This window comes from Phaethon aethereus (assembly GCF_964289735.1).
Source record: "Phaethon aethereus genome assembly, chromosome: 5".
In the NCBI taxonomy this organism is placed as follows: domain Eukaryota; kingdom Metazoa; phylum Chordata; class Aves; order Phaethontiformes; family Phaethontidae; genus Phaethon; species Phaethon aethereus.
Window position 1 is genome coordinate 11,891,007 of NC_138579.1, and position 140,414 is coordinate 12,031,420.

The following is a 140,414-nucleotide window of genomic DNA, read 5'->3' on the forward strand; positions in this document are numbered from 1 at the left end:
TCTTATAGAGAAATCCCATACAAATGAGAAGCTGTCTTGCAGAAGCTCTTTGGAGTATGGATATGTGATGTACATGCATTATTTCAGTAGCTGCCTAAAAAAAAAAACTTTAAAAATCCTAGCACTGTGAAATTCTATCTTTTAAACCTGGATTTAGTAATGATTATGGCTTATTGTCTATACCCAACAGCGTGATGAAAGTATGACACAAAAGTGAGCAGTTCTCAAATGCAATTTAAACACAAGCATAGCTCAGTGAAGTTCAGGCAGATGAAATTTTGACCAATGTCGTGGTTTAGCCCCAGCCAGCAACCAAGCACCACGCAGCCGCTCACTCACTCCCCCTCCCCCAGTGGGATGGGGGAGAGAATTGGGAAAAAAACTCGTGGGTTGAGATAAACACAGTTTAATAGGACAGAAAGAAAGAAGGAAACAACAATGATAATACCAACAAAGGAATGTACAAGAACAAGTGATGCCCAATACAGCGATTGCTCACCACCCAGTGATCAACAGCCGGTCCCCGAGCAGCGATTTCTGCTCCCCCGCCAACTCCAGTTTATGTACTGGGCATGACGTCGTATGGTAGGGAATACCCCTTTGGCCAGCCTGGGTCAGCTGTCCCGGCTGTGTCCCCTCCCAGCTCCCCGTGCACCCCCAGCCTGCTCGCTGGCAGCCCAGCACAAGAAGCTGGACTGTCCTTGACTGCTCAGCAACAACCCAAAACATCAGCACCTTATCAACAGTTTCTCATCCCATATCCAAAACACAGTCTCACACTGGTTTCTGTGAAGAAAACCAGCTCTATCCTGGCTGAAACCAGGACAACCTATTATATATGAAGATGACTAAGAAATGTCTCATCTGTGCATATTAGCACTGCTGGTCCAATTCTAAACATAACCTCCCTGGCCCAAACACAGCTGAGTCTTTGAGTCCTAGAGGTGTCCATTCTCAGTTTTTCTACCAGGCAGCTTTCCTTTTACCAACCCTTCTCTTCTTATGCTGTATCCTGTTCTGGCAGGGGCCAGCTCACATTGTACAACACCTAATGGCAAACTGCATTTACTGGAAGAAAAGGTGGAGATACTTTAGGTATCAAAGAGCAACTCAGAGACCAAGCGAAGCATCCAAAGAAGCAACAGCAAGAAGAATAGACAATGCCCTACAGAACACTAAGAACTGGGAAAAGGAGAAAACAGGGAAACCTTGATTTTGCAAAAGTGTTTCATAAAATTGCTACATCAAACCTATACATAGAGGGTTTGGAAATTATTCTGTTGGGAGGAAGCTGAGCAGAGATGTGACCAAGGATATAAACCAGGAGAGGATGGAAGATGCAGCACATGGCTGCCCTCACTCTTCACTACCCCTTCGTGCCTGCTCAGAATGCACAGCTTTTGCAAAGGCATGTACAGTCCAGGCACTGGCATTTTCTTTCTTTATGTATGTATTTGCATACATTATTACATTTCCCTCCTGTTTCTCTCCCCAAAAGCTGAAGGGAAAGCTTTGCTTTCTCCCATTTCCTGCCATAAAAGTAAATAAATGTCTTCACTGTGAAATCTGAGCAGTTTGAAAATAGCATCCACGGAGCCTGTCTGCAGTGTTTCAGCTGCTGCATCTGAAGGTTTTGCTCTGTACTCAGCAAAGGACATTGAGAGAGACATATTTTTAAGAACTATTATATGCTCAATTTGGGGGGAAACACAGTTGTCCACTTTGTCCTTCCCCCTCATACCCTGTCTACTTAGGCTAAAAAATTGTGTTTGTACAGCACTTAGCCCCATGAGACTGAAGCCTTTAGGTACAAATGTATCTCATTTAAATGGTAATGTACAACAAAATGAGTGGCACCCTTCAAAACAAGGGACATTTGTACGTATATCGGTGCCAGGTGCTGACAAATGGAGTCGCACTGTTACAGACTCAGGGAAAGGTCTCGGTGAGCCAATATTTAAAAGTCAGTTTTTCCAGTCAAAGGGCAAACTCTGAAATGTCTGCTTATATCTCTACTGCCTGTGCCCCGGAGTACTGCACCTGCCTCCCAGAGAGCAGCACATTAGGGCTGTAAAGGTATTTCCCATGCAAGGTCAGATCAATTAAAATGTGCTTCAAATACAGTCACATGAGCTGTGTCAAGAGCTCGGCAGCCCTGATTAGGTCCCTGGCACTCCTAAGGGCAGAATCTAAGGCAATCCGCTGACCTCATGTGGGTGAGCCAGATAAGGAGGCATAAACCTCCTTTTTCACTACCCCGAGACTGAAGGCTTTGCTCCTTCTTGCCACGAAATATTGCTGTAACACCAGCTATGCCAGGAGTTGACTAATGACCTGCTTCTTCCCCTACTGAAGTTGACAGCAAAGATTCATTTAGTCTCGGTAAAAGACAGGGTTGTGCTGTCAAAAGTCAGAACAAGCTTTCAGCCATCCCGGGGAAACCAGGCAGCACAGTGTGCGCTGCTGCCTTCCTTTGCCAGACCTGATAGGAAGCTCCCAAGAAAATGTTTACATTAAAGAAATAAATGAAGCAAAACCTTTGCAGAATGAAGCTGTACTGGCTCACACCAGGACCTGGGCCAGCCACATGAAAGGCAAATTAACCAAATAAAAGCTGTCTTAGAGAGACTTCCTTACCACCAAGATTTGAATAAGGACCTAATCTCTATAGAATATATTAATATAAAAGTATAAGACAACCGCTACTGATTAAGTGTTGATGCAATGGATAGAAGGCAGAAATGTTACTTCTATTTGCTGTATGAGCATCTCTTTACTGTCCATCCCCCAGTGAGATGTAGCCAAGTGGCAGCTGCCCTTCCCTCTCATCTGGGAGTCGCAGGAATATGCCCAGGAACAACCTGTCTCAAGCTGAATGCAACAGTCAGATGCAAAAGCCATAAAAAAAGGTAAAACCGGGCCACTGAGGAAGTGTGCTTCACCTGGAGTCCTTGTGTGGGTTGCTCTGAAGGATTCCCCTCCTTTTGCCACCATGCTTTTTCTGCCCTCCACCAGCTTGTGGGGAGAGTCTTGGGAAGGGAAACAGTGAGTGAAATAATGGGCTCCTACACAAGCTGTTGTAAGGTGACTGCCATGCCAAAGACACCCCTTCATCCAGCACTTCCCCTGCAGGTCTGATAATAAATCTCTCTGAACATCTACACTGTCAAGAGTTATGTCTTATCCTACGTATTCCACAAACAGATTTCTGCAAGTCAAATGCTGCACGAAGCCATGAGATGCTACGTACAGGAGCAGCCTGGGAAGCAGTTTCTGCTTTCTAATTTGCACTCATGATATCATTGCACATCGACAGAATTATTCTTTCCTTTCTCCCAAATACCACTGATAAGTAAAATATTTTCAGCAGGATCTTCATCTGGGGAAAGTCAGCATAGCTCCACTGAACCACTGCTAAAGCAATTTACACCATCTGAAGCCCTGGAGCAAAAAAAAACCAAGTCAATGGGATATAAGCCAAAATTGGAGTGTTTTGCTGGATACAAACCAGATTTACTTGCTTGCTTAAACAGGTGGCTAAGTGCTCTAGTAAATTGGGGCCCAAATACAGCACCATTTTTTATTTGTGTCCACTTCTGCCAGCTTGGACATCTGATACAGAGGTCATCTTATAGCTAACATTTTTGCCTTAAACCCTGCCTATAACCACAATATAGAACAGCTGCCTGTGGCGTTATGTTCCACACATAACTTTAAAAATAAAATGCAAGTGACTGGAAAACGTGGGTTTATAACTAGAAACAGAATACATGGGAACCTTGAAATAGAAATAAATGAAACACTTTCTGCATGCTGAGAAAAGAACAAATAATCTCCTATTTCTATCGCATTCTCTTTTAGTACTGATGTTTCAATACTGCAGTTAGAGTGTCCTGGAAATGCCTTAGCTGAAACTGGTTAGACCAGAAGCACTGTAAGGAAAAAGGTTTTACACGTACATTAAATTAGGTTTTGCCTACGCACCATCTGATTTCTCTATAGGGAATCTATGTTTGTAATAAGTGCATTTCCAAATGCTTCTAGCAATGTAGCAATATCCCCATAGCTGTGCACTGCCTACTACATGGTTAGCAACAGCACAGCTCACAGGAGTGGCTACTGACTCCTCCAACTTCGATCCAACTTGCAGATTCTGACAAGTGAGTTGAACTCCCACCTCCCAGGAGTAGTTTGATATGTTGGACTATGAGCATTGGATGGGAAAATGCAAAAGTAAGCTTGGAAGCCACATCCAGAATGGAAGGTTCTCCTTGCTTTCCTGGGTCCCTGGTCACCAGGTAAGAGCTTTCTCACTTGACTTCTGGTGCAGTCCATACTTCATTTCTTCCTGAAAGGTGCCTGACCTTGTGACTGAGGCAGTGGGGACCTCTCCTCTCCCCACCCCTCACACGCAGGCAAGCTCACCTCTGGCCTCTTGGTTAATGAAACCTGGTGAGAGATGGGGTTTAAAGAAAAGAGAATTTATGTCCCACTTCCTGGACTTCAGGCTTTATTTAGTCACCATTGCATTGGTTTAAAAAACCAGCAGGTGTTAATACATTTTTTCCTGTTGCCAGGAAATAGGCGTGATGTGAGCTGCTTGGTAGAGCAGGCCATCAAGAGACCTAGAAAGGGTTGCCCCAGCAAGGAGGGATCCCAGGGTGAGGGATTTCACGGGAAGATCTGCAACCAAGGGAGAAAGAATTTTAGTGTGAATTAGCCCTGCCAAAAGTAACTCGGGCAGTTCTCCAACACCAGTGGGTTTCTCAGGTTTTATTTGATACCGTAACAAACCCAACAATATCACTTCTTCAAGTGTGCAATTTGATAGCTCTCTTAAATCATTAAATCTCAATAGAAAATTAATGAAATAAAGCATTCAGCTTCATTTCGCAATTATCATTTGTAACCTTATATAATTAAGCCTTTTAAAAATAGGCTTGAATCATAAACTAAGCAGATATTTGTATAAATTTTAACTGGACAGAACTGCAAAAGTAACCAAAAAGAAAGGAACGTTACAGGCTCTGAGGTCTTGAGATATGAAAGATAATTTACTATCCACAAACACTAGTGAAAAAGAGAATTTGCATCAGGAAAAGTCTGGTATTTCATCCATCGGTGCCTCACCTTATTTTGCATCTCAGGCTTGTTTTGTGTCACCAAGCCAGAGGCTAAATGTGTTTAATATGCATGCTACTGCCATGTTGACATGGAACTAAGCAGCCCTGAAATGTCTCTTTTGGTACTTTATGGAAAACATAACCATAGTTAGAAATTAAGGAGAAAGTACCAAAGGATGTAGGACTGATCAGCAAACACTATATAGCGGAATTATTTGAACAAATTGACAAGTTTCTAAAAATTGGCATAGATTATCAGTGGCTTTATTTTTATTTCAGAGGATTATAATATTGCCAGAGTGGGGGAGAAATAATGAAGACCTCTGAGGAGAGGATGAAGTGGCTGGCAAATAAAAGAAACAAAAACTCTTGTGCCCATTCAAGAGGGGGTTATAGGCTACCCTGAAAAAGAGTGTGAGCCCAGCCCTGCTGTGCCTAGGGCTCAGAGGCTACCCCAGATCAATCCACCTTGCAGCAGCACCATTAAGATGTGCATCTTCAGGGGACAGTGTAATGGCACCAGCACAAATCCTAACACCCCAGTGCAGGGCTCCCCATGAATATATTACCCTCCACAGAATCACAGAATCACTAAGGTTGGAAAGGACCTTCAAGATCATCAAGTCCAGCCATTAATCCAGCGCCACCATGTCCCCTAAACCATGTCCTGAAGCACCATGTCCACACGTTTTTTGAACATTTCCAGAGATGGTGACTCCACCACCTCCCTGGGCAGCCTGTTCCAATGCTTGACCACCCTCTCGGTGAAGAAATTTTTCCTAATATCCAATCTAAACCTCCCCTGGCGCAACTTGAGGCCATTTCCTCTCATCCTATCACTAGTTAGTTGGGAGAAGAGGCCCACACCCACCTCACCACAACCCCCTTCCATGTAGTTGTAGAGAGCGATGAGGTCTCCCCTCAGCCTCCTCTTCTCCAGACTAAACAACCCCAGTTCCCTCAGCCGCTCCTCATCAGACACGTGCTCCAGACCCCTCACCAGCTTTGTTGCCCTTCTCTGGGCACACTCCAGCACCTCAACGTCCTTCTTGTAGTGAGGGGCCCAAAACTGAACACGGTATTCGAGGTGCGGCCTCACCAGTGCCAAGTACAGGGGTATGATCACTTCCCTACTCCTGCTGGCCACACTATTTCTGATACAGGCCAGGATGCTGTTGGCTGCCTTGGCCACCTGGGCTCATATTCAGCCGGCTGTCAACTAGCACCTCCAGGTTCCTTTCCGCCGCCAGCTCTCCAGCCACTCCTCCCCAAGCCTGTAGCGTTGCATGGGGTTGTTGTGGCCTAAGTGCAGGACCCAGCACTTGGCCTTATTAAACCTCATACAGTTGACCTCTGCCCATCGATCCAGCCTGTCCAGATCCCTCTGCAGAGCCCTCCTACCCTCCAGCAGATCAACACTCCCACCCAGCTTGGTGTCATCTGCAAACTTACTGAGGGAGCACTCGATCCCCTCATCCAGGTCATTGATAAAGATATTGAACAAGACCAGTCCCAGAACCGAGCCCTGGGGAACACCGCTTGTGACCGGCCACCAGCTGGATTTAACTCTGTTCATCACAACTCTCTGGGCTCGGCCGTCCAGCCAGTTCTTTACACAGCGATGAGTAAACCTGTCTAAGCAACGAGCCACCAGTTTCTCCAGGAGAATGCTGTGGGAGATGCTGTCAAAGGCTTTACTAAAGTCCAGGTAGACAACATCCACAGCCTTTCCTTCATCCACTAGGCAGGTCACCTGGTCATAGAAGGAAATCAGGTTGGTCAAGCAGGACCTGCCTTTCATGAACTGGTGCTGGCTAGGCCTGATCCCTTGCTTGTCCTGCACATGCTCTGTGAGCACTCTCAAGACAAACCACTCCATGATCTTCCCCGGTACAGAGGTCAGGCTGACAGGCCCGTAGTTCCCGGGATCCTCCTTCCAGCGTTTCTTGTAGATGGGTGTCACATTGGCAAGCCTCCAGTCTTCTGGGACCTCCCCTGTTAACCAGGACTGCTAATAAATGATGGAGAGTGGCTTGGCAAGCTCCTCCGCCAGCTCTCTCAGTACTCTTGAGTGGATCCCATCAGGCCCCATAGACTTGTGGGTGTCCAGGTGGCTTAACAGGTCCTTAACTGCTTCCTCCTGAATTATGGGTGGGTTATTCTGCTCTCCATCCCCATCTTCCAGCTCAGGAGGCTGAATACCCTGCGGATACCTGGACTGGCTATTAAAGACTGAGGCAAAGAAGGGATTAAGTACCTCAACCTTGTCCTCGTCCTTGGAGACAATGTTCCCCGCCATATCCGGTAAGGGATGGAGATTCTCCTTGCCTCTCTTCTTGTTGTTAACGTATTTGTAGAAGCATTTTTTATTATCCTTTACAACTGTGGCCAGACTGAGCTCTAGCTGGGTTCTGAGCTCTAGAGGGCTCTTCAGCCCTCTCATTTGGAGGTTTTCCCCTTTGCTAAGAAATACGCGTCCCTCCACATGCTACTGCCTTTTTTATTTTGACTATATTTATTCATCTGATCCCTGCTCTGAAGAAAAAAACACAACATATCGAATCACTCCATGGTTTTGTTTCCATCTTTGGAAGAACTGAGCACACACAGAGAAAGTAAATATAGCAGAAATCTACAACTTACTAAGTATATCTGGTATTCAAGGATATTAGCAAGGGGTCCTCCAGAAATTCAAGACGCCACATCCCCCTGCATACCACCCAACACAGTGACAAACATCTGTAAGCAAACACAGTGCGTGCTTTTCCAGGGATAAGTCACAGAGCGATAAGTAAGAGCAGGGCATCCTGTGTAACCTATGCAATGTCACAAAGATATTTAAGCATCAAACTCTTGCTCTCACTCTCCCACTTCTCCAGCTGCAGAATGAGGAAGAAAGCATTTCCTCCCCTCACAGCCCTCTTGTGAGGGTAAGCGAACTTGCTGCTTGGATGCCATACTGTTAGGGCTACATTAAGGAGAGATAGAGAGGGGAAAAAATCACACAAGTCATTTGGCCAAATAGCTGGAAAGTACTTGAGATAGTGATGTTAGAAGCACTAGCTTTACATTAAATCTCCCTCCAGCCAGCATCAGTAGGATGGACCAGGACCAGGTCTAACCAGAGAGCAGCAGTGTCAGAGAGAAATTGATGTAGTTGTTTGCTATAATGGACCTATGGGGCCCAGGGCTTGATTCCAGTCCCTAAAGATTTCTTCATGTTTTTAGACCCATTTTTAATTGCTTTGTCTCATCAGGGAAAACAAGCATGTGAGCTGCAGGTTTTCATCTGTAAACTATGAAGTGCTAAAAGTAGTCCCCCCTCACTAGAAGAAAGATGTTGAGTTGCTGGTGCGAGTCCAGAGAAGGGCAACGAAGCTGGTGAGCGGTCCGGAGCACAAGCTGAGGGAACCGGGTTGTTCAGTCTGGAGAAGAGGGGGCTGAGGGGAGACCTCATCGCTCTCTACAACTACATGAAAGGGGGTTGTGGTGAGGTGGGTGTTGGTCTCTTCTCCCAAGTAACGAGCGATAGAACAAGAGGAAATGGCCTCAAGTTGTGCCAGGGGAGGTTTAGGTTAGGTATTAGGAAAAAATTCTTCACGGGGGGGGCGATCAAACATCGGAACAGGCTGCCCAGGGAGGTGGTGGAGCCCCCATCACTGGAAGTGTTCAAAAAACATGTGGACGTGGCACTTTGGGACATGGTTTAGTGGGCATGGTGGTGTTGGGTTGACGGTTGGACTTGATCTTACGGGTCTTTTCCAACCTTAATGATTCTGTGAAAAACAAGTATTATCATTACTATTTATTTTACCCTTTGGTGTTTTGTCTGTCTTTCCAGACTGGTTTACAATGACTAATGTCAAAGCACTGTTCCCAGCTACCTCTCTTGAGCAAAGAGATAATATTTATGACACTTAATACAGTGTACCACAGGCCATCCTCTCTCTTCTGAACATTAAAATCACATACATAACAAGAAGCAATCGTAACAATAGATGTATCTTTTATTCACAGATAAAAACTGAAGCAAGCTGTTATAATACATATTTGTACAAAGGACTTGAAAAAACCATAAAAAGGAAGATGATTAGAAAATATGATTCATTATGAAATGTGGTATTACATACACTATTAAACCTTTTCAAAAGTATTTGTTTGGCAACAATTTATCAATAGTTTCCACACTTAAGTGGCCTCCTTCAAAAAAGCACAAATCTCATGCAGCATGTATAAACTTGATCCTGAGGGTTTGCCTTCCTTAGAAAAACTGTAAAAAGATATACTATTTGTCTTAAAAGTTCAAAATGCAAATGCTATATTTATAGTCAAAACTATATAAAAATATGGACCTAACTTAACATTTACAAAAAATTTTTGTTCCTTTTTTTTGTTTGTTTTATGGTTTTGGTAATAAACATAATTCTCAATTCCTGCAGTCAGAGAGGAAAAAAGAAAACCAAAACAAACCACAGTGCCCTTTGTAGACTTCCTTACATTAATTTTATGACTCCAAAAAGACCAGGTCTGTGATAAGTGAGGTTAGTAACCAAGGAAGTAGGTAAGCAGTTAATATATATCTATATATGTATATATAAAATGGAAAACAAACATTTATTTTGATCTGAAAAAGTAATAATACAAAACCTGAAGGTAAAACAATCATCTCAAAATGCCATAATACACCTTTTCAATAGATAAATGTTCATAAAAATATCTTGAACCCTAACCAAGAAAACAATTATAATACAATTTTAATTCTGCTACATAAAACAGCTTTTCTATGAAACAAGAAGGCAAGTTCAGGTATGAAAACATAATTTACTTATTGCTTTTGCTACAATGTTGTTTGTTTTTTACATATAGTCATAAATACACTATACAGTATAAAATATTTCGTAGGAATACATTTTGTGGTCTCCTTAGGTTTGCTGGCTTTAATTCTAGCACCAAATACAAAAATGAAAATCAAATTAACTTTAAAGGCACTTCCATTGTATGTTTGTTTGTTTGTTAATTAACATCTTGGTTTGTACTACACTTCGCTTCCCTCTGGCAGAAGCAATACTTGATCCTACTTTTATCTTTGTACAGTTCAGGTCACGTTGAGGCACCAAATGATTTATGAACATTCCCATCCCTCAGCTGTTTCTTTCTCCTACAACATTCATTGTTGCTTTTTAGGCTTCACCTTTCCTCCTTCACTTCCCAGCTACTTAATCTCTTTACATCTTCATGTCGGACGATCCAGCTTCACTTCCTTCAGTCACTTGAAAAACCTCTCTTCAAACCTCCACTTCCCTTACTCCATCTTGTGCATCTGTTATTCCAATATCAAAACACGTCACTATCATGATATGTGACTTGCACAGATTAACACACTGCTCCAGTTCCTCTGTCACTTGTTCCAGTGCCTCCAGGTACTCCTGTGACTCCTTATCGAGATCAGGATCCACTTCAACTGTCAGATAAAAAATTAGGGAGTAAGAGAAACAGCTCATAGCAAAACATTATTCTATCAAAGGGGAGCCAATAATGTAGAGTACAATTTTATTTCTCTTGAACTAAGAAATTTTTTTCACTTCGCTCAGCAGATGCAAACCTCTACCTTGAGGCTCCAGCTAAGCACAGCACTCCATCTGTGAACAAATCTCATGCCTCAGTTTCCCATCTATAACATCGAAACATTTTTTTCTTTCTTTGGAAAGAAGGATAATAAAAGGTTATATAAAAATTGAATATTAACAAGCATCACAGGGAGTCTCTGCATTGCTTTGACATTCTCCTCTGGTTGGAAGGGGTTTTTTGTTCATTTCTGGTACTATGCAGCACTGAACAAATCCCGTATCACAGAAATACAAATGGAGTCACAGAGTGTTTTAGGGCTCAATTCAGCAAAATATCTTGGCAACTGCTTAACTTTTTCAGTGGTACTGCTCACATGCTGAAAATCTGTTACATGCTGATCATACTGGTAGTTTTTGCAAAGTACTTACAGTCATCTTTCCACTTATTTGGATCCATCATCAACCTGCACTTTGTCTCTTCCAACTCTTCCTTCAAAAAATCATGCTTCGCCTTTACTTCTCTGATTCGCTGCTGGCGCCTTTCTAGTATCTTCAGCTTGGTATGGAAATACATCAGACCCTTTTAAGACACAGAAAGACCAGTTCATGATTTGCCTGTTATGAGCTGATCTCCAACAGTTTGACACAAACTGCTCCTGGCTCATTACTTGTAAGACTTAGCAGGTGGGTTGTTTTGTTTGGTTGGGGCGGGTGGTGGTGGTGTCAATTTTTGTGGGTTTTTTTTACTTGAAGTTTACATTAATGGATTCTAACCTAGAGGAACAGCATGCTACATCACTTGAGCATTTGTTGCACTTCTCTGAATACATTCTGAAATTACTACTGTTTGTAGAGGAATTTCTTTTCCATCAGTGCAAATGATACACACAGTCTATTAATAATGTGAGAGTGGTATTTAATCCTAAGACATATGAATTCTTATTTTCTGAAAAGAATTCCTACCTTCTCAACATCCTGGAAAGGCTATTATGAAAGAAATAGGAAAAAGGCATCAGAAAAATATAGAATTCTGGTCTCCAAAACAGAATTAGCTGAAGTGTTTTCCAATTACAAGTAAATTAAACTCAGTACATCCCTGATTTAATAGAATCCTGCCATTTACATAAGGAGTTAATGACCCTATAGTTGAGGGAGGCTGCAAGGTTTCATCAGCCAGGCTAAGAATATAAAGTCTTCTCATAATGTATTCATTGGTAACTTCCATTTACACCATCAGTCATGTTAGACACAATTAATTTTAGACAGTAATAATTTTCATTTTCTGTGTTAAGGGTACCCCAACATATGAATTGTAGAATTAATAATTATAGTGCTTTAATTGCAATCAATTTCCTGAACATCATTCCAGCATTCAAGCAAGGATTCTGCCTGTATACTGTAATTTAAGTTGTCTACAGTTGTTGTAAAATATGTGCTGACCTCAGTTTCTTCTTGTCTGTGTCGCTGTAATCGTTCCACATCATCTATCTCATAAACTTTAATTTCAAATGGCTCTTTTAAAGTGCCTGGCAAAGGTGGTAGATCAACCCACTGGCCAGTGACGCTGGGTTTTCTTCCTAGGGAGGCAGCATCTGGCAACGGAGCAGGAATAAGTCTACGGCGCTGGAGACCTAAAATACAGAACACAAGCATTCCTCAGACTCTGAGACTATCAGACTGCAGAACATACTGCACTGAAGGAATTAAAGAAAGATCTAGGTTCTCAGGATACTTAGGAAGAAATGCTTTTCTTGATTTTTGCTTTTAGTAAAATACCCTCAGGCTGCTAATTGATTTACTGCCTTGACAAAGTATATTCCACTTGGTTCATGGATGGGAGTAACAGCAGTTCCTCTCCCAAAGCAGATGTCTCAGCATCAGTTCTTTATTCTCTCCTTGCAAAAATATTTTGCCTGGATTAACTTTTCTTTGGTGGGCTACAATAGTATTCATTACCTTGCAATGGCAATGAGATAGTGAGTAATTTCAAACCAATACTGATAATGGCAGACAAATCTGGAAATCTTCTCCGCCCCCAATTAAACCCAAGCAAGGCTATACAAGATCCCCCTTCCTTACAAAGGCCAAACAGGAGGTAGAGAATTCGAGAGTCAAGTTGAGCCTGAGGTGGGGAGAAGATGTTTTAAGATTTCATTTTAGTTCTTATTATCCTGCTCTGATTTTGATTGGTAATAAATTAAACTAACTTCCCCCAAGTCAAGTCTATTTTGCCCGTGACAGTAATTGCTGAGTGATCTTTCCTTGTCCTTATCTTGACCTACGAGCCTTTCATTATATTTTCTCTCCCCTGTCCAGCTGAGGAGGTGAGTGATAGAGCGGCTTTGGTGGGTCCAGTCAGGGTCAACTCACCACAAGGTGCTGAATACCAGCATTTTTCAATGACTTTGTGGGATTTGCAGGCATTCAGAAGGCAGCACCCAACCAAACAAGCTGCAAAACTTCAGCCACCTCTATTGTCGAGGCCTATCACCACCCATCTGCACCAGCACTCAGAAGCTCAGACCATGACAAAACTCACCAATTCCTCAACAGGAGGGCTCCTAGATGTATGAACAAGCAGCATACTGCCACCTTAATGCATCTTCTAGGGCTCAAGCTTCATGAAGCAGAGACTGACTTCTGTCCTCCAAAAATGCTGGTACTTTTGTATATAACAGTTGGCACTTTGGTGTCCAGCATTTTTTGCAATTATAAGTCTCTCTTCGTTCTCTAGAAGGCTGACCTTTACATTACATGTGTCAAGGCGAGTACATGCATAGAGCGGGTCCGTCAATGTTAACAAAGCTGCAGTCCAATCCCTAGGTAAACAGGAGGGCTGAAGGCCACCAGAAACAAGTTGAAATGTCACATGATAGCAGTAAGTACAAGAAGCTTTTGGGTGACTGTTGACAATAAATTTAGTGCCTAATTTCCTCCTCTTATTGAAAACCAACTCAGGGGCAAGGAGTCTTATTTCTTCTGGTTCTCCTACAAAAAGGAGCACATCAAACATACGAGACAGTGCTGCCAAAATAACTTACGGGCTGAGACCTCTACAGGAGAGTTAAGTGCAAGTTAAGGCTGTCAGGTAAGCTCTGTCACAAACTTCAACATGAAATGGAGACAAAATCCCCACAGGTGCCCCCAAAGCAACACACCTCCATAGATACCTGACGAGTTACCTGCTTTACATATTCTTAAGAAAAACATCCCTAATTCTTAATCGCATCCTTGCTAATTTCTAAGCAACAAGAACAATCATAATGGGAATGTTTTGGAAAAGGGAAGACTTGATTCTACTTCTACAATACCTGTTCACCATTCTGACTAACTCAGTTCATTTAGCCTGAACCACCACTGTAGTCCTGCCTGCTGAAGTCACCTGCTGTAACTCTGATCCCATAACCAGTTTGGTGACAGCAGGATCCCTCTGAAGAGGACAATGAACAGATACAATCAAACACATATACTAAGCAAACATATTTCATATCCCTCCACTGTACCAGCCAGGGTCAACATCATTTCTCCAAGGATGAAGTTAAAGAATAAGGGGACAAGGTTTCCAGTGACATATATGGGAGCAGGATCTGTCCTTAAATCCAGAGATTGCATGACTCTACAGTTTGGAGCAACATAAGCTACTCCAAGAATCTCTAACGCTTTGCAATGATTACAATGTATTTTAGGCCAATAATGGGTCTCCACCAAACACTTCTTATAAGAAAGTGAACTTCATAGAAAACCTCATGTCATGTATAAAACACATTGCTGTCTGAAACGCTACAGCACTCCCCAAAAAATTACATAATTTACTGATATAGAGCAATTTCAATTGGAAGAAGAAATCTTTTGTCGTTTTTAAAGACTTTATAAGCATTCCCTGGGGCAAAAACAAATACAAATCCATCAGTGGGTAATACCTTCCCAACATGTATGCAACTTACGTAGCTGTTAATATTGATTTGCAGGAAAGGTTTAAGAGGTTGATATGCTATGGAAAGAGAAGTGCAGCAAATGTTGCACTAAGTTTCCAAAGTGATTTATCACCTGCTGAAGCAACTGAGTTGCTTTGAACAGAAAGCACCATGAGATCTACAGCACTTTAAGACGTTTGGTTTTACTGCCAGAATAGAGCATCATGGGTGTCTACATGGATGGCAATAATTACCGCTTTCCAACCAAAAGCTCAGATTCAGCGCATTGCTGATAATAGTTCCTACTGTATTTCCAACAGTCAGTATGCTTAGGTTGCTGAATAAGGCTGCTGGTCATTATCCACATGGCACTGATTGACACCGATTCTTTACGATACTACAGGACTTCAACCTAGATCAGCAAAAATGAATACTGTAACAGCAGTCATATGAGCCTGATTTTGAAGCTGGCTACAACTAACAGCACTTACATGAGCACCACCTGCAAAAGCAACAAGGCACCAGAGAGCAGGAAAGGGGACCTGGCTCTCATACGCCCACCTTTGCATGGCGTCATTGGACATGTCTGCCTTGGCACAGTACGTAAGCCAGAGCCACCTCTTCTGACTGACAGTCAGTTTCCTATTGCTTATAGTATCCACACATAGAGTCAGAAATTTCTTTATAAAAACACTATTACAGTGCAATACAATCATTTTGCAATTGGCTGGTAGCATTAATGTAAGACTCTTATGTACACACCCTACTGCTCTGCCCCTAAGCCTTACCTTTAGGTAATCTAATGCACATTCAGCAATCCTCATTAATTCATAAATACTATTCTCCCCTCCAGGCCTGTTCCCTTGTTTCCAAACTACAGTCCCAGCCCATCTCCCTGAAATTCCCTCACAGACGCCTGGCAGCAGAGCTTCTCCTCTCCTCACTGCCCTTCTCTCACTGGCCTTCCCTGACACTCACTTGATCCTCACAAAAAAATCAGCAGCACCCAGCCAGCACCCTCACTCTTCCCAACCCACTTGTAACACCCTCCTGTTTCGGGCCGCCCTGGTGCCACACTCACTGCCGACCCTGCTGAGGGAGGAAGGAACATCCCCCCCATCTACCGGCAGCCATCTGCTGCCTCCTCCCTCGCAGGGAGGCTGCCGGCGCCCCAGGGCACCCGGCGCCTCTCCTGCCCTCTCCACAGCAGCACCTGTGTCACACCTGCAGCTTTGAAGTGAAATAAATGGCAAGTAGCTGCTGTCACAGCGATACGCGTACACACGCAAGCGCATGCAGACAGTCCACCACCCCGCTTTGAGTTCCCCCCAAACCTCTTCTCCCTCACTGTCAGGGACGCCATGAAAATCCCCCATCCTCAGGGACGCAGTGGAGTGCCAGGGGAGACCTGGCCACCTTCCCCTTCACTTCTTACCTGTTGATCGTTTCTTGGGGGACTTGAGGCTCCTCATCCGGCCTGGCGATGACATCCCGCTTTCGCTCATGGAGTCGTGTGCTGAGGAGGCACTGCCAGTGGCCTCGCTGTCCCGAATCATGCTCTCATAGCCGCTGCTGCCGCCGCTGTGATAAAACAGAGCCGTCCTCCCCATGGCTGGTGGCAGCTCCCCGCTTAGGACGCTGCTGTTGTCGCTGCCATGCCCGCTGCTGTACCGCTGAGGCCGCCGCGGCGCCGTTATCTTGCTGTATGGAGACGGCAGCACCGGGATTTGCGACTTCTCGTCACTGAGGTTAATGCCGCTGTCGTTGCCACTGTCGGAGTCAGTGGAGCCTCGGAAGTGGCCCGCCTTGGCAGAGCCACCTGACACCAGCTCGTTCACACGGCTGTTGGCTGCCCTCATGGCCTGCTTGGTCCCCATGATGGTCCCTCGGCCAGGTTTGCCACTGACAGGCTGCATGGAGCGGGGGGCCACCTTCCCGCTGGGGGCCATGCCAGAGCCCTTCACTGCAGGCTGTGCCAAGGACTTCACAGAGGAACTGAGAGACTTCGACCCGCTGGTGGAGAGGCCCCGGTTTTTGCTCCCGTTAGCTTGCACCTTCTGGTTAGCTGTGGGTTTTGCCTGGCTGTTTTTACTGGGCGCAGGGGTAGTGAAGGGCGGTGGTAAACCCACACCAGAGGCAACAGGGGGGACCCCTAGCCTGGGGACGGAGCGCCCTGCCCGGCTGTTGCTGGTGCTCCCATTCTCCCTCGCCACACTTGCTTTGGATCCGACTGACGTCAGGCTGTCACACCTCTCCAGGGACATGTGGCTCCCGTAACGGTGCACGGCTTCACTCTTCGATGCCTTCACCTTTAAGCTGGACGTCATCTTGGGCAAAGAGTGGTCGCCCTTCAGGTTCATTTTGCTGGTGGCACTTTCACTAAAGTAAGACCCAGCTTTCAACCGGAAATCTGTTTCGTCTTCGGCCTTTGGCGTGGCAGCTCTGGCAAAGTCCAGGCCGGAGGCTTTTCCCCCACCATTACCCAGACCAACAGGTTTCTGCTCCAGGCTCGATTTGCGTACAGGAGGTGTTGGAGGTGTCGGCCCACCTGGCCTGGGCAACATGGTCGACTTCTGTGGTGCACTCTTCTTTCCCAGTGATGATTTCAAGCTGCCAGTGGCCAAAGAAGCATCTGAATTCCCTCGGGTCACAGCCTCCGACAAAGTACTGTTAGCATGTGACACTGGCATCACTCCCAGCGTGGTGGCTCCTCTCTTCAGCTGTGGCATCTTCATCACAACTTCTGACTTCTTTGCAGCTCCGCCTGAGGATTTGCAGGCCATTTCACAACCATCCACAACCCTCTGTGAACAGGCGAGCATAGTCTGCGACTTCGTTGGCCTGGATGCTGCACCAAAATACTGGGCAGGTTTTCCTGGCTGCTTCTCAGTACCAAATGTGTGAGATTTTGGAGACAGCAGTGAGTCTGCAGGTTTTGCTTCCAGCTGATAATCGGTGCGCAACAGCCAGGGATCTTCAAATATACCACGTGGATTCTGCAGCTCTTTATAGCTGAGGACAGTATTATTGTGGATTGGAGACGAGGTAGTTTTTGTTTTCCTAGGAAGACTAGAATGTATTGTTTCTATCACAGGCGTATCGCAAGAGTTACTAAATTTTATTTTTACGGGCTGATCAGTGACACAAAAAGCACTTTTTATCTGAGCTGCTTTGGTAGTTTCAGAGGTTTGAGGGCTTCTGCTGATGCCTGATGACAGCTTGCTGGAACTCAGGCTCTCACTCTCCAGTTCAGAGAAGCAAAATCCACTGTCATTCAGAGCGCTTTTCAGGGGGACGGATAAATGGGATGAATCCAAGTTGAAGGGCTCCTCGGACTTACTACAGCTGTAAGATGACTGTGCGACAAAACTGTCACTAGACTGGGCTCCATCACTTTCGATTGTACAGATGCTGACTTCACTAAGCCACGAACTGATGGAAGAACGTCTGCTGCTGGTAAAGGGATCCTTAGCAAAGGGCACAACAATATCAATATTTACACCAGTAGAAGTCTCCTGTGAGGTATAAGCATCAAACTCATCATTTATGCTGCTAATAATACTGACCGGCCTCGAACCTGATGCAAGGGCCTGAAGGGAGCAGTCGCTGTTAAAGCTAATGATACTGGAAGGTCTTCCATTATCCATAATGCCACTAATGGATAGTTCTTCCACCACGGTGAAAACAAGCTCATCCTCTCCATTCAGCTCAACAGGTTGCTGCAAAGTCACCGTGGTGGTTAGTATATCCCGATCAAAACACTTCCCTCTGAACGCTGACCTGAAGCTGTGTACCTCTATTGCACCTGACTGATTCTGGGTGTTGCCACCAACTAGGAATGTGCTTCCTACAGGGTTTTGCTCAGGTTTGTTTCCCATCTGCTTGCTCATTCCCACAGGAGGAGTCCGAACTGCATTGCTATTGTCCAGCTCCAAATTCTCAGCTTTGGAGCTCAGTACATGCTCTTTCTGCTGTGGAGGTGGAGGTGCTGGGCTTGGCAAGGGTCTCTTCACATACAAGGACTTTTCCTTAATGACACATTCAGCTGTGGCCTTATTCTGCTCCGGATTCCTTGAAGGGCTACACCTTGAAGATTGCAGGGAATCGGTGATTGTCTCTCTCTCTCCCTCCAACTCCAATATCAAGTCTATTATTTTGTCTTCAGCTCTGCTCTGCGGCTTGGAGAGCTCTGTTTTCAAGTGAGGTGTGCTCTTTTCATGAAAATTGCCATTGCCACCCCTTGGTGCAACAGCCTGGAAAGGAAGGTTATGCCCTTTTTTGGGAGACACAGTACCTTGTGGAACTGGTTTCTTAAATCCTCCAGAAGGAGAAGATATTTTTTCCTTTATCAGCTTAGACTGTGCATTTTCTGTAGCTCCAGGGACTGGACTACAATTGGACGCAAGAGAGATTTCTGCACAAGCCAATTTGATGGGTTCCTCACTTCCATCAATGCACTCTAACCTTTCTTGTAGTTCAGCAAAAGTGTTGCATTTAAAATGGTCCTTGTCAGAACTCCTACCAACAGCAGAATTGTCTTTACTTCTCTTCTTGTTTAGGGATGGGATTATGGGAACAAACTCTGGAGGACCTTCATTATCTGTCAATTCCCTGTCAGACAAAGCTGCACCATTGGGACCAACATAGATGACAGTATCACAAGACTGTTCGCTGCTGGAGGAATAATCAGGATCACTAGATATACTCAGGACAGGAAGGTCGGGGTCAAGGGCAACAGTTCGTGGGTGGAACGGTCGCAAATGGGGTGGTCTTCGGACATGTCCTTCTTCACATGAACTCTCTCCTCCAGACGAGCTGGATGCATACTGCAAATGATCAATAATGGAAAAGTTATTAATATTAATTGATATATAAGAGTATATACATGTACATGTAATTGATTAAAAGGTCAGGTTTGCCATATACTCTGTGGTTTGTGTATACTATCACAACTACATCTAGTGGAAAAAGGTTAGAGTGTGAATTAAATAACAAGGTCATGCTACACACATTTTACTGTTTTAGGAGTCATATAGCAGTCACACCTTTCCAGATATTTTCCATTAAATATTATGCATTGTCTTTCTCCTCAACAGTTTTCTGTTCCTTCCTTATACTTTTTTTAATTAATAGAAATAGGAAATTCTGAGATAGTTCACACATAAGCAAAGAAAGAATACATGTTTGGAACGAAAAGAAGGGAATTTCAGGATTAAGGATTGGGGGTGGGATAATGGCTCAGTGCCAAGTCATTTGTCAGTTCCTCTCCTGAGCTTTTATGCATTTTGTATTACTTCTTACTGCTGAGAAATCCCATGCTCTCCCACTGAGAGGTTAGGAAAACTCATTTTCAAATGAATTAATATCTGCTTGTTTGTGAACCAACCTTGGATTTCTTCTTTCTCATTCGGTGGATTCGCGATGCAAGCTGAATGGTGGTGAGAGTTTCTGCATAATTGGCTGGGGAGTCAGAAATATGTGCAATCATAGTAGTTCTGCAGTTGATGTTCCCAAGTGATTCCCTCAACAGCATCGTCAACTTGTTGTCCCTGTGTGACAAACGAGAACACTAGGATGGTTTAAAGAAATCACAATCTTTTTTTGCAGATTTTTAGACCACAAGCTGTGCTTTCACTCTCATAGGATATATGCATGTATGGTACATGTAGATAAGAAATATGCTATTATTATTTGACCACACTTAAAATATGTCTAAATGTACACATACAAATATACCAATATTTTAATTATTTATCTGCCTGTGTATTTGCAGTATGATAAGTCATTTTGTTTGTTATTTAGACAACTGTAAAACAATTTATTGATAACTAGTTTAGTTGTCTCAGGTTTAGCTCATATTACTCAAAAAGGTCATGAGTGCTGTATTTTTAGCTGACTAGACTTAGTACCTGGACAGCTAAGCTCTGTGAGCTCTAAACAAACAATTATGATAATAGGAAAAAAAAAGTCAACAGAAACGGTAAGAAATCTCTAAACAAATATAACAATGTTAGGTATCAGAAATACATTATCAATGCCACCCCAGCTAGTCTAGTTTCCATTCTGCCTGCTGTGCTCTGCTCTGACATAGCAAATGGGAAGCAGAATTTCTCTCTGAAGTCTCTCCTGGTGATGACAGTCCTCCGCCATGGACAGCAAAGCTGACCACACACATTACATTTTGTCCTCCACTCATCTCCAAGACATCTGTCCCCAGGGGTCCCTGGAGGCTGCTTCCTATCACCCCCTGAGCTGGCCCAACATGTGGGAACTATCGTCATGTCTGCTCACTAAACCATGGCAGGTGACAAAGCTGAGGATCTGCCTTTCCCTATTCTAACAAATCCATCCTCTACTCCATCCACAAACCTAGCAACTAGCCTGAGGAAATTATCTTTCTGCCTAATACAGAAAGAAAGAACACCTGTTTGAGATGCAGCACTAGATAAATATGTGAAGTGACATGATTGATAACAATGGCACAAAGTTATAATGCATGACGACAAGCAGCAATTAAATTTAAGGACCGAAGGCCAAGTTCTGGTAAGGGTGTTTACAATGTGGCTGTTGTCTTTAAGCTGGGCTTGCCACAGGTGTGTTTCACATAATATTATTGTCAAGTACACTCCACAAAGGAGCACACCTAAATGTTCACTTCTGCTAAACAAATGTGCAACATGGTGGTCGTCTTTTTTTTAATTGAAAAGATGTATCATTCAAAAAGGCATGCAGAAATAACAACTTTTGATGACCACACTTTATAAACTCTCTAGTATTTTCTGAAATTTCAATACAATTTTTAAATTTGGAAAAAGGAGACAGAATCCTATGAACTTTTGATTAAATTGTTCACTAATGTCCAGCTGGCTGAGATTGGTCTAGATTCCAAACTCAGGAAACAAAGAGGAGATAGAAGGAAAGAAAATATTTTCGTCACTTTCCCCTGCTTTTTTCAACAGTCAAACCCTCCCCAACATTTCACCCAACTTAAGTATATACCCATTAATTTTTGGCCATATAATTAAGAATTTCATGTTACTATGTGGAATTTTAAAAGTTTTGTGTATGTACTTATACATATAGACAGGGAGATGAATAGATAATATGTATCTGTAATACGGAAGTGACCTTAAAAGAAGACAGACCCCTCTCTGACAGAACTTCCTTCAACTTCATCTTAGGTAAAGAGTAAATTGTTGATGCAATTCTTTGCTAAGGTAACACCAACCACAAATTTAAGATAATGCAGACAATAACTGACTTACTTATATGGCACATGCTTAGCACCATTAATTAAGGCCAAAATTACATTGCCCAGGGCAGAGAGAGACAGACACAGAGAGCCTCCTCCATCTCGGCTCTTGCTCAGCACTTTTTCACAGCTCCCTAGATCAATGAGATGCAAACGGCTCCGTCCTCCAGACACTAAAACAAAAAGGGGAAAAACAGTTGTACATCACGTTCTTGCAGGGACTCAAGCCAAGCTTGGTATTCAAAATGTATTCAAATGAGGAAAATAATGAATACAGCATGGGATGATGACCAGATTAAATATTAAACCAGGTATTAGCCACAGCTACTGAAGTTAAAGGTGACTCGACTGGCTTGAGGGTTCACTTCATTTTTTCTTTATAAGTTCATTAAAAATTATTGTTTCAACTAACCCAAAACCATGTCACTTAAAAATAAACAGTATGGCAAGAAGATTCATACTTCCTCCTTTGCCACTCTTCTCCATGCGATACTGGTAGATGTGAAGAGTAAAGAGCATATGCGAATTCCTCCTATCTTCTTCCTCACATTCAGGCTTGCTGGTACTTCTGGCAGCAATTGCAGCATCAAGGAAAAAGGCAGCTTTCTCTGCTGTCGGAGCCCTTAGCTCACTTTGGTTTTGAAGCTTGAATATAAACAAGAAAATGACTAATTAGCACAGGGGCATTTTTTTTATTATTTTTTAGTGAACTGGCTAAATCTCTAGGGTACTAAAAGAAACAAATATGTACACCATGGGAGAAGGGCTTATAAATTAAAAGCAGTAACTTTTTTTTTTACTGTCTTAAAAGTTGTCATAATTGTTGTCAGATAAAAGGAAATAAAAAGCAGAAGAACATCAGGCTCAGAAAAATCTATTTGTGATATCCATTATACCTGGGTTCCACATATCGGATCTTCTCTCAGATAAACCCCGGGAGACTGGCCATCCTGAAGGCTGCCAGTGGCTACTTCAGCTAACAAATCCTTAAGGTTTTCATCTTTGCCACTGATCTCCACAGCAGATACTCTAATGGAGAAACGAGTCCCAGTTTTTTCTTTACGTTCATTGATTAATTTGAAGAGCCAAGAAATCGCACAGGGGATGATACCAAGGCTTTGTGTGGAATTATCTTTCCCAATCATCGTAAAAGATTTTCCTAGAATGAAAAGAAAACATGAACTTAATTCACCTTTCTTGTACAAGACAGTGTCTCTTTATATCATCACCATATATTATATACAATACTATGTGCTGCACAGATAATAGGAAAGAAGAGATGCAAAAATGTAAAGTACTGAATTATTAATCCATTACTATTTATTCAATTAGTTTTGCAATTTTTGTAACTCACAGCAAATTAACATTAAAAACATCTCTGATCTTTTGATCTTCATCACAATGCGCCTATATAAACTTGCTCTTGAATAAGCTAATCTGATGTTACACTTTACCTTTTCAAATTAAAACTTACAATCCCAGTGTAGAAATAAACCATGATAAGTTTGCAAAGCTAATTAAAAAGAAATTCTAATCTATTCATATACTCCAGGTTTATTGTTCCAGGAGCTGACAGCATGTAATTACCAGACTGACATAGTAATTAACTGTAACGAATTTGGGAGCTCACCAAGCTTGACATGACCGAAGCAAAATATGCAACCATCTGCACCATTCACAACAGACTGGATTACTTCTGCTACTGTTCCAGAGCATACCTCAGCCTGAAAGAAAGATTGGAGACAGATAAGTAAAAGAGCATATACTGGTATGGTTTTTACTATTCTTCTGTAATGAAATGAATGACTCAATATTTTTGAGGTGCAATATTCTCACCATTTTTATGGCATCAGTCCTATTATTTTAGTAACTATGCTATCTTAAAAAAATAATAAAATATGCTACTACAGCCTAAAATAGTTTTCAATTCTATTAAACCAATTCTCTTGGAATATTGATTCTATGACTAATGTAGCAAACAATGCTTTCCAACCAGGCTTCCTGCTGGTATAATAGCTTAGCCAAGGCTATTCAGCAATAGTGGCAACTCCACTGAAATTAAGCTACTCAGGAGTGCTCACAGGAATTAAAAAGACATTCATACTGTAGAAAATGCATTAAGATCCCTGATTCACAGTGTCACATTTTCCTCTTCCAGGGGAAACATCATCATCAATGAAGAGAACTTGCTAAAATATTTGAGTGTACTAAAACCAGTTTATCCACGTCAGTGCGAGTTTCAAATATACAATATGATGATCTATTAAGGCAACTGGGGGCAGGGGAGAGGGCTGGTGTAAATATGTAACTATAGTGAAAGGATAAGGCTCTGTTTGCAGGTACCTGGCAGCAAGTTTGCCTCAAGCCTGCACAGAAGTGGCTGCACTGGCCAATGCCACCCAGAAACACCACAAACAGGCCACCCAAGAGGCCCACCACCTGAAAGAGCCTAGCCCAAACTAGGAGTCAACAACCTGAAGGACTGGTGCCAAAACCAGCAAAGAAGGGGGCTGTGATCAGCCACCTTGCAGCATCGGGGCTGGCAAGACAAGTGAGAAAAAGCCCCTTCCAGTTCTGGACTAATGTTGACATCACTGTTGCATATTTCTGCACAAATATACCGTTTGACCTTATGCGGGATCTTAAAAACAGCCTCCTGATGTGTTTGCCATTGCTTTAAGCACTGATGTGTGGGTGAGGTTATTCTCCATCTTTAGGGTTTGGATCCAACTTGGACCTAATGCATATTTTCATGTCTCTAGTTTGGGACCCAAAAAATTAAACAAAATCTTAAGAGAAGATCTGAGGGTGGGATTCTGAACTAGATCTTGTCATGTTTTCTCAACATTAATATACCATTTTCACCTTGGATGTTTTGTGATATATTTTTCACCCTAATTTTTTTCAGCAGTTCAAACTTGAAGTAGTTCTTCATACACCGCAGAGTTTGTTCTTTTTAAAGCGGTTCTAGGATTTTTTTTCTGAACCAAAGATTTTTCCCAGAAGGAAATTTCACATGTTCATGAGTACAATCTCACCAAATACACCGCAGCCCACAATCCTCTCAAATACCAGCCATCCCACTTGTGTACCAGATTTCAGGTCTGGGGCTACTACTGTACAAATACACCCGGTGGAGGCCAAAAGAAAGGCATGCGCCATCATCGGCACAACCATCAAGATAAAATAATCAGTCAAAAACACAGTATAAAAAAACTGGAAAAGGCGAGGAAAATATAAAAGCTCCCTAACTGTTTCAGTGTAGCAATCCCACGGGGTTAGCTATATCTCTTCTCCTAACAACAGCATTTAGTTTAACATTAAGCACGTGTTCATCTCCCATTGAAAGCAGCGGGGAAGGACTTTATTTCAGTGACATCAAATGGGTTAAAACCTAACCGGACGGAAAAGTGAATTTCAAATGGGCTCTGTGTCTTTCCCTAACAAGAGAAATGCAAGAAGATAATTTAGTCGGTAAATCCATCTCCCCAGATATTATTCCTTAATTTTACATCTTGACTAAACTGAAAATGTAAGATTTTACCCACTTGTCTATTAATTACCATGTTTTTTTCCAGGCAGTAAGGCAACTCATTCAACTAAAATTCCCTAGAAACAGAAAGAACTCTTCAGGCAATCAAATGCAGTGGCCATGAGAAGACTCAGGAGGTTTATAAAAGCAACTCCAGTACCTGCGAAGCATCCTGGGGGAAAACAGCGTCAAAGGCAAACATCTTTGGGACAGCAACAACGCCTCTTCTATGACCTGCATTGGAAGGCCCACTTGCTGCTGGATCATAAAACGTGATTTGCTTTTTTCGTGGGTCTACCTTTAGGAAGGACATGGATTCAGATGTTTCATGTGCTCCTTGAGAGGGACAAATCCTCACCATCACTTTCACCTGCAAGAATTCAGAACAGAGAACAACTTGAGTTCCCAGCTACAGATGAACGCATGCAAAGCATTCCTCCCAAACCCACTCCCCCTCCCATGACACGTTCATTTGTAATATTTAGGCGTGTCAGAACAACCGTGGGACAAAACCAGAGCCAGATTTTCCAGCCTGGTTTCCACCCTGGGGTCTGCACTGAACTAGCTTTTAAAGGTGCACTTTGTCGCTTCAGTTGACTGTTCCAGTTTTACCATTTCAATTTATAATCTGCAGGTATAATTCACTGTAGGTGTAATACCATGCTTAAAGAAAGGAAACTCTAGTCTCCTACTTTTCAAGTACTCAATGGGACCAAAAGCACAAACCAATCCACTCCGAAAATCAGTCTGAATAACACCAGGCTCAAACAGCTAGCACATTCAAACTGAACTAAACCTAGAATTTTTCAATTCCCAGTTCACATTCTTCTAATAAAAAAGATGCTTCCCTTACAGCCTTCCCAGGCAGGCGCCTTTACGCTGTCATTGCGAGGCTCTTCGGTGGTTAGGGGCAGATTTAACAGAAGTTTCAAAGAAGGGAAGGAAAAAAAAGCATTAAAAAGGTCAAAAAGCTTGAAAAGAAACTACTTTCAAAGTACATTTCTATTGCAGCATTGCAAATGCTGATTTCCTATGTGTGGAATTTTAAGACAGCATTTTTAGAGAGCTCAGACATGTTGGCTGTGATTTCCAAAGCAGCTTATGGGAGCCAAGTGACTGGGTCTCACTAAAGTTCAGCAAAGGCTGCACACCTGCTTCTTTTAAGCTTCTTGGAAAACATGCTCTTTGAAAAACTGAAATACTGCCTCACACCCACTTAAGATCATTTATCCTTATGAAATGCTCTGAGGTCAGAACCAGCATGTTTTATACACCTTGCACTGAAGTAAACGACTATTACAGGCACAGTGAATCACTTTGCCAATGTTCAACTCTGCACTGCCCAGCACATCAAACTTAAGAGAAAAGCAATGCTCAGCCAGAGTGACTTTCCACGGCCAGTATGACATGCTTCAATAACAAGCTGAACAACAGTATTATCTCCTTATCCCACTACCTGACAACTTTCACAGCACCAGTGTTCACCATCCGGTACCACTGGGTGAAAAGCCTCCACGGCTGTAACGCACCACAGCCAGCAGAGCTGGAACAATTTACACCCGTACTCTCCAGAGCACCCGTCAGGAGACCCATCTTCTGCAATGCCATTACTGACCCACAGAACACCCACTCCTTTTACAGCATTTGCACCTCATTTGGAAGGGGAGTGACAGATAGCAACCCCTCTGCTGCAAACCACCAGGAGAACCCTCCAAACACAGAGCACGCAGACGCTTGCTGATCTGAGTCAGGCCCACCTCTAGCTGGGGAAGCCAGGTTGGAAAGCATCCATCGCTGATAAAGAATGATCCTCCTTTTCAGTAACTTTTTGTTGCAAAATTTAACCTTAAATTTGCCAGAACAATTTGACTCCTATTTACTATGTCCTGAGAACATTATTTCATTAAACCAGTGTGCACTTACTACCCTGACACATTCTTTGTGTCTTTACAAAAAAAAAAAAAAAAAAAAGGTTTGCAGTCGGCACTTCCCCATCACTCCCGTATCCAGAGAAATAATGGCAAAGGGCAAACCAAAACTGAAAAACTACTTCACCAAAGCACAGGATGATCCACAGCAGACAGGCCGGTGCGGCAGTAAGCACCATGCTGAACTGTCCCTGCCTTTATCAGATGGGGAGGGTGGGCAATTTGAAGATTTCATTTAGGTCCTCAACTGTTTCATTTTTCCAGCTTTTACTTTCTACAGGGCCTAAGCTGCACACAGGCATCCCTGCATGGTTACATAAGCATCCTCACAGAAAATATTTTCCAGAATGCAGCTATAAAAGCTTTTCCCCAACATTTTTTCCAAACAAAGAGGTTAAGAAACAACCGACCCCTCCAGTAAACATTGCAGGAGACTCCAAAGGCAGCAGCAAATTTTTCCATCTATCAACTCAAGCAGTCCCGATTTCAACACTTCCTTTTCTTTCCCCTTTCATAGTGATATGAACATGAAAATACAGTCCCAGAAAATAAGCGAACCTTAGAATAAATGAAACAGCTGCTGCAAAAGCAAAGTGCATGAGAGGTGACACACTCAAGGCTGTTTCCCCATAAAAGCTCCACGAAGCCAGCTTTGTGTATTAGCCTGCTAGCTCAACCTTGACATGCTACCAAGGTGCTCAGAAAAATAACCTCCCTCAGGAAAAAAATAAAAACCACACCACCCAATTATATATATAAATACAAATGCCCACGTCAGGGTCACTTGATTAAATGAATTTTAAACCTTACGCTGTTTTCAAAGCACTGCTCTAAACAGTCCTTTCTATTCTCTCTTCCACCTATTATGAGATTATAGCAGCCAGAGCTTGGATAAGAGGAAAATTGGTTTGCTCCTGACCTAAACAGCAAGTTACCTCAATCACAGCGTTGCTCCCCCTGCCAGAAAGATAGTTTCACCCCCAGAAAAACTTTGTGTGTCAAATCAGCTTTTTGAGGCCATGTCTCTGAAGCAAAAAGATACTAAAATAGCTTCCCATAATGGATCAGATCCCAAATTTAACAGGCCTCAAGGGTCATCTTCATTTTTACAGTGGAAGTGAGCTTTCAAGACAAATGGGAGGGGGAAGAGAAAAGCAACTCGAGGGAGTTCCTCTTTTAGTGTTTTGGGTATAAAAGCTGATTTGCAGAGTAGGAAAACACTGATTTCAAATTTAGTTTCTCCACCCACTAAATCTCTCTATCAAGTGATGCCTCCCAGAAATTGTAGGGTTATGATGTGTCACACTCATTCATGATGCTGAGCCAGACTCTGACTTCACTTGGAAATGAAGTGAAAATACTCATGAAAGTACCAACAAGCACAAAGATTATTCAAACATATCCCTTCACAACAGCAAAAACTAAGTGCAGGAAGATCCCAGGTGCATGCATGCACTTCTAAGTATGTAAAAGAAAGGTTTGGAGTTATGCTATTTATTCTTCTTATGCTTTTTGTCCTCCTGTGTTTCAGGACCAATCTTAAGTGACAGGTTTATATTCTCCGCTCTGAAGTTCATCACAGTACTCTTCTGGGATGCGTACTGCAGAAAAAGCGGTGTACTACAGAGCCAGCAATGGTTCCTGCCTTAAGGATCAACTTAACTGCATCTTCTCCTGGGTCTCTTTATCTAGTTCTCATACAAAAGTCACGCTCACCTGTAGAGACAGCAACACGCAGTGCAGGAAATCATCCAGACACAAGGGCTTGCAGTGAGGAGAGGATTCAAGAGAACATGGGAACTTGCAAATTTTAAAGTAACTTTTGGCCCGTAACTAGGGAGCATAGCAGCAATATCTGCACTGCACTCTAATGCTTTTATTTGCTTATGGAAATGAATGTCTAGAATTAAGTGCAACAACATTAATCTCAGGCCCACTCAGGATCACACCCTTTGTGGGCAGTTACTCAACAACACGGCCAGCTTTCTGGTGGTCAGTCACAACTGCAGCGGTACCAACTACTGGTAATGCTTGCACAAAGCAAAGACAAGACAAGACAGGGATTTTAGAGGAGAATGAATAAAGGAATGGGAGAATAAGACAGGTCTGAAAGAATAAGGACAAGGAAAGGAAAAAAAAAAGCGCTAAAGGGAATGGCAAGGGCCACGGGGGGTGGTGGAGAGAGAAAGAACACGAAAAAGGAAAGACAATACAAATATGGTGATTCCCGAAAAGTCATCTCAGGCTCACAGAATCTCTGCCTTGACCACTTTTAGACTCCTTAAGGAGAGCTAAGATGGTACATCCTTCCTGTAATGGGGGTGATCCTTCTTGCTAGAACTGGGGATTTTTAGTAATTCCTTTCCCGCCTCCCCCCTCTTTTGTGTATTTCTTCTTCAATGTCACAGAAAGATGCAGAGTAAGAAAAAGAATTACAAGCAGAAGTTTATCATTATCAAGGATACAAGGATTTGTACATAGACATTCATACAGACATTCAATATTGGATAGAAGCTGCAGTTTAATGAGGATGTTGACAGAAAAAGAGGATAGGTTTGCATGTGAGTTCAATTTCTGCAAATAAAAATAGAAGAAACACAATCACAATACTTACACATTATTAACATTTTTCTCAGTGCCTGAAGACAGCCTAAATCATGCAAACCACTGAAGTATCTCATTAATTAACTGACTCTAATCTGGTGGGTTTTCTACACTGGGGGTTAACACTCATCTGCTGAACTTTCCAAATTCATGTTTCTGCAGGAACTAGGAGGTCAAGAAAAATTGCTAAAGGAAACTATTAAAATCAAAAGTGTTTGGGAAAAGAAGATGGCAAATACATCTTGAATATGCCATTAAAAGAGAAAGAATTTTAAAAGTAAATAAACGAGCACATAATTTGGAAAAGCCCTAGAAATGGGTGGCATAAGGTCAGAGGCTCACCCACCCAGTAGAACAATGGGTGTAATTTTAACCTTCACTGGCAAGTATGGGAGAGATATTCATAGCAAGCAAGGAATTTCTTTTTTTTTTTTTAACATTTATCTGTCAGCCTACAGTGGAAGCCAGGGAAAAGAAAGGCTATAAAAGCAAACATCTGCAAGCTAGAATTCATTTGCTCCAGTTGCGTAAGGGCAAACCCAGTGGATGGATGCTGTAGCATAACAACAAATGTCATACCACAGTTTTATGCACGCATAAAGAATTTTAAGGAACACAAACTGGCAAAGAGCAGATTTCTGAATAAAAGAGGGGTTGGAAGGGGAAGGCCCCTGTGCGGAGGACAATGGCTATGTGAAGAACTATGGGGATAAACCCCATATAGTTTTAGAAACATCTGATGAGACCCCTAGAGAACCACAGAACTATGTAGTACATTCAAATATCAGTAATTTGTTGGAGCCCTGAGCCAAAACTCTAGACCTTGACATCTTGGACCCTTACGAAAGTCAAATACAGATGCGTATTTAGTAATTCTGTCCTCAACAACGAAACATCTCAGAAACTGAGGGATGTCCTGGCTTGTATCTGCCCTTCCTACTCCATTGCTACTATCTACCTCGTTTCACACCTAAGGGTCACGGGGAGAGACCTTCTGCCCCATTGCCATGTGGCAGTCGCTGCTCCCGTGCTGTGACCTCCTCCAGGAGTGCTGTCCCCACGTGCCCCTTTTGTGCAGACTCGTGATTTCCAGACCTCCCCTGCATACTGAACCAGCTGGAGTTGAGGAGAACAGGACAAGGGAATCAGAGGAACCAAAATAAGAGGCTGGCTGCAGGACTGGTCAAGATAGTGCAAAACAGCAAGTGTATATCACTGCCAGAAAGCAAGTTTGGAAAAAGTAAGAGACAGACCAAAAAAGCCATGAAACCCAAATTTCAAAGCAACACTCTGACATGAATGTGAGAGACTGATGGCCAGAGGCAAGCTAGCAGTTTTGTCTAATACAACCCATATGTTTTGGATATGCTGAATTGAATGGAGCTACAGCAAAGCCATGCATCAATGAACACAAAATTCCTCCAAGACCAGTGAGGCATGCATCATCCCAGAAGAAATCACGTCCAAGGCTGAATTTGCAGAGAAAAGAGCCAGTGATAGCAGCGAAAATGACACAATCCTACACAATTTTAGACAGAAACAGCCGGGAGACTGAGACAGTCAGGTTCACACTGATAATAACCCTGTAATCAAAAGAGATGGGAGGGCTATCAACTCCGAGACCAGACAAAAGTGAAGGACAGTCTCACACCTAAAGAACCAGATTATTTGGATTCTGTTCCTAAGACTATCACAGACTTGTACCACATATTTTAGACAATGAATACAAAAAATACTATATGTATACCTCTCTCTTAGAAAAGTTGGTCATTCACCTTCCAGTGGAGTGAAGGGTGCCAAATACATCATGCGGTTTAATTTGGGGCAGATATGTAGACAGAGAAGACTCCACTAATTCACTAAGTAATGATTAGACTCCACAGCATTTTGAATGCTGAAGAAATTAAGACCCTGACCCAGCCAAGTATGTTAGCACAGGGATAACTGTAACATAAGGTGCCTCCTTTGAAATCAATGGATGTGCAGTGTTTATGTGTTTCTAGTGATGCTTTGTTAGCAGTTGATGCTTATATAGTTGTCAAGTTTCAAATTAGACAGAATAAGAAGGGAAAAATAGAAGGAAGGAATTAAAAAGCATGTAAAATTTAAAAATAGATGCAACTCAAGCCTTTTTTACAAAAATAAATTCTGACTTTGTATTTCGGGCAAGTGCTGGCACTATACTGGAATCCATTCTAAAAAAGCTGGTCATACTCTGCATTACAGAAGTATCATAATCCCTAAATGAACAAGCAATTTTATCTTTAGCAATAAATGTCATTATATCAAATTTGAATGGACACTAAATATTCCCTGGAAACACACATCCTTGACAGGCATCGTGCAGCCAGGAAGTTAATTTTGTCCGATGTTCACAAAATGGCGCATAACAGCAGGTTAATTAAATAACTATGTTTAGACATCAACCATTCTGAATTAAGATTTCTCTGCAAGAAATTACAAAGAATTCACATTCAGTTGAATTAAGACCATTTTCCAATGAAATTATTTATTTTTCAACTACAGTGTAAAACAAATTACAAAAGTCTTAGATCCGAGCCAATATTTTTCATGGATTTAATTGTAACTGACAGATATATAACCCTTGCTAAATTGGTTTACTGTGGGTAGTTCTTACAAGCCTTTCATATACTGCCACTACCAATGGATGGCAAATTTATATGCAAAATTGCCATGCTAGCATAGACCATCTAGCTCCCCTGGGAGAACCTTTTTAAAAAAAAAAAAAAGAATCACTTCTGTATGGTGCTCTGTTAAGGAAGAATTGATTCTCTACTCCCAGAAGACACGAAGAAAACTATTTCATTTTTAAAGGTGAAAACAATGTATAAGAAATTGTGTATTTTTTATGTAATTTTTACACATTTTTGTTTAAGCAGTTCAAGGCATTTCAGCAGGGATGGATGACAGGACTATGTACATGGATAGAAGAGTACTTAGTATGATACATGATTTATATCAGAAATAACAAGTCTAGTCATTAGGAAACAAGCAGCAATAAAGATGACAAAATTAAGCACCTATTTGTTATCAGTCATCAAACCATCATAAGAACCAGTGAATGGGACATACAGCACACTTAAGAAAACCCTGCATGATCAATAAATCATATTAGCAGTACCTTAGCTATAGCTTGGTAAAGCATAAATGAAAGTAAATGTCTAAAGCGCATAAATGGAGACCAGCATGTATATACCTGTCCAAGAAACATGTCTGACAATTCAGGTTCTCTTTAAATGCTCCACTTCAATTGTCTCGCATAGGAGGATTCTGTCATTCTAACATAAAAAATTGACAGGATCCTTGGAAGAGACAAGCACTTAAAGTTGCTGTTGTAAGTGATGCAGGATTATAAAGAATGAGCTGAATAGAACCTCAGAAAAAACATTTTGCATGAAAAAGGCTTCCTACCATGCTAAAGAAAAATAGCAAATTAGAATGCTACACAGCAGCCACTGTAGAAAGGATGTCTTTTTTAATACCACAATATGATAAATTATCTTAAGTAGCACATTAATGTCAGAAATTGAGCATAATCTAACTTCTTTCCAGTGACAATATTAAATGGCTTTCAGACGTCTTTCCTACATTTCTGACATTAAATTTAATAACACCCAGAGAGACCACAAAAATGATTCAGTTACAAGAATCATACTGTACTGGATCATTGCCTTTTAAGTAGGATTCAGCTAAATGATTTGGACTCTCATGTTTTTGGCACATTCAGGAGAAAGGTATGAAATTTGCTACATAGCATTTATCAGTAGTGAGCAAAATTCCTTTCAGTATGTGGTTTGCACTGGTAGTGGGATTTTCCTTTGTGCATCAGAGTTTGATTATTGTTAGTAATATGAAAAGCCAGTCCCAGGTAGACCTGCAGTCCTAAGGGGGGGTTTTGGGGGGTTTTTTGTTTTGTTTTTAAACTTTTCCCTGTTTGGTATTCCTGAACATGGACAAACCCTGCAAGCACCTGTAGAAGTGTATAACATTTTGCACTCCTAGTAAAGAGAATTAAGCAAAAGGCTTAATTAAAGATTTGTATCATAGAACAAGTGCACACACTCCTTCTTAAATTATTATGAGGGGGAAAAATGGTATTTGTGAAATGTAAAAGAAATAAATAAAAATAAAAATAAATAAGACATTTATTCCCCACCTTCCAAGAGAGTACTTGAAACAATAAGAAATTATAAAATTGCAAAAGATACATATAGGGTCCCTGCTGTAGTAATTCTCTAACAACAAAAGTATTCAACCATACCAAGCCATATAGCAACTTCACCACAGCAGAAATGTATGATATGCATGGGCATGATGATGTGAGACTACGAACAAATTTAGATCTTCAGCTCAAATAACCAACAACTGAGTTCAAGTGCAAGAACTGTCTATCATAATCTTTTCATGTTCCTGCCTCCTCCAGCAGCTCTGACAACGCACAGTTACTGCCTTTGCTATAGTCATACAGCCTACAAAAAGGAAGAATTCAAGCCTCTTCCCATCCCCAAATGTTCATCGAACTCCCAAGTTCAAGACAAGGTCCCACAACCAATGACAGGACCTGCCAGCCAGATTAATTCCAATTCTAGTCACCACAGAAACACCCAAGACAGTCCTGATGCTGCCTATGCTCAATTCAATCAGTTCCTTACATGCAACTGTCCCTTACCCCAATTCACAATAATTCTTACTCATGTGTTTAACTTCAAAACCAATAAAAGGGACTTAATGCATGGGGAAGCTCTGCACTGAACTGGTGCTTTGGCCAAAGGGAGCTTCTTTGGCAGGAAAGCTTGACAGTCGTGCTAGGGCAGCTTTGAAAGTGCACATCAAGTAAGGAAGTTAAAATTGCAGGTAAAGGTGTTAATTTGTTTGGTGAGGTCCTTTTTTCCAAACGTTTAGGCTCACTGGGGTCCAACTCTATACCAGCAGCAAAATACACACAGCTGCTGCTTCTGCCTCTAGAGTTTTAGGACCCAGCTCTTCCCTTGCTCAGTCACAGCAATAGCTCCACTCTGAGAAGATAATTTAGAGATATATACATGGGGAGGCGGGGAAATCTTTACATTTCTTCAGTTGTTACCATCCTCTATTAAATTTCTTTAAACACGCTACCTCAAGGAAGAAGGCCAGTAAAGAAAAAAACATCCTGAAGAGGAGCCTGCAGTATTTTTATCACATACTGTTAGAGACCCGCTAAAACTAAAGGTGCTTAATCTTCTTGCCTCCTGAACAGTCAATAAAGCATTTCTTTAGAAGCTCAGACTCATAATAACAAACCTAATGCTGTAGCTTCCACAATGGCTGGTAAAATGGGTTACAGTCATGCCTGATTTCCTTACAGCTTATCGTTTGTGCATGCATAGTTAGAGCTCCTTTTCTTATGCACATTACCCGTGTTAATCAATACTAAAGTTCATCCACTTCTTTATCCACTTAGTAACTTCAGTGTCATGAGATCTTTTTGCAAGTCTTCACAGTCTGTTTTAGCTTTGGCTACTCTGAATGCACAGGTTCACCACCTCATCCAAATGATCTAGGAAGACACTGCACAGCATGGACCTCCATACGACACCACTGCTAGCTCTGCTGCAGCGTGCGATCTGCCCTCTCGTTTCCTACCAGTTATTAAACCACTAAAGAATACGTGACAGCTTAGGGGTTTTTAAGAAACCTAGGTCAGGGCACCTGTCAAAAGCATTTTCAAAATCCAAATATATCAACCAGACCAACCCTATTGAAATGCTGACTCTTTCACAGAAGAGTAATGTATGTGTTCCACCTGTAAAAGCTCCATCAGCTGATCCCTACTGTATCACATTAATCCCTGCCTGCTAATTTCTATCTTTATTATTGTTGCAACCACTTTGCCTGGTTGCCTGGTCTGAAAGTCAGCCTTACGACACTATACTTAGACTGATTCCCTCTGGAGCCCTTTTTCCTCTTTTGGCCCCAAAGTGACATCACGTTTTCCACATTCTGTTCCTGTGTCCCTTAGAATGTATTGAATACCAGCTAAAAGAAAACCTTCAGCATCGGGGTGGGGTAGGGGGGAATATTAAGAATTACCATAGCAAGGAAAATACAGAAAGCCAATCATGTCGGTCATTGTAAATGTTTCAGCATGTACCCCAAGCTTTAAGCTTTCGGTGGATTTACAGAAGAAATGAGACTACCTAGAGTGTGTCATTACAGACAATAATTAGTTGTTGCAGGATTCAGGCCTTACTCACTAGTTCCCTCCCAATGTAAATGGTATTTCCGCACAGTTGACGCATCATTCACCACTTCAGCTTTTCATAAAGGGAGCCACGTTGCTCCCACTGAAGCATCTTGAATGCTTCATGGGTTTCCAGTTCGTTACTCTATTTTTCATTCTCACATAACTTATACTCTTCTCCCTAAACTTTATCTCTTCAGCCCCTTCACAGTAAGAAAACGCACGTTTCTCTATGGAATCCTGTCCTATTCAGAAAGAAACCATTTGAGAAGGGAATTAAAACTTGTCAAGCTATCTGTGCTCAGAGAAACCACCCCCTTGAGGAGAATAGGGACTGGTCCTCAATGGGTCATTCTCAGCTTAGTAACACAAAGTTAGATGGGAATTAGGCAGCCCATAAGCACAGCTACTTTCTCACCTGTACAGCAGAAACCAGGAAGGAACCAGTCCTCCACATCATAACTAACCATACAAGACAAAACAGCAGCAAGCCGGGAGGTGAGGAAGGAAAAGGCTTCCTCACCAGCTGCTTAACCCACTGCCACCACACAGTCATAACGGGGCGAGGGACACCGCTGACCTGGGAACAATGACAGAAACCAAGGAGAACACCATCCATAGCCACAAATGCTGCATTAGAAAAAAATGACTCCAGAATCCATCACTGATTCTATCCCCTTTGCCTATCTTGTACTTATTATTGGACAGGCTGCAAGAAAAAGCCAGGAAAGAGATAATCAGGAGGAGTGTAAAGTAAAAAGCTGCTAGAAGAGGGACTGAAGTTAACAGAGGATCACAGCACATCTGCCAGTGTTTGCTGATTCGTCTCTCAATTGCTATGATACTTAAAGCAGTGAGGAAGAAAGGTAATTACTTTATTCCCATCATCCTCATCACGAGATACTAGCTGACTAAATCTTGATCAGCAGAAGCTGGTGAAAAGGAACTTACAACACAGAATATTACTGCACAGTGGGCTGCGTAAAGTAATAGCAGTAAATGTTACCAAAAGCTTCTTGGCATTGCTCAGGAGGTGGTGAAATTATCAGTGTTTAGTACTAAAAGATCACCTATATGGGACTGACACTTTTCCTTTGACTACAAGTTCTAAGAATCAGGATATATGAGATTTCATTTGTGCTGACTCGTAATTTTTACAGAAGAGCTATATTACTGGAGGATTGTTTCTATGGGCAAACACTGTAATTTATACAGTGCAAAAGAGGAATGGGTTAAGAAAGACATTTAATAGGCACTGCATATTTAAACTGTGGATCAGAAAAGATGCCTAGTTACTTTATTTTTTGAGGAGCAGTAAGACTAGTAACTAGCACACCATTTGGATGGTCTAGATCTTAACTCAGGAACTAACAGGCTGTTTCAATTAGCAGAGCATTCTTATCCTCTCCAGCACAGCACAGGACTCTTCCAAATTGTGGTCAACAAGTATGTGGTGAGAAGGACACAGCTGGAACCCTGGGCTCAAACAAACAGTATCTTCAATAATGTTTTCAGCTGAGAGCTAAACCACAGAGACATGTGAGGGTCAACAGCAGCTTGTTGACCCAAAAAATCTGGAAATTCTTGGTGTAGTGTGCCAGACAGGAGAGAAATACCACCCACACTGGCAGCATGGGATACATATATATCCCATGTTGGAGAAGAAGCTCACACAGCTGAGCAGCACAGCTGCTCAAGGTCCTGCCAAGCCCCTTGGCATTCGAGTAGAGCTCTCCCCTTTGAAAGCCCTCTGCTGTGCTCCCTAATGAAGAAAATAGGTAGACTACATGACCCAAGGCATATAATCTCCTGCCACCTGGGATCATGCACTTCTTGTCTTTATTAGACTTTGTCGATCTGTTTGAAGACACCAGATAAACCAGAGCTTTCCACAAGGTGCAAGTCATACTGGTAAGCTCCACCGGCCACCCTCAAAACACAGGAAAAAGGCTGAAGTCTCTTGGCTACACATAGCTGCAGGCACACAAGTGCGGTGAAATGCAAAGACAGTTTCATTAAGCTGCAGGCACAAGGAGCTGGAAGCATGCTTTAAATGTCTTCCTAAGGCAAAGAGCCTCAGAAATGCCAACGCTCCATTATTTCTGGTGCCACGACCAAGTGCTAAGCCTCAGGTAGAAGAGGCAGGCACAACAAATGGGCTCTGCTAAAACACACACATAGAAAGGGTATTCCTTAGCAAACCCCCCTCCACCTGGGAATCTCTAAATTACTGTGCCAGGTTTGCTGTATTCCACCATTTAATACGACATCCTCTTTTCTAGCACACTGGAAAAACAGAAGAAACCACATTTTCACCTTTGAGTTTCCACCAGCTTAAAATAGCCCCAGTTACTCCTTTGTTTTCCATTTAGCACAAACTCACAGACTTAAGAAATACAGAGTATTCTCTGTGAGCAACAGTGTCAGCTGTAGGTATTTAGGCTGACAGTCTTGTTATGTTAATGTTGATTTGTACGGTTACTCAAGGTGCATATTTTAGCTCTCCTGTGCACATTACTTCAATTCTACCTTCAAACGCTTATCTTTTGTAACCTATGTAAATAAGTATTCAGGCTCTGCTGTGTGGGTGATTAAACAGTTATAAATATGAATAAAGCTCTAAATAATTGGGTTGTATTTTAATTAATTTTAAATAAAAGTAGCACAAATTTTACAATTTGAAAGGTGCTCTATTTCCTAAGTTGGAGAGACATCTATTTCTCTCCCACTACTTCATTTCCATACTCATGATTTACAATGACATGTGAGAAGCGAAGGAAACAAAGCCTCCTCAACGTATCTCCTTAACCTCAAGCAGACAGACAGCACCAGCACCGGTGTCTAAGCTTTGCTGGTAATGCAGAGACTACTTCTGCCAAAACTGAAGCCTGTATGTGCATTGGTTTTGGATCAATGATGCCAAAGGAAAATTTGTCTCTTGCTTTAATGGAGGGAAAGGCAAAACAAGCTTTGCCAACATTGTTGTCAGTGATGTTAACTGGCTTCAAGGAAGCCAACAGTCTAGCACTGAATCTGTTCTGAGGCTGCCAACTCTTTCCAAAGTCAACAAGTGATAACAGCTCTCAGACACATTTAAAACAGTTGTGGCTACCTCTCTATCCCAAGACCATTCCCTTGAGGCTATCCAACTCTGTTCTAGGCTGAAGGCTTCCAGCCCTGTTAAAATCCATCTAGAAAACTATTTTTAAAAAATTGAAATCTGAAGTTACCTTTCCAATGCCAGGGTTGTCCTTGATTTTGGACACAGCTCTCAGAAGGCATGGTGGTGCTGGGGGAGGACAGAGCTGCAGGATGCCACTAAAGTTAGTAGCATAAATAGAGAAGTCGTGTGTGTGTGGCAGGGGCGGATGGTATTTCTTTCTCTTCGAAGACAGGTTAAGCTTCTGTGCTGCTCTGTATAAAAGTAATAGCAAGAAAGGACAATGTTACTAGGCGTTAATGGGACTATGGACCAGACAAACAGATGCTCATTGTCATCACTGCCTGCTTAACAAATCAAGTCATCGTGTTCTAATCTGATTTCATAAGGACAAACCATCAGGAGACTAATAGAAGGAAATACGGGTAGAAAAATTACTGGCAAAATATTCAGTTAATTTCTCCCCCAACAGAGTTTCAATTATAATTTCACTTTCCCCTCTTTCCCGCAACAGCTTGACAGCTGAATCCTAAAATGCTAAAATCTCACTGACATAATAAAAAGCTGAAATAATCCCCTTGTCACTGGCAGGACCAGATGGACTTTGCTAGTGATAACATTATGAAAGTGGTTCTTTGTACTGTACAAGTTACTCAAGGCAGAGAGTAACACTCCAAGTCAGCTGAGCTCAAGATTCTCTCTTGTTGGCTGCACTGAAAATCCTTAGATAACAGAGAATTTCCTTCAAGACTGATTGTTTTTTTCCTCCTCAATTCCATTCTTTCACATTAAAAGGGAAAGCTATTAAAAAGACATGCTTTAATGTTCTGAATGATAATGATCCTGCTTTTGAAATGCAGAATTTCAAAACATAAAAGATGAAGAAGAAGGAAAAATTAAAACATACAATTAAAATTGTAACATTCTTCCTTGTGAATAAGAGTAGGAACATAATCAGTTTTTCTGCTATTCCCTGTCAGCAACACCAAACAGTATAGCAAGAAACAAAACCAGAAACTCAACTCTACATCAAAACCCACATGGGAAAAATCACCCTGCAGAGTTAAGTGGAACAAATATATGTGTCAGTGAGCACACGCTGGGTAACTGGGGGTGGCAGCAAGGGTGAAATCTCAGCTCTGTCAAAGCCAAGGAGAGCTTTGCCACCTGAATAAGACATGTGTGATCTGATCCCGAGACTGTCAGTCCATAGCCTGCCCTCAGATACATAGCGTAAAAGCATCCAACATGCTACCTTTACCATTAATTTGAATGACTGTGTCATGGTTTAACCCCAGCCAGCAAGCACCACGCTGTTCACTCCCCCACAGTGCGGTGGGGGAAAGAATCAGAAGAGTAAAAGTGAGAAAATTCATGGGTTGAGATAAAGACAGTTTAACAGGGAAAGCAAAAGCCGCGCACACAAGCAAAGCAGAACAAGGAATTCATTCACCACTTCCCACGGGCAGGCGGGTGTTCAGCCACCTCCAGGAAAGCAGGGCTCCATCACGCGTAACGGTTACTTGGGAAGACAAGCACCATCACTTCAAACATCCCCCCTTCCTTCTTCTTCCCCCAGCTTTATATGCTGAGCCTGACATTGTACGGTATGGAATACCCCTTTGGCCAGCCTGGGTCATCTGTCGTGGCTGTGTCCCCTCCCAGCTCCCGTGCACCCCCAGCCTGCTCGCTGGCAGCCCAGCATGAGAAGCCGGACAGTCCTTGACTGCCCAGCAACAACCCAAAACATCAGCACCTTATCAACATTTTTTCATCCCAAATCCAAAACATAGTCTCACACTAGCTTCTATGAAGAAAATTAACTACCCCAGCTGAAACCAGGACAGACTGTTAAACCAGCAAAAATACAAAGTGTGACACTGCCAGCATCTGTGGGCAACCTGACACCATGCTACTGATGCCAACAGGTATGCTGGCGACAAAGCACTCTTCTGGTCCATGCTTGCAATATAAGGGCACTTTGGACAAATTCGTTTACAAATACGTGACGACAAAAAGTCTCTTTATACAATGCTACTTTGTATTTTCATCATACCTTCCAGCGCGAAATCTCCAAGTACTTTTCAGTGGCATCACAAATTGGCAGTAGCATCTGCAAAGTATTATAAGCAAGAGACATACGGAGAAACTAAGGCAGTGCTTTGCTGTCATACCTAATTCAGGGTAAATCTAGCCCCCTCACCTTGCCACAAATCTAGTCATCAGGCACCCTCAGGCTGAGTCGGCTTGGTAAACTGATCAGAGAAGGATATTCTTCCTTTGCTTATATTTATGCTGGGTCAGAAGCAAAAATGAACACTGAGAGCAGGAGGGCTGCACAGTTTCTTCCAGCAGCACTACTTGTTTCAAATGAGCTACAGTACAAAGAACTGGTTGTGTCTGAGGAGCAAAATTACTCACTTGGATCAAGATTAGACAGCTAGCCAGTATGAAGGGCAGGACTCTCAATATAGATCTCCAAAATTCCCAGTCCTATGCTCTATATTCCCAAACACATGTTAAACTCCTGAACCTTTTAACTTCATCAAATTCTAGATATACAGACCCCCCACATGCTTCCTTCTCCCTCTACAAACACTGCAGTATTTAGAAAAAGACAAAGACTAGGGTGATGAAAAAATGAGGTTCTAGTTCCAAACTCAGAGACAGCCAGAAGCCACTGTCTTGCATTGGACACGTTGGACTTTTGCCTCTGAGGAACGAAGCAGCTTTTGACTCCTGCTCCATGCTGAAACCAGCAGGAACTGCATCCCACAGCAAAGCAAAGCACTGCAAGCACGGGTTTATACAGAACCTCAGGGTTTTGGTGGCAATGAGAACTGATTTAACTGCCTAAATCTCAAATCCCCTTGCTAATACCTCATCCAGTTTGAAAACATACGCTTGAAATAGGACACCAGGCAAACAGTTCCACAACTTCACTATGGTTGCAGCTGCACATTAAAACCATAAAGCCTCCTAAATGATACGCAGCTTTATTGTGCAGGAAAGAGTCTCTACCTGTTGGTACTCTCATTGTTGAACCCAAGACAGTCATTACCCTCTATCTCCAAGTACCAATTAACAATTGCGGTTATTATTTAATCACCTGGTTGATTAATATGAAAGATGATGTTTATTTCCATGTTTACATGCTATGATCCCCTGCTGAAATTATAAAAACTTCTCAAGAGAATGTCTTCCAAGTGCAATGAAGATACCCTGATGAAATAATTATTCCTTCTATAGATCCGGCTGAAGGAACTCCTCTGGGAAACATACGTGAAAGAGTGAGATACAAAGGACAAATTTACTCAAGAGTTGTGTATTCAAGGACCTAAGTAAGCGCTAACAACTCAATGAGTAAATGCACCCAAAAAGGCCATGCTAAGCAAAATGTATAAACAAATAAACAGAAAAGTCAGTCTTTTTAAAGTATAGCATCTCTCAAAATAGCTCAGTAACACATTTTTGGACCATTTCAAAAAGCAAATCCAAGATATCAAATCCATTACTAGTTGTCTTAACTTCCCCACCACGACAGAACAACTTTCAAAGTGATTCGCTTCCAACAGTATTCATACACTTTCAGCATCTCCACTATTCAAAGGACAGTGCCATATGCTAGCTAAAGCAATTAACTGCTACAGTGCTGATAAATCCTCTTCCTACGAGCCTGGAGTGCCACGATTTTACTAAGAAATTTGGCAAAGGGACTGCTGATGTCCATGTGAGATAACAGGAAACTGAAAAAGCAGAGGAAATGGTGTAGCTGTTGTAGAAAATAATCAGTGCTTTGATGGGCAACAGGCCAGCTGCACTAATAATGATGGTTCGCATTTAAAAAGCGTCTCTTCGCAGGTAGGAGTACACAAAGCTCAATTACAACCTCCCTGTGTTTGAATGCAAGAATTACTTTGTCCGACATTACAATGAGGTTATTTCTGGAGTTGAACATCACAGACATCTCGTGCCAGCAGTATCAAACATCTTGTGGGGTTTATTGTTTTTTGTTGTTTGGTGGTTTTTTTCTAAAAGGGAAAAGTTAGGGATCTAATGGAAAGAATTGGGCAACTTAGGCAAAACGAAACATCACGATCAAACTGTAGACTCCGACTATGAATTTAAGTAACTGGCATCCTCAGCTCCTACAAAAATCACAGTCAGTTCTTTCACTACTACAAAAGCCAGCTGGGCAGCAGCCTTCATATGCTTTGCTAGGGCTCCTGGACTGGTCCAGGCAAAGAGCACCACCAATATATTGGTGGCATCCCAGCCAAGTACTCATTAGGCCAAAACATAGGCCAAGCTGGTTTGGATATGGGCCCAACTAAATTAAACAAAATCCAACTTTACAAAACTCCTTACTTCAGTAAAATTCATGAGGGTATGTATTTACAGGGAGCCACTTCTGAGACACTCCAAAGTGCTGGCTTTTCTGCAGTCCTTAGTCATCAACTCATTACTGAATTTACACCTAAGTTTCCAGTCCTTTTTTTCTCCAGCATTCCTCTTCTCAGGAGGACTTTGTCCCTTGAAGACATGGAAGGCTAAACTCTCATAAACTGGGCCCTTTTTGCCTAGCACCAGAAAGACAGAAGTCAGGCTGTATCAGACCACTTTCTGAGGAGTCTAATTAGGTGCTATGCCTCTTTCCTGATTTGCTGCTTTTTCTCAAATTTAACCTTGCAGAGGAGGCCCTCACATCCATCTTCAGCACCACAGTGGGCTGTCTGATCTTCTCCAATATCAACTTATGTTTCTTCACAAAGACAATTATGACCTGTAGGGAATACTATGCAAAACTTAGGTGTTACAGTCATTTGTTTTTCTGGGCATTTTCCAAGCATTTTGTCACAGCTCTGACACAGATGCACACTTTCCCTTTGCTTTCCCCATTCATTCTCCACCAAGCACTCTTCTACAAAACACTCTTGCAAGGGAAACTAAGCTCCACACTCTTACGCTTCTCTTCCAATTAAAGCATGAGACAGCCATGTATATTATTTTTACCTCTGGCTGTGAGATCTACTGTCTGCATTTTGCTTAACTCTTTCCATCTTTAATAGAAGATGTCTTTTAAGATGCTCTGGAGAGTTCTTTTCTCATAGCGAGGTGCCACGGTAGAAAATAAAACTAATGTATGGCACATGTGGGGGCACTCAAATATCAAATGACAAGAGACAGTCTCTAACCTGCTCCTTCCCCCACACAATTTACAGATTACTAGGTTTTCTGCCATGCATGGATGAGACCAGTGAGGAAAAGCATGGCCAGATCAATGCCATAATGCTCAGCACCTAGGGAATAAGACTGTGCAACAACAGTAGCTACAAAGCCTGCCCATTAAAAAAAAAAACATATAATTTTTATTTTAGATTCTGGCTATGTGGTTAACATGACATTTAGGATATTCTGATGTACTGCAAGCTGCTTATAGCTTACACTCACTGCACACGTTCTGCACATTATAGCTGTGAAAGTAAACAGCACAGTTTAAATCCCTAAAGAACAGTGTTCCTTCCAGGCGTATTTTCTCCAAGAAAACTAGATTTGAAACTTTTATAACTATGCACAATTATAAAATTTTTGCTTAACATTTTGTGGAATTTATTAAGCTTCAGAAGGAAGAGCAATGTGAAATATATTCTGGGACACATACTAGAAACAGGGCAACAGAGAGATACAGAGGATTTAATTGACACACTGGGTTTACAGACCAACCACCTCAAGTCAGAAATAATGGGACTGGGAGTCCTGCTTCCGGTTATTAAGTTCCACTGACAAAAATAATAAAAGAAAACTTCTGTACATTCATTTCAGCATGACTCATTACATATTAACAGATTTAGTGCTGTTAGCCAGCCTTATCTTTCAGAGATCACTGTCATTATTCATACTGTGTGAATGCTTAAGGGCTTCACTGATTGGGTCAAGGCCAAAGAAGTGTACAGTCCAAGCCTTAAACACCCTGAACTTCGGAGTTTACTCAAGGGTACACTTAGTCAAGAGTTTTGGTTTGACCTTGACAGCCATCACAGGAGCATTTTCTATCCTGATTCTCAACTCTCTGCAAAGCTTGCAAAATTCTGGACGCAGGTTTACACTGGGAATCACTCTACTCTTCCAAACTTTCCCAGTTCCCAGCCCAACAAGGCATCACTCCTCTACCACATAACCAATATCCCAAGCCTTTCCCACTGCAAACCAGCTCCAAAGGAAGCAGTGGGAAAGCCACAGACTGTCATTGTATCTGCAGTTCCAGTTATTGTTTCCTTAATTACTTGTCAATACAGACAACCAATAGACGGATGTCCTACAATACAGCCTCCAGCACTCTGACCCAAGCTTTCCGTAACTCACGGAATAAACTTGGTTGGCATTATTACTTTTATTATCACTATTACTGTCTGATTTGTGGTTCTAAAATTAGAAAGGTAGCACAACGAAACAGTGCGGTTGCTACTCAAAACCCCAAGCAAACTTTAAAATAAACCAGGTATCTATTTCCACTAACAGCATTCAATTTGGAAAATAAAATCTGGTTCAGAAAGAGCCATTTTTAAACAGAAAACTGGAAATGTCTAAATCTGTCATGAAGGTTTGGAAAGGACAGGCACCATCTGTATTCCTACAGTAAATTTTGTCCAAGGAGCCACTTACAAAGTATACGTTAAATCTTGAGTTTATGGTTTTTTTCTTCCCCCTAGAACAAGCTTACTAGGTTCCTGTGATGCATATATAGCTTCGGGAAGATATAATGGCTTTTCTCACGTTAGTACCATTACACAAGTACAGCACCAAACCTTTGTTTGCTTAGCTATCCCAGCAATGTTGTCAAGAAGCACTGCCAGGAAGAACAAACAATTAATGTTCCTTATTTCAGTGGTTCAATTTCCTCAATAAATAATTAGTTTGTCTGGTTCACAATGCACAGCCTCAAACAATGGCATTTTTATAATGCATGATGGTAATAAAGTTTCAACAGAAAACCATTATTCTGAAACATTCTGAAATGTCAAACCACATCTAATATTGTGGGGATATCACCAAGCCAACATTACAGAAGAAAGTATCTTCAATATGAGACTAAGTTCATGCCTTGCCTCTCGCACGTAACATAATCTTGCAATTCAGGCTTGAATTCAAGCCTCTCAGTTTGACTGACCTCAATTTTCTCTTACTATCTCTTACTAAAATCAGCAAGGCAGAAATAAAAATCAGCTATGTTGACATATTACGAACATCATCCGCCCACAGTTCATCAGAGAAGATGAGTCCAGAAGGGATTTTAAGAGGTTATCTACATTTTCCCAATGCTCCATGGTAGGATGAACTCTACCTAGCACATTCCCAATATGTGATTGTCCAACTTGTTCTTAGAAACCTCCAAGGAAATCACGTCCACAGGCAATCACTTCCAGTTTTCAACTATTCTTACTGTTAGAAAATTCATACCTCATGTCTCTCATAAGTCTGCCTCGCTGGAATTTGCGTTCCTTGTTTTCCCCCACCTTCTCAGCAGACATGCACAGGACCTTATTTTCTTCTGCTGCAGCAGCTATCTGCATGAAGACCACTATCACACCTCAGTCTTCTCTCTTGCAAATGAAAAAGTCCCGATCCTTCCACCTTTCCTCATTTTTTTTTCCTTTATTTTATTTCCCTTTATTTCTGACCATCCTTGTTGATCTCCCCCTACTCTATTCAGATCTTCATAAAGTATAGAATTCAGGCTTAATGCATCGGTGAGCAATACTCAAGATTTCACCCGAATCCAGGCACCACACAGAAAGACCAGGCAAAGCCATTTGGGATAAACTCAAATGGACCGCTGGAATATGACAAGTTAAAGCAAACCTGCAGGCTACCCCTGACATCAGAAGGGCTTCCTCATGCTGTATAGACCCAAGAGCTGATCCCTCCTCTCAGCTACACATTATTCTTTAACCAGAAGCAACCAAGCTATTTGCGTGCAGGAATCCAAGGAGGAATTTGCACAGCTCTTCTCCGTAATTTCTCCCCAGGTTTCAGAAACACCAAAGAGCAGATCTTCATGAGCACCGACTGTTACACTCCAACCATTTTTTCCGCTCTCCCAAACCAGTGGTTTCTGAAGCCGCTGCTAGAAAATTGTCACAAGTGATGTCAGCTCCATATTCTCCTCAGCTTGCAGATTTAACACGCTTCTCTGTCCACAGAACACTGTTTCAGCAGCCAGGACCAGGGTTCAGGAACTGACTTTTTTATATATATACACCAGAGTAACAGCTAGTCACCGCAGCCTGCCACATACCATTTCCAGCTCTGTCCGCTAATGATGTTAAACAAAGCAAGAGCAGATGAAGATATTGCTGTACTTCTATACTTGCTGTTTACAACTGTACCATATGACAAACTGCTGAAAACCTGTGTAGGTTAATCTTTATGTAAGCAAGACTGTCAACACCTAATATAGAAAAATGTCAGTTCCCAGGCTGCACACTGCATAGATAGCTACGGATTGAAAATACGGCTACCTGAATGCCAGCAGTATTTCCTCGCTCTGTTTCATGAACTAACCGAGCTAAAGCAGGCAGAACCACATCAATCTAAGCACACTCCTTAGGCAAAAAAGTAGGACTTACTTGCCAGCAAGATACAGACTCATGAAACAGTCAGGTTGAAGAAAATGAAATTCTAGTCTCAGTTGTATTCTATCAAGAAAAAGTAACAAAGACATTTTTAAAACTACAAAATAATGAAACAGAAATAAGGGTGCTGACTAGCCCTTCATTATTAAAGTAATTACTTAAATAGATCACTTAAAAATTTGCCCTGCAGTATCAGCTCCTGGTACACAGAAAGAAGCCAGTATCAAAATGACTTACCAGGCAATAAATTATTTCTGTTACAAAGGATACTACGCTCCATGCTATTCATCAAAAACAATCTGGTTTGAAAAGCAAAAGCATTCTGCTCATTCAGGCTGCTCCAGGGAAGAAACAGGCACATTGGTGAGTGGAAAGGATGAAAGAGAAAATGCAAGACGTGGCTAACAAGGGGTTCATCCAAAGCACTAGGTTCAGGCAAATATCAGACCGGAAGGAGAGGGACTGAACGAGGGAGAAATTCAGTGTTTTCACATTCCTGATCACATATAACAGTCTGAATACAAGTTAGCATCTGTGACTGTAAAGCCTCCTTTACCATAAAAGCGCTGGGGTGGGTTATGTTTTCAGGTTACCTTCCTTTGCCCCAACACACCATCCCCACAGACATACCTTTCTCATCACCTCCAGCTCCCTCAGTTCCACATTTTAGTGCACATCTAGAAAATCCACAGAGGATCGATTCCCACTTCAGCTGGGTTTTATTTCAGATGCTTAGTCAAAGGCTTGACACCTATACTGCCAAGCAAATAACTTCTCGGGGGGGCATTTACTTATTCCTACTGTTAGCGAGTTAAATGGTCACTGACAGCATTAAATGATGCAGTGGAAATCACCCAAGTACAGAAGCCATATGCCCACACGAGTATTTTCGAACAGAGGAGGGAGGCTTCTTAAAGCCCAGCATTCCTGTGATTTATTTAACTGACATTAGCTCTGAAATGATACTTCTCAGAGGTATAAAAGGCTGAAATTGCAGCACCATTTAAAATAGTACTTAGCAGGAAAATGTGAGATGAATGTTCTTCCATCACTGCAGACGGAGAAATTTGACTATTTCTGACCCAAAGATGGTAACGTCAAGTTTCAGCAGAAATAAACAACTGCTGAAGACCTGCTCAAGACACGCTATCAAAGAATATTCTGAAGCTTGCCCTGGACTCCAACTAGCTTCACTTAATAATCTTTAGATTAGATTCATTTTATGCTGATGAATTTCCACTGAGTCATTTCCTCCCAGTAAAAACTCCACAGGGCAGTACTTCTTAATAAGTGAGCTCCACCACTGAGGACATGAAAAGCCCAAAGCAGAAAGTGACCCCAGGAGTGTCAGTCCGTGACGACCGGCAAAACAGCACTAACTGATGCTGCGTGAGGTACTGGATAAGCTCTTTGAAATGTCCTGCCAAAAGAAACATCTTCCATCCTGCAGCAGGAAGGATGAGGGATGTTTCAGAAAGCCAAAATTCACTGCTATTTCACAAAGAATTTGAAAGTACCTTCAGAGTAATCCTGCAGTTGATCAAGCACTGTAGCTATAGTGCTGGTGCATTATTTTGGCTTGACCATCCTTTCTTGTTATAAATGATAATGTGGGATGTCTTATTTTGCCAGGAGCACAAGCAAGCAACGCAGTCTAGCTCAGAATAGAGGCAGTGTCACTTGAAAGTCCATCTGCCCTGCAAACCACATCCTGCACACAGTAAACTGAGCATTAGAGTGACTGCAAGTCAGCCATGAGAACTAAATACTCAATTAACTATCAGTCTGATTTTACTATTTTGCCTGCTAAGTCTGTCTGTCTTAACAAAGTATTAAAATAGTTAAATACTTTACTGGAAGAGTCTGAAAGTCGGTAATAAAGTTGCAAAACAGGTGCAGACTGTCAAATTACATCCCCACAGGAAAGTCACCGTTATCATTTTACCTATGGAATGCTCGTTCTCACTGCAGCAAAACCACCCACACAGCTGCCACTGCCACCAAGCTGAGGAGCCCCAAATAACGGAGTCAGAGCAAGAGCTGGTGTTCAGGAGTCCAGGAACCAAAAAAGCAGGCAGACTGGGAGGGCTGAGGGGGGAGGGAGGCGGGAGAAATGCTCCTCTTGACAAGCTAGGAAGGGCAGAAAGAGGGGAAAACGCCAAAGGGAAAAAGAGACTCTGGTAGCTAGACAATAGGGAGATTCCATATATTCAGGAAAACAGAATGAACAGGTGTCTTCAGCTACGGATGGACCAGAAAATACAGAAAGGATGATATGAAAAATCCTTAAATTAAGGGAGAAAATAGTAAGTTCAGGAAAGCAGAAGATCAGAGAGAGGACAAAGTAAGAAGAAATATCTGCACAACTCTGGTCAAGATTATCCATAAGTACTTCAGACTTTTCCCTAGTTTAAAATCCCATCCATTGACCACCATTTACCCCCACAAATAAATTCAAACTTGGGTGGCTCTGAAGGCACAGATTCTCACCTCCAACACATCTGTAAGCATATCTGTTTTAAATTATTCTGCTTTCTCTTCCTCCTGGGCATCATGAATGTCTCAGAATATAGAGCTATTCCAAGACCCAACTGCTGCAACAGCAGCCTGCATCGAACCACCTAGAGCAGCTCAAAAAATCACCACATCTCCTGGCAGGGCTGCTTCTGGTGCTCCAGAGCCTCCTGTATTATCATCCATCAAGACACTCAGGACTGACAAAAATCAGCCCTCCCCAGGGGTGACCTCACACGCTAAAGATCCTTAAGGCATCTGGTCAGCAAGAAATACTGCAAGTGTTTTGTTGTGCCCCAATGTCACTCTTGCTATGAAGCTGGAGTAAAGACCTGGAACATCCTCTCCAAAATCCCAACCGCATGTTGAGGTCCCCACGTGACTAGATCAGTCCTTTCTCCTCATTCACTGTCTCCTCCTTTTCATACTTCCCGCCAATCTGGTTGGCGCCAGGGTCCCTCTTTTCTTCATTTTGCCACCTCCAGCATAGCCTAACCTGCTCCACACGACCCGTGGCCTGCGCCATCCAGGCGAGGCTTCTCCTTCCAAACATCTCCCTGACGCTGATGCTTTGCACAATCTCTCCTTGGTTCATACCATGATCCCTAACCCTCTATACAGGGGAGCTTCATCTTCCAAGGCAGTGGCTCCTAGACGCCCAGTGCTGTCTTTCTCAGCCAATTCCCTTTGAGGCTCTCTCGAATCCTCACCACGGGCTCTCCACCTTGGCTGATCATTCAGTGCCTCCCCTCTCTAACTAAATAGCCCTATCCTGACCACAGATCTGTTGGCCTTTGGGACATTTTTCATGCTTTCAGCAGCCTTCTAACTCAACGGCGCTGATGTCCAAAACCCTACTTTCCTTCTCCTCTCAGCTACTCCAATTTCTTTACCTCCTCCCTTTGCTGAACTACTCTGTCTCATCTCTGTTTGCCCTGTCAGTCATCACAGATGAGCTCTCCATAGCGGGGAGCCTGGCTTACCATATGCTGATAAAGCACTGTGTAAATGTATGATGCAGTATTAGCAATGATACCAGTAATGGTGCTTTGCTCTTAAACATGCTGTCCTGAGAGTCATTTCTGTTTCCAAGAACAAAGCCTACTAAATTCAGGCTTATCTTCTAATTTATCCTCCTTATGGGCTAACGTGAAATGGGATATACCTAACGCATACACTCTTTTGTTTGTCCTTAATTATAGGCAATATTATGCTGCCACAGCAACTAGGAAAGCTTAAGCTGCCCTAAGATGATACAAGATACGCACAATGCTGCACACCCGGCCCTGCCTCCTGTCCACGCACCGTGCCGCGCAAGGCGCGGGTCGTGTTTACTCTCCGGGGACAGCTAGCAATCACATTCCAGCAGCCGCCGCACGGCACCAGCGAGACGAGGCAAGCCCTTCGGCGGCACCCGCTCCGTCTCCATTTGCGCATCTGCATGGGGGCTTTCTTGCTCCCCCCAGCTCCATGCAGAGAGGAGAAGGGGGCCAGGAAGGCGTCCCCCTCGGCGGCACCACGCAGTGGGGAGGACACTGCAGGGACCAGGCTGCTGCAGCCCGCTAGATTCAGAGGAGGGTTTCGTTATTGGGAAAAGGTTAATTCTATATCTGGCTCCCCCTGAAACAGCTGGATGCCCCACTTCATCTTGCGCGTCCGTAGCTCTCCCCGAAGCCGCAGATTGCTCAGCCACCTCTCCTGTCCTAACTTCCAATGGTGACCAAATGGTAGCAAGAGGAAGTGGGGCACTGCGGGGCATTTAACGACGACGGTTTGATGCACCGAGCGGCTGTTGAGCTGCATTAATGCCATCACGTCCCTGAAGAGCGCCGCAGCTCCTTTGATACTGCTACGATGCTGAGAAGTAGGGATAAACCATGCACGGATTTTGGACATATCTGCCAGCAAGGCAGTCTTAATTAGGAAGGGCTGGTACCCCACTTTCCTAGGTAATTAATTCGTAATTCATTTTCCCATACCTCCTCGACACAGGATTTCTTGAGCACAGGTTATGCTTAATGAGGAAGCTTTAACATGTAACTCCGCTTCTTCCCTTGACCCATCACTCACCAAGAAATTTACCTGTAACCATAGCAAGCGCTTCTGTTTCAGCCTCACAGACTAGCTGAACTACCACAGGCCAGCACAAAAAGGTCTAGCTCAGGATCCAATGAGTCACACATTTTCTTCACCTTCTGCTGAACTTATTCACAACCCAGTTATCCACTTTATCTGTCAAAGAGACTGAAAAGGTGCCAGCTCTGCACAAAGCCAGGATACCAGTGCATCCCAGCAGGGCACAGGGCGAAAGTTTACAGCAAACAGAGAACTGGTGAACTACATTATGAGCTTAGCAGAAATATAATTCTTGCTTTTAACAGGACAGAGAACGACAGGCTGAAGTGATTTAGCCAGAAACATCTTAAACTTAAAAAAAAGTATGTTTCTTTTTTTGTGTGTGTGCTTTTTCCCCCCTGCAGTAAATTCTGAAAGTACTGATAGTCATAGAATAATCAGGTTTAACAGGTTAGCAGTAATATATGCCTCAAGTGTTCCTAATACATCATGATCTTCTTTCGCAGAATCTGCATCACTGTCAAAACGAAGTACTGATTTTCAGCTGATGGTTTTAACATGTTTCTATGGTTACTTTCCAAGGTCGCATCACAGAAGCCTGAACAGCAGTTCGGAAAGACAAAAGGCATTTTGCATCCTTCACCATATTAAATAATTTATGAAAGTTAAGGCACCCTCATGGAAAAAAAAAATCGTAAAAGAATATGTTCTGAGGTTATTTTCTCAGCAACAGTTTGAAGCACAGTAAAATCAATATCTCTGCAAAAGCCTTCAAGAACCAGACTATTTGACTTACGTTCCATATGGTACAAAATGCTAAGGAACACATTCTAAGTTTAGATCTATATGCACAAGCCTACATGAACCGCATGAATGGACCTTAAAGCAGAACATGTAGTCATCTAATTTGCCGCTGTCAGCTTCATCTTTTAAATCAGGCACTAGGCATTGTCTCAAAGTATTCTACATCTAAAAAACGCAAAAATACAACTGAAAAAAAATTAAGTAAAAATGGTAACGACAGCCTTTATTATTTCCATCATTTTTCATTCAAAGTCACACAGATTTCATTTGTCCCTGAAACGTTACAAATTTTGACTAGTGTAATGAAAGCTTGTACACAAAATATCTGCATTCTCTGCCTACCGCTACACTAGATCAGAGTTTATTGGAACTAATTGAAGTGTCTGAGGCTTGGAACAAAAACACATTAGTCATTTAGTGGTTGTGCTAATATTGCTATGCCTTTCCTGCAGTTTCATTAGATACAGACTGCTTCAATTCCCTAATCATATGCTCAGTCACAGCACAGTCAGTACACAGAGTACTGACAAGCTGTCCCACCATGCCTAAAGCTGATAAGGTGTCTGCTCTATGAGTAACCTCAATTATTGACTATATTTTATGGTCAATCTAATGACCAAATGCTTATCAGTGAACCATCAGGTGCCTGTAATAGGATAGTGACCCTCAGTTTATATGTACCATTACTGTTCATTAGTGAATAATTAGATTCTTTAATCCACAACTCACAGGCATTAAAATATGATGGAATATCCTAAATCTAGAGAAAGACGACTATGCTTATTTTAACTCTTAAGATGCTCAATTGCATTACGCAGAGATTGTATATCTTGTTAAGAAAAGCTGCTCGTAGAAAGCATACCATGTGTAATGTTTTATATCATGCCTAAATTGACACAGCTTTCCCAAACATGCCGGAATATGACGAGAGTGGAAAGATAACGGGTGTGATTCGCCACTGTGATTCTCCAGATTTATTAACTTAAATGGTTTTAATCTAACAAAGCCCAGCAACACCACGAATAATTTAGAAACCGGAAAACTAGTGAGTGCATAGCGAATGCTATGTTTGAAAGACTAAATTGTCAAACAAAAGCACGTGGATGCAAGGGAAAGTAGCTGCAACTATACAGCTATTTCCCCGACTCAAAGGCGACAGTCCCACGGCAGCAAGTGCACCCCTGTGACCAAACCAATTCGAAAAGATCTGAAAACAACTCATCATCAAACAAGATTAAAATTTAAGAAGGGTGACAATACAGTTTGTCTTCTGCTCAGCGTTGCTCAGGGTTGCTTGGTTTTATACATAATTTCTTCTAAATAACTTTGATTCCTTCCAGCTGCCCTACCACTGCCCAAACCTTCCCTCCAGCTCACCCTGGTGCGCCGAGGCCAGACCCCCACGCTCCCACCGAACACCGCCCGTACCCCCACCCAGCGGTGCTGCCACCACTGTCACCAGCCACCACCAGGCAGACATGGCACGTTAATGGTGATGGCTTAGATTTCTCAGGGGCTTTGATTCTTCTCCCAAGGGAGCGGTTATTTTCTTTTTTGGCAGACAGCCCGTTAACCTCTTCCCCCGTGCATGCCCATTCTCCTCCTCCTCCTCACTGCCCTTCCCCTGCTTGGCCTTGGGAACTCCATTTCCTCTCTTCCCCAGGTGACCAGGGTGACAAAAAACCCAACACCTTATTACAGCTTTATACCACAATATGCCAATATTTACTTAGTTGCAAGCATAGCCCACAGAAAGGTCCTACAACTACCTCACATATTTTCACTTATTAATACAAAGTTTGTTCAGGTTCCTTATACAAAAAAAAAAAAAAAGGAAAGAGCTATAAAGTATGGAGCACTGAGCAAGGCATGGCTCATGCCACACCAAGGGACAAAGCCCAGCTGCATTCTTCTTAAATCTGAAAAATGCAAGATTAAATTTCTCCTCCTGCATTGTAAGGGTAAACTTGGAGCCTCTTCAGAGCCATCCAGGCCCATGAGCTGTGCGTTTTCCTCTGGCTTTCCGATTCTGTCAGTGACCTACTGAGAAACTGCATTTTCTGCTAAATCCTCTGGTCCTTCGGTAACATGACCGTTGAATAATGTCTGGAAATTTGCTTGTGTGACAGAGTCAGATATTAATCAAAGCTTTCCTCTGTCTACGACGGATCAGAGTGAGGAAAAAACCTTAAAGCTGATTTAATTTCTTAATATGCTTCTGTCTGCTGGCTCTAATTTTGAATACTTAGCACTTCCATGCTAGACACTGAATTCTTAGGTAATGAATAAAATACTTCCTTTTTTTTTAAAGCAGAACATAATTAAGCTTGAAGAAATTAAATACGACATTCAAATGAGAAAGAGCTTTAGATGAATATGTAGATTTGAGTGGCACATATGCTTAACAGTATCAACGCATTCACTGCAAAGACTATCTTGAAGATACTCATTTTAACCTCACCATTCCAGGTGAGGACATGAACTCCCTGTCTGGTGGTCTTTTGAGTTTATGGCTTTACAAACAGAAAGCTATGACTCTCACCGAGAGCAAGTGGAGTAAAGAACAAACCGACCAACCAAAAAAACCTGCTCAGACCTTCTCCCTTCCCAGGCACAAGACAGCCTACAAGCAAGAGTCAAACGGTGTTATTTCACTGAATACTCTAGTTTTAATCTGAAAAAGACATCTATTTGCTGCCAGGAAACCATGCCGCAGCCCAAAAGCTAATTGCGCTAGGACCTATACAAACACAGCTAATGCTGTTTCATGAAGAACAAGACTGGAATCCTTTATTTGTGTGAAAAAAATCTGCATCTCGTGTTGTCGCTGCTAAGGAAATCACAGATGCAGTTTCCATAAGCACCCTATGAAGGCTTTGTCTTCCAAAGTAAGTAACCCTGTACCCCAATACACTGAATGTTAACATACATGCATATTTTTGCCTAGCTGCTTTATTTCTATAACAGAACAGCCCTTTTCCCCAGCTGAAGTCCCAACCACAGCCCCTTTTACAAAAGGGCTCTTGTAAAACGATGGAGGTACTCAGTACATTCGGTCAAAGACAGGGCAATGATTAAAAAAAAAAAGTGTGCGTGTATGATTATCAATATATTAATTGCATTATTCCAGTAGAGAACAAGGAACAAAACGTGCCAGGCCCTGCATAACGCGATTAACACACCAGCCCTGCTATGAAGCTCAGAATTAAGTGGCTGAGGGGGAAACATGGTAAGGAAAGAATCAGCAAATAGAATGAATAGGGGACTACAGCATAACACTAGTGCTGTGACTCCTCTTTCATCTCTAGGTGCTTGCTGAGAGAGGATTAGCTGAACAGAGACGAAGGACAGAGAAGTGGGTGCTGCTGCAAAGGATTCAAGGCAGGCATGACCTTCTTCCTCAGCATGCTTGAGGCTGGGTGGTGCAAAGGGAAAGAGAAGATGGGACTGGAAAGGCTGGAGCAAAAGAAACCTGATATCCCATCAGCACTGAACAAAAACAGCCAAAACCATTGAGAGCCCAATATTTGTGGTCCCTGGACAAGCTGCTTCCACCCCAGTTTCTGCCAGCATGTGTCTCTCACTCATCCTTGAAGATTTCCTCCTCTTCCTCTCCCCTCCTGCTGAGGGCTGCACAGCTCCAGGGCAGAAGGAAGACTCAACACAGAAACTTTGATCTGTAAGGTCCCCGTGGGAGGAGGAGTCGGAAGAGAAGAAGGAGCAGCGGGAGAGGGAGCCTCTCCTGAGGTTCATGTTGATGGTGGTGGAGCAGCCTGGCCAGTATTATGCAATAGTACCCACCTGAGGACCTGCTCAACATATTTATGGCTGCCAGGGATCAGTAACAGATCTCCCTCCCCCAGCCTTTGTGAGATTTTCTGCGTTTCAATTTGTATCTTTAATCACAGTCATAGCTGAACTTGTTTCTTAAATGCTTGCTTTTAGGGAACCCAAGATTCTTAGACAGGCTCTGAAACACTGAGAAATGAATGCTGCAATACATTAATCAGCAATGGGATGAAAGATCATGAAAATGCTACAAAACTAGTTCTGATAACTCTTAAAAGAAAAAATTTTATTTCTCACTTAAGTCTCTCCAACAACCACCACAAAAAAAGAAACAAAAAAAAAGTTTCTGGTGCAAAAAAAAAATTCAACCAGCTGTGTTCTTTGGTTACAAAATTGAAGAGAATCAATTCTGAACAGAGGAAACATGGGTAGGGAATAAGCAATGTACTAATGGGTTTTAAAACGTTTTAGCTAGCACATAGCTGCTGAAGCTATAAAACTCTGATTCACTCAAGGCAAAGACAGATTCACGAGAAGCAATTAGGGCCCGATGCAACATCCAATGATGTCATTTGCAGTCTTGCTGCTGACTTCAAGAATCTTTGAATCAAGCCAGCGACAATCATCAGTAAGGATTCTGTCACTTTACAATAAAACCAGAATTGAGTTTTGCTGACCAGTGACAGAAACATCACCAGGAGAAAAGATTTTGGATCTTATTTCATATTATTAGGCACTGATTTATTTCTCTCAATTACAAAGGGGGTATTTTATTTTCTGGATTCCCCAGTGAAAGTTACAGTCTTTCCATTTGCTTAAGACATACAGATTCACACTGAGATATATCCAAAGGAGATTAAGCTAAACCAGACTGCTCATACCCACAATGTGAAATACAGCAGTGAAAGCTGTGCTGCTGTCCAGTCTAGGTACTTCAGAGAGGATTCAGATGTCCTTACTTAGGTAACTGGACAAGAGAAGAGAAGCCTGAGCTTTCCCCCCTACCTTTCCTCTCCACTCCCACTGATTTCAGACACCCATCTTAAAATGAAATAAATCATCCTCTGTAGGCAGCCATTTCTGTGTTGACTTTAAACCTGTAGCACTTAGCACAGACACAAAACACTAACTTACACACACCACCCTTGGGGCAGTCATCTCCCAACCTCTTGCGTACGGACAGACTGTGACGTGTAGGCATGTAACGCATAAGACTCGTACTATGTTCTAAAAAAACAGGATGTGGGAAGTTGAGCTTCTTCTGAGGTCAGATTGTAACTTATGGTAAATGTCAATTTTTTAATAGAGCAAAACATTTTAAAGATCAAGGAGAAAGAAACAATACAATTACCATCATGATTACATGATAAAAAGGATCCTCACTCAGTGCATAAATGTGACTTTAATGCCATTCACAGACATACGTTTTTTCAATATTGTCTCAAAACATGTTCAGTTCTGAATTAAAAAAGGAGTTTGGAATGCAAGTACAAAGCCCTGATTTTTGTTGTTTTAAATACCATCTGCTTCACAGCGTATTGCATTTAATCAGTGTTGCTAATTACAACAAACATTTCACAAACAAAACTAACATATCATTTTTGTTATAAGACCCAAGAATGGAAAAAAAAGATTGTTCTGGGCTACTGCTAAAAAAGAATGTCTTAAACTGTTTTAACTGTTGCTACCAACTATGGAAAAACTTTTATTTGGACACATAGGCCATGCTACTGAATAAAATTCTAACTTTTTTATTTATAGATCTGAGTGAAAAAAACCTTTTTACTTCAGCTTCTGCTCCAAGGAAACCTACAGAATAACAGACTTGCTACAGATGGAAATGGCCATTAAGAACTAGACAGAGATCAACACACATTTTCTTGGGTTTTGGTGAACAGAGGTCGCTGGTCAGGTCTCCAGAGGGAGAAACAGGGCATCACCATCACATCCCTGCTCCCCAGTGGCAGTGGAAAGCCACAGTCACGACCAGATGACCAATTCCACCTCCTGGCAACCAGCACCACACACTACACCTCCTACATGGCAAAGACTAAACAGCATTTCACAACCATTTGAAGTCCTGTTAGCAGTTACATCAACCAGAAAGGTGAAAAACTACCTTATGAAGAACGAAGCTGCAGCTGAGGTACCTGCCGAGACTCCGGCTGGGGCAACCAGGCTCTGGGAAGCTGCCGAGCCGCCTGCTCCCACGGGGTCGGAGTTGTTATGCCCTGAGCCGATCTGAACATTAGGACCATCCCGGCCACTTTCTGGTGCTGTTTCTGCCTGAAAAAAATAAAAACATATATACAGGTTAATACACTTGCTGAATGCCCATGACAGGGAGAAATCTCATGCAGCACTTCCAAAGAATTCTTTGCAAGGGCGAAGGTGAAGATCAGCAGCGGCTGAGGAGTGATACAGCTGGACAAGAGTACCACAGTACGTCCTGCAACAGAGAAGGTAAAAACCATGACCACAGCAGATGAGCACAATAACACGGAGACCCTCTGTGATGGGTAATGCACAGTTAAATAGTTTGACAGGCATGAAGAAATGGAAAACGATAAGCAGAACTCTTTTGTTTTACAGTGTTATTTGTGAGCTGGCAGAACTGTTTATCTGGTTCACTTACGACTGTCAGGAATTATTTCTCAGTGGCACATCATCTACAAGACCTATCTGTTTAAGAGGAACTAACCAAACAGTCACATTTGTAACATGTTTCCACATGAATAACCCCAAGAACTAAATGAAAAAAAAATTGATTTTTTAAAACATATATACTGCCTTGCTTTTCAGCATTATCTATCTTAGCTGCACAAGTACACAGCATTTTTTGTCTCCTGCAAACGGTTCCAGTGGAAGAACAGGAGTGACTGGAGATGCATTTTCTCCAGCACCTGCAGCATATGAGACGAGGGGTGGGGAGGACACAACTGTTTTGGGATTTTGCCAAAATATCCTACATCTGTATTGTGAAATTGCGTCATGTCGATATCTTCATGCTTAGGCCACCAAGTCTTTGAGTACAAAGTTCAATTAAGCCCCATCAGTCAAATGCTCATTGACAGTGCTGGGAAGGCCTCCTTTTCGGAAGAACCTGCTCTATGTCTAGGAGTACTGAAGATTTAATTAAAGATGACACCACAATAAATATTTGTCAAAAGAGTTAATTGCTTCATGTATGATAATATATGATGTTTCTGTCATCTGAAATGCTACTTTGACATTTCCATCTAATTAGCTAAAATAAATTCCAGAAAAGGAGACAGCCTTGTAATGAAGCAAAAACGCAATTAAGTACTTCCTGGGATGCCACCAAATTTTAAATTTTGTGCTGCCATAGATCATGTTTTACAACTACAGATGTGCAGACGTGGTAATAGGGCCTTCCCAGTTACATACACACCCTCAATTTTCTCATACACTGACAACCCAAACAGAGTTTTTCTCATGAGAACTGAGGCAAGCTGGTTATTAGGTATCAAGTGAAAGAAAACTCTGCCAACCTAGCAGTGCTCAACTGATGCACGAAAGGCCGTCTGGAGTTTCATCTGGACTCATTCCCATAGGTTGAGTGCTGAATTCCCAGTTCCCAGCAAAGTCGACAAGAAGCATGTGCACCCAGCTCTTTTGAAGGTCTGCTCTTTAAAGATTAATACTATTATCAGTATTATGGAGTGGCTGACATGCTTTACCATATACTGCTACACGAAAAAGTACTTTTGTAGAGCTTACCTAAGAGAACTGAGGCTGAGACACAGAAGAATATTCATGTAGATTAAATTAACCCTGGCGAAGGTACTTGCACTAGAAGCCTAACTGGAACCTTTGAATAAACCCTCTGCAAAATCCTTCACTTTGCAATACAGGAGTCTCAGAAGACTTAGCGATGCAGGCAAAAAGGCAGCGTCCAAGCACTGCTATGGGTCAAGACTGGCACAAAAAATGGTATGCCAGCAATATGAGCAGGTACTTGAGCGTTCACAAAGCAAAGCGACAAATGCGTGGTCTTGACCTACACCATCCATGGAAAGTGTCTGGCATGGGGAAAACAATGCAGGCTGGGAAAGGTCCGAACATGACATCTGAATTTCTGAGTTACATGAATCAATGCAAAGTGCTAATAATAAGCAGAGTTTACTACAGACTTACCAATTTACAGTCTAAGAAATCTACACCAGAAACTCTGGAGCCAGTACCTAGGGCTCACAAACTGGCATGCCAAGGGGCTGCCAGGCACAGCAGCCAGTGGCATGATGGCCGGCAAGAGAAGGAAACCTTGGCAGCAGCCACTATCAAGCTAACATTAGTGTTTGAATACTCCCATATGTTCTGCCAGGAAGACAACCTTAACCCTCTGTCACATTTGCTGTTGTCTCCGACTAAAAATTACAGGGTCAAGCTGACTTCCCAAGACATGTTTTTCCATTCACTTTCAATAGGGGCTATATTAGATGACAGGACTTTGAAACAAAGAAAATCACGTTTAAGCAAAATATTGAAAAAAAGAAGGCAGATGCAGAAACATGTTTCTAACCAACTGTCCTTTAACTAATGCATAATCAAAAAGATGGCATAATCTAAAGCTAAATATGAGATCTGCAGAGTTAGGATGAAACTTCAGTGGATTTTACAGAAAAGTATAATATATTTGTAAGAATTGACTGGAATTTGTTAACAGATCAAATCCTGTAAAAGCTATTCACACTTAATAAAAATATGAGCAATGTATAACATACATTCCTTTTTTAACACTTCTTCATTTCTATGAGAACTTAGAAGCCTACATTTCTGAGAGATCAATGATTGCAGACATATCAGGCATCTAACTTGAAATATCCAAATCAGCCCTGATATTTCAGATACCAGATGGTTAATATACTTTCCAAGCCAACATATCTAAGTTGTATGTCTGTAAATTGCCATTCCCACATTAGACACTTCTGAAAACTCGAACTGTAATTTCTGGGTAAATTTGGAAGTTTTATGCTCAGTTCTGTGCATGAAAGGAGGATGAGGGGAAGCCAAGAAGGCAGCACTGATTCCTGTAAAGGGGGAAAAAGTGAAGTAAGACATGCAAGATAAAATCGTCAGAAGACTAGTGCAGAAGAGAACCTACACCTTTTTCATTAAGTCTTCAACTACCCGATTAGTAATCTTAAACACAGAGCTAACATCAGTTTTGCTGCATGGTGAGAAGCTGAAAAAGCACAAAACAAGTACTTCCAAGTTTAGGATTCATTTCAAGGACTGCTTGCACCATCCAAAGTGACAGCATTTTCCAGTACCATCCCGTTCAGCTCTCCTTCAGACAGCTACATCTCTCAGCTGATGAGGAGGGCTGAGGTGTGAGGAAATTTGTCCGGGCCGAGTCATTTGCCCTGAGGCAGGAAAACTAAAGTCAAGCAAACGGGACCCTCCCCAGCACTCTGGTTTGTCACACCACAGTTTCAGCTTGTGTCACTTACAGCTGCTGAAGGAGCACAAATAAGGTAAGGGGGCTTTGTTTTTAAACTAAATGCAGGAATTACTTCATGCTCTCTGGGGATTCTGTGTGGAAAATGTAATTCTCTGAAGAAATGGGAGCAACCTAGAATCATAAATAGTTTGGGTTGGAAGGGACCTTCAAAGGTCATCTAGTCCAACCCAACCCTGAGGTGTTCCACCCCTTCATCATTTTTGTGGCCCTTCTCTGGACCCTCTCCAACACGCCCATGTCTTTGCTGTGCTGAGGGCTCCAGAGTTGGACACAGGACTCCAGGTGGGGTCTCCTCAGAGCAGAGTAGAGGGGCAGAATCGCCTCCCTCGACCTGCTGGCCAGCTGCTTTTTATGCAGCCCAGGAGGTGGTTGGCCTTCTGGGCTGTGAGCGCACATTGCCGGCTCATGTCCAGCTTTTCATCCACCAGCACCCCCAAGTCCTTCTCAGCAGGGCTGCTCTCAATCCCTTCATCCCCCAGCCTGTATTGATACTGGGGGTTGCCCCGACCCAGGTGCAGGACCCTGCATTTGGCCTTGTTGAACCTCATGAGGTTCACACGGGCCCATTCCTTGAGCTTGTCCAGGTCTTCCTGCATGGCATCCCAATGGAGATGGGATCCAATCCTCATCCAGAGGAGAGGGATGTCAACCGCACCACTCAGCTTGGTGTCATCTGCAAACTTGCTGAGGGTGCACCCAATCCCACTGCCTATGTCACTGATGGAGATATTAAAGAGTACTGGTCCCAGTACGGACCCCTGGTCCGAACTTTGCATGACTTTAAGCACGCAAGTCTGCACAGGGAGAGGAGTCTGCAGTTCCCTCCAGTCTGCAGCTGAGAGGGAACTATGCTTCACCATTTACTAAATTTTCATAAATCACTCATGATCAAACACAGAAACCACTATAAAGTGTTACTGACTGTACTGAATATTTAAAGTGTCATAGGGCTCTGCATCCAGAGATTAATGTTTGTTTTCATTTTCTCAGAAAAGTTTTGCCGAACAAAAGCCACTAACCGTCTGGAAACGAGCTAATGCTCAAAGGAAGGATTTCCGAAACTGCCCTGTAGGACCCTGTCCCTCTACTCGCTCCAAAGCCACAGGAAAACTGGTACCAGTAAGAACACAGCAAGGACAACACTTGAAAATGTCACACCAGGCGTTTTGCATGTGCAGGAGCGACCAACGTCTCGGTGCTTCATATCGGTGCCTGCATCATGGAGGGGTTCAGCACCAGGTCCCAGCGCCCATCCCGAGGACACGGGAGCGGAGCTAAACACGCTGCGTGTTGGCCGGCAGGATCCACAGACGCAGCTGAGCTTGGCAGGGCCACAACAAGCAAGGCCAGCATGAGTTGTTCCCAGTGAAGCTGGCCAAAGGCTGGGGGAGAGGGCAGGAAGGGACGGAGGCGACCCGACATCCTCAGGCTGCGGAGGCGTGCTGGGCAGAGCAGGGGCATCGCTGCCCCATCGTCAATTCCCAGCACACAGGCTCCCTGCTGCGACCAGATGGCAGGAAACACCTGCCCAGATTTAAACAAGTCAGACTAGTCCAAAAGTATACTGTAAAGAAGTTGGCCACAGATTAAATTTCCAGGTACACAGTATACTGTCAGGCCATTACCACCTAAACAAGCTCTTTGCAGGTTTGAAGTGCAAAGCCAAAAACTAAGCCATAATGTTTCCAGTTTCCTGAATATTTCCCATTCTCTGGACATTGACCTTTGTCCATGGATCCACAAAAGCCAAGCTAGGTGCTGACACTTTGTCTCTGTGACTTGTGCAGAATATGTGCCTGGAGGCAGGCAAGAAAAACATGGGAATATAAGAATCTTGAGAAAAATAGATCAATCCTGGGACTGCACTGCGATGGTAAATGAAAACCAGAAGGCTGGATAGAGCTGCAACAGAAAGTCATGAGAAATTATGTCTAAATATAAGTATCAAGAACAGATTCATAGAAGAGGGAATGGAGAAAATTACAAAAGCATCAACGAGCCTGATACACATCTGTGTAATCAGAGTCAGAACTCAATACAATTTATTTTATTTCAAAAAATTGGTCCCATAATGAAAGCATTCAGCAGGGCTTCAACAGTGAATTGCACGCCAGAGTCTGTACGGGGGCCTTTTTTTTTAAAAAAAGTTGGTTTTACCCCCTTCTGACTAGCAGGCAGGCATATAGAATTTTGAGCATTTGCTTTAACTTACTATATTCCCCTTTCAGACTGAAATGTCACAGACAATTAAATTGTAAAAACTGCTTGATCTAATGATTTTGCAATATATTAAATCTACTGTTTGCATATGATAAAACAATAATTCTTCCCCTAAATGATTCATGCTAAGACTCTTATGACTTACTACCACTAACTGGAACAAATGTGATGTAAATCTCTATCTGGATAATGCTCATACAATAAACCCTTCCTTCCCGTAAGCACAGATAAGTCCCGCATACATCTTCTGTGTGAAACGTCTCCTCCTCAGACTGCCTAGCGTTATGTAAAGTTAACCGTGCAGTATACACCAGGCTGAAGTGAAACATGTTCTGGATAAACTTTTTACTGCCTTTTGACAGTGTTTCTGCCGGGGCTCATTATAAAATAACTAGGGCATTTTATATCTACAATACACTACTGTAGTCATTTTATAACTTGCAGCTGCAATATGGTAACAAGAATGCATAAACCTGTAGATGCAGACTTCTATGTACATCTCGTGTTCAATGTGAATCAAATGCAGAGCACAATAACCCTTCCCCCAAAACAGGTTTTCTGCTACAAGAGCTGCTAATGCCTGGCTTATCATTGATCTTTGAAGATGAGGCAGAAGAAGAAACATCACAGAGAAGTAGAATTAAATAGGAGGGCTTGTCTGCTGTCACAGACTGGAAAGTAATATAGGAGATCCAAAGACAACCTCAGGGCACTCGCTTTTTGGATTAATTTCTGAATTACTAAAACAGGTTAAGTGTTTGGATCTTCACCACCAAAAATCACTAGCAGTCTGTGCTTCATGCATGGAGAGGACCTCATCCTTCAACTGCAGGGCACATGCACCCAGCTGCATCCAGAGCTGATGCCCTTGGCAGAACAAGGGTGGAGAAGAGGCAGCTTGTTCCCCTCTGACCAGGGGATCCTGATCTCACCTTGGCCCAAGATCTCTCCTAAACTGTGCTCCTTGGTCCCCAAGAAATTTATTAAGGTCTTGGGCAGGCATCCTTCATCTACAAAATGCCTGTCCCTTCCTTTAGTCTGCCCACGTTCCCACACTGGAAGGGCGTCTGCAGCCAAGGCTCTGGTAGCACAAAGGTGCCACTGGGCATCTCCCCCCGCTTCTTCACAGCTACCTGACCACGAGTCACACAAACATCACCTTCATATCTGCACATGTAAACCCACCGCTTGGAAAGTCAGGATGACATGAGAAAGCACTATCAAGAAGGATGTAGATCCTGCTGCACATAAATGCTCTCAAATTGGGACTTTTCACATGCAGCGAGTTTAAAACAGCCAGACTAGAGGAACTGTTTCTTCTAATGCCTGCAGGCAAACATCAGAAAGTGTTGCCCAGAGCCCTCCCTGGTGACATGTATTACAATAGTTACAGCCTCCAAAGCCAAAAAAAAATATAGCTGTGTACTGCTGAGGGTGTTTTAATTTACTATTGTGGTCAAAATTAAAAATTAATTGTTTATTCAAGTGGACAAACATACAGTTGAATCCCTGCTTTTTGTCAGAGGCTGGTAGGAGCAAGCGAAGGAATTCATTAACAAGCTCATAATAATGCAAATTTCTGTCAGTTTAGGATCAAGTTTCCTACAAGAAGACAAATGCTTTTCCATTAGGACTGACTTCCACAGATGCGTCTCAAACAGCAGCGAAACACAGGACATGTACAGAGCTTTGAATCGGGAGAACTTGTGCCGCCTTCCTGACTCCACGACAAAATTTCTCAATTACTTTAGGCAACTCAACCAAAATATCACTGTGCCTTGATTACTCTCTATTCAGCAAAATGGAATAACCCTGTTCCCAAGAATTACAGGTCTTACAATCTTACCATAATCATTATATTGTTATAACGAATGACATAAAAAGGTCAGTAAATAAAGGCAAAGGTGGATGGAGACTGTCATATATATTTCCTATTTCAATCATGCTTGAACCACTTATATATTACATTTAACTACTTTAAATAGAACATCCCTTGGGACCTTGCTGCCTGACAGCTACCACATGCAAGGCACACATTGTCTGGTGTCTTGCTTGAAGAGGAACAAGTCCTCAATTATACGAAGGGAAAACTGTGCCTTTAGCAAACCCAAATCTAGAGAACAAGGTTCAGTTACAGGCAAACTCACGGAGCAGCATTAAGTTCGCAAACACAGGGACAGCTCTGACTATGCGATCGTTGTTGAAGGACACCAAGCTTCCAAATTAGGGACAGAGCTGTGCAGATGCTGTTCTCTTTCCCTTGTGGCTGTTCCCTGCTGGCCTGCTGCTTGCTCCCCACGTGGAAACCATGTAACCCAAACACACAGACAGCCAGGACTCACTATGACTGGAGTGAAATCTCCAAGTCTGCAGATGTCCCAAAGCTCTTTCAAATGGCCAAATGCCATGCCAGTGATGAGGAACTCCAGAAGAACTTCCCAAATGTGAGTAGGTGAAGAAGTGACAGGTGACATTTGACATAGATAAGACCATGCATTTAGGGAAAAGTAATCTAAACCACACCTAAATGATGCTGAACTCAAAACTGGCAGTTACACCTCAGAAGATCTAAAGGCCATTGACAGCTCCGCTGAAATCATCGCTTCAAGATGTAGCAACAGGGAAAAAAAAAAAAAAAACCACCACACCACAAAAAAACCCACACCAAAAATTCTGGACAACACCAGGCAGGGCACTGAGAACAAGGAGGGGAGGGTGCACACACTGAGTACCAGGTGCAGTCCTGGTCCAGCACCTCGAGACAGTAGTGGTGCAGTAAGGGAAATGAGAGCGTCAAGCAAGTAATTGGTCAAGAGGATGGAATGGCTGCCCTAGAAGGTGAGATCAAAGAGGTTAGGACTCTAGTTTGTAGAGAGGAAGGCTGAGGGGGATCTGGCTGAGGTTTAGAAAGCCATGGAGGTGGTGGCTAAGCTGAAAGGGAATGAGTACTTCTTTGCACTGGGATAATGAACTTGTGGAACCTGCTGACACAGGAGGCTGTGGAGGCAGAGTGCCAGCAGGGTCAGAAAGAGACTAGATAAATTCCTGGACAGCAGGTCCATAAACAGATACAACAGAGAACAGACAGGGATGTGTCCCTGATACATCCCCAACCGCGCATGATGGGGAGTATGAGCAGACTGCAGAAAGCAGCGAGGCCCCACGGCTCTCCCTAAACACCATTTCCAGCTCTGCTGCTGCAGACAGCCCTCCGCTAGACGGGCTGCGGCTCAGACCCAGCAGGATATACCTTATGTTCTTATCATTCCCATACAATCTTTTCACTAGACTCTTTCTTAGCTTAGCTAGTTACAGGAGGTTGCGCTGTTACCATAGGCCCTCATGCGCACATCAGAGTCATCAGGAGAGGCTGGTGAGACTCAGGTGGATGTCTACACAGCTACTCTGCACGGACCAACTAAACCCAGACGCTCCCCAAGCCAGGCATCACAAGGGACGCTCTCCCCTTCTTCATCCTACCACAGCCTTCTACCTCCCCACAACAGCCAGCTGCCTTGCCCAGCTTTACCACTGTGATTTTTGAGAAGCAGAAGGGGGAGGTTCTAAATAGTAGATCCATTATCTTTGCCTAACACCACCAAAGACACAGCAATGGACTCCTGCCTGTGGCACCTTTCAAATGCCTTCTTCAACTAAGGTATCAGAAAAGAACAAACTCCTCCAGTTTTGAGATACTGGCAGCTATGCAAACCCAGAGGAATTAGTTCATAAGCACTTGGGCACCAAAACAGAAACAATAATAGGTCAACTCTGGAAAATGCCTAACCACAGTATCAGTTTGTATAATAATTTATACGCACTTACTTGCCTAGAAGTGTCTCACGCTTACAAGTGCTACTTCCAGATTCAAAGCAAACCTCTAATTATTGATCCTTTGTTACACTGGGAAATTACCTCATAGTAGTTTTAAAGTTCTATTTATAAGTCTAATCATCTCATCATTGATTATGGTGACTGTATTCTAAGTATAAATCCATTATCTCCTCAACAATGAAATAAAATCAATAATGCACATAAATGGGAAAAAAGGAATTTAAATGCATACATTAATGTCATTTCAAGTAGCACCATTTTATGCACCATCTCTAACAAAACTGTGTCACATCATTAGCAATAATGTGAAAAATCTTTTTCAATTAACAGAGCTGATTTGATGCTACGTTCAGTAAAGTGGCAATCCATTCCATTAAACACACATATATGAAATGCTTGAAACATCTATGAACTCTATCTATACATCATAAATTCTCTCCCAAGTGCTGAAACAGAAAAGTAGACACATTTTCTATTGATGCTTTTTCAACCTCCTTTCAGATACTACCACCCAGGGCATTTCAGCGATTCTAGCTGCAAGTAACAAAGAGCATCAATATTTGCCACATGCTCAGCCACTCACGCCACAAAACAATGACAGACGCTTTCAGCAACGCTCACGCTGCGCACAGCTTGACTACCTGGAGTCCCACAACCTCAACATGCCACCACTGCAGTACACAGCCTATGCTAAATTTGCTCCAGCAAAAGTTGAATTCCAAGCGCTTTCCAAAAAACGTACTATGTTCAATCCTATTTTACAGCAATCAGGATGACTGGGCAGTCCACACTTGCATCCAGCCATGCAAATCAGTTCCTTCCATGGGGTATACAAACACCACTGCAAAAGACCTTCTCTCCACCAGTCTGCAGACAACTAAGGTCTGAGCTCAGCCTGGATATACCTGTTTTCTCTGTTGCATTAACCTCTGAAACCAAAGGGCATTATTCAGCTGCAGCCCACCCTTAACAACCAATGTAGCCAATGCAGATCAATGGTAGCCTCCTAAAAGACTCTATATAGCCGATGTAAAAGTGTTTTCTCAAATGTTGGATGACACTTCTGAGCTCCAGCCAAAACGTAGAAGCCTTTCGTGTAAGGTGATTTCTAATGGTGGGGTGGCGTGGGATGCATTGATTAGCAGTTGGTTCACGGGCGAGTTCATAGTGGAGCACACGCACAGTATAAAGAGACCAGTCAGAAGCAAAAGAAGCTGAAAGTGAATTGAGTGAACAGAAAAGGCCATCCCAAAGAAACTAGTTCAAAGACAAGAGTAGAAAATTTAAATATTGGGGTAAAAAAAGGAGGGGACTTTTTAACTTAGTGTAGCTTATGATACACTTGCTGGATGAGAGAATAACCTGTGGGCCAAAGGTAAATCCCATGGATTATCATTTGCACATAACCTCTACAGTCTACTTGTCTTAAATGTACCTCTGATGAGTACAGGTGAAGTCTGGGCCAACATTCTTTATTATTGCCTGTTGACTTCGATTGTCAACAAAGGCGAGTAGGGACTTGTTTTCCTGTGAGAGCTGTAATAACAACTGCTTAGCCTAGAGGGGTGAAGGATCAAAAGAACTGTTTTCAGGTGGTAACTTGAGCCTCAAGAGGGTCTGAGTCCTGAGAATAGTTACTCTGTCCCGCACGGTAAAACCAATAGTATGGCAGAAGTGTCAAATACACAACGGAGATGCAATCCACACCTTCACCTAAGAAAATGCTCACTTCCATCTTGTAGCCAATACCTTTTCTGTCAACTCTTAACATTTCTCCTAAGTCACTCTGATAGCTGGGTATACCTCATTTTCACCATCAGCATCCTACACTGAGGGCAATACAGGGAAGAAGAGCATGAAGCCCTTAGCAACTACACAAAACAGAGGGAGACGGCTTTATCTGCGTGTTTAAGGCTGAACTTCCAACCCACGCTTCCTAAGCTGCTCTGCTACCTGGGGCAGAGGTCTCGCCGACTGAATGCAAGGCTCCGGTAGCAGCGTTTCCTCCCACGTCACACCCCTCCCTCCGCATTTGCTAAGGCAGCGAAGCGCAACGCGAGGCAATACTGCCCAGCCAAGGTGCAACAGTCTCAAGAGAAGTCATTTCCATGGGGGCTATAAATTAGGTTGGTATGAGAAAAGCATTTAGTAACTTGGATCAAAAGGTTTCCTTCTGCTGTTCAGACTTGTTATGGAGAGTGACCAACACTAGCTTTGAAAAATTTATTCTTTTTTTTACCACCCCCTTCCCTTTATGTACTTCCTCTACGAAAGCGGTAGCACCACCACCACTAAAGCTGAAGAGAAAACAGAAAAGTCTCTATGCAACCCCGGCCCCATCACCTGTCTGGGGTTTGCTACTGACTTCTGCAGAGACAAAATGTTACATGTAGAGTCTGAGAAATGTCCCAAAGCTCAAAGTCATCCAGATGTCTCACAGACAAGATTTATGGCCGAAGCACTACATTTTAATTGTTTCGTTACAAAATATATTTCATGCACTGTATTAATAAAAGGTCACTGAGAAAGCTATCAAGAAGGATTTTAAAAATTAATTTAGAGATCCATTTGGTATGACATTTATCAAAGTAAAAAAGTAAATGCTGGAAAGTAAATCTTGTCATTCCTCTGTTTTCCACAGTCAGCTTTTTATTGCATCTTCCAAGCAAAACGTAAGTCATTCTTACTATAAACAAACAAAGCAGATTTAGGAAAGTCATCAGAGGCTGAACTACCCTCAGATGAATCCATCTGGTTTACATTAGGGTAAGCATGAGACTTATTCCTAAGAACTACAGAAAAGCTTGAATTGTGACTAAAATAACTTTCAGAGATTTTTCACATAAAACAAATGAATGTAACTCCTTTAACTTTAGAGCATATGCACCCATTTACATATGCTATGGGTGAACCCTCCCTCTCTGAACCAGGCCACAAACTTATACCTAACTTAAATTTGTGAATACTCAGGGACATACATTGGTCTATTGATAAATTTACAATTTTATATACACGTTTTAAAAGTTTTACTGAAGTCACTTTCAATTATCCAGTGCTCCAACTTTTCCAATTTCCTAATGGTGCATTTTTTAATACATTTTTAAAGCAACTTAGAAACTGGTAAAGATTCAAGGAGCCATAATATTTTGCCTTACAACCAGTACCATTTGTATATATTCGAATTAGAAATACAGTGTGGCAAGAACTTCATTTTGCATAAGGGAAAAGAAAAAGCCATTTGCAAAACAAGCTCTATTTCACTATGATGTCTTCACAGCACACGGCATTGCTACCTCACCACTTCTACGCAGTAGATAACGCCGCATACTAACACCACGGCCAACTGAAAGCATACAGTGAGACCTCTTTTTTTCCCACAGTACATGCAGGTACTTCTAATACGTGTACAAGGTACTTTCAGTGGTTTTCATTTCCCACCTCTCAGTCAGGTTCAAACACATCTAGGAAGCCTAAACTGCCCTTGCTCCTCTGCTTCTGCGTGAAACTGAGTGGCAACGCTGAGTGCTGACATGTTTTTTCATCTGAGCAGTAACCCTATATTCACTTGTCAGGCGTAGAATTAAAAACATCAATATAAAACTATCTATTAATTAAAGTTGTCAGTCATCCACTACAAATCAGCCATCAGTTATACCAGCCCCCTCCCCTCCACAGTGCTCGCTCTCTGGTCAGGCTACTTATCACTGCTGCTGGTGATTATTTTTTGCAATTTTTCACAACAGGCCACTTGGGTAAAGCAGATGATTACATCTTCACCTTTTGCACCTCGGTTGCAATCCCAGTCTTCCCCTCCCCGGACCTTCCTCTGGATCCTTAATTACTGTTCCTCTTCAAGGCACCCAAAGCCCACAGGTATTATTTCGGTTTGAGCAGCACCCACATTATACTTCAAAGACACGTTCCTGTTCAAAAAATTTATAATCTATATAATGGATTTTCACACTTGAACTCCAAACATAAATTAAACGTTTACGATGGCCTGCACTCCTCACCCCCAACATTCAGCTCAGAAGTGTTTTCACAACCATAAGTGACATTACAAGGCAATACATGTGAATTTGGGGAGGGAGATGAGAAGAGCAGAAATAAAGTAATTTTTTTCTCTCCACAGACAATTCCCCTACTGCCACTATTAAAACTAACCATAAATAAAAAACATGGAACCTGGAGAAATGCTTGTAGCTACGAGGTGCCCGGTGGTTGGGCAGGCATACACTGGAGCCTATTTTCATCCCTGCAAGGGACTAGGCACACGACACCCCACGTTGGCCACCTGAGCAAAGGTTTGCTCCACATCACCCTCTGGGGCTCTGTGACGGGCATCTTCAGCGGACAAGGCAAGTCAAGACAGACACCCAAAAGATGAGAAGGACAAAGCATCTCTTGGAGGTGCCTGTTGCTCTTCCGCAACTATAAAGGAAGCCTCGGAAATTAGCTTAGAATAAACACCTGTCTTCTTGGCAGCTAAAAATAGTTGAGACAAACCCCAGCCTTTACCTGTGTCTGTCTTCCCATCTAGAAAACTAATCACGTTCACTTTGGACGGAGCATCAAGTTAAATCACTGAGATGTAAAGCACTGGGATAAGTTTCCAACCAGGGAGTTCAGCACTTGTTTCAAGAGCAACCCTCTGGTAAGAAAACAAGGCAAAATTAGAGAGTCCGAGTGAAACGGGGGTATTTACAGAGTGGTCAAAATAACTCACATCACTACTGAGAGTCTAAGCTCCCAGGGGAAGGGACCATCTTTTTCTTCTGCATTTGTGTGATATCTTGCATCGATGCGCACTGTAGACTCCAAGATGCAATCACGCTACACATAATAAACAATACATCCAATGCTGTCCTTTCTACTGCAATTCTTCTTGCTCCAGAACTCCTCTAGCCACACCAGTTTCACCCCACAAGAAGATGGGAAAGGTTACTAAAGACAGACATCTCCAAAAAGCATGTATATCCACAGCTTTCTCCTGGATTAATCTTAAACCTAAACCCTGTCTGCAACGTCAGGAAAGAACAGCCAAAATAAAAAAAATAATAAATAAATTAATAAAACTTTTCTGATGGGAAAGGAAGCTCAGACTTGACAGACAACAAAAGCTGGGGAATCCCAGTCTTTGCAAAACTGTAAGATGAGGCGAGGTGAGCACTGGACAAGAACATCCTGCAGTGGATGCTGTCCTAGGCAAGGGCTAGACTAGCCAGTTCCTGAAATCCCTCCAATCCTATTTCCTCCAACACCTGTGATTCCTCTGGGGAAAAGCGTAGGGGAAGCACTTTCTGCCTCACCTCCCCATCAGACACAAGGCTCTTAATAATACAAAAGGCAAGTAGCAGAATTCAGACAGACACAGAAAGCACAATCTGGGCAGAGATGCACAACAGAGTAATTTAGGCTTAAATTAATTTAAAACAAAAAAAAAGGAAGAGAAAAAACAACTGAAGCCTAGCTTCTCTCCAAAAACTGCTCCTTAATCTAAAGTGTCCTTGCAGATGACTGGATCACATCCAAGCAGCCTCCAACACTCACAGTCTAACAGCATTTGTCCTTTCATCAAAGGTCACTGTTTTCCAGGCTACTGAGTTTCTTTGCACATTCCTAGATCACACTTAAGCTCTGTTGCATTATACACATTTTTCCTTCACAGGGGTTAAATGAGGCAACTCAGTTTTATCTTAGAATAAAGCAGTGATTAGGGAAAACCACATCTATCAGTCAGCATGGTTAAGCAGGAAGAAATCTGGAGCTGGCTGTTAGTAAATTATTTAAGACAAGAATAAGGGCAGACAAAGAATGAACAGAGAAATTGAAATACTTTGGCTTCCAGAGAGTGTGGGCCTCTGATACCCTGTAGCCTTCTCATTTTTTTCTATATTTCTGTGATATACACAGAATTTAAAAAGATAATTAAAAATATCATATGCCCTGCATTGGCCAAATTGATCCCTAATGCATGGAGCAGCGTTTTAGAGAAAAGCACTCATAGCAGCAGTTCCTCATAAACTATGAAGAGCTGAATGGGCCATTTGTCTCCCTTTTCTCAATGTAAAATCATCAGAGAGAGATCTGACATCAGTGAAAATTCAATGGATTTAAATGGGGACCCCTCAGAGGTGGGATGTGTGTCCATTCACAAGCTTCCATATGCGAGAGAAGTATGGGAGGGAGGAATCACATCTCCAAGCTTTTTCTGGAAGGAAACACCAACCGCCACCCTTTGAAAGTAAGGCTATACAGCAGCACTCTTAAATATTTATCTCTGATGATTTTGGGAGCTCAACCAGCTGAAGCTACCAAGCAATATTAGGTAGTGTTTACATGCAACAGCACGTAAGGCATCATGTTAAATTTAAAGCTGCCTAACACCAACATACCTGGTCTTGCAAGATCTGCTACAACATCTTTAAGCGAAAACCATGACTTCTCTTAGTACACATTTCATCATTACTCATGCTCCCCTGTTCACTACCATGGGAAAATTGTTTAGGAATAAATCTTAGTCAAAATCAGTCACTATATCCTTCTTCTTAGCATGGTTCCACAGAGAGTCACAGATCTGTAGTGAACTTGCTTTTAAAGGTAACATGCACCTTTACAAAGCTTTTTCATTTCCCCAGAAGAATTCTTAAAATATACACAGAATACAGGAAATCAACATCAATGCTTAAAACTCAAGTGCAATGACATCTACAGGCATGTGGCTCTGAAGAAACCTTCTGAACACCCTCCTTCACAGCAAACTGTTTTGCAGCACATCTAACCTGAAGATTAATGCTCTCCATCACAGTCTATCAACAGCATCTGCTGAACTGAACACAGCCTTAGAATTTCAGTACTAGGCTTGAGGGTCGAGTTCATCTTTGATATAATCCCATGAAGCTTCCAGAGTTTCATGAGTGACAAACTGGGCCTTTTATGTTTTTCTAAAGGGGTCACCAAGTATGTGACAGCCAAATAACATCACCTGCATACGTGGAGCTAAAATAGATGCAAAAACACCTGAGGAAAGGATCTCACCATCTGACATAAAAAAGCGAATTCCTTGTGACATCTGACTGAACATCATTCATAGCTCTTTTTCAGCTCTTCAGCTCTTGAAACATGGTTTAGAATACCATTAGCTGATCCCCTCTAAGATAAATATGCACACATCTCAAATTTTATCTTTATCTCTCTGTATATCCACCCAGATAAACAAAACTCAAGCATCTGAATTATTACTACTTACTAGACAAGCCTGAGGCAGGAAGCTGTTCACCCTGGAGATACTCCACATGCCCTCAAGGTACTGCTGAGCTTGGATGGTGACCGAGCTCAGAGCACCGCTGAGACCGCTGGGGGCCACCGTCACTTGAACGCTGGAGTTTGGAAAACTGCCCGCACCTTGAGACCACCCAAGTCCCTTCTTCCTCTCTGCTCCAGAGAAGAGATTCGGCGACTTTCCAGGCTGCCTGCCCACCTGCCCAGCAATGAGCGGCAGGTCTCTTTGAGAAGAGACTGTGACCATCCTGGGTACCATGCTGGCCACCGCGCCGGCGCTGGGCGGGAGGTCGGGCATCTCTGGGTAGCTGGCTTGAGTGAGGGTGTGCGTCATCTGAATGGCTTCCTGCTTCAGCTGATTCAAGTGAGTGGCACAAGTTTCACATCTGCTCTCTCCTTCATTCCTGTTTTTCTGTAAATAGTCAGGCACTTGAAGCTTGTCGAAAATTAAAGCTGATAATCGTGGGTCCTAAAGAAGGGAGGAGAGGCAGAAAAAACATACTGAGTTAAAACAATGCAGAAGGATAAAAAGAAAGAAAGAGACAAATGTTCTCTGTGATTTGCTCTCCACCCGTGGAAGTACTTCTTTCTGGTACTTGGAATTGGATCTGTTCTGGTAACTCTCAGCTTTTTTTTTCCCCAAATACCCTAAAAGACTTGCAGGTCACAGCAGATTAATAATCCATAAGTGAATTCATTTGTATGAGACCCAGCATGAAAATTATCATCAGAACTGAACAGTGGAGCTGCGGTATACTTGATAACTGCTCATTCTCCTAATTAACTCTCCATTGGAGACATCTAACACACCTGTGTTTCCCATGCTCAGGAACAACATTAGTTGAGATGCTGACCCTTCAAACATCATAATTCGCTTCAAAGGCATACCACCACCTTAAACCCAGGAAAATTAGACTTTAGAGTATTTAAAAAAAATCAGTGCGTGACCTGGTAAATGTTTTGTTGTCCTCGCCCTCAGAAATTATTAATCAAGTGGCATAAAAATCCAGTTTACATGGCGCTGCCCACAGCTGGCTCCTCTGCTAGCGAGGACCGTTATTTCCGATCTTTGCAACCCAGATGGTCGCAATATTCCCTTATGCTAGAGTTGCTTTGATGAGAAATAGATTTGAGCCTACAGCCATGTGTGAAGGTGTGACAATGTGCACACTAAGAAGCTGATTTAAAAGCAACACCTATTTTGTTTCCACAGAGCAATTCCCCCCCCGCTTGCTAGTTCATTTTAAGGCTGCCCAGGCATTTTAAAACCCAGGTCTGTGTTTCCAGTTCAGAGATAGAGTTACCTATCTCCTGAAACACACAAACACCTTCCCATCCCGGGCCTGCTACTGTTAAGATTAGTCAAGAGATTAAATCCAGCCCTGTTGTAAACCTGCTATCAAGAGTAATGCCGTGCAGTAAAACTGACCCAACTTCATACGCTCTCGTTGAGCTCTCTAAACAATTAAGGTTTTAATGAAATCACAGCACAGCCAAAGGTTTATTCCTGTAATTATTTTAAGTGAAAATATTTAATTTGCTTGTTAATAATGAGGGCACACAAAGCTAGTAAGCCAGACATCCAACATATGCTGGGGGTATCCCCAGATCAGTACTCATTTTTAAAAATGTAATACTTTATGCCAAGCTGCAATTGCTCTCTAGGAAATGAATGTCCTATTAGAAAACTAACTAATGCTGGTTTTAATTACAACACACATCAATAAAACTCTTTTAAGAAGTCTTGGCGCTGGTACTTTGGCTTTGCTCATTACTCTATTTCAGCTGTGCTATTTCCCTTTGCTCTGAATTCAGAAAGACCTAAAACACTGCCTAACTTCTGCAGCAGCAGCACAAAATTTATCTAATTTTCAGCTGCTGGACTAGTCCTGCAATATTTTTTAATCTATCTCAGAAGACACAGTACAGTGTTGATAGAAACCACTGTGAATATATCTAGCATCACATCATTCTGCAGCCAAAGCCATTAAAAGAAGTTGCTTTTTCCACCGTAACCTAAATTATTGTTTATTTACTGACTTAAAATTGAAAAAAAAAGGTACTTCTCAGGCTAAGGAAAGCTATTCCTGCTGGTGAGTGAACAATAAATTGCATTCACATTATTGAACTGGTTTACAAAATCAAGTGAAAGACACTGTTTCATTTTTCTCTCTCCTGTCTTTATTGAGGTTTGGATCCTGGTAAAAATGCCTTTGAAGATGCACCATTTGCTTACCCTCATGAGCAAGAAAATTCTTTCCCTCCAAGCCTCCCAGAAGACGATAATACTAAATTAACATATATTAGTCATAAAAAAAACCAGTAATTAATATTTTAGAAACTTTTTTCCTACCCCTTCAGCAGAAAGTGCTATTGGTTAGACTTAAAAAATATTAAAACTCAGTGCTGCAAGCATTATTAAGCCCCAAGCAAAACAAAGGCCACGCAGTCTATCTCCCAAGAAAAACAAACAGCACAGCCCTCTGCAGAAACCTTTCCAAGGGAGAGCCCTCCCAGCAAATTCCTGCCAAGGCTGACACACAGCATCTATTCAAACAGCACCAGAAAAAAGCACCTTCCAGCGCCGGGTGCCCCATCCGCGGCCAGGCACATCCCTGGGCTCGCTCCTTTGATCCGAGCTGGGCACACAGGGAAGCACCTGCAGGTCCTGACCGCGTCAGCCTCATCTGGCAATGTTTAAAATTGCTATCAAATGTCAAAAGTTTCAAATGAGCAGTTAAAGCGAATTACTAGGTGAAACAGGCTTCTCATTTAAAAGAAACGACTTCTTTTGATGTAAAGAAAATTAATGACCCCAATTCTAGCTCCATAAACACAGTTTACAGCATAAGGCAGATCAGAGTCAGGCCCGTCTCGCATTTACAAGGAAGTCGAGTGGATGCCATATTAAAGGGGAGAACAACAACAAAAAAAATTGTTTAAATCTATTTATTTAGAAGATTACACAGAGCAAGCCATATAAGCACATGGTATGCCAAATTTAAATCTTCTATACTTATTTATAGTAAAAAAAATGAAAATAAAGCCATCTCATTTCCAGGGCTTGTATTTTGCCAAGCGTTTACAAGGAGCCTTTTAACCCACTCGTCCAATCTCTGTGATCCCCAGTTTGCATCTGTGGCCATCCTCCTCCCGCACCTCACCGAGGGCCCAGCTGTACGGTGAGATTACTTTTATTTTTCCACCCTGTGTGACAAAAACACCTGGCTAATGGTTGGGCGCGAAGGGCAGAGGAAACACCAGTTACTGTTAAAAACATTAACCATAACTTAAAAGTTAAGCCCGCCCCATTAAAGAGGTTTTACTACCCGGTGACAATGCCTGGTCCCGGGGGGACCCCACGTCGGCAGCTCGCGCCCTAACGAGGCTGGGGTGGAAGTTACACTCTCATGTTTTACAGAGGGAAGAAATAAAACCCGAGCGACCAAATGTGTTAGACGCACACGGTGGGGGGACACACACAGTCCAAGCCCCCCTTGTTAGGGCTGCGCCGGCAGAGAGGCAAGACAGACAAAGATGGCGTGCAAGTCGCTGGGGGGATTGGCGCAAAAATTAAACACACAACATACACGCCTCCCAAACGCTGCTCCAAAACCCATTTAGTCTGCTGTGCTACAAAGAAGGCACAGCATAAATAAACTATGCTGTCTTTGTCACACCTACTTTCCAAATGTTGTTCTCACCTTCTGAACAAGCAGGATAAGCAAAATACTGCGATGCGGTAACATTCACAGCCTCCTCTCCCGCTACGGAAACCGAAGCCCTAATTTCAGTCTCAGCTGGTTAACTTTCGCATACAAATTTTAAATATCCAAAACATCACAGACTGTTAGAGGGTAAAATAAATGGTCCCACTAGGGACAACTGCAGTGGGGAGCCCAGCAGCCCCCAGCGAGGTCAAGGCAGGAGGTAACTACATGTGCTTGCACGCGGAAGGACTTTCCGAGACGCCTGCATTCACCAATGTTTTTCAGCAAGCGGTTCTTACAGACACGAGCAAGCGTGCAAACTGCTGCGGGGATATTCACCACAGGCGTGCAAATTGCCCGCACGGACGTGGTCTGCACGTCCTTCCAAGCTCAGGGACACCCAGGCTGTGCTCCCGCTAGAACACGCGGCAAAACACCCATTTAGTGTAACAACCAGCTGCATTTAGCCTGGAGTTTGCCTTCAGGCTTTATCTCTGAAACCAGGAGTAGGGAAAACAAGCTCACATTTGAAAACGTGTCCAGCAACATGTAACAGAAAGAAAGAGTCATTTCTACGATTCTATGATTTTAATTCACGCTTCCCTCTTTGATGTGTACCTCAACTGCCCTGCTCGCTCCCGAAATCCAGCGAGGAGCAAGCAGTGTTCCAGCTGTGCAGATAACACCCACGGGCTGCACGTGGGGCACACAGCCTCACAACTGTAAAATACTATGGCCTTAACCCCTTTGCCCTTGAAACTACAGACATACTCAAAGCAACTGGGATGTGGCCAAAGGCCAACAGCTCTGAAAAGCCCCTCTACAGCTTCGGCACCAACCTCACAGCCACGTTTTCAAAAACATGCAACACCAAATGACCTTGCTGGAGCTGAACTCTCTTGAAAACCTGAAGCAGTCCGTCAGCGTTACCGCACTTAAAAAATGGGATCCTTTTGAAATTTTAGCATGATCTGTAAGTTCCCAAGTATATAAAGTTTGCAGTTAGAACATTTGTTCAGCTAACAAGGAGTAATAGTGAGCTTTTCCATTGCAAAAACAAAGGTACAAGCTTAAAATCTTACCTGCAGCTACTGACTTGTAGCTCCCAAACTAAGCAAGAGGAGAGGACGCAGAAAAGCATCTGGATCCTCACTTAAGAAGTCCCTGAAGTAATACCCACCCATCTGTAACCTAATCCTTTCAGCGAGGAACTATCCACAGAGTGCGAACAAACGATGACGAACACACGATGAAAAGTCAAACTGCCAACAACCGTCCTCAGTAATTACCTGCAAGTCTGCCTGGCACTAGTTTCTGCACTGCAAGTGTATCTGGAGCACTATTCTGAATTAAATTAAGTTCTTGATATAAAGATAATTGAAAAGAAAGAAGAAGAATCACTGAATGTCACATGAAATATATACTTAAACACAGACCTAGGTAAACAACATTTTTAAAGGATGCTTTGGGAGAAAGGAATGTACTTTCCCAGTGCAAAAGAATCAATGTTAATGATTTTTTGTCTTAATTGTCTTTCCAGGTTTCTGCCGTGCTGCTTACAAATTAGTTTTTATCTTACATGACATTGTGAAATATCCACTAATATCTTCTATATTGACAAATACTTTGAAGGCTGATGCTTGCTTTCAACTATATAGCAGTCGTTGTCAGAAAAAGAGAAGAAAAAGAGAACGCTATTCTCAGCAAAACCAGAGGCTGCTCAATGTAATTAAGGAAAAAAATAGTGCTAATGGTTAATTTTTTTTTTTTAAAGAAAAGTTTCCAAGTAGCTGACTATCTCAAGGGAGTAAAAATACGAGCTTTAAGTCTTCAAGAAACTCATGTTGTGAATTCATTCATTTACTGACCTAACCTTATCAGAATATAAACAATCAAGGAAAAACAAACACACAAAGCTTTCACAAAAACAGAATTCACCAGAAGTCCCATCTCCCGAGGGTTAAGGGTATTTGGAACTTGCAGTGTAACTTTGCTGTCCTTGAAAACAGCCCTCTCAATAAGCAAGGAGAGCAATCCACATTTCCAAAGTGAGCAAAATGCACATGCCTTAAAAAACAAATAGACGCATTTTTAAGGCTCAGTTCCAGCCGGCCTCTCTACCTGAATGTCTCACTACCTTTAAGCGGAAGACTACTTTAAGCCAATGGACTGCGGTCCTCTTCCCGTGCTGTCTGCTAGCAGGATTTTTTCCCATCTCCAATCCCATTATTCTGTTTCTAACCACAGCCTCAGGTACTGCACACAGACCTATCCCACTGACTACCCAGCTGAGACTCAACCCAATTTCTTTCCATCTTTGACATCGCAAAGAGTTTGAAAAAAAATAATCCGAGCACATTTTCTTACTTATTTTACAAGTATACTGCATCTCTGTTAAACAGCGCCTATCTTTCTAACAAAAGTCAAGCAATACGATAAATCTGCTAAAAAACGCATGACCCCACACTAAAAATGACCGCAGCATGTTTAGTTATTCTGTGGCCTCCACTGAACTCTTATTTATTTCCATTTCCTGCCCACTTTAATGTACTTCAGTGGCCCGCAGTAAAGTTAAAGCAATAGGTGTCTGTCATAAAGATGAATAGTGCTATTGGAATGCATAATACAGTGGAAAGAGGAAATGAGAGCAATCTGGTTTATTTACATCTCAGGCACCTCAACCCACCTCCCAACGGCTTCAGCGCCTTTCCTGTTATCTTGCTGTATAGTCCCCTGCAATGATTTGGCTTTTAACCTCGCAAAACCGGAGGCTATGAGCTGATCTCCCAGATTTGCGTCCATGAGCTGGCGGAGTACTGGAGCAAACAGCCATGCAGTGTGTTTAGTGCAAAGAAAACAAAATAAAGGTAGTGGTTGCAATTTAAAATAATTAAAGACACAAACAAAACAAAAGACCCCAAAGAGATCTGCTATCACAGTTAAATTTAGATCAACGCATAGGAATCTGACTACTTCTGAAAAACAGTAATTACTGTATCACAAAATATTGCTTTTAATCTCCTTTCTTTACGATCTAATTAAACAGATATTTTACTTGCCTTTGGAAAATGTTTTTCTTAATTTCATTCAATTTTAACATTTGGTGTATTCTATAAACTACACATTCAAACTAGTATGCAATTTTGTGCTTATTTTTAATAGTGTATGACTTCATTTTAAAATTATGACTTTTAATTTGCATGTTTATTGTTGGTTTTAAGTAATCCTTTAATTTTCCCTCTTGGGTCTGTGGCTTACTGTAACTTCACAATGCAAATTCAGTACTGATATTGTTAATGTGAAAACACCACCTTCCAACACCCATTGTGTCTTTTTTTCTTTCTTTTTGTTGTGTTTTTTTGTTTGGGGTTTTTTTTTTTAAACCTTCAAAGTATTATGATTTTGAACAGCAGCAAGTGTTTGGGGAAATAGTTGTATACTCATCACCACACAATACTTTGGTGTCTGAAAAGCCTTTGTTTGACTATTACTTTCAGAAAGAGCCGCTTAGATGAAGTTGCATTTCAGAAATTCAGACAAAAACTTTTGATAGAAATTAGACACTTTTATTCAAAAGATAAGTAGCTTCCCATCCTTAATTACTTCTTTCTTGAAACCAGAGAGTAAATTTTGGTTAGCCAATGAGCATGGTAAATCAGATTATAGAAACTCTGCCTATTAGACTGCATAAAAAGTCACAACTTTTTCCTCTTAAAAGCAAACTGAACACTTATGAAAAGTGTTAAGACGACTACTCTGGAAACCCGTGCTCTCTGGTACCTTCATCACATTGAACGCTGCTACTCCACATACAGTTTGAGTTCAGTCAGGCTGCTTGGGTAATATGGTAACCGTGCATTTCAGCATAGGGGTGAAAATCAGAGAGCAGCACCACCACACCGAAGACAAGCTGCCTTGTCAAAACGCCTCAGAACATCAACTCTTAATACCATTTTACTGGAAACAAAAGGATGTTTCCACTATTACGGTTATTTAGGCAACAGCCCAGGTTTTCAGAATGACAGATTGCAATGGTGAACCTTGCGAGATGGACTCCTTCACTGATGAACTCTGGCCGCAGACCAGCAACCCAGCCAAGACAGCCCGATGGACCAGGAGAGGAGTAATGCCCCAGATGAGACCTTCAGCATGTTTAAGTGATCGTAGCTGCATTTGTCCCCACAGAACTGTGCCCATTTTTATCAGACAGACCTTTAATGAGGGAGTTCAAGAACGTCTGGAGACCAGCCGCAGTGAACGCAACTTTGGCTTAGAAAAACTGGACAGGGAAAAAAGTGCTTGGAGCACTCAGGACATCTGTATACAAACCCTACAACTGTTTCAGTCCAACCATCTGAATCCAATTAAAAGAACGCTCAGGAGCAGAAGTTAGGGAGTGGACGCATTTTCCAAATGAAAATCATTAGCATAATGTAGATTTAAAATCAGCTATGAAAACCAGTGCTTGGCATTGGATCACACCCTCTTAGTGTCTCTTTCACTTGCTCATTTTATCAATTATTTGTTTGGTAAATGAATACTTGAGGACCGTACAGAAATGATTTAGCATTCACAACCGATGGGCTGTCCATTGTGCACTCCTCTTGCAAGCTACAAATTGCTGCATGTAATGCACAGTTAGCACACCAGGCAGTCTGTCTCCAGAAACAAAATGGATTACACTTATTCTTCATCTTAATTAAAGTGCCACTGCCTCAGTTTAAGTGCTTCACCAAAAACCAACTTCTTGGCTGAAAAAACTTGCATTTACATCTGAATTTAAGCAGTACTGCAGTGGGTTAGAGTTTTTCCTTCTTCTACTTGCTTGGACTTAATCAAGGAAAAAAAAGGGGGGAAAAAACCAAACAAGAAACCAACTCTAAGCAGGGATGAACAGAAAAGGGATTATGAAGTATATTTCTAATTCCTCAACCATAACACACTGCCTGAAGAGTCTGCTCTAGTTCCTTTGCTGACTAGGTGGCACATGAGACACCACCTTCCTCTCCAATCTGTTCATCCCATGGCAGCTCTTTAAAATGGCTTCTTGGGTGGCTTTTTTTAATACCACCCTTCAGCAGAGGAACTTCAGCAAGTAAAATCACAAATTTGCTATCAGCTACTTGTTAGAAAATGAAGTCCTGGTGCCTCCAGTATCTCTGGACTTGGATGGACATAAGGTCCATGGTTGTCCCTTGGTTTCAGTTAAAATGCTGGTGCACAGAAGTAATTGACCACATGCTGCTGGCCCCAACTTGCATTAGAAAGAAAAGATACATATGCAGATCCTAAGGGACATCACTCATCAAATGATCCTTTTATGGAATCTCATTAGGGTGAAGTATGATCTCAGCCATATACACAGCAGATAGAGACCGAAAATTTGAGGAGCATCTGTAGGACAAAAAGTAGTTTAGAAAACAAGAATGTTGTGGAAAGTTCAAGGGAGTGTGGTTTATTTAGTTTAGAAGAGAGAAAACTGAGCAGAGTCCTCCAGGACACAAAAAGTAGTTACAAAGAGACTGGTGACCAATTACTTTCCATATCCACCTGGAAAAGGAAAATAAGAAATCATCCGACTTTTCAGGAAAGGTGCCTTAAGAAAAACTGTCAATGGTGAGTGAATACCGGCAAGTGCTACAGAATGATGTTGAGAAATCTTGTTCCTTCGTGACAGGTTCTGAAGAGCAGGTGAGAAACATTCACGGGAGGTGATCAAGAGATAGGTGATCCTATTTCAGTGGAGGAAGCTGGACTACTTAAAGATCTGAAGATCCTTTTCCAGCCCTACATTCTTATGATCCTAGTTTTGGAAAGATGAGGAACGCATCTGTAGACAGACTTGTTGCTTGCCACAGACAGGGAATATAGGCTTCAAAATGCTGTTCTCCTTAAATGACTATTCAGTAAACTATGCTATCTTGCTCACTGCAAGTTTTCCAACTCATATCATTCCTGTATTAATTCCATGCCTCTTGTCCTAGTTGTGACCCTTTGCATCACCTTGAATAATTATTCTTTTGACAAATACTCACAGCCCATCACCATGGTACCCAAAACATTCTTTATCATTAACTATACTCTATATATATTCCACTTGCAATCTACCCTTACAAATAAAAAGTAGAGAATTGTTACATTTCATTCTCTACAGGTTCAGGGCATAATCCCAAGAGTCCAAATGAGATGCTTAAATTGGATGGTGCAAGTCTAACCACTCCTATCTTTCCATAACATTCTGGAAATAAACATAATAATCAAGATTGATTAAAACCTCAGAAATGAGACTTGGAAAAAAGAAGCCACCAGAGAGTACTAGTTGCATTACAGTAACTACACTATCTCCTTGCAAAGGTTAAAAAAAAACCTCATTGCAAAGCCCACTAAAAGGATCTATGAAGGAATGCAGACTAGCCATTCCAGATTACAAATGGAAGACATCTCAGGGTTGCTGATGATACACCACATATTTTTGTAACAGGATGGCATGAGAAAGATGAATCCATGCAGGACTGATCCATGCAAGATGAAAGATGCAGGCTTAACTGTCAGATGTTTCTAGAGGCTCTGCCACCAGCACATTTCACAGCACCTTCAGAAAGATTTTCTCATTAAACCTGTTGCTTCTCTGACGCTGAAACATTTCTATCAGGTTTTCAGGAGTAACAAATAATTATCAAAAAAGGTATGATTTCCCCCAGATGCCCACACAAATGACAGATGGACAGAGATATCAAAAAACTAAATATACACACTGAACAAAGAGCTATAAGGACTAGTTACTTAAAGAGCTCCAGAAAACTTAAAATAACCCAGTGTGTTCTATGGCTATAATTTACTTACAGACTTCTCCTATTTCAACAGTTTCTTTAGATGAGAAGTTCAGCACCTAGCACCACAACATCATGGACCATGAACTAGTATAGTGTCATAGTAATACACTATGTAGAAACATAGCAAGACCAAGATTATTATTAGTAGTAAGATCCTCTTGTTCCTGCTTTTGTTCATCCTGTTGGTCTTCAACAGCCATCACCTGAACAGTATTAGATAATCTTTATCTACAAAACAACTTATTTCTAATAGTCCTATGTCGGATCAATCATTCATGTGAGAGTACTTTGGCTTCCCATAAGAATACCACTTTTTGCAAATTGGCTGATATCCTTTGATCATACAGTCTTTTAACAAGCCTTTCAATGACTATACTGCATTGCGAACAATAAAGCATGTATCCAGCCTTGAAGCCTTACAATACCTAACTGGGCACCAAAAGGCATTGAACATTTTTCACACGACCTAAGTAACAAGTAAGAATTGCCTTTGTCAGCCCAGCAAATCACACTCACGTGAGCAGGACAACAACAGTCCTGTGATTAATACCCGCCTGTAATCCTTATGGTGAGAAGCCCTACAGTAGTCCTGTGAAACCTGCAAGCTGTGCAACCTCTCCCCATCCAAAGGGCTGGTGTAATCACAGCCGGTTAAGTTGCTGGTGCAACTCCCTTTGCCGCTGGTCTCTCTTCTACAAATACAAATCAATGTGGCTATGCCCCCAGGCAGACAAAAACCCACTCCACCTGTGCTCAGAGCATCTTGAAAGCCATTTTAATAGAGTTTATAAACTCTGCTACGACATGGGATATAAACATATTAAACACATGGGCAAAGTGAGCTTGTATCTGCCTATAACATGCATACATGTAGACGTGCCCACAGATGGCTGGCTAAAATACCTCCATAAACTCAGGTTCCTCACACACAAGAAAAAGCCTTATCTCCTGAGACACAGAAGCAATCAAATACCTGGCAACAACTTTCAAAACCCTTGAAGCCAGATCCTATTAAAATCAGCAACTAAGAGATTAAAGGATCTAGCTCGTCCCACCAGTCATACTTACAGGGCTCTTTATGGTATTTACAGTATCTAACGCTACTTCTATAGAAATTCCACAAATGTAGACAATGCCTAACATCATAGGATATATTTATGTTTCCATTCAATTGAACATACTACATAAAAGGACGTTTTTATTTTAGTTTGCATTCTGGGACCTTGGAAAAGAAGCTGCCTCATCACCTGCTGGAAAAGGCCAAGTACAGAGGCAGGAAGGGTTCTTTTAAGAAGAGCAGTTACAGCCGCAATGAGACCTGGTCCCTAAAGAAATCCATGGCAACATTCCCACTGAATGCAAAGTCGGTATTTCCTCCTCTAAGTTGAAGCATCCCTGTTCCTAACTTCAAATCAGTAATGAGCTCTTTCACCAACCTACTTCTCCATTTCCTAAAATGCCCATGAAATGCATGTTTGTAGTTGTTGGGTGATGAGTTATGTCTTCTGTAAGGCCTTTCACAGAGTCACCCACAACATCCTTCTCTCTAAATTGGAGAGAGATGGATTGATGGGCGGACTGTTCAATGGATGAGGAATTGGTTGCATGGTCACATCCAGAGGGTCGTGGTCAACAGCTCAATGTCCAGATTGAAATCGGTCATGAGTGATGGCCCTCAGAGGTCCATGTTGGGACCAGTACTACTCTTTAATCAATGACACAGAGTGAGATCGAGTGCACCCTCAGCAAGTTTGCAGATGACACCAAGCTGAGTGGTGCGGTTGACACGCCTGAGGGATGGCATGCCATTCAGAGGGACCTGGACCAGCTCAAGGAATGGGCCCGTGTGAACCTCATGAGGTTCAACAAGGCCAAGTGCAGGGTCCTGCACCTGGGTCAGGGCAACCCCCAGTATCAATACAGGCTGGGGGATGAAGGGATTGAGAGCAGCCCTGCTGAGAAGGACTTGGGGGTGCTGGTGGATGAAAAGCTGGACATGAACCGGCAATGTGCCCTCGCAGCCCAGAAGGCCAACCACCTCCTGGGCTGCATAAAAAGCAGCGTGGCCAGCAGGTTGAGGGAGGTGGTTCTGCCCCTCTGCTCCGCTCTGGTGAGACCTCACCTGGAGTCCTGTGTCCAGCTCTGGAGCCCTCAGCACAGCAAAAGACATGGGCGTGTTGGAGAGGGTCCAGAGGAGGCCTACAAAAATGATGAGAGGGATGGAACATCTCTGCTGTGAGGACAGGCTGAGAGAGTTGAGGTTGTTGAGAGTTGAGGCCTGGAGGAGAGAAGGCTCTGAGGAGACCTTACTGCAGCCTTCCAGTACTTAAAGAGGGCTTATGAGAAAGAAGAGGAGACTTTTTAGCAGGGCCTGTCGCAACAGGACAAGGAATAATGGTTTTAAACTAAAAGAGGGTAGATTTCAATTAGATCTAAGGAAGAAGTTTTTCACCATGAGGGTGGTGAAACTGCGGCACAAGTTGCCCAGAGAAGTGGTAGATGCCCCATCCCTGGAAACATTCAAGGTCCAGGTTGGATGAAGCTCTGAGCAACCTGATCTAGTTGAAGATGTTCCTGCTTATTGCGGGGGGGTTGGACCAGATGACCTTAAAAGGTCCCTTCCAACCGAAAGATTCTATGATTCTATTATTCTATGATCTTAGTGTGCAAATTTCCCCCTTCATTTTAAAACAAAGTTTTGTGGCAGTAGATATGTCAAATTTTCAGTAAATCACTAAAAAAATATACATGCCACCCAAGTTACATTATTATTATTATTACAGATGTAAATAGACATTTAAAACCAGAAAATTGTGTGTAATCGTGCCTTGCTAACATCCTTATAAAATCTGACAGTTCGTCAAACAGCTCCCATTGTGGACAGCATCGAAGCAGTTCTACAGGTCATTAGAGTTAAAGGCCAGTGAAGATAACCATCTTGTCTGGCCTCCTGCACATCACAGCCCTGCTAATTTCAACAAGAAGAAGTAGCAACCCCGATAGGCTTATTTAATGAAAATAGATGCCTTAGCATTTTAAGAAACACTCACTTTTATTTGAGCCCATGGGTCTTCCAAAGCCACAGTATTTCTGAAAGAATCATGTTTTTAAAGTACAAGGTGTATGAATAAAAAACATGCAATCAAACAGGGACAGCAGCTGAGGTGATGTAAATCCAGAGCTGACACACACTATTCTTTGCTCCAGTGCCAGTTTATACCAGCTGGGCCAGAAACTCTGCTCCCAGTGGCCAATTTGAGAAATCCAAGTGGTTGATTTCAGGACTCTCAGCACCATCCCAGACACTGACTGTGTACTGGTAGTATTTGATTTATCTTGCAGCTCTAGTCTCAGAGAAACCCATTATGCAGGATAGGCTCAGAGATGTGTGTTTTACTTCACGAGACTGATGCTGTGATTCACAGGGAAAACCTGCACAGAAGACACAGACTGGGATGTTATTGCTCCAGCTCCAATCAGCAAATAGTCACTGAAATAAATTACCATCAACAGCTCATGGAAGTCCCTGCATGAGGAAGTTATGCAAGATTTATTCAAGACCACAATCTCAGGAGCAATTCATCAGAATCAAAGGTAAGTCAAAAAACAAATAAATGAAAATGGGACCAGCTAGAATAACAAAGCAGCACAGCCAAGGCAGCAGCCACATGATCTCCAGAGCGATCAGAACAACTGTCCGCAGATCTTGCCAATGAGCCAGATGCTGCTGCTGGAAGAAGGCTTGTGTTGATATAAACTCGTAGATGTGAGATGCTTAACACCAACAGCAATCAATCTTCACGATTCCCATGTGGCTGCCAAGCTTCACTATCATGCCACAAAGAGATGAAAACAAACTTCATAAAACGCATGTAGATTCTACACGACATCAAACTCCCTCGCCCTCCCCTTACTAAGAAACAAACCAGCGATTTGGGTGTAGCTATAAATGACCTGATGCTTTTCCTGAGTTAACAACAGAACCAGGAAAGAATATCGTTGGCTAAACAGCTCGCTGCACACACACTGCCAGAAAACCAATGAACTTATCATACTGTATAGGAAATTCCTATCTTCCACACCAATTAGTGACCCAACAGTGATTGATTTTATAATCCCAAACTTGACTTACAAAGTGACCTCCTCTGGGGCCAGCTTTCCATTACCCAGCATGTGGAAAATTGCATACGGTCAGTGCACTATGAAAACCAAGGAAAAATAAGTGCTATTTAAACCCCAATTCTACCATGTCTCCACATTCTTGCTTTCCTAAGGGAGATGCACTTTTGACAGTTACTTCCTTTCCCTGCCCCAACATCCTATCTCCACCATACACCAGCTGGGCACTCAATCAAAACAGAAACAACAACAGGAACTAGCAGCTATTCATTACAATAGGATCAAAACATTTCTAGGCACTAGCATTTCGCCAAGTCACTGTCCTTGAAGACCCTGCTGAAATCCATTTCTTCCCTCCCATCACAGACACCATTAGTGAAAGTGACTCTACTTCAACCTGAGGCACCACGTATTAAAAATCACAGCTTTTTCATGATAAGCCACTCGGTGGCAGGCAGTCACATCTCAGAACTGCAGGAGGCAATGAAACTGGGCAGCAGAAAGGTGAGAAAATTAACTGTCCAACACCACGGGCCGATGTTTATCCTTCATTTTAATCAAGCTAACATTAGCTCCAGTCTATAAAACCAGAATTGCACTGCACACTAACTACCAGCATAATCACAGAAACAGCACCACAATGTGATTACTGGATGCTAATTATGTCTTATAAAGAGTTAAAGACAATCAAGTACATGTAATAAAGATTTATATGCAGTTTTTCCACTGACCTGGAAACAACTTCATACATAAGTTAACGTTACTGCCAGGAACAAAGCAAACAGTTACATCTACATGACAAAATACATGAAACACAAGAGGCAGATGTTGGGTCCTTTCATCAAGGAAGCAATTATCTAATTCCTGGGAAAAGGGTTTTCTCTCTCATTGTTTCATCAACATATAAAATTGCTCATAAAAGACCCAGTCCTGGCTCCAAGGCCTAGTCTGGGCACAAATAGAAAGTATTGCACAGGGACATGAACCAAGGGTCTCCTTTTCCTGCTGTGCAGTTGCTTCTGGGCAGTGAGCAGGGGGCAATGGGAGTCATCCTCGGACTGTATCCACATCTCCCCATTCACACACAACAGCACAGACCCCAAAGTTACTGCCAAGAGAGACTGTGCTTCCCCTCACACCTCTCCAGGAAGGCCAGATCTTCCATGAGTAAGCATGATAGGGAATGTCTCTCCATCACAGCTGCGGACCTCCAGCTCCCAGACATGAGGGGTCCCTTGGCCACCAACCAAATGGCTCCCCACTCCAAGTACCATCAAGAACTGCTGGTCTCTAGTGATTCATTTTGGCCATACCCTCCTCACCTGTTGTTATTTGGGAGGCAGAACAACAGCCATTATCTCTCAACAGGTGGACAACCAACAGACACCATCAGCAGCCACCCAAAGATCATAGAATAGTTTGGGTTGAAAGGGACCTTTAAAGATCATCTAGTTCCAACGCTCCTGCCATGGGTGGGGACATCTTCCACTAGAACAGGTTGCTTAAAGCCCCATCCAACATGACCTTGAACACATCCAATGGTGGGACATCCACAGCTTCTCTGGGCAACCTGTTCAACGATCTTACCACCCTCAAAGAATTTCCTCCTTATATCCAATCTAAATCTACCCTCTTCTAGTTTAAAATCATTATCCCTGTCCTATCACTACAGGCCTTGTTAAAAAGTCTCTCTTCATCTTTCTTATAAGCGCCCTTTAAGTACTGAAAGGCTGCAATATGGTTTCGCCAGAGCCTTCTCTTCTCCAGGCCAAACAATCCCAACTCTCTCAGCCTTTCTTCACTGTAAAGATGCTCCATCCCTCTGACCATTTTTCACAGCCCATGCTCAGCCTTACCCCAGAGTGCCTACAGCAGTAGTAAGGGTACATATTTACACACTGGTCACATCCATAGGCCCAGCTGGGTCTAAGCTCCCCTGTGTCAAATTTGCACCTCTAAAGCATTTAATGATTTTACCAAAAATCACAAATTACACAGTACCCTACACAACAAGCAATTCATCAGTTTTGCTAATTACGCTACGGACATTGTAACTTAAAAAGCACATCCCTCTGCATGGTTACTCTGAGGCTGTCACTATCTAAAATAGCCAGACTCAGCCTGAAAATACCATCTGTAAGGTACACTCCTGAACAAGACACAGCAGAGAGAAGCACTTAATAAACAGATCCATTAACTAGGAAACATCCCTGCTGCAATTAAAACTTTGCAAAGTACTACAATGTACACCTGGTTATTGCTCTGACATCTGCTTAGGTTTTCTGCGTGTTTGTAAGTTGGACTAAAGAGAAATATAATTGAGTTTATGGACATATCATGACAAAAATGACAACAAAGTACTGTTAACTGTTCATGAAAAATGGTATAAAAACTCAAATAAAACATGTGTACTGTTTGAAACGCTTAAAAGTTACCGCATTTTTTAATAAACGTATACAACCAAATGGTGTTTCTCCTACTGCTAAAGAGTAATTTTATTCTGAACTAAGGATCCCATCATAAAATGAGGGGAAATTCACAGTCTGAACAATCGCAGTTATGCTGAGCACATTTTTAGGCATATGGCAATTTTATAATGGTCATTGGGGATGAAGAGCTAAAATTCTGTTGCAGACTTTGCATTTAAGACACTTCACATAAAAATGCATATCTCAGGAAACAAATAAATTGTGAAGTGTGCAATCTCATAACATTACAGCCAATATTCAGCATATGTAAATCTGACTACCTAAAAACATGAATGCGGCTGCATAGGGCTTAGTTGCTGGCTGGGGTTAAACCACGACACAGTATAAGGACACAATTACTTTATAAAGGGTCCAAATAAGTAAAAAAAAAAAAAAATTGTCTGAAGGCATCATAAAAAGCAAACAAATATGATGAGATTTGCCTTAACTCTATACAGCCTGAGTTACCACAACATTATGCAGCTACAATGTGTGATTGAGCATTCCCAAGTAAATGCCCTGATTACTATTGTAAGTCTGTCATTTAAATAGTTCCTTCCTGTTTAAAATGTAGAAAGCCAAATGCGTTTTCCCACCACTAAGCATTGTGTAAGACTCCTTTCTCTTCCAGCAAGCTGGCTGAAGATGGATGAGCTTCCAAACTGATATCATTTTTAATTACGCATTTTTCTCTCATTACTAATTTCCTAAACATGTCTCTAATCTTGCAGTGAAATCTGTGAGCGCAGTAGGTGTAGCCACATACATCATGCTCCAGAAAATTAATATGAGATAATGATCAGGACTGCCATCACAACATAACCTGAAACAAGCAAGATACACTACAGGTGATACATACTCATTAGACTCTGATCTCAAGTGTTTCTGGAAAGCAGCTGTTAATGGATAGTTTCCCTCCCTCCTACATCTTGGAACCAGTAACACAGTTAGTGGGGTCTAGGAGAGGGAAATGCTTCAACCAACCTCCCCTTTGCACTTTCCACCAGGCAGTTACAAGCTTGTGATGTTCCATGAGTGTCCACCTCTTCACCCCCTTACCCTAAGTACTCCACCAAGAAGCACTGTTTGCATAAGGGAGCCACGATCATCTGCTCCTCTACAGAACGTAAGCACAGGTATCCCAGCTCCCTCCTGCCATCAGGGGTCCAACAGCTCTCTCCACCTAGGACGTCTCCCAGTGGAGCTGTCCTCTCCAAAAGCATAGAAGGAGAGCAGAAAGCGTTGGAGGTAGCCGCACCCACCAAACAGGTAGAAAGGCACATGCCCACACATGCCCCACGTACCAAAAGGGGTCACACACCCAGCAGCTGTCTGCATCAGATGCTCTTTTGGCGGGCAGGAATCAGGACTATGTATAGACCCGTCAGCTTAGGTCAACCAAGTGCCAGCCAATTATGCACATGGGATCCCTCTCATTCCTGAAGTACCTCTCACTACCCTCACGCAGCTGAACGTGTTGCAGCGTTCTTTCACCATTAAACCAACAGGTTAAGATGGCAGAAGAAAAAAACAAAAGGGCAACTGCCACTGGGCTTTCTCCCCAGCTAAACACATCACACACCAAATTCTTACAGGAGCAATGCTTTCAGCACACCAGCTGCCTTCTCATCAGTTGACACCTCCCAAACAAGAGGGGCAAATCCTAGGAACTGTTCAGAGTGTCTGACATTTAAGGAATCCAATAAAGCAAAACAAGATAAATCACAAGCACTTAAATAAGTCTCTATCTTTTAAGTGGCTTTAAAATATGTCACAAGTATGACTGACTACTTACTCAAAGAAAAGGGATCACTACTGTTTCACAGTCAAAAAACATGAAGATACAGAGAGATCAGCAATATCGTTGAAGTATATGCACCAGAGTAATGCACATAAAAACCAGTACGTATATAAAGAACACAATAGGAGAGCTCTGGTATATGCATACAACTCAGTAGTCTGTAATCACATGCTGAGCAAAATGCATATACTAAATGGGGTAAGTATATCTAAAAACATAATGCTACCTGACTTGCCCTAGGTTCCTAAGGAAGCCTGTAGCACAGACAGTGCGAGTAGGCTGGAGTTAGGATGTTTCACTGTACTCACCATGCTGCTGTGGAAGGTGGCTGATGGAAAAATTACACAATTTCACATTTTCTTCTCAAAAAAAAAGTCAAGTTTCCCAAAACTGCTACCAAAATTTCATCCTGCTTTTCTACCTGCTGTCCATCTATCGACCAAAAACAAAAGCATTAAATCCAACCTTGACTTCCTCAAGAACTTGATGAAGAAATATGACCTCCTATGAGAACACTGGTTCTTCTTGAAAACAAATACTTCTATTCTACTAAACTTCATTCATTCAGCAAAAGGAAGGAAATGCTGGGGGATGCCCCATTTTCTCTTTCCCACAGCATCTTGAAAGGACCATGGAGAGGACAGGTACCAACCCAAGGCTTCAACCAGAGCTTTGCTCTGTACCACCCACCCCCTTGACTGGAACTGGTGCCCACTCGTGATAATGCTGAGCTGTGCAATGCAACCCTCCACCTCAAGACAGGAATTAACTGACCGCTGAAGTCAAGGCAAGCCTTTCAAGTGACTTCGCTGGGTTATGAGTGGGCTCCCACTTCTTTTTAATTCTTGTTAGCATTTGCTGACAACGCCTTTACAACCAGAGGGACAGGTTCTTTACAAGAAGCCGCTTCGGCTGCTCCAGCTAATGCCTTAATCCACAGACTGAAGCAGGTCAGATTATCTACACGTATCAAAGACAACATTATGCTTCATAAGCTATTTTTCTGCTTCGGTAAGGAGTAAGCACGTTTTTTTTCTTACTATGTTTACCCATTACCTCACCAAGCAGCATTATTGTTAGTCTTTCTGAGGCTCTCCTAGAATGGGAACGTATAAAACAGGATTTCCTCCAGCTCTGCATACCTACTTACTCCAGAGTCATTAATGACATAGGACTGGATTGAACAAAGACTTAAGATCGAATGAGCATTCGAAACAGCTGGGAACAAAAATACATCTGCCTGAAGCACTGCATCTCTGCTTTGTCTTTAAAAAAAAAAAAGCCGATAAGGCACATATTTGCTTTAAAGACCACTTCTACAGGAATGTTTTCACGAGAAAAATGGAAAAGCTAAACACTTGCATGTGGAACGTGTATCCTAGTGGGCTCCAAATTAAGTTTACTGAAGCTTTAATGCAGCAATCTGCGAATGAGGCTGTCCTTTTTACTGGCGATCGGAAGTAACTTCACTGCTGTCAAAAGGAACTCTGCAGAAGAGATCCAAGTCCTGCATGAGAATCCTCCAAAAACCCAAACCAACTGCATATTGTCTTCCATGTGATTACAAGCCATAGCAGAAATATCCAAGGGTAGGTAACACTGCTCAACTCCAAGATTTTAAAATACTTCTAACTAATATTTTAAAGAAAACTTATAGATGTATATAGGTAAGGAAAATGCAAGCCATACTGCCCCAGGATTCATAGAAGTTGATTCCTCAGGTTGTTAACCCCACTTGAGTGTCAGATGGGGACATTTATCAGAAGGACTGATTCCCCTGACGGAATGTGCTTCCCAGCCAAAGCCAGCGCAGCACAGCGACACATGTCCTGCACCCATCGCATCGCAGCACAGCGCACGCCGCCGATAGCCCATAGCTGAAAAGGGGCACACCCTGCTCTCCTCTCCCTTCCCTCCCCACCGTTCCACAGATAGACATGCTAACTCAGGGTGTGCTTTCAGGACCTACCCTGTAAGCACATCTCTCCTGAAAATTAACAGGAATTTGGAAGAAAACTGTATGCAAACAATGAAAAAAAAAAAAAAGCCAGAGGCTACAGACTGTCCATATAATTACCCTACACAGGGCCAAAGTCAGTAGGACATGGAAGAAATACCCCAAATGCTACAAGGATATTGCTTGGGTTCGGTGCTTAGCTTCCAAAACTACCTTGGCAAACTCTTAAAGACCTCCGTACCGGTGGTGTACACAACAGCAGAGGCAGCCGGCAGGCTGGGAGAAGCAAACAAGCAATGCAAGGATGCTTGAGAAGAAACTACCCCTCTGTTCAGTGCTATCAGCTCCTGCCTGCCTGAGGACATTTCCTACCTCCACCTACAAACACAAAGATTCCCCAACCACTAAGTAAACAGTCTTTGAAGATAATGAAGCTTATTCTAATCTCTCACTGATGTCACTCTTGTATTGTACTCAGCTGAGCTACAAGACTCTTGGGTTAACTAACTCCTCTGTAAGATGAGGATTACCTTAACTCTTTGCTCTTGCACAGACTTAAGGAATCCTGTCGAGGATTTTTCACATAGTGGATCTACTTTTTTTATTGTTGAAGAATCACAGTCATTTTTCAGCTCACTCCTTTAGACGCAGGTGAACTGCTTCTGTACCATTAAGTTTAGTGAGATGACCTTCTATACTAGACCTTTCACGGCTTCCAAAGAAAGCAGAAGTACAGCCTTTAGAAAGGAGGAGATGCCCTGGACTACTTTCCATGACTGGCAAATGGGGCTGTTGCTCCAGTGGCATGAAGAAAGAAAAATCAGACTGAACCTGGAATAATAAGAGGAACTAAAATGGAAACAACAAAAAGAAAACACAGGAAAGTAGAGATCTTCCAATGCATCACCTCAGAGAGCAATGCCTTTGTGTTCTCACTTGTGTTCGCTTCCCAGAGTAAAGTGTTTATTCTGCACAGCAGTTCTTTAACAGTCTACTCCACAATTTTCATTGCACCCAATCCTGCAAGAGTCAAGCCCTCCCACAGCAATAAAAACCTCAGTGAAGAACTCTGGGTGGGTTAGAAAAGCCAGCCCCGTGTATAACATCTCTTTCGTGTCATCAGAAGACTTGGCAGTAAGAAGCTGAAACCCAACTAAATTCTTACAGTACAGTTCAGAGCTATTTTGTTCTTGAGCTGCATGTGCTTAGGAGCAGCCATGACCGGAACAACAAAAGGATATACAGCACAACTCTGAGAAGAGGGGCTCAAGTTGTGGCTGAACATTCACGCTCAGTGTCGGTCACAAGGCAAATTTCTTTAGGAAAGTTTGAATATTATCAGCCCAGGTTTCTCACCTCTTGGATAAGCTATGTCTTAGTCATACCCAACAGACCCTGACACTATTTCCACATGCACACATGCGCACACATATACAGGTAATTATGTTCCCACTGGACAGAAAAATGGAGCGGATGGGCTGGAAAAAAGCAGACAGAGGTAATGACACCTACACAGAGAGATGGATTTGGAATACAGACATTGGCCCAGTTCTGCAGTCTGGCTTCCTCTTCATTTCACCAGTGTAGGTGAACTGAAACTACACAGCACCAACAGGCTTCATTTTCCACCTGTTAACACAGGTTTTTGATTCCACTGTCAATAAAAGAACCACAATGCAAACTGTTACGAAATGAAAATCCAGTGCTGTATGCAACTGAAGACAGAAGTGAAGAGATGTACAGCCAGATTCAGGATGACATATTGCTGAAAATACTCTTCCCTAAACCAAGTCACAGCTCGGGAACCAGCAAAGCCATAAGCTGAGGCCTGGGTGTCGATACTCACGATCAAACTGGCAAACGCTGCACGCAAAGTCCTTCCATGCAAACATAAGAGAAACCCATTCACAACCCGTGTTTCACAGGCACGACATGGCAGCCTGAGAAACTCTCTAAATCACACAAATATTTTTCTAATCATTTAGCTCTGTGGAAATCTCAAATTTTAAACTCAAATAAAAAGTAAGTTTACCAAAGGTCAGTCAAGCAGCAGTAAGACTGCACAAGGTAGCAGGTTAAAGCATCTCATATTTATAAGAGTATAAGCATGAAATTCAGAAAGGGCCCCCAGGGATCCCAATGCAAGACATGAAGGTGTAATTAAAAACCATAAATCCATCAAACGAAAAATATGTAAACTTAATACATTAACTCATATATTTTTCTTCCTCGACCACATTTGTCTTACTCTACACTCCTCTGGAGCCTACAAATAAAAAATTAACAATATCAGAAGAAATATTTCTTAATATGTGGAATGTGAATATCAATAATAAATGCTTTTTACTTTATTCTTAGAGGTAATTGCTGAAAGAAGCTCTCTCAGCAGACTGCTGAGACTCTGCATATTATAAATTATTTCAACTGTATCTCCTCTTTACAAAACCCACAAAAGGACAATATCTTACAGTGTTTCCATGCCACTCAATCATCCACACAAAATTACCCTTGTGAGAGCTTGTTGGAGGAATGTCAAATGTACTTGCCTTTCTCTGCCACAAAGTCTTCAGAGAAAAGACAGCAAAATAGCTCACTTCTGCATTCACAGTTATACAAGCTACACCAACACCTGAACATTTTAACTGGAGATTTTGGGTTTAACTTATATTTAATTACAAGCTACAGGCAAAATAGTTACAGGCAAAATCCTGGCCTGTGTTTCACCCACAGCATAGTTTTCAAGATAGTTTACAAAAGCTCTGGAGCACCTGTAGTTCATATTAAGGCTAAGGCACTTCTCCTAAAAGCGGTATTTGGGACAAACAAACCAGCCCTTCCATCTTCTGCCCACCTACCAGAAAAGGAGCACTAACATTGCCCAGAAACCACAGTGGCAAAGACACTTGTGCCTCGCCTCCATCCTTCAAAGGCCAAATTTTGTAGAGCAAATTTGTTTCTCATCACTAATGACTGTTTCCTTGGGATCGGATGGCCCAGGGCCAGCTAGCAGTATGGGAACACCTCTCTTCCTCACGACGCACCCAGCATTAGGGCATGCAAGTGGGGATTATGTGACATTTTCATCAAAGATTAAATTCCATTTCCTCTCTGTTACTGGAGCACTTGTTCTCACAAGTAGAGCCGCCAGGTCCCTATACAAACAAACACATGTATGTGTGTTCAACGCAAGACTTAGCTGTGTTGTGATAGCACGTTAACGTTTCTCAAATAATACCCAAGTCAGCCAAACTTCCCTTCTCCTAACATTGAGCGATGACTTCTACTAAATCCAGGCCAAAATTCTAACACAACTCTGGTGCTCTGTCAACACAACACACAGTCCAACACTGGCAGAGGTGGCATGCTCTTTATGCTTGCCCTAAGCGTACTCGCCACATAGGAAGTAAAATCCTCCTTGCCCCAGCTGCTAGGGTTTAGCTCACTCAACTATGTCCCTACCCTTCCGTCGATCATTTGGACATCAGGTGCTCTGGCATCATTAGCCAAGCTTCACCTGCTGAACAGACGCCAGATCTGTCCAACTTTTACTTGACTATTTATTGCAGCTGAAAATCATTTACTTGCATGAAGCAGGCCTTGTGGTGTGCTCCCAGTCTGGGCTGGTGACTGGTCACCCAAGCTTGGCAGCGGTCTTGGCTTCTGGAGCCACCTCCACACCACCATCTACCAAGCACTCCATAGACTAAGCACAGAGCACATTTTAAGGTTTGGCTCTTGGCCTCTTAACCATCCTGGGAACAGTGCCACTAGTCGCCAGAGCCTGGCTGCTGTTGGGCAGTAGATACAAGCAGTTGGTTTTACGCTCCACACTAGACAATTTGGTGTTAAAGACAAGGTCTGTGGCAACAATGGCATGTTTTGTCCAGAGGCACTCAAAGGGCACTCAACTGCTACCAAGGAAAGAGCTGAATACTTTCACCACTCCACACCAGGCAGTACAGCGAGCCTCTACAGACAACCCAAAAGTAGTAAAGCAATTAAAACAAGGATGTACAGATTTCTTGATTGTACAAGCCACCTGCATTATACTTCTGACAGCTGTTGAAACTGCCACATCCCAGAGAGTCCCTGGAGACACACTGCAGTGTGTGGACAACAACAGCCCCCGGTGCCCTGTTTTGGGATGGAAATCAGATGCGTACCACCGATCCAGCATGGTGCCATTGACCTCAACCACCCCAGCAGGCTCACTTCCTCCAAAACACTCAGCAGTGCCGCTCTGCTGAGGGCTGTGATAGGTACCCTGGGCACAGCCACCACCTCTGAACTGCTCAGGAGCCACAGAAGATGCAAAAGCAGCAGGCAACCCCCACAAAAAGAGTTTTACCTGATAAAGCTACAGGCAAAGCTGCACTGCTGTACTCTGACGTCCAGGAGAATAGCAACAATGCCAAAAGGAATAAATACATGCTACAACACACAATACAGTGAGAACAACACAAGGCAATTAAAAAAAAAAAAAGTACAATACAAACTGAGTACATCTAACTTCCCAAATGACTTAAAACACAGAGCCAAACACTGCCCATTTACAGTATAAACAGCACTGATCAATATATACACACCGACAGCAACACAAACCATGCTGTAACAAATTGTATGTTGTGGTGAAACAGGAAACACATTTAAACATAATCTTTTGAATGCTGTGAGAACTAGGACTAATGCTTCACTTTCACCATTAACGCTGAAAGCCCGTCAATGTTCAACCTAGCCAGAATATCACATTTCAGTTTTGGACAGAAGGCTTCCCATCCCATTCACCGAGGAGTGTAAAAATCCCTCAGCAAGTTAGGGGAAGATTTGCTAAGAGCTAATTGAAAATTGATCATTTTCCCACAGCCGTCCGGTCTTCCGATCAATTCTGCACAGGTATTGACGTGTGGTAATGCCGGCCCAGCCCCAGCCGAAACTCAAGAGCAGCCTGCCAAACTCCAGGAACGCTGATCAAAGACTGATTTTAAGGCTTGATTCAGAAAGGATAATTGTGCGCACCTAGGCCTTTTTTTGTGAGCAAGTGCTGAGATTTCGCTGATTCACTGTATGTTAGGGTGATGCATACAACAGGCAGACTCTCAGTGATGAAACAAGCATGCAACAATGCCAGCATGCTGCCGAAAATTGGTGGATATATTTATACCAGTTAAACATTCTTTCTCCAACATGAAAATTAACATCTGCCAGCTACGCCTTAAAAGCCTGTGCAGCTTCAAAGCAAAGAAGTCAGTCCAAAGAACTACACATCAGAAGTTTACATTCACTTTAACATCCTAGAGAATACATTACTCCTGCAAAGTGACATATCCCCACCACCCCCCTGCTTGGAATAATTATATGAAGCTTTGCTCTTGGGTTCCTCTACAAAATTTTCCTTTCCTCCATTTAAAAATAAAACATTTTTAATGAAAAACTAATAAGTAACACCCTTTGGCATAAACTTCAACAGCAGTGTGAGGGGCTGAAGCCTCTGAAGAGTTCCTGATTTACACGGCCACACCACATTTCCACAAGGCAGCTTTCTAGTTTCGTCACAGGGAGGCACAGCGCAGTACGCAGATAAACCCCTCTTGGATGGCATCGGCACAGCCCTGGCCCACGCTCCGCGAGCCCATTGAGAGCTGCTACTTTAGGAAGCTCCCCTTTGCCTGAACACACACCACGGCACCTTCAGGCCCCTTCCCCAGCCTCACTGCTCCCCGCCTGGTGCACTGGCAGGTTTTCAGGACTGTGTCTTGCTATTTTCACAGTTTATCTGAAGTCCCTGGCTTTGCTGTTTCTGCTGTTGCAGAGACCCCAGCCTCTGAACCCCCTCCCCAACTCCCAACCCAAAAGTTCAGTTGCAAGTCACAGAGTCCGCTGTTTTCTCTGTCCCTGAGTTATTCTCTATTCTTCCTTATCACGCATATGACAGGAGCAGTCAGCTCTACCAAGAACAGCAGTCGATGATGCTCGATGCCATACAAGCACAACAGAGTGCCCATCACAAAAAAAAATAAATTACTAGAAATGGACAAAAGATGGAAGCATTTTCTCTCTGCTGGGCAACGGAGAAATTAAGCATGTGGATATTAAGCAGCTTGCCCAAATTCACAGTCAGTGACAGATCTAGGGATTAAATTCAGGTCTTGCATCCCTGCAATGAGACACAATTCCTCCTGTTAACAAAGGCAGCAGGAGGCATGATTCTCCTGACAGTAAGGCCCCAGTTTTCTCCCATAAGCCACTCATCTGAAAGACTATACAAAATTAGTAGACACTTGTAGAAGTAGTCAGCCTGTTCCTGATCACGAGCACAGCCAGTGACAGACAAGACTCCCACATTCCTAAAGATGCCTTCCATTTGGCGATACATGAGGTACGTAAATACAAAATAGTTATTCCAGTGCTGCAGGTCTGAAGTCAGAGGACAGGGAGACAAATCCAGAAAAATTAAATTCCATAGATTTTCAGTAAATTAAAAAAAAAAAAAAAAGAGGATACAATACTCCCAAATGGATAGCTGCCTGCCATACCCAGTGTGAGCAATATCCAAATAGATCTAGTTCCGGAAGGTAATCCAATTTTGAGAAAGGCAACAGCATTATCATGGAAAAATCTTCAACAAGACACACACACGTTTCCAGATAGGTTCTCCTCCTCCAGCCAGAGTGAAGCAAAATCTCCACTCACTTTTCATGACAAAATGTTCATCTGCCAGCTGAAAACCCAGGGGCTAACTGGCTCTTCTCTACACCAGCATCCTCACTGCAGGAAGGAGGGTTCAGACCCAGAGTGCAGTTATGGTGGGGTACCCGAGCAGCAGGAGACCCATGCAAGCAACTGTGTACATGGTGGGGGATCCTGGTCTTGGGAAAGAAAAATTTCTTGGTGGTTTCAGCCATCCCCGCTCCAATACCCTGCGGTGCCAGGTCCAGAACAGCAGCCACTATCAGCTGCTGTGGGCCGGGGAAGAGGAGGATGACTAGTGCCTCCTACAACCTCGCTGTTAACAAGTCAGAGGTTGGGATCACTGTAGGTGGAAACTGTTGGCAAAAACAATAAAGCAGCTACTACATATTTCAACAGGTTCAAAGTAACCTCAGATGTTAGGCGCAGATGCTCTTTTCCACCCCCTTAGGATTTTGAAATGGTTTATGTGTTTCCTCCCTTTTCCCTAATAGGGCAAGGTGCTGAAGGAATTAGCCAGAACAATACTAATTACCCTCAGCTACCCGGGAGACCGCAGTACCTTCAGCTAATTGCACAATCCCCGCTCCCCCACTTCAGATCCCCTGGTGAGAAGGTCTCTTGCCTCCGGCATCTGAACTGCAAGATAATCCTGCTCACCTGTATGTTTAAAAGGGCATGCTTGAAAATCCTAAATGTCTAAAGCAAACTCATTACAATCAGTTTCCGCAGCCTATCATATAGCATGGGGTCTACTGCACTGACTGAAACAAGGGAACTGCTCACATCAACACATTTGACACGGTGTTGTCACTAACCCCGTTATTAGACTGCACATGTACCTGAAATCCACATCTGAGCTCATAGCCTCAAGCACTCCAAAGCCAAGTCTCTGCAAGAGTCTCTCACAAAATTAAACATACATCTCAAAAGTACCCTGTAGTTTCATATTTATTAACTAAGACATTACTTTTCCACTTACACATTTGTGAAATGTTAAATATAGAACATTTTAAGGTGCATTTAGTGCTTGTAAAGAGCCCTGAGAACTGGATTCCTCTAGAGAGGAATCTGTAAAAGACAGAGTTGTCCCACTCAATTCCCCTTATTCACACCAATCCCATTGCAGAAAGGCCTCCCATGAAAAGAATAACAGCCCCACAGTAACAGAGAACCCCAAACTTATCCAAGACTCAGCAGCCTCATCATCAGGATTCTGAAATTCCAGGTGACCATGCCACCTGGTAGAATGGGCTGACACACGAACAGAAAACAATGGAACAAAAAAATCCACAAAAAGTCAGGCGTTGCTTCTAAAAGCTTAGACCTATTCCACATGGACCTCAAACATTGCAAGAACTCCCCACATGCTCTGAACCCTTGCTCTTCCAGGGCAGCATGAGCCTGCAGGCAGATGCTGAGGACACGGAGCCCTCTCCCAGGCTCCTCCGTGTGCAGCGCAGGCTCCTGAAGCACCCAACAGTGCACACACAACAGCGAGGAGACAAGTACCAGCAGCCAGGGATCATGTGAGCTCTCCTTGCTACTAGTCCTGCTGATACTGTGCCATCAGAGTGGCCAAGGTGGGAGTAACAAAGTGTACCTGGCCCTCACGCATCAAGACCCCAGTCCTCAATCCCATGCCTGTCCTCTTGGCCTGGTTTTCCAAAGCAATGAGAACCACTGTATTGCCCTTCTTTCCATCCTCCTTGCTGCCAGCCCTCCTTAACAGCTTTTGAACCGGTCAAATTATTTGAAATTGAGGTAGAATGCTCAGAGCAAGTTCCTACAACTTCCACAAACTGGCTGTGAGAGAACTTGGGCAGGACACACCTGCTATTAATTGGCAGAAGCCAGATGTCCAAGTGTCAGCTGTCAACCAAACAGTACATGTGTGCAGCTGCGGATGCAGAGAAGGTGCTGCCTCTTACCGAGTCACCAGAGACAAGGAGGGAACAGCTGGGATTAATGCAGAGGAATGGGGAGAGCAAAGGAGGTGAGCAAGCATCTGTCCTACCAAACCATCCTTCCTTAGTTCTGCTGCTCGTGGAAACACGTAAGGGTTATTTAGCATAGAGGAGAAATCCACAGGAAAGAGCATGCCCTTCACAAAACTTTGTTCTTCATCTCCCCTTCAGGTGATGCCATCAGCAGCACGTACTGGTGTACTAAGAGACCATCGTTTTGATCAGAAGCGGGTGTGGTGGGAGTTCAGTCCAGCAGCACTGCATGGCATCTGCTCAGCTGAGACACGTCAGCACAAACACTGTGTCTGAAGCCACCGCTATCCTCCCCTTTCTTCCCAGAGAAGCCAGGCTTCCTCCAACTCTAGCTGGCATAACGTAGAGCCTTGCCAAGGACACGGCGGGCTAGGACTTGCTTAGCTCCTTCAAATGATTCATGGTTCATTAGCAACCAAAAGCATGACCTGTCCTGGTCACCAAGACTCTGCAGACCAGGGCTGGCAGTGTGCCTCCTTGTACCCACCCACAGCTTACCCAGACAACTGGGAATACAGTTTTTTTAGGTATCAGAGAAAAAGCATCGTCCACCCCACCAGCAATAAAGAGCCCACGCTTGCTCCTTTGTCCCTCAGACTCCCTGGAAGCCATTCAGCGGTGTGCCTCGTGTAACACCCAGGGCAGATAATGCAACGGGGCGGGGGAACCAACAGGGAAGAAAAGCAGCTCTTAAAAGCTAGGACAGCAAGAACCTGGCTGAACTCAAGCTCCAATACAATATGCGTGTTTCGGCCCCCTCAAATGCTGCCTCTGACGCCCACCTGCACTGGCAGTAGGTACAATACAAACTGCTCAGACTGGGGGGTCAGGGGCGAGCGTGGATGGGGACAGGTGAAATGGGGTGTCTGAATCCCTGGGCTGGGAGAAACACGATCCTCAAAGCTAAATCACTTCCAAAGCAAGCTTCCTCTGGTCTTGGCCTCCTTTCAGTACTGATAAAAAAAAATTATTTCATTGCAGTGTAACTGGGTACGATTATTCCACTTCCAAAACCAAAATATTTATACCAGTATAAAACCCTTCTGTGGATGTCGTATCAGTACAAACATTCCTCATGTAAGAGAGCTTTCCTCCTCTGCTCATAAGGGATTAGCTAAAACAATTCTAAGGTAGCTTAGCTATATCCTGAAGGCTATTGCCTGAGCTAGAGGAACCGCACAGTTTATTCCCAGCGGTGCAGCTGCAGGAGCACGTCTCTTATGTTGGGACAGTCCCTGCCTGTCCCCTTCCTTTCGGGGACACACACCTTGCTCTGACATATGCCTCGTTAGAAATGACAGCAGGTTTGGGTTTACCAAACAGGGACATCAGGCAAATTAATTAATTAGCATTTGTGAAGCACTATGAAGATTTTAGGTGCTAAGTATTATTACTACTAATTTAATCTACATCTCCATTCAATCCTCAGCCTCTCCTGTGAAACTGCCAACAGTGATGCCAATTAGCTGTAATTGTTGTGGTGGTTTTGTGACAAGGCTGTTTGCCAACTGGGAGCAAGACAGAGACCACCAACTCATTTCCCATGGATTGCCCCACAGCTGCCATCAGCAACTTCCAGGCACAACAACCTCCCTCCACTCCAGCCAGAACCCCAGTGGTCAGCAATCCTGTATCCCACTACCAGCTGCCCAGGGACAGAGCCTGCAGGGCACATAGAAAACTTTTAATTAGGGATAAACCAAGACGCTTTTTTTTTTCCCCCTGCTCCTACACTAGTTCAGCACATGACCCGGCAACTAATGCTGATACTGCAATACATAAATGCTAATCTGCAATACTTTCAGATTAAACTTTGCTCGTTTCCATCCATGCCTGATGAAAATCACATTTCAATTCACACACAGGCCTCACTGTGGTGGCAAACTGTAAAGGCAGCCGCAGTAAAAAGAAGGGAATTGAGAGCGTGGGGGTGCAGTAAATCTTGCACTTGGGAGAACTGTTAAAAGAGTTTTAACATAAGCAAAGAGGTGTATCTTTTTATCAGCTGTCCACAGAGATTTGGAGGACTTTAAAGAGACACAAACAACAGTATTCTGTAATCAATGCACATCATCTGAGCACCGAAACTTTAAATTATTTATATATTTTAAATACATCTAATTGAAAGGACAGCAACACATAAACTGTATGAATCATAAGCCCTCTCAAGCAATTAGATTCGTTATCCCTGCAGACTGCAAACAGTACGTTGGCTTTTTATTCTAATGTGAATTGAATCCCTTGTCAGCTGCCCCACGCATGAGAATACACCTCCTCTCTTTCATCAGGAAAGATATCAACAGCAGGAAACTAGCCCTTCTTTCATCTCTGAGGCACCCACCCACCTTCCCAAAGGGTTTTCAACCAGGTGTGGAAATCTTTCTGAATCTGTGCTGAAAGATCCCTTAATTACTATAGCAAAGAGGGTAAACCCTTCGAGAGCAGCGTGCTCCAAGCAGTAGCCTTCTGGTTGTTTACTCACCCAGTAGTTGCTTAGTTTGACAGTGCGTTAGAAGAGCTTATAAGAAACTCTTTGGACTTCTACTGCATGGGCATGAAAGTCTTACGGAGAGGAGCTGCTTTTTCAGATGTCTTGTTATATAATTAAACAAGAAAGGAAGGAAAAAAAAAAGAAGGCAAGCTGCCTTTCTGGCACAAACATTACACAGTGCTCAACCTGCCAACATATTGCATCAGATTCCCACTGCAAGGCCAATTCACAGCAGCTGAGTAGCCAAACCCCTGACTGTTATCTCCCGCTAACGTACTTCACACTCAGAAGGCAGTAAGTAGGACTGTTTATTGCATCTTCCTTCCTGAGGAGCTGCTCACTACACCAGGATTGGGGGGGGGGGGGGGCTGCAATTAAGCCAGAGGTCTCGCAAGCGTAAGAATATGTATTTTAAAAAGAAAAAAAATTAAACATCTACTCTACTGTATGATACTCAGTAAGTAAACTCCAGGTATCTGTTACTCCGTGATCAGGTCTGTCGAGGTTCTGATGCTGCGATGACTATACTTTATGACGTTCCTCGGCATGCTTTGAAACCCTGCAGAAAAGGGGATTAATTTACCCATCATCGAGTGCTTATCAAGGAAGTCCCCTGAGACTTACAAGAAGGAGACCACACAAACAGGCCTTTGCTCACCGGTCTCCACACCCGAACACCTGGCCAAGGCCCCCCGACTCTCCTGCACCGGCAGCTTTTTTTTCCCATGGCAGAGATCTGCTCCCAGATCGGATGCTATTCTTTGCGGCGGGGGCCCACCCCAGCAGCAGGAACAGGGGTTTATGTACTCCTCGCTGAGGCAGCCTATCGCATGCACTTCATAAGGGGAAATTAAACTTCTTTCCACTATTTGCAGCAATCCAGAAAACAAAAGGTCCAGCAGTGCTGGATTCAATGAGATAAGATACGTGACCTTTTACACCACAGAAATAAGAGCTCGCTCCAAACCAAGCAGGTCAATAGAGAGGCTCCTGTTGATTTCAAAGGCCTTCAGACCTGGCCTGAAAATACAAATCTCACTGCGCATTCGGACACTGCTCCACAATGCACTTCCAAACAAAACTATATTTAGATTCAATGGGAATTCTGTAGATCATACAGGAACTCTTTGAATGAAAATGAAGGTCAGTAGGGTTTGGCTTCCTCTTCAGACCCTCCCCCCCCATTCTTGCAAACATCCAGATAAGCATTGTTCAGAAAACAATACATTGCTTCCAAATGTTATCAAAAACCCAACACACGCTTTGTGTGCCCCGAAACAGAATCTCAGGGTCCTCTGTTGCATTTTGCCCCATCAGCTAATCCTCGGGATCTCCTCAGGTGCCGAGGCAGGACTCTGTATCAAGGCTCTGTATTTTTTCACCTGTATCACCCTTTAAAAGTTTTGTTTCACATGCCCTCACTAAGGGACAACACTAATAAAGACCTCTGATATGCAGGAAACAAACACGAAGAGAAAAAAGGTGCAGGCAACTACAGCTGGAAATACACACGAATAAAGCTGCACGTGTGTTAAAGGAAACCTCTGGCACTTTGTCCATTCGCTACCAGGTATGAAGGGCCATCGTGAAGCACAAACCGGAGGAAAACGACGCAGCCCCGGCTTGCCGCAGCGACACGAAGGGCAGGAATGAACCCACCAGCCAGGGAGCTACACTCAAGCAGAGCGCAGCCCAGCAAAACCGTCCGGCTCCAACTTTCCCCCAGCGCCGCAAACACGTGTGATTTTCAGCTGCCCCTTAGGGGCTGCGCGGAAGGAGGAGCCGAAGCGCTGCTACCGGCAGCTTCTCCGCGGAGCGACGAAGTTGCTGCAAAGCGCGGCCGCAGCACCGGCCGGCATCCCCGCACCGGTGTCACCCGGGCTGGGGCGCGGGGGCAGCCCCGGCAGCGCGGGACGGGCTGCTCGCCGGGCGTCCGGGCTCTCGGCACGGCGCCGGGCTCGGCCGAGGGCGCGGCCCGGAGGGCGCCCGCACAGTCTCTCCCCCGCTCCTCTACCCAAAATCGCTGGGGGGGGGTTGTGGGGTTTTTGTGCGGTTTTTTAACCGTTTCTGGCAGCCGGTGACTGTAACGGAGGGTGCGCGTCCAGCCGCACAGTTTCGCTTTTTGATAAAGCCCGGGATGGGAAATCCTTGAACTTCTGAAGAACCCTCAATCGCCGCCTTTACCGTCACGCTTCTCCTCCCAGGCCCGCGGGGACGTGCACCTGACCCCGTCCGGGCTGGGGCCAGCCCCCCGTAACCCCCCGCACCCCCCGCCTCCCGCGACGGCCCGGCGGTGCTCGGCGCTGTACGGGCGCACTTACCGGCGGGGCGTTGGGCGGGCAGCCGCCGGCGGCCAGCCGCGCCGCCTGCCTCCTCAGCTCGGCCAGCTGGGCCTGGCAGCTCCGGCACCAGCCCCCGGCCGCCGCCCGCTCCAGCGGCCGCGGCTCGACCCCCGCGGCGGCCCCCGCTCCCTCGGGCGGCGGGCGGCTGGCGCAGCGCTGCTCCTCCTCGGCGGCGGCCGGCGGCCTCTTCCGCGGGGAGAGCTCCCGCGCCGCGCTCCCCTCCGCCACCTGCGGAGAGAGCAGAGCTCAGCGCCGCGTGTCGCGGAGGCAACGCGGCGCCCACCCCCCTTTTTAAATTTTTTGATGTAAAATTCTTTTTTTTTAAAAAAAAGCCCAAAGGCGGATGTTGGAACAACTTACCCCTGGCGCCCGGGGCTCAGGCCCCAGACCCTTCCTGCCGGCGGCCGCGATCATGATAGCGGGGGATGCGCCCCTGCCCCGCTAGCGCGCCCGGCCCGGTGCCCGGCGGCGCGGCCGGCCCGCGGCGCCCATGGCGGGGCGGGGGTCGGGGGTGCCAAGAGTGATCTCGCCGGTTCCCCGCCGTCCGGGCAGCCGTGCTAGGTGATGTTGCCTCCCATGTTGAGAAAGGAGTGAAGTTTGGGTTGGGAGAGGGAGGCGGAGTGAGCTCCCCCACGGCGGCACGGGGAAGGACCCGCAGTACGGGAACACGCCGGGAAAAAAAAAGCTGGAAAAGTGCTCGGAGGGCAGGGAAGGAGGGGCTGGGCGGGGGTGGGTGGGGTGGGGTAAGCGGGGCGGGGGAGCCTCGGCCAGGGCGGGCTGGGGTGGAGGTTTGGGGGGCGGGGGGGGGGGTGTTAATGGAGTTTCATGGTGACCCTACAGGATGGTCCCAAACCGGTGTGACTAAAGCGTCGACACTCCCGCGGTTGCGTCCTTCGCACTCCAGCACCCAAGTCCCTCGGGAGCGAGGGAAAAAGGGCCGGGCTGGGGGCGCCGGTCCCGCCGCGGAGCGCGGAGGCAGGAAAGCACGCGCAGGGCGCCGCGGGTGCAGGCCAGCTGCAAACGGGGCTCGGGGACGGGCCGCTCTCCTGCTCGGGGTTAGGGGCACGGCCCCCCTCCCCCGGCAGATGCGCGGGGCACAGCCGCCCCCGGGGCCGACTCCCCAGCCGCTCGGCGGGCGCGATGGGATGTTCCTACATGCGAAAATTGCCCTGACAGACGGAGAAATTAACGTCCGCAGCTAATTGTCCACTTGGCTGCCGCTCCGGCTCGTATATTTAGCCCTTTTTTTTAATGGGTTCCCTCTCGCCTCCCCAGAGAGAGGAGTACGCGCCACTGCCTAATCATTGCTGCCCCCCGGTCCCGTTGCCCCCGCGGCGGCGGGCAGGGGCCGAGCCGGGACGTGCCCGGACCCCGCGGGGCGCAGCGCCGCCGCCGCCGTCCCTGTGGCCAGAGCGCCACCTGCCGGCGCCGCCGGGGCGCTGCACACGGCAGCCCCCCCGGTCCCTCCTGGGCCGGCTCCGACCGCCCCGCGGGGGAGCGGCGGGGGTGGCTTCCCCCGGCGGTGCCAAGCGCGGCTCCTTGTCTCTGTCCCCGCCACTGCGCGGGTGGGTGCTGGTGGCACCGAACCGTGGGATGGGGTCTGCGGTGGTATGAGCAGCGCCGAGGACAAGGAGTGGGGGAAAAACATATATATGGAGTGGGGGAAAATCCACACCCCCCCCCAAAGGCACCTTCCTCGGCCGCTTAAACTTCCCCGGTTCTGCCGAGCCGGTGTCTGAAGCCCTCCAAATGGGCGCGCGCCCTGGGGGGGGCGGGGGACGTGTGCGCCCCGGCAGGACCCCCGCACCGCTGGGCGCTGCCCCCGCCCGCCCGAACCGCTCGCCAGGAGCCCGGGAAAAGTTGGGGTGGGGGAGTGAGGAGGGGGACGGCGGTTGCCGGGGGTCTGCCGTGTGCCCCTCTCGAGGGCGGGCGGGGAAACGGCGTCGGCAGAGACACGCGGGCGGGGAAACGGCGTCGGCAGAGACACGCAGCCGGGCGGGGGCCCCGGCTGCTTTCCCTCGCCCGTTGAGGGCTCTGCGGGTCTCCGGCACCTTGCTCCGAAATCTCATGTGTCCGAATAACGGCTACAAAACCCTCCCTGGGCTCCAAGTCTCTGGTCGGACGGGGCGGGGGGGCAAAGGGCTGTGCTCCCTAGCCGGGGCCGGGGGCTGTGCCGCTGGGCTAAGCCACCTCCTTGTCCTACTGAGTTAAAAAAAAAAACCCTCCTGGAGATCCCGCGACGCGGTGCCCCTACTCCCGATTTGCAGCCGGGGTGCACAAGGGGCCGCGGTGCCCAGGGAGGGGTCGCCCCGGAAGCGGGTCAGGCAGCGCGGTTCCTCCGCGCCGCTCCGCGGAGCCGCCAGGACTGTTCGTGGTGCTGAATCCGGCCTCGGCGCGGGCGCCGCCAACTTCGCACCGCCAAGTTTGCCACCCCCTTCCCGTGAGCCGGCCTGGGGCAGGGCAGGCAGCCGGACCCCCCCTGGGTCGGGGCAGGATCCCCTTACCTTGGCTTTCCTCCGCAGGAGGTGGCTGGTGAAGCCGAAGATGATTTCCGAGTCCAAGCACAAGGCTCCGATCTCCAGCAGGCTGGGGTTTTTCCTCGGGGCGTTGGAGGCATCGGGCGATTTTTGAAAAGCCATAGTTTAGGGTTGGAAATATCCGGCTCCCTGAGCGGAGGCGATGTATTTGTACACAGACACACACACACACAGAGGAAAAAAAAAAAAAGTAAAAAAAAAAGAAAAAAAAAGGATAAAATAGCAAACACCTCCCACCCCTTAAAATAAGAAGAGAAAAAAAAAAAGAAAAAAGCCAGACGCGGGTGAGTTACTCCTCCATCTGCCGGGATGCACGCTGCCGGGGTGAGGTAGCCCGCAGCCGGGCAGACCCACCACCTCCCTGCCTCTCCCTGTCTCTCCCCGCCGCTCTCCCCCCCCGTTTTATCCCCCTCCAGCGCACCTCTCCTGACGAGCGGGCGCGGGAGCGGACGCGGACGCGGGCCCCGCTCAGCGCCCCGCCGGGCCCGGGGCCGCCGCTACGCGGGGTGCGGGGGGCCGGCAGCGCCCTGCTCCCCCGCCGCCGGCCATCAGCTCGCCGAGCGAGGGGGCTCCCACCGCCCGCTGGCCAGGAGCCCGCACTGCGAGCCTCCTGCCTCCCCCATCCACCGCGGGGTGGGTTCAGTGGCGAGGTTGGGTTGGTTGTGGGGTTTTTTTTTTTCCCTCCTCCTTCTCCTCCTCCTCCTCCGGGGTGAGCGCAAGGAGGGAAAAGCTGCCGGTGAAGTCAGTTTAGGAGGGGGAAAAAACACGCACAAAAAAAAAAAAAAGGAAGGAAAAAAGAAAAAAAAGGGGGAAGGAAAAAAAAAAGAGGAAAGCCTGAGGGAGCAGCAATGAAGCACTTTCCGGAAGGGATCCGGCCTTTCACTCTGAAAAGCTTCCCCCTCTTTTTTTCGCCCCAGCTTATTTGTATTTGCGGTGGGTGAGAACGGCAGAAGGGAGCGAGCTCCTCCTCATCGAGGGGGCCGAGAAACAGGTCCCTGGTGGCTGCCCCCGGGCGAGGAGAGCTGTACCCGCAGGCTGCCTCTCCGCCGCGTGTCCCCACGCGTGTCCCAGCCCGGGGGCCGGCGCAGAGCTCTTGCATCAGAGGTCCCCGTCGGGGCGCGGCCCTTCCCGTCGGGGCGGGATCGGGCCCCCAGCAAGACGGGTAGAGGGCTCTGGGCGGAACGCTGATTCCTTCCCGTGTACTTTCCTGCCGAACAAACCATTCACTCCCCGACAAAAAAAGAGCGTTATCCTGCTGCGGAGCGCCTGCGGTGAGAGTGAGGCGAACGATCTGTTTATCCGGGCTCCGCGGGGCAGCCTTTCTCTCCGCGGGGCTCCGCGCCGCGGCCGGTCCCGCTCTTCCCACCCGCGATTGCGCTGTGGGCAGGGCACGTCGGGGGTGAGCTGCGTGGCCGTGGGTTCTGCGGGGGAGCAGAGGGGGGGCAGGAGAGAGGGAAGGAAGGATGGGGAGGAAAGAAAGGAAGGAGAGGAGAGGAGAGGAGAGGAGAGGAGAGGAGAGGAGAGGAGAGGAGAGGAGAGGAGAGGAGAGGAGAGGAGAGGAGAGGAGAGGAGAGGAGAGGAGAGGAGAGGAGAGGAGAGGAGAGGAGAGGAGAGGAGAGGAGAGGAGAGGAGAGGAGAGGAGAGGAGAGGAGAGGAGAGGAGAGGAGAGGAGAGGAGAGGAGAGGAGAGGAGAGGAGAGGAGAGGAGGTGTTAAGCCTCTATGACCACAAAAGGACACCATAGCTTCTTTTTACTCTGAATTTACTAGGTGACCTGTTCTGGGTTTCCAGCTAACGATGAGCCCATGTATTAGGTGAGGGAGGTGGGTGAATGGGTGACTCTGTATGACAGAGGCAGAATACAGGTGTCACAGGCAGGCACAGGAGGGGTGCTGAGATGGAGAAGAGAATGGTGAGATACTTACAGCAAAGGGGCAAGGATTTGTTTGGCTCCTTATTGGGTCCTTTCCTGATGTAGACGTCTCAAACCAGAGATGTGCCAATGTGTCAGCTGCTCCTTGAACCCACCTGGAAATGGAGTCTGCAGGGACCCAGCCCCTGTGCCACCCTGCACATACACATCCTCTCACCTCCCACCAGCCCCATCCCAAGCCCCCTGCCTTTCTGTGCACCACTCTGCATGCAAAGTCTTCTACAACCGTCCCCTGCACAGGTGGGACATTCCCCTGTCCCAGAAGATCCCAGTGCTTGGAAGGTGCCACATTACCAAGGGGATGGGAAGAGGAGGCTGAAGGGGAGGGCAGAAGGAAAAACAATTCAAGCAAAATGGTTGTATGGACATCAGCTGTCTAGGTAAAAAGTGTCCCACACAGGGCCTCAGCCCAGGTGCTCAGCATGAGGTAGAACAGTGCCCATCACCAGAACCCAAAGCATAAAATGTCATTTCCCATGCATTGGGGGAAGAGGCTTGGAAACATCCGAGGGCAGAGACAAACTTGGCCAGGCCAGGGAGGCCCATTGCCCGCTTTGCAGAGGGCCTGAGGCATCTGTCCCCACCCCCCACATCTCCAGCCTAACCCAAGTTTAAGCATTGACATCGCTGGTGTGGCCCCAAGGAGAGCCCTGCTCTTACCTGTCCCCAGGCCATCTCCAGCCCACCAGGTCTCCCTTTCCCACCACAGTGGGGCACTGAGGGTCCCTGTGCAACCCCAACCTCACCCCTAATCCTGGAGAGTCTCTCTTCAATCACCCCTATTAAAGCAAATATCTCCCCACCCCACTGCCCTCAGGTGTCTTGCCGATAAACAAGCTGAAGGAAAAGTTATTAGCTTTTATTCATGGCATCTCAACTAAAGTAAAACATCAACGGGGTGACTGTACGTAATAATAGACTAGATAAAGTCCATTTTTCTTGGGCCCTCTGAAAGCGATCCCTGAGCATTAAAACGGGTCTCTTAATAAATATCTTATCTCCTCGCCACAGAGCCCTGGCTGCAGATAACCAGACAGCCATTACTGTACCTCTGAAATAACCCCATTTCCATCAGGGCCACTTCAAACAGGCTCCTCTTGAAAGACCCCTTCCCTCCCCAAGGGGAGGTGGGAGAGGCTTGAAGCTCCCTGGGTGGGGGGGAGACAGCAAGGGGCAGGGGATTTCATCCAGGTCCCCGAGCAGAGTGGGGGGTTACCGCATTGCAATGCAATGCCTTCCGTAAGTAAACATGGGGCGAGGTGTCCCCTCTGAGCCAAAAGCCTAAATCCATCCCCTGCATGCCCTGCATTTGGACAGGCAGTGCTGGGCTGCCACGGTCCAGCTCCCCTGGACCTGCTCTGCAAGTGGAGAGAAGGTTGGGCAGGAGAGCAGGGACACAGCAGGCAGCTGCCATCTTTTCGGGGGAAAAGGCCTTGCGTACATCCCAGGCTGCGAGGTGATGCTGTACAGGTTGCACTGGATTCCTCTATTAATGCACCATACAGGTGATAGTGGATTTATTAAGTAAGTATATTGCTGTGATTTCACATTTAATTTACTAAGAATACAATGGTTTGGGCTAAAGGACCCAAGGGAAATCTAGGCAACAGTGAGCAAAAATCCATGAAATTCAATGTAGCACACTAATCATGGCGGCATTATAGTATTAATTGCTATAATGATATACTTCTAATCCTATCTTGCACCGTGCCACATAATTTCATTGGGTAAGAGAGGAAACGAATTAAATTTAGTTCAATACAGGCAAGCGTGTAACTTAATAGAGTAGTTTGACTCCTGCCCACTCGCAGGTTTAGGGCTAATGTCGCACAATGCGGTCTGCAGCAGGGGAGAAGGATGGCACAAACCTTTTGACACCCTCACCAAAATCTGGAAGCAATATGGAAAAAGTGTTAGATTTCTGCTTTTCAAGAGGCAACCCGGCTATCTAAAAGATAATTAGAATTTGTTGTAAAGATGATTTATCATGTCTATCATTGTGTTTGAAAAGGCTAGGTCACCCATGAATGCTGATGAAATTTCAGAGATCTACGCCCCAAGGACTTCCTGCATCTGCTGCCCTCTGAGATGGGGAAATAGCCCAGGGCAAGCTTCTCATTAATACCGCAGGAAAATATAAGCATTTTGTCCAACATAACATTTTTCTTCAGTATTATACCTGACACCATCAGACCTTTAAATAACGTGGTAATAGGGCTCACTTTAAAGTTCATGTACTTGGTGTCGTGTCCCCCCTCCCCGTCCGTCCGTGTCCCCCCGCCCAGGTTTCAGCTCTCTCCAACAAGGCAGCGTTTCGACCCGAAACACACTTTCTCCCCTAACAAATACTGCGTGAGGTGGGCGGAGGTGGTAAAAGTAGCTTTTGATCTTGTTTGTATAATATGCAAAAGGACATCAAAGCGAGGGGAGAGGGGGAGGGAGCGAAGGGAAAGCAGGACAGGAATAGCCCTAGACACTGGAACACCGAATAGCTCATGAATAGCTAAATAAAACATAATTAGGAAAACACGATCAATTAGTGGTTCTTTAAAGAGAGAGCTGCCGGAGCGGGCCGGAGCGCAGCCGGGGGCGGGCGCGTCCCCTCGGGGGCGGGCGCGTCCCCTCGGGGGCAGCCCCGGCCCAAACCTGGCGGGGGCGGGAAAGCCCCGCGGGCACCGCTCGGTGGGACACCCGCCCCCCGGGAGGCGGCTTGGTCCGGCCCGGCCGGGCAGCGCGCGGGGCGGTGGGAAGCCGCGGGGGGCGGGGGGGCGGGGGGATCCGGGGTGGTCCCGACCCGCTCCCCAGGGCGGGGTTCGGGGGAGCTGGGCTCCCCGCGGGGCGCTGCAAGGTTTCGGGGCGTTCCCCGGCGCTCCCCACGCCGGGCTGCGCGGGGGGGCAGCCTGGGAGCCGCGGGGGCGCCAGCCTGTTTGGGGTTGGTTGGCGTGTTTGCTGGGTGGCTTCTCCTTTATTTCGGTCAGGCCCGGCTGCCGGCGCTGGGTTTAACTGGTTTGCGGGGCGGGCGGTGGAGACCATCAAGGGAAACTTCAGCCTTTGCAGACTTGTGGAGCAAATAACGATCGTATCGGTGAAACCGGCGTGAAAAGCAACACAGCCTCTCCCCGCACACGTTCACATGCAGTCAGGGATGTGGCCACCCCGGAGACCCGGCGGGGGAGGGGTGGGCGGGTGAGGCTGCAGGACCGGACCGGCCGCCTGGGACGTCCCTGGGGTCCGGGAGGGTCGCCCAGAGAAGCCCCCGGCCCTGTCCCGGTCGCCAGCCGCAGCCTGAAGGCTGCAAGAGGGAAGATGCCGGCTCCGCGGTGGCTCCGCGGACGCGGGAGAGGGCGCGATGCATCTGCACCAGCGAGGTCGGGAAGGATACACGGAGAAGAGTGGCCAAATTCACCCCCCCGAGGCAGATTTCCTCTCTGTCCTCGGGGTGAGCCTCTGGGCAGCTCTCCTTCCAGCTCTGCACCTGGATGCCTCCTCCCGTCTTCCCTGCGACACCGGGGCTCTTCCCTCTGCTCACTGCACTGGTGCTTTCTTACCACCTCTGTGGTCCTGGGGGGTCCAGCCCGGCCTGCAGGACCCCTTTCAGCTCCCACCACAGCAGCGGGGCTCCCCACCATGGCAAAGCCATGTCCTGCCTGCACTCAGGGCAATTCAGGCCTCAGAGTGGATCTCCCAAATCTGGAGCAAAGCAGGGGCTTAAGCAAGCTCCATGTCATGTCCTGACTTGTAGGGGAGGGCTGGATAAAACAACCTGATGCAAGGGCTCTCCTGTGACTGCCTGGGCCTGGTGGCTCAGAGCTGATGTTGGGCCTGTTCTGCTCAGTCCCTTGCCTCTTCGTGACCCTGCTCTCCAAGGGGAGATTGAAAGGCCTCCTGTAAACAACTGGTGAAGGTCAGGGGAAGGAAAGCTTGACACCACTTAATGAAAGACAGTTGCAGACAATCTTTTGCTCAGTTGTCCGTGTCTGGGAGGCGTGGGGATCACTGTGTTCAAGCTTTTTAATTTCCATTCTAATTTGCAAGTCATAAAGAGAGACAGTATGCAGTCCATGGTCTCCCGTTTAATTTCTTGTCACCCTAATCATGCCATTTTAACCCTCACTCACTTGCCTAGGTGTTTCTTGTGCTCAGCTCTAGCTACCATCTTCCCCCTGAAACATGCCTACCCAGACACATTGGTGTCCTGCTGCGCTACATATCTGTGGTTCTAATACTATTTCAATCACCCTTGCCCAGATGCATTTGAGCAGCGGCCCATAGGAAGAGCAGCAAAAGAAAAAAACAAAAACAAACCCCCTGATTAGACCCACCTTTCCCTTCGGTGCAGAGACACGCATCCGAGGAGTTCCTCGCAAAGCTGTGCAGTGCCGGGGGGGGACACACAAAACCTGGTCCCCTCCTTTCTGTGGGGGACTGGGACTGTGCGGCGGCTGGCAGGGCGGGGCCCGTTCAGCACCCTGGACAGCGGCCTCGCTCCAGCCCCGTCCCGCGACCGCAGCTCCGGCAGCGGAACGGGACCCGAGAGGAGATGAGCGGACCCCCCGCCTCAGCGGACGTGTGGGGCAGGCGTTAAAAGCAAAAACAAAACAAAAACAAGAAAAAAAAATGCTTCTAGCAGCAGCTCGGGGGCTGTGTTTTAATCTCCTTTTTGCTTTGGCAGAGGGATCCCATGGGCCTGCAAGGGATGGGTGGCGATGTATGCTCCCACAGGAGGGGGTGCTCCGGGGACCGTTCTGCTCTCTTCTGTGACATATTTGCGTTGCTGAGCACCCCATGAACAGCGTGAGAAGAAAAAAAAAATCTGTGCCTTAAACAACGTAGCAGCCCTCTGCGCCACAGTCCACAGGGCACCATGGGCAAATCTTGACTCCACTCCAGGGCCGCAAGCTGGGATTAATGGTGTTTCCTCCCCTCTTGTGGGGCTGCGAGCACCCTGGGCAGCAAACGGCCCCGAAGGGAGACTTGGTGTGTGGGGAAGAGAAGACAGAGGGAACAAACCATTCCTGGCTTCTAACCTTCATCAAATAGTTCCCCCATCTCCCCAGTATGGCGTACATGGAGGCGTTCCCAGGGACACTCTATTTTGTGACAAACCACGTATTTAAAAAGCAAACATCAAGTTCTACACAATCATATTTTCATCAAAGGTAGAGTAGCATCACAACAAACACAAAAATATCCAAGAAGTCACAGAAGAAAGAATTGGCTTTGCTGTCCACACACAGCAGCAGCATTTACAGCTTTTGTGACTGGAGAATGTGGCAAGCACAGCCCTGCAAACACAGCCTCCCTCCTCCCTCATCCCCCCCTACAGAATGAAGATTATATTGTAAGGAATGAAGTCAGCAAATGTGCTCCAGAGAGCTTGGCGTTGCCTCCTCTTGTATGTCCTCTCAGCTCATTCGATGCCTTGTCTTACTGGAGAAGTTGTTGTTTTATTTCCTCCATCACATTGGGTCTTGAGTGCATTTTTCCTATTGGCCCAGCCAAAGCCACCTGTTTTATTAATTCTTTATCCAAGTGGAAAGACTCCATTTTCTACATTCGATTTTTAAATATATTTGATTGGAAGGAGAAAATTGTGTATTATCTCAACTAAAATGAGGCTGCTCCGTCAGTAAGAGACAAAGAACAGAGCAGGTGATTATTTTTCAGCAGCCTAGTGGCTCCTCAGGGCAGATTTCCCTCACAGCAACAGACGGGAACTTTTTGATTGAGAAATACTGGGAATCCTGCGAACTACACCAGAGGAGTCTGAATCCCAAAACCTCAAGTAAACACGAAACAAAAGAGTATTCGAGCAGGCTTCAAGCAGCAGCGCTTCCAGAGCCGCCCGGAGCCCGGCGGCAGCGCCGCCGCTCCCGGCCCGCGCTCCCCGCTCTCGGCAGATGGCACTGCTCCCCCGGGAACCGCCGGCCCTCCCCCGGGAACCGCCGGGCCCTGCCCGTCTAACATCCACACCCGAAGAGTTAAGAGAGCCACCAAAGACAAGACAGCTGCCAAGAAGGACTGAAGTCGAGCGGATCGGGGAATACCTGCATGGCAACTGCTGTAATTCAGCAGTTTTTCCATGTGTCGTGGTTTAGCCCCAGCTGGCAACTAAGCCCCACGCAGCCGCTCACTCACTCCCCCACGGTGGGACGGGGGAGAGAATCGGAAGAGTAAAAGTGAGGAAACTCATGGTTTGAGATAAAGACAGTTTAATAAGTAAAGCAAAAGCCGCGCACACAAGCAAAGCAAGACAAAGAATTCATTCACTACTCCCCATGGGCAGGCAGGTGTTCAGCCATCTTCAGGGAAGCAGGGCTCCATCACTCGTAATGGTTTATTGGGAAGACAGACGCCATGACTCCTAACGTCCCTCCACCCCTTCCTTCTTCTACGTCCCAGCTTTATATACTGAGCATGACTTTATATGGTATGGAATATCTCTTTGGCCAGCCTGGGTCAGCTGTCCCAGCTGTGTCCCCTCCCAGCTTCCCGTGCACCCCCAGCCTGCTCGCTGCAGGCCAGCATGAGAAGCTGGACTGTCCTTGACTTCTTAGCAACAACTCAAAACATCAGCACCTTATCAACATTTTCTCATCCCAAATCCAAAACATAGCCTCATGCTAGCTTCTATGAAGAAAATTAACTCTACCCTGGCTGAAACCAGGACACCATGTTAGAAAAAGTCCCAATAAAACGTGTACCATCATAAAGAAATGCATCGGTGGACCATTGATGGTTGTCCTTTCTTTCCTCCCCACCCCTACCCCCATCCTGCATGAGGGACCCCCTTATAAAGGTAGTTTTAAAATCAAGCGGCTAGACCAACCAATTCATCGACTGGACTTCTTCAGAAAGCCTTCTTTTTTATGTTATTCAACTTTTGTGCTGGAGTTGGGCTGTATATTCTCTGTCCCAGGACAGAAAGGATGAAGAGCTGAACCAGCATCAGGGCGCTGACAGCCTGAGAAAGCAAAGGAGAATGAATGCAGTTTTCCGTGAAAAAAAAAAACAACTGGTGTGAGAGCATCAGTCTTGCACATGGAAAACATTGCTGGAGAGCCAATGACACAAAGAGTGATGACAGGTTCTTGCATAATATCACACTTAAAACTACAAATGTTTCACTAAACTGGAAAAGCACTCCCTCTGTACCCGCTCAGACCCAGACATTTGCAAGCTACAAATACATGTACAAATGGTACATGAGGGTCCTGTGGGTTTACCAATGTTCTTGCATTTGTATCTCTGGGCCATCCTGAACCAGCCGGCAACCAACATGGAAGCAATGAAGAGCAGGACCAGCTCCAGCTCCTGGCAGAGTAAGCAGTTGTCTAGAGCAACAGTCAACAAGACACGGCAAAATGACCCTGAGCTCCAGTGCCTCTACTGCCTTTGCCAGAGCTCTAGAAAGTCAGGCTGGAAGCTACAGACCCTGCTGTGGAAGAAGGGAAGATCTCTTCACCTCTCTCATACAGGCACATCTCCCTCACCAACAGTAGGGACACCAAGCCAGAATCTCTCCCCCAATATTTTTCGTTCTAATTGCAGAAGACACCTGGTCCATGCCCTCAGTCATAGGGCAATGTATCAAATTTCAGCTGTTTTGCCTGCATAACCGAGAAGCCTTCAGCCAGCTCTGCTGAACACATCAAGCCGAAACAGTCCAAACTGATTGTTCAAACAAAGGAAAAGTTTGTTTCCAGTGAGGATGGAAAGAATTCAGAAACGTCATCTTCAGAAGACTAAAACAATAACTGGGAGAGGCAATCTCCCTGCTTCACTGATTCTGCTAACTAAACCTTAACACGGACTTACCTGGAAAAACTAGCAACAGCTTTGAGCAACAAAGGTTACTCTCTCCTCTGATGATCCTTCCGGCAGGTAGGACTGGAGGAAGAGGCCAGAGTGAAACAGGATTTTGTAAATGCAGTCAGGAAGAAGTTGCATGAAGGAGACAAGAGGGAAAAGAGAGGGAAACAGAGAAGGCAAGGGAAGGCTAAGAAAAGGCCAGAAAAAGTAGCATTCCCACACCAAGGCAGATGGTCCACTGGGGGAGAGATGAAGAGCCAAAACTTCATTGAAAAAGACCCGAAAGTAAATGAATACCTAAGACACGCTCTACCCTTTTCCTAAAACATTCATCTTAATCCTTCTTCTTCCCCTACCAGGGCACTCATCTCCTTCTTGCCTTCATTTCAACTCACCTCTTTTATCAAACCCACCTAGAAGCGTGATCTTAGTGCAGCACAACAAACACACTGGCCGGCTGCTCTCCTAGGCCAGTGCCCCACCACATGGATCCTGCAGCGAGATACCCCATCCACCATTTCTCTACTTCATGAAGAGCAAGAGCTCCCAGCTCCTCTGGCAACACAGCAGCTCTTCTGGCCCCACAATAGCCTATTATTTTCAGCTCCGTAATAGATCTTGCTCAGTTTCCAGTGCACAGTCAGGAATAACCCCAGTTTATACAAAGTTGCACGTACTGACCCCAACCACCCAGAAGTCAAATTCACAGCTACAGGGATGATGACAGCAGCAGCAGTCTTCAGCTATACTGCTTGAACTTATCTTTGCAAGGATGATAGTTTCCATTTTGTCCACACCAGTGACCCAAAAGCCGTGATTGAAAGCACCCAGATGAAAGAACTAAGCCCCCAGGACTTCAACAGTTCTGTACTCTCTCCAGGTTGGACACATAGGGTGACATGGCACATGCTGCCACCAAACAAATGGCCTTTTGCTTTTTTTTTTTTTTTTAACTAACAACCCATGCATGAGAAAGAGGTGCACAGTAGTGGATGGTTTGCTATTACAATCATGGCAGCTTATAGCATTATTTTTTAACTGCCTCAGTTATATTAATGCTGGTATAGCTAAATGTGACAAAACAGTTACAGGCACGCAGGTCCCAGAGATGTCTCCTCATGTCTCTGAATGATCTTCTGTCCTAGGACAGAGCAGTTGCTACCAGTGGTAAAGGATCTCTCTTGTACAATGCTTAGCCGTGCTGAAAAGTCAGCTTTTAAAGGAAGATGGGCAACAACTTTTTTATTATTACTATTACATTCAGAAAATTTCTAAAGAGAGATTATATAAAAAGCTAACTATAATCTTAATCTATGCTCTTTCTGGAATGCATGGCACATGGAAGACTATTGACACTTGGTCTCAGTTGGAAGTCACCTGAAGTGAGGTTAGTTATCTCTCTTTCAGTCAAGAAAATAGTTTTATGCAAACACATTCTGTATTTGTTTTTATTGATCAATAAATTACAAGTAATAATAATTCACAGCTTCATGGAGCCATATCCACAGGCTGAAACTTCTGCAATGGAAACACTGTTCACTGATCACTATAGTATCACTAAATAGGATCTGAACTCATGGCTGTATGGGTTTGGACTGACACCAGCCCAGATGTGACGAGCATTTGACAGCAAGTGAATGTCCATCTTCCTGGATGCCGACAGGCCAGAAGGTGCAGCATCTTACATGTTGACTTTCTAGGCCACTTACAATTAAGTCTAAACATGGATTTTGGAGCTAAGTTTAGGTTTTGGGGCTGGAAAGGTATGACTTTGCAAGATGCTGGCCTCTTCTGGGATATTAGATGTTTAATACACAGTCTGCACAGACGTAAAAATCCAGTGCCTGTTTTTAAAGTAGTGTGGTCACTCTGTTTTTTTCTTTAAACCCTTATTACAAGATGGAATGCATAAGAAGAGCCAGGAAAAATATGTTTGTATTTACTAGGGAAAGAAAAATAGGGAGGGAGGACATGAACAACATTATTATATGTGATGAATCTCCTGTTTATTTTAGAGTCTGGAAATTGCCTTATTTTTTTGACTGGACCACATGTCTTTGTAAAAGATGTGTTCCGCTCCAAACCAGAAATATTCCAGGGACATCCTATTAGCAGTGTTATGCAAGAGAGGGAACTAGCTTATCCCAATGGAAGGCATTCACACTGCCTCCTGACATTTGATTTAAGCCTGTCTTCTACACTCCCCTCTATAGCAAAGGGGATTCTGTCCAGGAGCCTCACTACAGTCCTCTGTCCTCCCTTTGGAGATGTCTGGGAAGATAAGCCTCTCACACGTGCCATCTAAAATTAGTGTCATGTGAATATCCTCTTCTGGCCTTACAAACTTCGAGTCTATGAAAACAATAAAACACTATTCTTTAATTTGACATGAGCACAAAACTGCCTTTTACAGTTTTGCATCTGAATCTGGTTAGAGGGAGCCTGGGATACCACCACTTTGACCTTTAGTATTTGGCAACACGCTGCTGAGGTATGAAGTCAACAGCAGTCCCCAAAGAAACCTGCACAACTCCGGTGAGTCCAATTCAAGCTGTATGAATGTGGCAGGGTAAGCATGGCCTGATGAGGCAAGTTCACATACAGGCTGCAGTGAGAGCGGAAGGATCAAGTTGGAATAAAAATCCTGTTGGACTTTCTCCTTCTAATTCTAAATCACCTTTTAGATCTCATCCATCCCTGGGGGAGATTAAGGTGCCCAGGAACATGATCCGCAAAAGTCAGCATACCCCACAGGAAGCTGCTTATTCTGAGAGGAAAAATTCAGGAAGAAGCTCAAGACACTGCAAAGAGAAAGGCTATGGTGCAAAGAGCCACTTCTTCATACTTCAGATCCTCCCTTGCCTGGAGCCAGGTGCTTGTGAATTCTTCTCCTTGGCCAACAGAGGCATCGAGGGAGCCTCTTTCCAGACCTCTTGCTGCCAGAATTTAAACTGCCCTTCTCAACAGCCCCCCCAAAGCAATCTTTCCATGCACCAGTCGAGCTTCACAAGCCTTCTGACCTGGTAATAAGATCAGCAAAACACAGGTTGGTCCAGACAGCATTTGGGATTGGGAATCACTGGTTTTACCTGAAATGACAAATGCACAGATCATTGCAGCAGTTTTATTATCTTCTGTTTGTTTACTCTGTTCCATCAGTGTACACAAATAACTGGTGTTTTCCTGGTTTTAAGCCCACGTGAAAGAGAAAAGATTTGGCTTTCTGCTTGGATGTCATAATATTAATAGAGAACATGTTTAGAGGCTTATTACAATGCAATATTGCCATTTCCAAACATTAAGAAAATGAAGGAAAAAAAAGGACATAATGAATCATTCATCCCCACCCTACAACAAAAATCACGAGAGTAAAAATGGCTTTGATTCCATTTGTTTACCAGTTTGTGAGCATTTCTGTGTTGTCAAACTATTTCAAACCCCCTGCCACAATGAGAGCCAGGAACTGTCTTAAAGATTCTCAGTTATCCTTAAATCACATGAATCCTGAAGCTGGAGCCTCTGGTGCAAAAAACAAGGCAACAAGGAACAAAACTAGCTAACCAGGTACTCGGGATGAAAATACAAGAGCAACTAATGAGCCATGAACACCAAACAGGTTCATAAGGTTGCCTATCCTGCAAGACCCAGAAAATATGACATTTGCTAGAACAGATTAAAACTGCCTAAAATGAAAAAAGGGGCCAATATACTACACTTTGGGTATTAATCCAGATCAACTATGCACAATGTTCCTTGGAAAAAAATAACCAAACAAAAACCCACACCCAAAAAACAGTTGGGGCTTTTGGTCTGAGGCCAGTTCTCCCAATTCTGATTTCTTATGGAGTCAGGAAAAAAGCTACCAGCAAAAATAGCAATGTGTAAGACTCATGAAATGTGGTAACTAAACATCACTATAAATTTATTTCATCTTGACACCAAAAACAGCTCTACAACTGTTTTATGGTACTGTGAAGGTTAAACTACTATGGAACAAGTACTCCTGCATGCAGCTACTATAAAAGTGTCACCGAATTATTTCTAATTTTAGTGCCCGTTGTTTCTAAAAATTGCTTCCCACTGCACTCCAGGAAGCAAGAAAAAAGGTGATACACATAAACCTAGCAGCTGAGGAACAACATGGATCTAACCGATGGAGCATATGTAGCTAGAGGGTTCGTATTGGACTAAGACTGCAGGGAGACTCACAAGGGGGTTCAAGTCACCGTAGTCCACAATGTATAAGTCTCGTAGCTGATTTAGTGATGCTGCCCCACTTTCTAGCAAACTAAGAGAAAGAGGTACTTTTAGGGTAGAATTAGTCTCACTCTTCAGCCACCCAGTTTAAGATGATGAGATGAATCATACCTGAGAATGGCCATTTGTCTGCACTAACCATAAAGTTACTTCAGGCAACTAGATATTTTATTGCTGTTTTTCAGGTGAATCATATCCAAGTGTCCAATAAAAGGTTAATTGGCAGAACGCTACTCCAGCTTCAAACAGTGCTACACCCCCACCCCCTCAGACCTAAATTTGTCACAAAAAAGGAGGGAAAGAAACAAGCTCAAACAGTAGGTATTACAAACTTGATAGACATGCTTGTAGAAATTTAGTGCTTTCAAAAGGCATTTCTTTCACTGGTATTCCCAGATACCAGTAAAAACCATTATCTGAGAGCTGGGTCTGCCTAAGAACATCAAAAAGGTGACATGAAGCCATGTAAGCTAAAGTGAGATATAAATCAATGGTCTCTGTAGCAGACAGAGGTAGAACAAAAATTAGTTAGTGAGATAATCACCAGCACTCATCAGCTACCAGTATAAATCGCTGGATACGATGAACACCTTTAAAATGAATCATGCAAATTCTAAAATCACAGGTTGTCAGATAAATTTTTGTCAAAGAAGGGAACCAGAAACAAATCAGCTCGCAAAAAAATCATGCCTTCATTGTTATCAAGCACAAACCGTCACCCCATTTATCTTACAGGGATGCCGTTACTGCTGATACGGACAATTAACTGTATTTGGAAAATACATTTTTCAAAAACTATCTGCGTTCTCCACCATCAATTTTGAGCACAAAATCACTTGCAGGGAGAAATAATTTCAAGACCTGTGCCTGAGTTGGGGTAAACTGGTATAACTAGACAGAAACAGAAGACCATACGCCAATTTATGTGGGCGGGAAGTATGGCCATTAGTTCATGTCTATAGGACTGGAAGATGGCAGCAGTGGATGAGCCTCTTCTTCCCACTAGGTCAACAAAGCAAATGGTCAGATCAGGCCGAAGAATTTCTGATGCTCGAGGTGATGGATGTATGGTCTCTCAGCATGGAAATTATTGTGCTAACAACATTGCTAGTACCATCCCAGAAGCTAAGCATAAACCCCTGTGAATGTTGACTACTAATGTCTAGAAATACTTTTTTTTTTTTTGCTATTAGCTTTTCATAAAACAGCTTTTTACTGTTATTTTTAAGGACTGCTAGAGATGAAACTACCTCTTGTTCAAGAGCCTAAATATGATGTCTAAGCATGATGTCTAAGCATGATGTCTAGGATGCCCCAATTACAGCATTACTCAAGAGCTGAGAAGCACCAATATCTAGATTGCTCCCACGCAGAGGCGTGTTACTCGGTGGATGACAAAGAAAGAGCAACCCGAAACACACCTTCCTTTATTCAAACCTGAATTTTATTTAAATGCATACTTTACTAGGTGTTGCTACCCGAATCTCTGACCAATCAGCATCCCATCCAACGTATTCGTGTGTATACTGAAACTACAAGATGCTGCCAAAGCATTCGGCAGCCTACAGAAAAGGGCGGGGAGGGAGGAATGTGCTTCTGCTTCCTGTTCTTGGGCAGAGCAGACAATGAGAAACGCCTCCTTAGTCCAGGGGTTAGTCCAGAACCAGAAGGTTTAATCCACCTATGCTTCCAGTCTGGCCATAACACCTTTGCTATTCATTTTAAAAGGGAGTAAAAAAAAATTAAACGTTATTATCCAAAGGCCAAGATTCCAGTGATAAGGAACTTAAATATTGTCTGAGATGTTAATAGTAAGAGCTAAAAGACATGCTCTGCAACTGCAGGGCAACATTTTGCTAAGTTTGGCAGAAGAGTCTCCTCCCTTCATCCCCCCAGGCTTTTGCTTAGCTTAAGACAATATCACAAGGAAGGGCTGTTTGCCCAGAGGTTTTCACTGCGTATTTGTCGGGGATTTTTGTTTGTTTGTTTGTTCATCCACATGGCTTACTGCCAGCTTATGAAAACTACAAGCCTGTCATCAGGAGTTCACCCAGTCTGAGAGAGGAAAAACAATGGTTAGAAGTCAACCTGATTCCATACCTTTTAAAAATGTCAGAGAATAAAACACACCTTCCAGTAATGTTGTGACGCTCCCCAATTTCAGCCATGGGTTCTAATGAAACATCGGTTTCTATAAGTAATCAGTAGAGGTTTGTCTTGACATGGACAACCCAATACCAGAACATTAAGGTCTTGCCTTTGTGTAAGCAGAACCTCCTCCACAGGTTTGCTCTTCCAGAATGACTGACATTATCCTTAAAAAAACCAAAAACTCTTTTCTTACCCCTACCAGATGGGTTTCTTTCAAAATTTTCAGGGCACGCTGCACTCACATACAGAAGAAGAAAAAAACAAACAAACCACAACACATCATCTTGAGCTGTACCAAGAACAAAGAGGATTCCCTGGATACAGGAAACCCTCCTCTGTACAGTTCATATTCCTACCGAAGCCAGCAGAGAGTTTGGATACAGCCATCTGAGGATCAGACTTATCAACTGGAGGTGGGGCAAGAGAGAAACAACACTGGGTCAAACCCCAGCTGGTGTAAATCAGTGTAACTCCACACAAGTTAACAGGGTTGTGCCGATTCAAGCCAGCTGTGGATCTAACCCACAGTGTGTTTTGCAAGTCTATTTTCAACTCTTCAGGGCTCTGCTCTGCTGTGTTTAAACATTCACAACACCCACTGAAATTAATGAGAACTGTGTGTGCAGAACACTAGCGTTATTTCTTTTTAAATATTTGGGAGGTGCTCAGAGACTGTGATAATGAGTGCCATATATTAGAACCCAGACAGAATGGTATTGAATCATCAGACCCTTAAGTGGGACAGGTCGTTAATCTTTTCCTTGGGAGAGCATTTCAATTTTTGCCTTGGCAAATGAGGAATCATCATTAATAGATGTGGGGGTTCTACCTTTGCCAAGTCCCAGACAAAGTGTGTTTTTCCATTTGCCTTGGGCTTGTGTAAGCTTGCCTAAGGAGGCCAGGCTTGCAGTTTGAGAAACACTGCTAGCAGCCACCATACCCTCATTCCCAGCTAAATTAAACCCTATTATGCTGTAATTAACCTTGCCTAACTTGTTCTGAGTTACAGCAGTAGGTGAAAATCGTGCTTTTCCTAGGCTGTCCCCGAGAAGCATTTTTACATATCAGGCTTGCCTACTCTTCAAATATTTCCAGCTTCTCCTGAAAGCTCTTCTTCTGAAGATCACAGCTCGACTGCAGGCAACATCAGAACTCTTCTTGACTTCAGTGAGGTTAGAATCACCTGCAAATATACTTGTGTACCTTGTGTTCATGCCAGATGGCATGTTTTTGAAGCAAATCCAGTACCACAGAAGTGATGAATACATATATACACCTTGTTAGTTTTTAAGGTTTAAAACATACACATAGGAAGGCTCACTAAGTTTCCTTGGTCAAATTTAAAGCAGTAAAATTCCATTTTATGAATTAGTCTGTTGCCTGTTTTATTTAGATGGAAGTTCAGAAAGACAAGAGAAACCTAACACATTTCTAGTTCCATTTGATAATTTGGATAAGGGTGAAAAGAATGAGCACAAGGTAGGAAGAACTTATTTACAAAACTACCCTTTTACAAGAAAAATAAATTGTTGGCAAATTGCTATTTCCAGATTTCTTTTCCCCTCCTCTTTTAAAAACTCAAAATTCTTCAGCTGTATTTTGAGAAATGCAGCGTTTTAGCTAAGGTCCATCCAACTTGATTAAGTCCACAGACCTTCAAACCAGGCCATCAAGGCAAGTCTTAAAAGCAGGCACCCGCTAAAGCCATTCTGATGAAGTTAGGACAGAAAGTCCAGATAATCCTTTAACTGCCTGCAGTAAGTGTGTACATGGAAAATGCAGTATAAAACAGCACAGGCTAAAGGCTACACTGCCCTAAATAAAAGTGCACTCAGAGGAGACAAAAAAAAAGCGCTTTCGCTGAATACGTGTTGCATATATTACCAGTGGAAAAGTGGAAGCCTCTGAAGAATGCAGCCTGGAGAGCACCAAAGGCAGTCTGTTCTTTTTAATCTCTGCATCTGAACGTATGGGGTGAATGAAGGAGAGAATAAATGGTCACACAGCAAGTCTAGCAGCCTGTTTCTAAACGCCAGCTGACAGCAGCTGTGGCAGCAGCAGGATTTATCCTACCTGTTCCTCTTAAGATACTAAACGCAGTTCCCACAGCACATGCTAAACTGGTTGTTTCGGGTTTGGTTTTTTTTTTTTTGAGTACTAGCCCCGACATTACTCTTCATGCCACCCCAGAGCGGGAACCACGGCAAGCGGCGGGTCTTGCGGCGCGCCCCGCTCCTCCGCCTCCCTCCCCTCGCCGCCCGTCCCAGGTGCTCCGAGCCCCTGGCGCTGCGGGGCCGGGCCGCTCTCGCCGGCCCCCGGCCCAGAGTGCGGCTCCGCCTCGCCCGGGGCCGCCCCTCTCCCCGCCGCCGGCCCGGCCCGGCGGCTCCCCCCGCTCCGGCGGGTCGCTCCGGCCGGGGGCCGGGCCCGTCTCTGCCGCGGGCGGCTGCAGGTCTCCGGCGGCGCCAGGGGGCTCGCTCGTCCGCCGCTGCCGGCCCGATGCCCGGGCCTCGCTGGTCAAGTGGTCCTAAACATTTCACAATTATGATAGAGAACTGTTGAACTGTTAAGAACCACTGCACCAAGGAGGCTGAGGAGCCGCGGTCCGCGCGGGGAGCGGGGCGGGGGACGCGCTTCCCGCTCGCTCCCGGCCCGGGCTTGTCTCTTCCTCTCGCCACGGCGGACCTGGGGACGAGACAAAACACACGGGGCTGGCGGGCGGGCGGCTCCAGCGCCGCGGGGAGAGCGCCCGGCCCGGCCCGCCGCCCCCCGGCCGCCCTCCCCGCCCGCTCCTTACTCAGCGCCGCCACTTACTCATGGCCACCGTCCCGCGAACATCCCCCTGGCCTTGCGCTGGGGCTTTGAAAGCTTGGAGGCAGCAAGCTTTCTTTTTAAAAAAAAAAAAAAAAAAAACTACAAAGAACAACAACAAAAAAAAGCCATTCTCCTCAGGGGACCCAGCTCGGAGGCAGCCCGGGACAGGCGCGGTACCGGTGCCCCGCCGCGACCGCCCCTCTGCCGCGGCTCGCCGTGCGGGGCCCTTTTATACCCGCGCGGGCACCTCGCGGTGGATGAGCCGTCCCCTGCCGCGGCAGCCAGGAATGCAGCCCTCGCCCCTGACACGACCAGTTTTTCCAGGCTGCCTTCGCACTGACGGGGCGGTTTTGTTTCCAGCCATCATCTGGGGCGGCCAAACGTCAGCAGGTAGAAAAGGACAAACCTGTTCCAAGGCGGCGCGTTTCCTCCCGCCCGCCCTCCTGCCCTCCGCCCTGCCACCGCGGGGGAAACTGCTCGACAGGTTTCGCCGAAGCTGGAGGTGGCTCGGGGAGGTGAGTAAGAGACTCCACCCTGCGCCCTCCTGACAGGAGCTGCCGCTGACGGGCCGCCTGCCCTCGGCACCCTCCCGGCTCCCCTCGCCTGGCTGCCAGCCTTGGAAAAAAAAAAAACAAAAACCAAACAACAAAACAACCAAAAACAACAAAACAAAAAAGCCCTAAACCGGCCCATCACGTTCTCTGGGGGATTTCGTCGCCGCAACGTGAACGCCCGCCTTGGCCCCGGCTCCATGCTTGTGGTGGCGTCGCGCCTGGCACGGAGGGCCGCTTCCCACCCAGCCTGCCCCCGGGCAGGCCCGAGGCGGAGAGGCCCGGTCTCCTGCCTGCCATCCCCCGTGTCCGGGGCCGGGTCTCTCCTCCTTCCCCGCTGGCCAATATTCTGCGGGAGGCGGGGGGCTGCTTGCAGAAGGCGGTCTGCAAAAGCCCCCTGACACCCCTGCCAGGGCCGGCGGCATCGCCACGTGCTGCCCTGCCTTCTAGAAGGGTAGCACAGCAATACCCCTCCCCAGCCTGGGCACGTTCACTGCCGGCTTTACTCTCCTGAGTGTGGGGTTTGGGGTCTTTTTTGCTCAGAAATGGCGTGAGAAACCAGCTGCTCTGCGCAGGGGGCTGGGTTCACCCTGTCTTCCCCTGATTCTCCCCACAGCCCTGCTGCTGTTTTCCCAGGTGAAACCTCTGAGGAGTCACTGCCCGGGAGCACTACGCCTTTTCAGAGCTCACTTTCTGCTGCTGAGCATTCCCGACCTTGAGAAGATCACACTACTTGGTTTCAGAAAGGCAGTACTAAGAAACCAGGACTGAGAAATGTGATGAAGGGCCAGTTTTTCGGAGGTGTTGGGCAGCCAATGGGGAGGATGCCCTGAACTTCCAAAAATCAGATCGCTTGCTCATTGTCACACACCGTGACTCAGAGAGCAACTGTCTCTGAGTTTGGGCTTCTTCAGATCATTCCTCTCAATTTTACTCTCTGCATTGAGAGAGAGTAGCAATGAAAACTAATTCACCAAGGCTTCCAAGCCATGTTGTTGGGGTGACTTGAAAGTCCTTCATGCCCTGCCACCTCAGGACAGGGTTTATGGTAACCTAACAGCAGGCTTCCCCATGGCGGCAGCAAGGATGCTGGTCATTGGTGGTGCCGGGCTGCCTGCGTTGCCTGACCGCACGCTGCTCTTGCCAGCCAGCCCAGGAGACACCATTTCAAAAAGATGTGGATGGTAAACCCTGCTCTGCCAGTGATTCAGCCTACGGCCTCAGCCAAGTCACTTCACCACACCTTGAGAGGGAGAGATAATGCTTACCTACCTCACCTTATGAGGCTTCACTGATGTTTATATAGTGCTTTGAGTGTTTAAAGAACTGTCTAAATGCTGTGTATGAGTTTTGGCACTCCAGATCCTATGATCTTTGGCCCTTTAAAAATATATAGGAGACTAGCCAGTCCTGGAGGAAGTGCCCATATAGGCGTCACAGAGCAGCTGGGGAGGGAGAAGCCCTTGTGGCTGTGCAGCAGCTGTTCCAGCATGGCTCATGTGAACGTGGTACTTGCACCAGAAGCAGGAGCAGACAGGTTGCTCTAGGAGCCTATGCAAACCTCAGGCTGAGGAAGCGCCCCGGATCTAGGCTGGAGGCGTTTCAGTCCACTTTGGTAAAACCAGCTCCTGCTCTTCTGCTCTGCCTTCTCAGACTCAAACCCAGAAGTTAATTTTGTGCCTTCTTCCAGGTAGCCCAATCCGCAGAGGTTTTCTGGCCCTTCTCATTCTCCCAAAAGGATATTCACTTGCCTTGGGCAGAGGAGGGTGCACTATTTGTGAGTTAATTCAAAGGATAGCTCTGTCCTTGGCATAAGTGGAAATCTGTGGCATCAAGGCTGCTCTTCACTCCCTGGAAGAAGAACCATCTGTTTTATGACACGGTGTCCTAGGTCTCCCACTCCTGCCGCTGATGTACACAGCACGCACAGCATGGTCGTATGAGCTATGTTTTATATATAAACCCTCACTAACTATACTGCCAGCTCTCGCCTGCCCCTGACAAACACAAACCCACACCCACACCACGGCTTCACAGTACCACTCAGCTAAATAATAACCCAACTGTCCATACTAACTGGGTGCAAAAGACGTTGCCAGCCAAGCCAGTCAGAACCCGCTACGGCACTGGTGAGATGTATAATCCCCAGGGACCCCATCGCTGTTCTGGTCCAGATTCAGACGCACACGGCTGGTGGCCCCTTAAGAAGGACTCTGAGCCCTAAGTGGGGAATTACCTGGGGCAGCCAGGGGGAACTAAGGTACGAGAACCTGTATGGGGTTTAGGCAGGATGAATCATCTGCTGCTTTGTGTTTTTTTTTTTAATAAGTGTTGGTGGTTTTACTGATTGAATGTTTAAGTTGTCATTTTTTTTTTCAGAGAAGAATATAATAAAAGAGCACAGATCTCTTGAGTTTCTTCATAAGGGGTATGTAAGGAATGGCCTGAGTGAACTTTACTGGTTTAAAGGGAACCACCTAGTCAATGTATAAATTCCCTTAGATCACAAGTATGAAAAATGTTCTTCCTTTTTTAACTTACATGTTAGAGAGCAGTGGGCAAATGTAAATTTAATTTATTTCTGTAACTATTTAAAAAGTTCTGTTTCTCACCCATATACCCCCAATTATAAAAGAAAGCAAGCTAACATCCTGCTACCTCCCTTAGCTAGGTAGAGTCTCACAGAATAAGGCTGAAGGCTTTAAAAGGTAGAAGTGTAGAGGTGCCTAACGGTAGAAATGACAGCACTACGCAAATGACAAGACAAGATTAATTATTCTTCCTCTGTGAAAGTACCAAAGGCAGTTGAAGCATTAAAATAATAGAATTGGTTCTGCAGTTGTATAGAGGGAAAAATTTAGTTGTATTAGAAGGAACAGTAATTAGTCCTCAATTTCTATTGGTGGTTAAACTAGGTATTGTTTTTGTCCTACTCTTTTCAGCTGCATATATGTGACTACAGTAGTTCTCTGGTTGTTTTTTGAGAGACCACAGTGCAATTAATGGCCCTGTTAAGCAAGCAGCAGGTATGTCTCCCTTGTTTTTGCAGTCCAGGGCACAAACCCAACGAAAAGGACTACACTACCCACCAGCGTGGACTCATTGCGCTCATTGTTGAGAACCCTCTGATGGCACTGACACCCCTGAAACCTGGAGGAGCAGCACACTGTAATGTGGAACATGGTGGCTCGAGCACCTTGTACAGCAGGTGGAGTTTTCTTGGAAGTGGGGAAGCAAATACTAATCAGCCGATAGTCTCAAACAAAGAGGGCAGCACAAAAGGAGACAGAATGCCAGGGGTGATTGTAAGAGACAAAGAGCTGGCCTGGGAGGAAATGAAGATGAAGGGTAAGCTTGTGGGAGGACATAAAAGGGTGTGTGCTGTTTGCATGGCAGAATATGGAAGAACATGAATGCTCTGGTAACGAGAGGAAGATTACATTTGAAGGAGGTTCTACTTTGCAAAAACGATGCTGTGAAAAATGACTGGGAGGTGCCATCATTATTATCCATCAATATCCCCACATGCCTTTGGCAAAAGGTCCCAGCATTTCCTGCCAATACCTTATTCCACCAGTAATATCATGGAAGGGCATGGGACAACCCCAAGTACTGTTCCTTGTACTACAACATGTTTTATCTGACAATTTGTATTGGGTTTGCGTGGCACGGTTTTGGTAGCAGGGGGGTTGCAGGGGTGGCCTCTGTGAGAAACTGCTCGAAGCTTCCCCTGCGTCTGACGGAGCCAACGCCAGCGGCTCCAAGAGGGACCCACCGCCGAGCCTGTCAGCGATGGTGGCAGCGCCTCTGGGATAACAGAGTTAAGAAGGGGGAAAAAAGGGTCACGGAACATTTGCAGCCGGAGAGAGGAGCAGGAGTATGTGAGGAACAGCCCTGCAGCCCCCCAGGTCAGAGCAGCAGGCGGGGCAGGAGGGCTCCAGGCGCCGGAGCAGAGGGTCCCCGGCAGCCCCTGGGGAAGCCCACGGGGAGGCCGGCTGTGCCCCTGCGGCCATGGAGCTCCACGGGGGAGCAGATCTGCACCCACACCTGGGGAGGGCCCCACACGGAGCAGGGGGATGCCCGAAGGAGGCCGTGACCCCGTGGGCAGCCCGCGCTGGGGCCGGCTCCTGGCAGGGCCTGTGGCCCCGTGGGGAGAGAGAGGAGCCCCGGCTGGAGCAGGTTTGCTGGCAGGACCTGGGACCCCGCGGGGGCCAGGCTGGAGCACCCTGTTCCTGAAGGACAGCACCCGTGGGGGGACCCAGGCTGGAGCACCCTGTTCCTGAAGGACGGCACCCGTGGGGGGACCCAGGCTGGAGCAGTTGGTGAAGAACTGCAGCCCGTGGGAAGGACTCCCGTTGGAGAAGTCCATGGAGGACTGTCTCCCGTGGGAGGGCCCCCAGACTGGAGCAGGGCAGAGGGTGAGGAGTCCTCCCCTGAGGAGGAAGGAGCAGCAGAGACAGCGTGTGATGAACTGACCACAACCCCCATTCCCCGTCCCCCTGCGCCGCTCGGGGGGAGGAGGGAGAGAAAATTGGAGTGAAGTTGAGCCCGGGAAGAAGGGAGGGGTGGAGAGAAGGTGTTTTAAGATTTGGGTTTAGTTCTCATTGTCTTACTCTCATTTTGATTGGCAATAAATTAAATTAATTTCCCCAAGTCAGGTCTCTCTCGCTCGTGACGGTAATTGCTGACTGATCTCTCCCTGTCCTTATCTCAACCCACAAGCTTCTCATTGCATTTTCTCTCCCTTGTCCAGCTGAGAAGGGGAGTGGTAGAGCACCTTTGGTGGGCACCTGGCGTCCAGCCAAGGTCAACCCGCCACACAATTCCAAATTTAAAATAAATCCAGCATGCAAACTAAGTCTGGACATGGAGCTTACCATTTCTTGGCTTATCATTTTTACCTTCATCATCATTTCCCTAACTATTCTTGCTTATCACTCATCTGAAATTAGGTTGGAAGTTTCTTAAGCAAAGACCCAGAGTCTGACATATCCTGTAAAGTACCTCTCATATTCTTGGGCCTGGTAAACAAAAAAACCCCCTGTGCAAGTGGATTTTCTCCCACCCTGGGAAATCAGCATTCCATATGTTCATAGCAAATACTGATGGGGCAACTTCTTGTTTACTTTAGTTGGTTCAAGCTCATTTGTCAATATAGCAGCCCACTACGTGTCACATGTGAGCATAATAATTGCTTGATAGTAACTTGTTTTGCAGTAGTAAACACCTTGAGAGGTGGCCTAATGCTTCCTCATAAATAGGAAGCCTTTTGAGATTATTGCCTAAATAACATGAAGTGATTTATAGAGAAATAAGATGGGGTGGGATGTTTTTCCAACCAAGAAGCCCCAATAGAAAGATTGGGGGTTTGCCATTCAGTAGTTAAATTAATAAAGACATGCTAGAAATTAACATACGGATAATAGCTTCATGTGAAGCTAAGTATTCACTTTTTTTTTTTTTAATGCCACCATTGTATACACAAAATTTTTATTAAACCCAAAATTATCAATTTAACAGGAGAGGAGTTTTTATCTCATATGCTCTATCTAACCAGACAGTTCATCGTCCCTGAGCGCTACAGAGGTTACATACTAATTTAGCCTGTAATACCCCACTTCACCATTTTCCTTGTTCTGATTTAACATCTTGTTCATTCCAGCAGTTAACTGCGTAAATTACATTATAGTAATTAATGTACTTTTTCCCTCTTTGGGAAAATTTTTCAAGCCAAGCTTTGTCTGTATGCAGTAGCACAATTGCTAGCAGTAAATAACAGCATTAATTTTCTGTTTTCTACTTCAAGTTTTCGATTAATTGTTAAACACGTCAGTTCTTTTAATAAACAGCGTAGAATAAGGAGGCCTCAGAGCTTTGCACACTTGATGCTGGATCAGTGGGTACAATTACCTGTGCATCAGCAGTTGTAAAAAAAAAAAAAGGTTGATAAACAATCCTTGTGCTGCAGAAATGGTGCGTGAGCTGTCAAGCAGATGTGTCCTGGGAGATCCGTGAGCCTCTGCATTGAGAGCTTGATATTAAGGAGAAGCTTCAACTCTGGCAGTAGGAGCCCTAAAAATCATTAGGAGAGGCATATTGCAGACAATGAGGAGGTGCTTCTGCAGTTCTGGTGTAGGTTATACTTTGCCATGACTTTCCACTGGAAGCTTAGGAGCCACAGCAGTGCCGTTGAGACGATGGTTGGAGACGTGTGAATGAGAAATGGAATCCACCGAGTCCTGTTTTGCAATCAACTCTGGATAAAGAAACTCTGTAGTATTTTTACTAAATTTCAGTAAAGTTTGGTTGCATGGTTACTTCTTTCCTCTCCTCATAATCAATTCTCCTTTTTTCCTCTTTTTTGTGTTGTGTTGTTTGGGATTTTTTTTTTTTTAATAAATATACACATTAAATAGCTAGTGAACACGATTTTGACATGACGGGTAATTTTGAATGCCTCTCACTTCGCAGGTGCCTGACTATAGACTATAAGAGGAGCTGACTTTCAAAAAATGTCAGCCACCTTTTATTCTACTGTTAAGGTTCAGGTTAGACCCTGGAAGCTGACACTTGAAATCACTAGCTTTTTCTGAAAATTTCAGCCAAGCAATTCATATTTAAGATTAGCTGCCGTGCACCAGCTGTGCCTTAATAACTTTGTAATTGATTGCAAAGCTTATAAACCTTGTACCAACTTTAATCATAAACCTTGTACCAACTTTATTTTTCACGTTCACCAACCAGCTGGTTTTTCAGACTTAGCAGAATTATGTGTCCTGTACCATAAAGCCATCAGAAAGGAAGTCATTACTAATGATTTGACCATCTATTGAGATTTCCTAAGTATTTGCTGGTTCAAGCCATTGAAGATAGAGTCAGAGTGTGACTTTGCACTGAAGTAACATGGTAATTTTTAGCAACATCTCATATTTCTGGGTTTATGTTCTTGAATGTAGAACTTTCCAAACAACAGTGGTGAATGGTGACATAGTTGTGGGCAGAGAGCTTGGTCAAAGTGGTCCAAGTGAATAAACTGACTTATTTCACATCACACTCTGTCCGTCAGGAGAGATAACAGGCAGTCGTCTTTGTCCTGAAGCCCTGAAGCTAGGATTCAGCGGAGATCTCTGCTGGATGTCTTGCCTCAGGGGTGCTGGGAATCACATCACCCAAAACTGACCTTTCGGTGGGAATGGGAAGTTCAGATGTGCCTCAGAAAGAATGTCATGCATCGAAATCCCACTTTTACTGGGCCCTGGTCTCAAAGATCCACAGCAAAACATATCCATGAAGGAAGCCACCCACCCTGAAAGGGCAAGTGTAATTATTCATGCACAGGCATCACCTTCAGAGAATCTCTCCAGCGCAGCAGCTTCTTGCCTATGACAGGATTAATGTACAACTCTCTGTTCTAACGGTGGTAACTCCTTATCTCTCAGCAAAAGATTGCCATTAAGATTCCTTTTTCTTTACCCTGAAATTCTTTTCTTTGCTATACGTGACCATTGCTACTGAATCGCCAGGACTGTCATTCCCCTTCTATGCTGACAATTAAACATTTAATGTTAAATAATCGGAAATCAAGGTGTAGAAATAACCAGCTGACATAAAGAAACATTATAGTCATTCTCTTGCCCCTTTCTTATCACCTTTCACTGCGTGGAGACTCACTTAATTTCACTGGTAAGCTCTTAAAACCAGGGTCTGTGACTGTTGAACACCAAGCACAAGAGCCTAATATGATCTACAACAGTGGCACTATAGAAGAAACACATTTATTGCGCACAGAAACACGTAATTAACGGGGCTCATCTGTACTCGGAAATGCTGCATACGCTACTAAGCCGGCAGTTCTAGCCGGTTAACATCTCCCCTGGCCGCCGTTCTCCTGGTCCCGTTTTGAGGCTGAGAAGATGTGAAGGAACACCGTGGCTTGAGAGAGCGCTTACTTATTGTTGTGGTATTTATTGCTGCTGCAAGACAAAGAACGATCTCTCG

General features: G+C 44.6%; 1 protein-coding gene across 1 annotated transcript; it reads right to left on the minus strand.

The window, feature by feature from the left end:
* Positions 1-10,408: 10,408 nt before the first annotated feature.
* Positions 10,409-114,386, minus strand: KIF26A (kinesin family member 26A; the record flags this gene model as incomplete). The annotated part of the gene is made up of 16 exons (XM_082000429.1): positions 112,870-114,386; positions 110,345-110,593; positions 75,926-76,426; positions 59,257-59,423; positions 39,392-39,575; positions 25,549-25,758; positions 23,487-23,580; positions 22,753-23,015; positions 22,318-22,501; positions 21,870-22,029; positions 19,991-20,153; positions 16,040-19,430; positions 12,131-12,321; positions 11,654-11,674; positions 11,120-11,270; positions 10,409-10,584 (listed from the first exon to the last, which is right to left on the minus strand). Exons 1-16 carry the CDS (start codon positions 113,002-113,004, stop codon positions 10,409-10,411), a joined length of 6,240 nt encoding a protein of 2,079 aa, XP_081856555.1. The 5' UTR covers positions 113,005-114,386.
* Between the last annotated feature and the right edge of the window lie 26,028 nt (positions 114,387-140,414).